Source organism: Bubalus bubalis, chromosome 9 (genome assembly GCF_019923935.1).
Source record: "Bubalus bubalis isolate 160015118507 breed Murrah chromosome 9, NDDB_SH_1, whole genome shotgun sequence".
NCBI lineage: Eukaryota > Metazoa > Chordata > Mammalia > Artiodactyla > Bovidae > Bubalus > Bubalus bubalis.
In genome coordinates this window covers 99,050,914-99,186,846 of record NC_059165.1, presented here as the reverse complement: position 1 = coordinate 99,186,846, position 135,933 = coordinate 99,050,914, and the positions used below count along the sequence as shown (strand labels likewise).

Sequence of the window (135,933 nt, the reverse complement as noted above, 5' to 3'; positions counted from 1 at the left end):
GAATCGAACTAACCCATTTTTTATATATATATGTATATATATATATAAAAGGAGATCAGCCCTGGGTGTTATTTAGGGGGAATGATGCTAAAGCTGAAGCTCCAGTACTTTGTCCACCTCATGTGAAGAGTTGATTCAGTGGAAAAGACTCTGATGCTGGGAGGGATTGGGGGCAGGAGGAAAAGGGGACGACAGAGGATGAGATGGCTGGATGGCATTACCGACTCGATGGACGTGAGTTTGAATGAACTCCGGGAGTTGGTGATGGACAGGGAGCCCTGGCGTGCTGCGATTCATGGGGTCGCAAAGAGTTGGACACGACTGAGCGACTGAACTGAACTGAACTGATATATATATAAATATATATATATTTTAAAGTTTTACCAGTTTATTGCTACCAACCCATCTACCTCTACCCTCATGCACGAGTGCTCAGTCATGTAACCCCATGGACTGCAGCCCGCTAGGCTCCTCTGTCCATGGACTTTTCCAGGCAAGAATACTGGAATGGGTTGCCATTTCCTTCTCCACAGCCCCTTATTTTTGAATGCCTAGCGAGATAAGAATTGTTTTTGCATTTTTTTAAAGTAGTTGATGGCGGGGGATGGGGGGTGGAGAGAAAGCAAAAGGATAACACCTTATGACCTCATGAAGTTCAAATTTTAGTGCCCATATATAAAACTTTATTGGAGTACAGCTATGCCTATTCATTTACCTGTTGTCCATAGCTGCTTTCCCATGACAACGGCAGAGTTGAATGGTTGCCACAGAACGCCTGTGGCCCATGGAACCTGAAAATGTACTATCTGGCCCTTGTCTCAGAGCCTTCGGACCAGCTTAATTTTGCCTTCTGTATGGGACAATGGCTTTTGAATGTACTTTTGTGCCTTGTAGAGCCTAACAGAATCTGTTCATTTGTTCATTCAATAGCTGTTTATTAGGTGCCTGCTGTTTGTCAGGCCATGGGAATTTGAAAGCAAAGGACACACCTATTTCTCACTGCAGACATGCCAACTGACAATTTATCAAGGACAGTGTGAAAAATGACTCTACTACTATGATTGCTACTATGACTGTGTTATTTGGTGCCAGGCTCTGTTCTAAAGCTCTCATAAGTCAGATCTGTAATGGTGGCTCAGACAGTAAAGAATCCACCTGCGATTCAGGAGACCTAGGTTTGATCCTTGGGTCTGGAAGATCCCCTTGAGAAGGGAATGGCTAACCACTCTAGTATTCTTGCCTGGAGAATGGCATAGACAGAGGAGCCTGGCAGGCTACAGTCCAAAGATTTGGACATGACTGAGCAACTAAGCACACTACTACTATGATTGCTATTATTACACTGTTATTTGTTGCCAGGCCCTGTTCTAAAGCCCTCATAAGTCAAATCTCCTATAATCATAGTGCTGTAAAGGGAATGCTCGCTACTCACCAGACATCATTCACCAGTGCTCATGTGTCACATATATCACCTGGGAATGCTGATTCCAGGAGATGGATACTCTACCATTTTCATTTTATGAATGAGGAGACAGACCCAGAGAGGTCAAGTAACTACCCCAAGGTTGCACAGCTAGTGAGGAGTGGAAGATGTGACCTCCATCTGTTGAGCTAAACTTTGTTCCCTTAACCTCAGCTATACTGCCTTGGTTTGTATGCATTAAACATAAGGGCTGTGGGAACCAGTAGGAACTTTTAACAACGGTAAGGTGTTTGGGAGTGGGCATGAGTGAGGATCAACGAGACCCCTGTGAGGGGTGACATCTAAGCCAGATAAAGGAGCAAAGCAAGGACTTCCCTGGTGGTCCTGTGGTTAAGACTCTGCACTTCTATTGCTGGAGGTTCAGGTTTGATCCTTGGTCAAGGAACTAAGATCATGTATATTGCATGGTGCGGCCAAACCATGCCACCCCAAACCAATAACAAAACAAAATCGAGTTGTGAGGGTGGGCAGGGCAGAGGGAGGCTCCCAGATCCTGAGGAACAAGATAGAGCCTCTATTCAACCTCAGTAATCTTGCTTATTATTACCTCTGGATTTTGTTTAAATCCTTGTCTTGCACCTGAAAGAAGACTAAAAAGTCACAAAATACCCCCTTGTGAGTACTCTTGGGAAAGAGGAGTGGGGGAACCATTGGCTTTCAAGGGACATGTAGATCCTCACTCGTTACTTCCACACAGGGCAGGTGATAGAAACAAACATCAGCCTGAGATATCAAGAGACTGTCTATAAAGATGCCAAGGGCAGGCCAGTTACTGTGGGGCTAGGGAACCCATTCAGGGAGATGAAGACAGTTAGCCAGGCTGGGCAGGGTGACAGGAAGGGACCTGAATTCTAGCTCTGGAGTGGGACCCTGACCAAGTCACCTCATCTCTGTTTACTCATCTGTAAAGAGGGACAGCTCAGCCTGACCATTGGAACAAACGCAGTAGATGTCTACAAATGTAATTGTAAAACAGTTTGAATAGGAAGAAAGAAATCAGTGGACTGAGGAGGGCAATCCTCATGGTGTGGCTTTGGGGGACTAGAGCAGAATGAGAAGAAGGAGACCTCTAAGCACCAAGAAGTTCTTTACATCAAACTGAAACCCACTTCCCTGCTATTGGCACCGACTATGTGGCTCTATTCCTGCCTTTGGAGGTCACAGAGGACTGACCTGTCTTCCACATGCCAGTCCTCCAGCTCCCTCCCACTTCTAAGAGTCTGTGGTCACAGCCTACCTCTGTCTTCAGCCCCAGTCACAGCTCAGCTCAGCCCAGCCCAGCCCAGCTCAGAAAGCAGGCCCAATAGGTTAGACATTTTATGTATTTATTTTAAAAATTAATTTCTTTTTGGCCGCACTGGGTCTTCGTTGCTACGCGTGGGCTTTCTCTAGTTGCAGTGAGCAGGGGCCTCTCTTTGTTGCGGTGCACAGGCGTCTCATCGCAGTGGCTTATCCTGTTGTGGACCACAGGCTGTAGGTGCGTGGGCTCAGCAGTTGTGGCACAGGGGCTTAGTTGCTTAGTTGGGGTGCCTGCGCGGCCCCCACCTCTCCCTGGGTGTGAGAACATCCAACCTCCAGAGGGCGCTGCAGCATTTCTAACATTTATGGCCTATCCTTAGCCACAGCTGATTGGATCAGGGGTATGGATTTAACTCAAACTGGGCCAATGGGGTTTGCTGCTGGGAATTTAGACTTGGGATCCAGCGAGGCTCAGAAATCTGCTGGTGGCTAGATCTGAGGACATAGAACTTTAGGACTTAGTGGGAAGCCATCTTTAGCCATGAGCAGAGAAGAGCAGAGATAAGCGATCATGTGGTGAGAAAAAGAGGGAGAGAGAAAGGGGGGGCGGGGAGGACTTCCCTAGTAGTCCAGTGGTTCAGAATCCACTGCCATTGCAGGAGACACGGGTTCAATCCCTGGTCCAGGAAGATTCCATGTGCCTCGGGGCAACTAAGTTCATGCGCTGCAACTACTGGGCCCACACGCCCCAACTACTGAAGCCCATGTGTCCTAGAACCCATGCTTTACAACAAGAGAAGCCACTGCAGGGATACACTGGGCACCACTAGAGAAAGCCTGTGCACATCAATGAAGACCTGCCACAGCCAAAAATAAAAAAATAAAAAACATAAAATTTGAAAAAGAGCAGGAGATAGAGACAGAGAAATTTTCCTTATCTTTGGAGACCTTTCAGTTCTTAAGTGCCTGGATATATCCCTGTATTTTATCCCTGTAACAAACTCTCCTCTTTGTCTAAGCTAATTTGAACAAGTTTCTCTTTCTTGCAAGCAAAAGTACTGTAACTGTGTGAGTGCCTGCTGCTGCTAAGTCGCTTCAGTCGTGTCCGACTCTGTGCAACCCATAGACGGCAGCCCACCAGGCTTCCTGTCCCTGGGATTCTCCAGGCAAGAACCCTGGAGTGGGTTGCCATTTCCTTCTCCAATGCATGAAAGTGAAAAGTGAAAGTGAAGTCACTCGGTCGTGTCTGACTCTAGCGACCCCATGGACTGCAGCCTACCAGGCTCCTCCATCCATGGGATTTTCTAGGCAAAAGTACTGGAGGGGGGTGCCATTGCCTTCTCCGGTGTGAGTGCCTAAGACATGGAATTTACACAGGGAATTTACAAACTTCAGATTCACTTTATTTTCTGTGAGGACCAACCCCAAGACTGGGGAGCCTTAAACAATTCACTTTATAGGTAGAACTGCAAAATATGAAATAGCTACAGAACAGTAGAAATAAAGTGCAAACCAGAAAAACCAAGTTAATCATCTTTTGCAGGTGAGCACTGAAGCTGGCCAATGGTGCAAGCTCTCTGATTATGGAAAACAAGGTAACAGGATTTGAAAAGAATGGATGAGGGATCTCTCAATGTGAAGTTGTCCTTCCCGGTTACTTAACCCATTTTCCAGCAGTATCAGACCTCATGATTTGGTGGTTGAGGTCTGAGTCCAGACAGAAAATGAAAGGTCGAATCAAGAACTCCAGAAAATGCAGCTGGACATGTTTTCAAATCAACTTTAAACAAAACAGAAACCTCAATGCCTATACATTCGCCTCTGTCAGATCCTGGTGTGATCAGGACAACATTCAAGTGTCTCATCGGATTCTAGAAAATCCTCTTCCTGGTGGAAGGCAGAAAGGACAGGACCAGCTCCAGCATGAGTCACTCCTCCAGTGGCCAGGCTCTGAGCACACAGGGCACCCAGGGAGCCTTTGTGCTCTTGCCATGAACTCCAGAGGAGGGGGCAAGAGAGGACCTCTAGAGCTAGAAAGTTCAGTGCCATACCTCCACTGGTTAGCTGCTACACCTGCTTTATTCTGCAGCTAAATTCTTTTTTTTTTTTTTTAAAAAAGAACAACTGTCCTTATTCAGAGATGACATGCTTTTAAAAATTATTTGTTTATTTGGCTGTATTGGGTCTTAGTTGTGGCACCGGGGATCTCTGTTGCATCCTTTGGGATCTTTCTTTGAGGTGCACAGGCTCAGTAGCTGCAGCGCATGGGCTCTCTAGTTGCAGCACATGGCTCTGGACCATGTGGGCTCTATGTGGTGTGTAGGCTTAGCTGCTCTGCAGCATGTGGGATCTTAGTTCCCTGACCAGGGTTCGAACCCAAGTCCCTTGCATTGGCAGGCAAGTTCTTAACCACTGAGCTTTCAGGTAAGTCCCTGAGGCTAAAGTCTTTGGGGGAAACAAAAATCTTGAAAAAGAACATCTGATGGATAAATAGCAAGGTCCTACTTTCTAGCACAGGGAACTGTATTCAACATTGTGGGATGAACCATAATGGAAATGGATGTATATATGTGTGTAATTGAATCACTTTGCTGACAGCAGCAAATTAACACAACATTGCAAATCAACTATGTGTGTGCATGTTCAGTTGTGTCCAATTCTTTGCGACCCCATGGACTGTAGCCTGCCACGCTCCTCTGTCCGGGAGATTTCTCGGGCAAGAATACTACAGTGGGTTGTCATTTTCCTCCCCAGGGGATCTTCCTGACCCAGGGATCGAACCTGCGTCTCCTGCATTGGCAGGTGGATTCTTTACCACTGAGCCATAGAAATGTTTTGTGTGTGGCAAGAGGAGTGTAGCGATGCAAGGGGCTTTTCAGGGTAAAGAGAGCTCTTTAACTGAACTGTGTCTCTAAAAAGGAAGAAGGTAGGACTGGATTAAATGAGACTGGGAGCCTCCCTTCCCAGTGGTGGAAGGGCACCTTGAAGCCACGAGGCCGCATCATGCATTGTGGCTCTTTAATCTGCAAGAGAGTATAAGAAGGAGGTCTGGACCTTGACGAGCTCAATGCCATCTGTGAATTACCTCCACAAGAAGAATAACATGCTTGATTTAGGTGCTTCTTTTATTGCACCAAGTTCAAAGGACTTTTAAAGGAGGCCTGGGCCTTTTATGGGTTTAGGAAAACTGGATTCTTGGGTTCTATTCTTGGCTCTGCTGCTTGCTATTTTAATCAGCCTGGTGTGCCATAGGAAGGGTTTGACAATCTCTTGGAACCGATTGTTCTTGAAATTTAGGAAGAGAGCAAAGAACCGGAGAAATGGAGACACTTCCAGCATTTCTGGCTTTCTAAAAGCCTTTGAAGGAATAACTCGGTGCATTTTGGTGTATGGCTGCAAGGAAGAGGCCAGGAATGATTAATGGTACCAACAAGAAGGCATTTCCTGTTCTCTCTCTTTTTAAAAAATATTCTTAAACAATTTTTTTTTTTTAATTTGGCTGTGCTGGGTCTTAGTTGTGGCATGCAGGATCTTTAGCTGCGGCATGCAAACTCTTAGCTACAGCATGTGGGATGTTAGTTCCTTGACCAGGGATAGAACCTGTGTCCCCTGCATTGGAGGGTGGATTCTTAACCACTGGACCACCAGGGAGGTGGCATTCACCGTCTGATTCACCTGCCTAAAGATGACATTTTCAAACAGCAAACCAGAAGCATATGGAACCAGCTTTGGGGATAAGATCAGGGGCATAGGGATCATGCTTGGGGAGCACAGAAGTGCCTGCCTCTTCCCCCCAGCATGCATCCTAGGTAATAAATTCTTTCTCCTCCTGTGACAAGGAATGCACTTGAACGCTGCCCTCCAAAAGGGTGCTGATGACACAGAACTGACCCAGATGAGGGAGGAGATGCTTTGTCAGTGAGAGAACTGATGAGGGTAACAGAAAAAAGGAAAGATGGAAAAGAGGGAAATGTTGTCTACTACGCCAATACTTCCTGGGGGGTTGCAACACAACCTTAAACCTCAAGCAAAATATTTAGATTGACTTTATTTACGACTTACCGAACTATATCTTGTCTAGTCATTCATTTGACTCATTTATTGAGTACTTCTAGGTGTCTGGGGCTTCCCACGAGGCTCAGTGGTAAAGACTCCACCTACCAATGCAAGAGAAACAGGAGATGCGGGTTCAATCCCTGGGTCAGGAAGATCCCCTGGAGGGGGAAATGGCAACCCACTCCAGTTCTTGCCTGGGAAATCCCATGGACAGAGGAACCTGGTGGGCTGCAGTCCATCAGGTTGCAAAGAGTTGGACACCACTAAGCATGCATGCACAGCTAGATGTCTAGAATTTTTCCAAGCATGGGAGATGCAGCGATAAATAAAATGGATAATCTTTGCCCTCCTGAGCTTACATTCTGGTGGGTTCAGGTTGGATCATCCTGAGCAGACCGTTCTTTGTGAGCAGAACACCTCATTCCTTACTTCGAGTTCCTGCTCTTTGAAGACAGGACATAGAATCTTCTGACCCATTACCCCAGTCTGGCCACAGCAGAGTATGTGGAAAGGCAGGTGGGTGCTGAAGAGAATTAATTAAATGGATGATCTATGGCTTTCTGTGGGTTTCCCAGGTGGCTTAGGGGCAAAGAACCTGCCTACCAAAGCAGGAAACATGGGTTCAATTCCTGGGTTGGGAAGATCCCCTGGAGAAGGAAATGACAACCCATTCCAGTATTCTTGCCTGGAAAATCCCATGGACAGAGGAGCCTGGCAGGCTACAGTTCATGGGGTCGCAAAGAGTCTGAGCTACTGACTGAGTGACTAAACAACAACACGGCTTTTTGTGTGAAGACCAAACAGGTCAGCATAGTTTATGTGGATGCTTGAGACATTCCTGTAATTTAAGCAGCACATCATGGGGGCATTTTAAAAGACCACTTTTAGTTTTATTTTTCCTCATGCAAATATCAGGGCGTGTTTGTGCTTAAACACCGTAATTTCCTACAAACAAGCCCCTGCCACTGCTGTGTTAAACGCCACCATAATTTACTTGTTAGAATCAGGAAAAATAATGAGTTTGTCTGAGTGGTAACAGGAGCCTGGAAGAACTGACTCTGTAAGATATATTTAAGGGGACAGGCCAGGAGGCTGAAAAATGTTAAATGAAAGACATTTGGGGGTGAAGAGGGTGCTGGGATGGGGGCTGGGTGGCTTAAATAACTTCAAGGTGGGGAGAGTTATTTTGTTAGAATCTGAGCGTTTCCAAGTCCTTAGATATCATCTCACTATCCTCATTTGACAGATGGGAAAATCAGTCCAGAGAGCCTAAGTAACAAGGCCACAGAATTTGTAATAGCAGAGCTTGGCACAGAACCCAGCTCTCCTGATTCTTAGCCAGTGCTTATTCCACAGTTGACCTATCCATTACAATCATCCATTGTGTTCCCTATAATCCAACTGTAATAACCAGTTTCCAGAAAGTTAGGCTATTTTAAGGATCTCCAGAGAGAGAGAGAGAGAATTAATATGATACATAGTTTGGGGCAAGAAATCAACCCTGAATATTCATTAGAAGGACTGTTGCTGAAACTGAAGCTCCAATACCTTGGCCACTTGATGATGTGAAGAGTTGACTCACTGGAATGAATGATGCTGGGAAAGACTGAAGGCCAAAGGCGAAGGGGACAGCAGAGGATAAGATGGTTAGATAGCATCACCGACTCAATGGACAAGAATTTGAGCAAACTACGGGAGGTGGAGGACAGAGGAGCCCGGCGTGCTACAGTCCACCCTGTTGCAAAGAGTCAGACACAACTTGGCGAATGAACAGCAACACCACCACCACCACTTTGGGGCATAGAGCATGAGCCAAGAATTAAAAATTTATTTAGTGACAATGAGTAGATTTATCTGTCTTTTAAAAAGTATTTATTTATTTATTTTTGACTGCACTGGATCTTCATTGTCTTGTGTGGGCTTTCTCGTTATGGTGAGTGGGGGCTATTCTTCGTAGTGGTGCATGGGCTTCTAATTGCTGTGCTTCTTTTGTTGTGGAGCACAGGCTCTAGGCCCACTGGGTTCAGCAGTTGCAGTGTACTGGGCTTAGCTGCCCTGCAGCATGTGGAATCTTCCTGGACTAGGGATGGAACCTGTGTCCCCTGCATTGGCAGGTGGATTCTTATCCACTGTGCCATCAGGGAAGTCCAGAGACAGAATGTCTTAAGTTTTGGCTCTGGTCAGTGGTTCTCAATGGGGGAGAGTTGTCCCCCAGACGACATTTGGTTGTGACATTTGGAGGTAGTCATATTCATGGCATCTAGAGGGTAGGGGCTGGGTATGCTGCTAGATGAAACATCTTAAAGCGAACAGGACAGCCCACCTCCCAAAGAATGACCCAGTCCCAAATGTCAGAATTGCTGATGTTGAGAAACCCAGAGGCACAGGAACCAAAATGGGAACTCAGATTAGAATTTGGACCCTGGTAGAGATGCCAAGCAGGCTAAGAATTTGCCAACAAAGGTACTGTTTCAAAAGGTAAGCATATACGGGCTCCTAAATCCAACACTTTTCCCATCCTGTTTACAGTCCAGATGGTGTTTGGGGCACTCTGGGTTGTTATTTCTTGCCTTCACTCCATCTCTGCACCCCCAACATTGAAACACAACCCTCTCATTCCTCCCTGGTGGCTCACTACTTTTCTGGGGTGTTTCTTTCTCTGTAAAATGTGAATAATATGCCCACCTCGTCTGGCCGTGGAAATCAGAAGAGCTGGGTTCTGCAATGCGGGAGACCTGGGTTCCATCCCTGGGTTAGGAAGATCCCCTGGAGAAGGGACCCACTACCCACTCCAGTATTCTCGCCTGGAGAATTCTGTGGACTGTATAGTCCATGGGGTCGCAAAGAGTCAGACGTGACTGAGCGACATCACTTTCACTGTCACTTCTGCCAAGGCACAAGGTTCATTGCGTCCCCCGATCCTCCGGTGGGGTTTACCCCAGGGTGGGCACCTTCCCCTCTTCCTCCTGCCAGGCACTAGCTGAGCCTCATGAGTGGGTCTCACTTTACTTTTCTGGGTTCAGTTTCTTTCTCTGTAAAATGAGAATAATATGCCCACCTCCTCGGGCCGCTGAAGGGCTGCCTTCACCCCATCACTCCCCCAACGGAGCCCGCCCTGTTTGCAGTTTTATGAATATTCTTTGGCCTCCGGGGTAGGAGCTGTGAACCCGCACACTACAGATGGGGAGACTGAGGCTAGACACACGGACCCGAAGCGCAGTCTCACATAGCGTTGAAGGAAGGTGCCGACTTGGAAGGCGGGGATCTTCTCCAGAGTCCTCCAGAGGGCTCTCAGCACTAAGAGGGCATCCAGACGAGCTGCTTATTCTTCCTGGGTCCCTGCGATCCTGCTTCCCCGCGATCCTGCTTCCCCGCGCGGCAAGGATCCAGCGAGGAGCAGAGGTCAAGCATAGGGATCAAAAGGTGCAACCTCCGCGGTGCGACTTTGGTTCTGGGGCGTCCGCGCGAGCGTCAACCAGCGCCGGGGCCTGCAGGACGCCTGCGGAGTGCTCCAGGCTCTACCTTGACGCCCTCTCGGTTGTCATAGCAACCGGGCCCGGGAGGGTGGGGGGCTGCAAGAATTTGACTGCGGTGGCTTCTTTTGTTCGTCCACAGCTTTTTACCTCATCTTGGTGACTCTTTTCCCAGTTGCTCTTTCTTTTCCCTTCGTTCGTTCACTTTCCAATTGGACAGAAGCTGATTTTTCTGTCCCCAGGACCATTTGTTAATTAAAAAATTATGGATAGCGTAGGATCTTGGCTAGAATTAGGTGCTGGGTGGCGCTAGTAGTAAAGAACCCGCAATGCAAGAGATGCGGGTTCGATCCCCGGGTCGGGAAGAGGAGGGCAAGGCAACCACTCCAGTATTATTGCCTGGAGAATCCCATGGACAGAAGAGCCTGGTGGGCTACAGTCCAAAGTGTAGCAAAGAATGGGACAAGACTGAGCAACTAAGCAAGCACGCACGGGGACCACTTTAAAGATCTACCTCCTGGTGTCCATAGGTTCACATTCACGTGCCACTTTCTCCTTCCTCTTTTGCTTTTGAATACTCTATAATTCATTAACGCCATCTATAATTTATCTGACGTCTCTGGCCAAATCCGGCTAAGACCAAATCACGAATCTGAATTTTGTAGAGATGACTCATTGGTGACTAACTCCATTAGGGAAGAGTTCTCTGTCAAAGAATTCGCAGGAGGATTTCTTTAAATAGAAAACTTCCCCAGAGCACTGAAAGCGATTCACTTTATAGAAAATTCATTTAGATACAAGATCCCACCTCGTTTTTCTGCATATAGATATGAACTGCTGTGTATGTTCATGCTGTGACTGGCTGAGAGGCTGGAAAGGGGGCTGAAATCCTGCCTAGACTGTGTTCCCCAAGTTGAAGGATCCTGGACCCTATTATAATTCTATTAGAGTAGATGTCTTTTTCTATTTGCCTGAAGTTTCCATATGTGCCAGTTACCTTCCTGCAGTTGGCTCAGTGGTAAAGAATCCATGTGCCAATGCAGGAGATGAGGGTTTGATCCCTGGGTCAGAAAGATCCCCTGAAGAAGGAAATGGCAACCCACTCCATTATTCTTGTCTGGAAAATCCTGTGGACAGAGGAGCCTGGCGGGCTATAGTCCATGGGGTAGCAGAGTTGGATGCCATTTAGTGACTAAACGACAACAATCTTCATGCACATATAATTTTACTGTAATTAGTTGCATGGCTTTGAGCCTTATGGAATGTTTATAACAAGCTTTTATAGTAAGTCATTCTGTTTCATTCTTGCTATATACTCTGTGTGGACTCAAGTCTTTGATTAAAATTAAGCACGGGCAAATAAGGTCACATAGGGTTGGATATTAATTCTTTTCTGTGCTCCCTTAGCTCATCCAGGAACCCAGATTCCTTCTGTCTTGTTTCTTCTCCATCTCCTAGGGTCTGTCCTCAGATACACAGTAGGAGCTGGCTTGCCTCTATAGCCTAGTTCCCAGCAGAAGGAGGAGGAGGTCTAGGTGAGTAGTTTTGTTTTTAAGGAGATGACTCCCAAATTGCTTTGAGGACTGCTTAAATCCCACTGGGATTCAACATAGTCACATGACCACACCTGGCAGCAAGTTCTTCTGGGAAATGTAGTTTCTAGGTGGGGGTCATGTGACCCCCCCCCCAGTTCAGGAGATTTTATTACTTAAAGGAAAAACATCTACTTCTGCTTTATTGACTATGCCAAAGCCTTTGACTGCGTGGATCACAGCAAACTGGAAAATTCTTAAAGAGATGGGAATATCAGACCACTTGACCTGCCTCCTGAGAAATCTGTATGCAGGTCAAGAGGCAGCAGTTATAACTGGACATGGAACAACAGACTGGTTCCAAATAGGGAAAGGAGTACATCAAAATTGTATATTGTCACCCTGCTTATTTAACTTCTATGCAGAGTACATCATGCAAAATGCTGGGCTGGATGAAGCACAAGATGGAATCAAGATTGCTGAGAGAAATATCAATAACCTCAGATATGCAGATGACACCACCCTTATGGCGGAAAGCAAAGAAAAACTAAAGAGCCTCTTGATGAAAGTGAAAGAGGAAGACTGAAAAAGTTGGCTTAAAGCTCAACATTCAGAAAACTAAGATCATGGCATCTGGTCCCATCACTTCATGGCAAAGAGATGGGGAAACAATGGAAACAGTGTCAGACTTGATTTTTTGGGGCTTAAAAATCACTGCAGATGGTGACTGCAGCCATGAAATTAAAAGACACTTGCTCCTTGGAAGAAAAGTTATCACCAACCTATACAGCATGTTAAAAAGCAGAGACATTACTTTGCTGACAAAGGTCCGTCTAGTCAAAGCTATGGTTTTTCCAGTAGTAATGTATGGATGCGAGAGTTGGACTATAAAGAAAGGTGAGCGCCAAAGAATTGATGCTTTTGAAATGTGCTGGAGAGTACTCTTGAGAGTCTCTTGGGCTGCAAGGAGATCCAACCAGTCCATCCTAAAGGAAATCAGTCCCGAGTATTCATTGGAAAGACTGATGTTGAAGTTGAAACTCCAATACTTCGGCCGTCTGATGCGAAGAACTGACTCATTTGAAAAGACCTTGATGCTAGGAAAGGTTGAAAGCAGGAGGAGAAGGGGATGACACAGGATGAGATGGTTGGATGGCATCACCGACTCAATGGCCATGAGTTTGAATAAACTCCAGGAGTTGGTGATGGACAGGGAAGCCTGGTGTGCTGCAGTCCATGGGGTTGCAAAGAGTCAGACATGACTGAGCGACTGAACTGAACTGAAAGTAATAGAGAGTGGAGTAGATTCTGTGTTGTTTTTTTTTAAATAAGTTGTAAACCTCTTGAGGGTAAGGACTAGCTCATCAAGTGTTTTGAATAAACAAGCAGACATATAGTGTTTTATTTTTAGTTGATGAGAAAGGGTACTGTTATATTTGATCAACAGCATTGCATAGGGGAGAAACAGGGGTTCCAATCTTCCCTGTGCCATTTGCTGACTGTATGATCTTGACCAAATTATATTATCATCTAACCTCAGTTATTCTAAGTATATAAAGTATCCTTTATAATATCCTCTGTAATAAACCAGTAATAGTAACTAAGGACTTTTCTGGTGGCTCAGTGGTAAAGAATCCACCTGCTAATGCAGGAGACCTGGGTTTGATCCCTGGGTCAGGAAGATTCCCTGAAGGAGAAAATGGCAACCCACTCCAGTATTCTTGCCTGGGAAATCCCATGGACAGAGGAGCCTGGTGGGCTACAGTCCATAGGCAAGCAAAAGCATCAAACAGGACTTAGTGACTAAACAACAACTAGTAACTAAACTATTTTACTTGAGTTGGAGATCCGGGTTCAATCCCTGGGGTGGGAAGACCCCCTGGAGAAGGCAATGGCAACCCACTCCAGTACTCTTGCCTGGAAAATCCCATGGACGGAGGAGCCTGGTGGGCCACAGTCCATGGAGTCGCAAAGGGTTGGACATGACTGAGTGACTTCACTTTCACTTTTCTTTCTTATGTGAACTGATCTAGCAAATTACTGAACCCAGGGAGGTGATCATGGTAGCCCTTTATAGATAGTTGGTCATAAGTACAGGAGGCCCAGGATTTGTAATTGGCGTATGAAGTGGTGGAGAGTCTTGTAGAATTGAGCCCTTAACCTTTGAGGTCTGGCATGAACTTTGGGTAGTTAGCATCATTATTGAATTGAATTTTTGGACACCCAATTGAGGTCCAGAGAGTTGGAAAATAGGTTATTGATGTGGAAAAAATGCAGGCATTTGGTGTCAAAAGTGTGAGTAAAAACATCTCAGTAGTGACCTTATTTGGAAATACGGTCTTTGCATTAAGAAGAGATCATTAAGGGGGGGGGGTCTCTATTCTAATGACTGGTGTTCTTATGAGAAGAGGATACTACAGAGAGAAACTGATGGAAGAAGACTCTGTGAAGACAGGGTCAGAGACTGAAGTGATGCTACTGAAACAGAACAAGACCCTATGATTCTTGTCCCTGTGCCCTCTGCCAACCTTTTGTCTGTGGAAAAATCTTAAGAATAAGCTTAATCAGAGAAGTGAGAAAATGCAGAAACAAAGAAAAACAGTCAGAGAAGACCAAATATTAGTCATTTAGTCATTAAGCATAGTCAAGGACCTTTAGCTCCTTCTCAAGGGCTATAGATAATATTCTGAGCCGTATCCTGTGAGCTGTTTTACAGGTTTTGAAACCCCCATGAGGTGGAAGAAGTTACCTGTATGATGATGTACCTGACTATAGCCATGACGTGTGTGTATGCTTGGTCATGGCCAACTCTTTGGGACCCCATGGACTGTAGCCCACCAGGCTCCTCTGTCCTTGGGATTTTGCAGGCAACAATACTGGAGTGGGTTGCCATTTCCTTTTCCAGGGTAGCCATGACATAAGTTGCCACAGTTCTGAGAACTGGCCTCAAGGAAATGAGAACAAACAGACCATGGAATGGTTTTCTGTACCTAAAACAATTAAGATGACCCTGGTCAAATGCCAAAGACCAATTTCAAGATGACTGCCAGAGCTGACTGCGTTGTATGCAGAGTTGAATGCAGAGTTTCTGCATTGTAGCCCCTTCCTTTCATCTGTGAAAGCTCTTTCTCCCTGATTTTCAGGGTAGGGGAGTCAGCCTTTGGGCTCCACCCTGTGCCGCAGTTGCTGGCATCCAAAATAAGGCAAACTTTCCTTTCCACCAATTTGGCCTCTTTAATGGCTTTTGAGCAGTGAGCAACCGGACCCCACTTTTGGCTACACTATCACAGGTCCTGGTGTCTCAGACAGTAAAGAACCTGCCTGCAATATGGGAGACTTGGGTTTGATCACTGGATCAGGAAGATCCCTTGGAGAAGGAAATGGCAACCCACTTCAGTATTCTTGCCTGGAAAATCCTATGGACAGAGGAGCCTGGCAGGCCACAGTCCATGGGGTTGCAGAGTCAGACATGAATAATACTTCACTTCACCACAGGCCGAGGAAGTATGGCCCTGCCAACACCTTGATTTTGGACTCTTGGCCACCAGAGAGTAAACGATGTTTTAAGCCACGCAATTTGTGGCACTTTGTTAAAGCAGACCTAGAAAATTAACGGGGCTTCCCAGGTAGCTCAGTGGTAAAGAATCTGCCTGCCAATGCAGGAGACATAGGCAACACAGGGTTTGATCCCTGGGAAGATCCTGTGGAGGAAATGGCAACCCATTCCAGTATTCTTGCCTGGAAAATCCCATTGGCAGAGGAGCCTTGTGGGCTATATAGTCAATGGGGTTGCAAAGACTCCGACATGACTGAGCAACTGAGCACGCAAGCAGGTAACTAATGCAATATAGAGAAGGAAAGTAGAAAGTACCTGTGTCCCTAGAGATCAAATAGAGAGCATCTGCATGTACAGCTGGACCACTTATCTGAGGACACTTACCTGAGTAAGGTCCATACTTCTACATTCTTTTAACTGGTACATTTTTGAGTACCTGTTATAGCAATTTAATTTTTTTTAACCCTATTAATGATCTTTACAGGGCTTCCCTTGTGGCTCAGATAGTAAAGAATCCACCCGCAATGCGGGAGACCTGGGTTCAGTCCCTGGGTTGGGCAGATCCACTGGAGAAGGGAATGGCTATCCATTCCAGTATTCTTACCTGGAGAATCCCATGGACAGAGAAGACTGGTGGGCTACAGTCCATGGGGTCACAACGAGTCATGATTGAGCGACTAACACAATTTCTCTTGAGTCTCCCTCCCACCTCCCACCCTATCCCACCCGTATTAATGATCTTTACATCATGGAACACTGAGGTTTCTTTCTTCCAGAAGCTGCTCTTTGATTTTCCTCCTTCTTGCCTTTCTTTCTTTCTTCTCATTTCATCTGTTTTGAAAAACTAACTTTCTCCCATCTTGGAATATCTCTTGTTTACTACTCTAGTTTTGTGACTGACTGCTTTTGCTTGTTGCCTTTGAAGGAGAATTATAAAAGTTGTAAGAGATGTATGTGACAAATTTGGCACTCTGTAACACCAATCAGATTACCAGTTTTTGGGGGGTAGGTTTTGGAGAAAACAGCATGAATCAACCCAATTATTTGTAAGTAAAATTAGAGTAGTTTCAAGCTGTCACTTTTCTCTGCCTTACACACATTATTTGAATAAGTTGGCAGAAGAACAGCGTTTGGGTTTGTGTTGCGGAATCATGGGGACACAAACCTGGGTTTAAATTAGTGAAATTTTAAACAGAAAGTCTTTAATTCTTTTTTAAAATTAATTTACTTATTTGGCTGCCGCGGGTCTTAGTTTCAGCATGCAGGATCTTTAGCTGCAGCATGCGGAATCTAGTTTCCTGACCAGCAGGGATTGAACCCAGGCCCCCTGCATTGAGGGCATGGAGTCTTAGCCACCGGACCATCAGGAATGTCCCAGAAAATCCTTTAATTCTTAGAGGCAGTATAGTGTAGTCATCAAGAGGGCAGACTCTGATGTTGGGCTGTCTGTTACATCTTATCTCTACCATTTCCTGGCTGTTAAACCTTGAAATTACACCTTAACTTCAATGTGCCTCATTTTCCTCACCTGTTAGTGGGGATTATCTTAGTTCAGGACCCCTTGAGACAAGGACTTGAGCTCAAGTTGTTTATCTGGGAGATGTCAAAGAAAAATTGCACCAGACAGTGTTAAACAGGCAAGGAAGACTTTATTCAAGACTATGGCAATAGAGAGAGATTGACCTCAACTCCTAATACAGCGAGGAGAGCTGGTAGTTTATAGCCAATGGGTGTGGTGAGGGAATCAGTTACTAGTGGGGAGATTCTTGTTCAACTGGACTCAGTAGGACAAGGACAAGGGCTGGCCAGAAAGAGAGTTCAGAGGAGCCTGAGTGAAGTTTGGTCAAAGAGAGGGGTCCTTGTCAGAGGTGACCCCAGGGATGAGGAATGAAAGAGCTGGGAGAATACAACCGAGAAGGGGGAAAAGCCAAGATGAGGTGTGTTGCTGTGGTCACTGCTGTGGGCCACAGAATAAAGATTTCTCCCAACAATGTCTGTTTGAAAGCTGGAGGTAGGAACATTTATCCGCTGGATCATGTTTTCCATCAGTTGAAGGTCAAAACCTGAAATCTTTCTTTTTAAGCTTTTTAGTTGTATTTTGAAATGATTTTAGATGTATAGGAAAGTTACAAAAATAGTATAGAGAGTTCTTATACACTTAACCCAGCTTCCCTGAATGTAAGGGCACTAATTCTATTCATGAAGGCTCCACCCTCATGACCTAATCACTTCCCAAAGGCCCCACCTCCCAATATCATCATGTTGTGGGTTAACTTTTTTTCTTAAATTGGAGCTTAGTTGCTTTACTGTGGTGTGTCAGTTTCTGCTGCACTGCAACGTAAATCAGCTTTAGGTATACACGTTTCCCCTCTTTGTCATCACAGAGCACTGAGCAGAGTTCCCTGTGCTATACAGTAGATTTGCATTAGTTATCTATTTTATACATAATAGTGTATATATGTCAATCCCAATCTCCCAATCCATCCCACCCTCCTCCCCCTTTCTACCCTTGGTGTCCATACATTTGTTCTCTATGGGGCTTAGATTTTTTGTTGGTTTTTTTGTTTTAAAAATGTCTGATTTATTGCTTTTTTTTTAACACCAATAAAATATTTCATCGTATATATTCTTTTCAAAAAGAAATTTTTAAACTTTTTATTTTATATTGGGGTATAGCTGATTAACAGGGGCTTAGAGTCTTAACACATGAAATTTAGAAGGACACAAACTTTCAGTTTACAGCAGCCCTTTTAAGTATATCCTGCTAGGGAACGTGTGATATGATGTGTCGATGTTAATCATGACCAACTGCACCCCAGTGATCTTTAACTCCACACTCTTCTCCAACCTTCAGGGTTGGAGAAGGCTGCAGAAAGTGAAATGATGTGCGGTATAGTCTTGAGATGGAACACAGTCAGCAGAAGGTGAAGAAGGTGACTTGAAGCTTGCAGCCTCTGGAGGCTAAAAGCATAAAGGCTGAAGGAAAGGGATGTGCAGCACTCACGGATTTATTGCAGAAAGGGTGATAAAACAGCGCATCAGCTCACAAGCATATACTCAAAAGTAAATAGATTAATATGGTACTTTGTACATAGCAAGATCTCCAAGGGTGTTAGCTACTGCTCCAAGACACTAACACTGGGGCAGTATCTGTCTGAGACCATCAAACTGTGGACCCCACCAGTTTGCTCAGGGGCAACATCTTTCTTTCTTTCTATTTTTAAAATTTATTTGGCTGTCCTGGATCTTTGTTATGGCAAGTGGGATCTCATTCCCTGACTAGGGATTGAACCTGAGCCCCTTGCATAGGGAGCACAGAGTCTTAACCACTGGACCACCAGGGAAGTCCCAGCATCTTTATTTCTTGGCATTTCCTAAGACCGAGAAGAAGTTAAGTAGTTTTAATAGCACTGAGGCCAAACATTTTGTGTCCCTCAAGAAATATTTCTGAAATAATAGAATCAACGAAAGTAAAATGACTAAAGCTGGAGAACTTAGGTAACTTCAACTTCTGCTCCAGCCTTGTAGTAAGTCTATTCTCTACTCAGCAGCCAGAGGGAGCCTTTGTTTTTCCTTTTTAGCCAAGTTTCACATTTGTATATCTTTTTTTTTTCTTTTTTTTTGCTTTTAAAGATTGAAATTCACAAAACATAAAATTAACCCTGTAAAAATGAACAATTCAGTGGCATTTATTACATTCACAGGGTTGTGTAATTGCAAGCAGATAGGGTAGGGAGCCCCTGGAGAAAAAGGACCAGACATATCCTTCTTTCTTTCAAATTTATTTATTTGATCTTGTTGGATCTTAGTTGCGGCATGAGGGCTCGAGAGCCCACCAGCTCCATAGTTGCCCTGTGGCATGAGGGAATCTTAGTTCCCCTACCAGAGATTGAAAGGAGGATTTTTAACCACTGGATCACTAGGGAAGTCCCTGGGAATGGCTTTCTTGACATAAGTGAAGCCTTTTCTAGCCTAAGCCATTTGGGGATCTAAGCCTGGTCGCAATGCTTACTTTGACCAGGTCCCAGTTATGAGTGAGAGAATGCAGGAACACAGGCAAAGCAGTCAAGAAACAATAGGTTAGCAACAAAACAGAGTCCTAGTTCCACCTGTAGGGATATATTATACATAACAATCTGATGCATGTCTTTGAGTTCAGTAGGAACTAAGCAACCCCCTCCAGGTAGAGGATGGCGTGATGACATTGACCTCGTGACTTCAATCACAAGGCTTGAACTTTGTTGACCTTTGCTCCAATTCCATGTTGAGCTCTTCTCTGCTCAAGTCACTTCATGAATATGCATGTACCCTTAGCTTAAAACTTCCTCAGTTTTGCTCTTTGGGAAACATCCCCAGTGTTCTCTTTATTTGCTGCAGGAAATACATCCTTCCTTCTTCCAATCTTTGACTTGATTGTGTCCTTTGACTCAACACCCACCAAGAGGCACCCAGTTTTGGGGTTGCACAACCATCACCTCTATCTAATTCCAGAACGTTTTCATCACCTAAAAGGAAACTCGGTACACAAAATTGAACGCAATAGCCAGAACCTCCATAGTGTGGGGGCTACTTGGAAGGTTTTTTTATGCCTCGTGGGTGGGCTGCATCCTTTGTCATACCCTTGTATTACTCAGCTTTGCTTTTCTTCCTCTTCTCATTTAGGTGTGAGCTGAGTAGACAATTAACTAAATCACTCATTGATTTGTTTGAGGACAATCATTTATTTTGCGTCAGGTGCTGGACCAGATGGTGAAACTACAGGGATGGAAAAACTTGCCCTTGCCTCAAGGTAGTTGTACTTGATAGAGGAGATGAAGCAATTCATACGTGGTAAATATCAGAGGCTGGCAAACTATGGCCCCAAGGCCAAATCTGGCCCACTACCTGCATTTGTAAATAAAGTTTTATTGGAACACAGACACACCCATTTGTTTACTTATTTTCTGTGGTTACTTTCATGCTACAAGGGCAGAGCTGAGTCATTTAGAAAGAGACCATCTGACCTGAAAAGCTAATAATATTTACTTTCTGGTCCTTTGGGTTTGCCAACCCTTGGTATATATAATTAAGGCAGATTTAAAATGTGGATAGAGAGCCTTGGAAACTGAGGAAGGGCAGTTAGTTGGGGGTGAGAAGGGTTGCAGGGGTTAAAAAAAAGGCTTGCTGGTGGGACTTCTCTAGTGGTCCAGTGGCAAAGACTCCATGCTTGCAATAGAGGGGACGCAGGTTCAATTCCTGGTCTGGGAATGAAATCCCACATGCCACAAGGAACAATGCTGCCACTAAAGATCTCGAATGCTGCAATGAAGACAGAGGATTCCCATGTGCCTCAGTTAAGACCTGGTGCAGCCAAATAAATAAATAACTTAAAAAAAAAAGAATTCTCTTAAAAATAAAAGGCTTGCTGGTGATAAGACTTAGGTCCATAAATGAATAAATCTTAAGCATACAGCTTGATGAATTTTTACATTTATATGCACCTAAGTAACCACTTGGAGAAGGCAATGGCAACCCACTCCAGTACGCTTGCCTAGGAAATCCCATGGACAGAGGAGCCTGGTAGGTTACAGTTCATGGGGTCGCTAAGAGTCGGACATGACTGAGCGACTTCACTTTCACTTTTCACTTTCATGCACTGGAGAAGGAAATGGCAACCCTCTCCAGTGTTCTTGCCTGGAGAACCCCAGGGATGGGGGAGCCTGGTGGGCTGCCGTCTCTGGGGTTGCACAGAGTCGGATACGACTGATGTGACTTAGCAGCAGCAAGTAACCACTTGGAGAAGGACATGACAACCCACTTCAGTATTCTTGCCTGGAGAATTCCATGGACAGGGAGCCTGGTGGGCTACAGTCCATGGGGGTCCCAAAAAGTCAGACACAACTGAGCTACTAAACAACAACAAAGTAACCACTACCAGGATCCAGAGATAGGACATTTCCAGCCTCTAAGAGGCTCACATCTTTGGTGTAAAGGGCACTGTGTTCTGAGTCGCTTCATGCAGCTTTTCATTTGCTCTCTCCTGCTGTGTCTTTCTAGCTCGCCCGCCTTGCCGCTGCCTGGTATTCCAACAGCAGACGCTTGGATGTTCCCCGTGTGTGAAACACAGAGCCCCTGTGCAGTTCATCTTTGAACTGCATTGCTACGGCGGCGCAGCACACCCACAGGAAGGCGCAGCAAATCTGTCACTACACCCAGATACTAGACGTAGTCTTAGAGTTCTTGAAATTCCTTGGTTGTCCAGCGGTTGAGAATCCTCCTGCCAACAGTAGAGATTTAGACATAGAGAAAAGACTTACGGACACAGGCCAGCGTGGAGGTGGCGGGGGAAGGAGAGGGTGGGTGGGACGAATGGAGAGAGTAACACGGAAGCATATACAGTACCATGTGTGAAATAGATAGCCAGTGGGAATTTGCTGTATGACTCAAGGAACTCAAACCGGAGCTTTGTAATAACCTAGAGGGGTGGGAAGGAGTGGGAGGTGGGAGGGAGGTTAAAAAGGGAGTGGACACATGTATATGTATGGCTGACTAGGCCAAATGGCGAAGCAATGTTCCTATAAATAAGTTTGGAAAAAAAGAAAAAGAAAAATGGAATCCGACTGCCAATGCATGGGACACAGGTTCGATCCCTGATTTGGGAAGATCCCACATGCTGTGGAGCAACTAAGCCCGTGCGCCATGACTACGTAGCCTGCGCTCTAGAGCCCGCCAGTGGTAACTACTGAGCCCACCTGCCTAGAGCCCGTGCTCTGCAACAGCAGAAGCCACTGCGATGAGAAGCCTGTGCACATCAACAAAGAATAGCCCCTGTGTAACAACAAAGGCCTAAGGAAGCCAAAAAGAAAACAAATAAATACATTTTAAAAACAGGTCTTTTACTTCCCCTTTACTTCTTTTTTAAACAAATTATTTATTTGGCTGCTCTGCATCTCTGTTGCTGTGTTCGGGCTTTTCTCTAGTTGCAAGGAGCAGGGGCTACTCCCTAGTCGTGGTTCGAAGCCTTCTCAATGAGCTAGATTCTCTTATGGCATGTCCAAGCTCTAGGCCGTGTGGGCTTCAGTAGCTGTGGTATACGGGTTTAACTGTCCCACAGCATGTGGTGTCTTCCCAGACCAGGGATTGAACCCATGTCCCCTGCATTGGCAGACGGACTCTTAACCATTAGACCACGAGGGAAGTCCAACCACCTCTTTTATTGGGCTCTAGCACTCAGGGCCACTATCCATCTGTCCTAGTCAACCCAGGTGTAGGTATTGGACAGCTAGGGGTAGCACTTATGCCCAGAGACTGCTGAAATTACTCCAGCTAAGGCAATGGCACCCCACTCCAGTACTCTTGCCTGGAAAATCCCATGGACAGAGGAGCCTGGTAGGCTGCAGTCCATGGGGTCGCTGAGGGTCAGACACGACTGAGCGACTTCACTTTCACTTTTTACTTTCATGCATTGGAGAAGGAAATGGCAACCCACTCCGGTGTTCTTGCCTGGAGAATCCCAGGGACGGAGGAGCCTGGTGGGCTGCCGTCTATGGGGTCGCACAGAGTCGAACACGACTGAAGTGACTTAGCAGCAGTCAATCTGAAGTCTGTTTACTCTGCTTCACTTGCTTCCTCCAAAGGAAGCATGGCTTGGCGTGAACCCCTTCCTCCTGGGAACTTTGGGAGATAAGCTCTTTTGTCAATGGAAATCACTTTCAGATCTGTCGGCCTTACTATATGTCAAGCTTTCTGCAACACACTATATTTTAAAACTCAAGGGGCAAAAACTCTGCCTCTAGTGAGTTTGACAGTAAAGTTCCATGGTGCAGGGTATGGGTTGGGGAGGAGTGAATAAATGAGACCAGGGCATTTCCCTGGTGGTCCAGTGGCTCAGATGATAAATAATCCACCTGGAATGCAGGAGACCTGGGTTTGATCTCTGAGTTGGGAAGATCCCCTGGAGGAGGAAATGGCTACCCCCTCCAGTATTCTTGCCTGGAGAATCCCATGGACAGAGGAGCCTGGTGGGCTGCAGTCCATGGGGGCACAGAGTCAGACATGACTGAGTGACTAACACCTTCTCACTAAGACTCCCCACTCCCAATGCAGGGGGCCTGGGTTCGATCCCTGGTCAGGGAACTAGATCCTACAGGCTGCAACTAAGATTTCGCATGCTGTAACTAAAGATCCTGCATGCTGCAACAAAGATTGAAGATGGGAGACTGTGCTTGCCACAGCTAAGACCCGGTGTAGTCATACAAGGAAAGAGAGAGAGAAAGAACAAAGGAATGAGACCAGTAGTTCAATCCACCACACTTGTTACTACTTCCCTTGCTCTCATTGGACTACAGCCTTCAGGGGCAGGAACTGGCAGAATCCTCTGTTTTCCAAAGCTTAGCATAGCACCTAGAACATAAATGCAAATCAAACAAATCAAATTAATAATAGGAAGCCTGACTATTCTGGTACCCTGTTAGTCTTGGACAAGGTAGTATTGCTTCTTAGACAGCTGAGAAAGTGTCCTGGTTTCACAGCTGGGCTTTTTGAGCCAGATTTGAAAAGAGAGAAAAAGGGTATGTTTTCATGCATCATTTCCACCCTCTCTCATTTTCTCAAAATCTCCGCTTGACATTCAATCACTCTGGGCTGTCGAGGTCCCCATGTGACATTTGCCTGAGATGCTGTGAAAGGGCGTTTTGAACATCTTTATTTCAGGATTCTGACAGCATTGCCTTCCCACCCATCAACTCCCTCCACTCAATCTGTTCCCACCAGGGCAGAGACATTTCTACTTGTGCAGTCTGTTGACCGGGAGTTGCAGATACCTATTTTGTCTTGCAGATATTTTGTGTGTGTGTGTTTTTCTCACCAGCTTCAAAATAGTCTAACAACCCACACTCCAAGATTCGCATCTATCCTACTGTTCCCTGGCCATGAAATGGATTATGCAAATCTTGAAGGCATTCTAACTTTCAGAGGAGGAAAATGGCTCTCTAAACGGGACCACACAATATTGTTGAATAAATGCTTGTAGGTAGAGATGAAAAATGTAGATTATCCATGGCGAATGTGTAGCAATAACCAAATATTTTCTGAAAATCTCCAATGTCCTTCCTCTGTTTCCTTTATAAAGCTCTAATTAAGGGAGTATTTTGAAACATAAATCCCTTACTTAAATTAATTAAAATTCTGGCAATAGGGCTTCCCCGGTGGTCCAGTGGTTGAAAATCCACCTGCCAATGAAGAGGACATGAGTTCAATCCCAGGTTTGGGAAGATTCCACATGCTACTGGGCAACTAAGCCTGTGTGCCGCCATACAGAACCCACACTCTAAAACCCGTGAGCCACAACTACCGAGTCCATGCGCCCTAGAGCCTGTGATCCACAACAAGAGAAGCCATCGCAGTGAGAAGCCTGCACAGCACAGCTAGAGAGTAGCCCCCACTCGCTGCAACTAGAAAAGCCCACACGCAGCAACAAGGACCCAGCACAGCCAAAAATAAACAAGTAAATAAAAATTTAAAACTCTGGCAATAGATTAGGTGACTTGTTTTCATAACATTTTATTTTTAAAATGTTCAAAACTTTTGTTTGAAATGTTCACAAATGTTCAAATACAGAAAAATTTTAAGAACGGTACAATGAACATCCACAAACTCTTCACCCATACCCCCTAGTTATTACCATTTCTGTGCTGCTTTCGTCTTTACCTCTGTCTTTATATGTATGTGTATGTATATACATGTACACAACTTGTTTTTTTCTATGAGTTTGTTTGTTTTAAATTAATTAATTTATTTTAATTGGAGGCTAATTACTTTACAAAATTGTGGTCGTTTTTGCCATACATTGACATGAATCAGCCACGGGTGTACATGTGTCATATATGCGTTAAGGTACTGTATTGGTGTTTTTCTTTCTGACTGACTTCACTCTGTATAATAGGCCCCAGTTTCATCCACCTCATTAGAACTGACTCAAATGTGTTCTTTTTTGTAACTGAAAAAGCCTCTTGATGAAAGTAAAAGAGGAGAGTGAAAAAGTTGGCTTAAAGCTCAACATTCAGAAAACTAAGATCATGGCATCTGGTCCCATCACTTCATGGGAAATAGATGGGGAAACAGTGGAAACAGTGTCAGACTTTATTTTTTGGGGCTCCAAAATCACTGCAGATGGTGATTGCAGCCATGAAATTAAAAGACGCTTACTCCTTGGAAGGAAAGTTATGACCAACCTAGACAGCATATTCAAAAGCAGAGACATTTCTTTGCCAACAAAGGTCTGTCTAGTCAAGGCTATGGTTTTTCCAGTGGGCATGTATGGATGTGAGAGTTGGACTGTAAAGAAAGCTGAGCACCGAAGAATTGATGCTTTTGAACTGTGGTGTTGGAGAAGACTCTTGAGAGTCCCTTGGACTGCAAGGAGATCCAACCAGTTCATCCTAAAGGAGATCAGTTCTGGGTGTTCTTTGGAAGGACTGATGCTGAGGCTGAAACTCCAATACTTTGGCCACCTCATGTGAAGAGTTGACTCATTGGAAAAGACTCTGATGCTGGGGGGGATTGGGGTCAGGAGGAGAAGGGGATGACAGAGGATGAGATGGCTGGATGGCATCACCGACTCGATAGACATGAGTCTGAATGAACTCCGGGAGTTGGTGATGGACAGGGAGGCCTGGCGTGCTGCAATTCATGGGGTCTCAAAGAGTTGGACATGACTGAGCGACTGAACTGAACTGTACTGAATATTCCATTGTGTATATGTACCACAACTTTCTTATCCATTAATCTACCAGTGTACATCTAGGTTGCTTCCATGTCCTAGCTATTGTAAACAGTGCTGCAATGAACATTGGGGTACACATGTACCCCAATTCTGATTTCCTCAGGACACACTTATTTTTTACAGTTTCATTGACATATAACACTGTATAAGTTTCAGGTGTACAAAATGATTATATATATATATATATATTTAAGGACTTCCCTGATGGCTCAGTGGTAAAGAATCTGCCTGCCAATGCAAGAGATACAAGTTCAATCCCTGGAGAAGGGAACCCACTCCAGTATCCTTGCATGGAGAATCCCAAGGACAGAGGAGCCTGGCAGGCTATATAGTCCATGGGGTTGCAAAGAATTGGACACGACTGAGTGACTAAGCAAAGCATATAATATAGTTATATATATATATAAATCATATATATGGGGCTTCCTAGGTGGTGCTAGTGGTAAAGAACAGGCAATGTGGTTCTATCCTGGGTTGGGAAGATCCCCTGGAGGACGGCATGGCAAGCCACTCCAGTATTCTTGCTTGGAGAATCCCATGGACAGGGGAGTCTGGCAGGCCACAGTCTATAGGGTCTCAAAAGAATCACACACAACTGAAGTGACTTAGCATACATGCAATCATATATATATATATATATATATATATATATAAATTATTTTCAGGTTCTTTTCCTTTATGCAGCTGCTGCTGCTAAGTCACTTCAGTCGTGTCCGACTCTGTGCGACCCCATAGACGGCAGCCCACCAGGCTCCCCGTCCCTGGGATTCTTCAAGCAAGAACACTGGAGTGGGTTGCCATTTCCTTCTCCAATGCATGAAAGAGAAAAGTGAAAGTGAAGTCGCTCAGTCGTGTCCGACTCTTAGCAACCCCATGGACTGCAGCCTACCAGGCTCCTCCATCCATGGATTTTCCAGGCAAGAGTACTGGAGTGGGGTGCCATTGCCTTCTCTGTTTCCTTTATAGGTTACTACAAAGTATCTAGTACAATTCCCTCTGTAGATAGTAGACCCCTGTTGGTTGATATATGTTGTGAAATGATTACCACAGTAAGTTTAGCTAACATCCATCATCTCATATATTTCACAATCTTTTTCTTTTGAAGAGAACTTTTAAGATTTACTCCCTTAGCTCTTAATTTCAAATATACGATACAGCTCTTTAGTCACCATGCGGTACATAACATCCCCAGAACTTATTACAAATGGAACTTTATAACTTTCGATCACCTCCATCCTTTCACCCATCCCTCTTCCTGCCTGTAGCAGCCATCAAACCGTTCTCTGTGTCTATGGTCTCTCTCTCTCTTTTTTTTTAGATTCCACATATAAATGAAATCATACAGTCTTTGTCTTTCTCTGTCTGACTTACTCCACTTAGCGCAATGCCCTCTGGCCTGTCCGTGTTCTGTGTACTAGTCCCACTAATAGTGCTAGTGGACCACCCGCCCCAACGATGTCCTTTAGGGCAGGGGTCCCTAAGCCCCTGCTAGAGACCAGGTCGCATAGCAGGAGGTGAGCGGCGGGCGAGCAAGAGCACAAGCGGAACTTCATCTGTATTTATAGCCTCGAGCTCCACTTCCTGTCAGATCATTAGTGCCATTAGATTCTCATGGGAGTGTGAACCCTACTCTGAACCGAACATGCGAGGGATCTAGATTTTGTGCTCCTTGTGAGAATCATCCTGAAACCATCCCCTTACCCTTGTCCATGGAAAAATTGGCTTCCATGAAACCCATCCCTATCGCCAAAAATGTTGGGGATGCTGCTTTAGGTCAAAAGGGTCCCATTCAGGGTCATCAATTGTTGCATTTAGTCACTGGATCCCTACAGTCTCTTTCAGGCTGGGACAGCCTCCTACTCATTCCTTTTCTTCCATGACCTTGATTCTTTTGAACAGTGCAGGTTGAGTACTTTGTAGAATGCCCCTCAGTTTGGGTTTGTCTGGTGTTTCCTCCTTATTAATGCTGTGAGGCATAGCCTTAGAAGTGAAAAATAGTACAAATTGTTAACACCCTGGTCTGAGCCTCCATCATCTCCCACCTGGACTAGTACTGTTGTTTTTAACTAAAAGAGTCATTTTTGTGGGAATGTTGGCTTGTATATCTGTGTTGAAAGTGTTATCGTTGCTCAGTTGTGTTGGACTCTGCGACCCCGTGGACTGTAGCCTGCCAGGTTCCTCTGTCCATGGAATTCTCCAGGCGAGAACACTGGAGTGGGTAGCCATTCCCTTCTCCAGGGGATCTTCCTGACCCAGGGATCAAACCTGGGTCTCCTGCACTTGAGGCAGATTCTTTACCATCAGAGCCACGCTGTGATGTCTGCAGATGGAGAGAATTCTAGGGGAACTAGGATGGGATTTGAACTCAAACAGGATACTATAGGGAGGAAATGAAAACCTATTAAAAAGTCAACACCGAGATATTCCAAAGTTAGATATTCTAAAAATTCCATAAGCCAGATATTGTATAGCAAGTCATTCATTTATCCATCCATCCATTCCTTCAACAATGTGTGTTGTGTATGTACTATGGGTGAAGTACTTTCTAGATGTCTGAGCTACAGGAGTGACTAAACAAAGCTATCCTCATGGGACTTTAATTCAAGTAGGGGGTGGTGGTAGATAATAACTATGAGACATAAAGTATGTTGCATGCGTGCTAAGTCACTTTAGTTGTGTCTGACTCTGTGTGACCCTATGGACTGCAGCCTGCCAGGCTTCTCAATCCGTGGGATTCTCCAGGCAAGAATATTGGAGTCGGTTGCTGGCTCTCCTCCAGGGGGACTTCCTGACCTAGGGATCGAAACTGCATCCCTTATATCTCCTGCATTGGCAGGCGGGTTCTTTACCACTGGCACCACCTGGGAAGTCCATAAAGTGTGTTGCTGCTGCTGCTACGTTGCTTCAGTCGTGTCCGACTCTGTGAGACCCCATAGACGGCAGCCCACCAGGCTCCCCTGTCCCTGGGATTCTCCAGGCAAGAACACTGGAGTGGGTTGCCATTTCCTTCTTCACTGCATGAAAGTGAAAAGTGAAAGTGAAAGTGAAGTCACTCAGTTGTGTCTGACTCTTAGTGACCCCAAGGACTGCAGCCCACCAGGCTCCTCTGCCCATGGGATTCTCCAGGCAAGAGTACTGGAGTGGGTTGCCATTGCCTTCTCCAATAAAGTATGTTCAGTTCAGTTCAGTCACTCAGTTGTGTCCGACTCTTTGTGACCCCATGAATTGCAGCACGCCAGGCCTCCCTGTCTATCACCAACTCCCAGAGTTGACCCAAACTCATGTCCATCGAGTCGGTGATGCCATCCAGCCATCTCATCCTCTGTCATCCCCTTCTCCTCCTGACCCCAATCCCTCCCAGCATCAGAGTGTTTTCCAATGAGTCAACTCTTCGCATGAGGTGGCCAAAGTATTGGAGTTTCAGCCTCAGCATCAGTCCTTCCAATGAATACCCAGGACTGATCTCCTTTAGGATGGACTGGTTGGATCTCCTTGCAGTCCAAGGGACTCTCAAGAGTCTTCTCCAACACCACAATTCAAAAGCATCAATTCTTTGGCCCTCAGCTTTCTTCACAGTCCAACTCTCACATCCATACATGACCACTGGAAAAACCATAGACTAGAAAAACCTTGACTAGACGGACCTTTGTTGGCAAAGTAATGTCTCTGCTTTTGAATATGCTATCTAGGTTGGTCATAACTTTCCTTCCAAAGAGTAAGCGTCTTTTAACTTCATGGCTGCAATCACCATCTTCAGTGATTTTGGAGCCCCCCAAAATAAAGTCAGCCACTGTTTCCACTGTTTCCCCATCTATTTCCCATGAAGTGATGAGACCAGATGCCATGATCTTAGTTTTCTGAATGTTGAACTTTAAGCCAACTTTTTCACTCTTCTCTTTCACTTTCATCAAGAGGCTTTTGAGTTCCTCTTCACTTTCTGCCATAAGGGTGGTGTCACTTGCATATCTGAGGTTATTGATATTTCTCCCAGCAATCTTGATTCCAGCTTGTGCTTCCTCCAGCCCAGCATTTCTCATGATGTACTCTGCATATAAGTTAAATAAGCAGGGTGACAATATACAAGCTTGATGTATTCCTTTTCCTATTTGGAACCAGTCTGCTGTTCCATGACCAGTTCTAACTGTTGCTTCCTGACCTGCATATAGGTTTCTCAAGAGGCAAGTCAGGCGGTCCAGTATTCCCATCTCTTTCAGAATTTTCCACAGTTAAAGTATGTTAAAAGGTAGTAAATACTACAGGAAAAAATATAGAATAAGGTACGTGGATTGGGGGTGCTAGGAAGTGAGTTGCAGTTTCTAGTAGTCAGAAGCCAGCTTCATCAAGAATGTGAGAACTGAGTAAACTTGATGCAGGCGAAGGAGGAAGCTGGGAAGAGGGGCTTTCTTGGTCACGGGAACAGCAAATGCAAAGGCCCCGAGGTGGGACTATGCCTAGTGAGGTCTGAGCAACAGCAAGGAAGCCACTGTGATTGGAGAGAATGACTGAGGGGGAGAGTGGAGGAGGTGAGGCAGGCAGGCGTTGGGGACAGATTGTGCAAGGCCTTGGGGGAAATGGGAAGGACTTTGTCTTTTACTGGAGTGCAAGGGGAGCTGTGCAAAGTTCTGAGCAGGGGAGGCATGACCCGACTCAGGTGCTCACTGGTGCCCTCTGGCTGTTGCAAAGGGAACAGACCCTCATGTGCGAGGGCCGGAGCTGGGAGACCTGGGCAGAAATAACAGCGCTGGTCCAGGTAGAAAATGATGGAGGCTCAGACTAGGGTGTTAACAATTTGTGTTATTTTTTTTTTTTTAATTTTTAAGGCTGTGCCCATGGCATGTGGGATCCTAGTTCCCCAACCAGGGCTCAAACCCATACCCCCAGCAGTGGAAGTGTGGAGTCCTAACCACTGGACCACCAGGTAAGTCCCAATTTGTGTTATTTTAGATCATTATTTTTCACCTTTTGCATTTTTGTATGATAGCTGCCTTATTACGTGTTACAAATTTATTGGAATGGTCTGGGCAAAAGAAAGTATGTACTGCAAAGGAGCTCAGGTGGTTAAAAAAGTCCAGTGTTGCTAAATTTAATATATGTACAACTCGAGGACTGTGCCCAAGCTGTTATTATAATTATTTTTCTTCTGCAAAAGTTTTCTTCCTCCTTATCCTGCCTCAGGCATTCAGGCATTTACATGAAATGTCTGCGTGCCAACCTGTCATATTCTAATTTGATGAACGTGACCTTTGAAGCTGAGGACACAACATAACAGCAGAAAGGAGAGGAAAAACTGGAAGTAAATTTGGGTGCAATCAGTTACATGCGTGGAAAACTGTTACGGCACTGAGGCAGACCAAACATAAGCAAACAAGCCATTTGTTAATTTCAGTGAGTTTCTTGGCAGAAAGAGGCTTGAGGGTGTTGCCAAAGTCTCTGCCAAGTTTAAATTTAGGACAGCAGGTTCCTCAGGAGTAGAGAAGTTTTAGAATTCTTGCTCCTATTTTCACTATAACCTTTTTTTTTTGGTGATCTTCAGGGGGTTGCTACATGGAGGGGAATTATTTCCAAATTTCCTCTTTTCCTCTTTTCTCCACTTTCCTGGGTTACTCAGACAGACATTAAAAGAATTTTTATTTATTTTATTTTTGGCTGCGCTGGGTCTTCACTGCTGCAAGCGGGCTTTCTCTAGTTGTGTTAAGCAGGTGTTGCTCTTGGTTGTGGTGCTCAGGCTTCTCAAAGCGGTGGCTTCTCTTGTTGTGGACATGGGCTCGAGGCATGTAGGCTTCAACAGCTGCAGCACATGGGCTCAATAGTTGTGGCTCCCTGGCTCTGGAGCTCAGACTCAGTAGTTGTGGTACATCGGCTTAGCTGCTCCAATGCATGTGGGATCTTCCCCGATCAGGGATTGAACCGGAGTTCCCTGAATTGGCAGGAGGAACTCTTAACCACTAGACCACCAGGGAAGCCCTATAATCAAGGACATTTTTAAATGAAAGAATGGATTGCAGAGACTTTCCTAGCCGTCCTTCCCAATGGGGAAACTGAGGGCCATATTGGCAAAGTGACTTATGTGCACTCCTTCTAGGAGAGGCTCTTGGCTGTAGGCCCTTTAAAGAGACTTGGTGGCATTCATCATGTAATAAATGATTTCTCCTCTCTCATGAAAACAAAGGTCATCAGCAAACTGCTGCATACTGATCTTAATTCTTCACTAAGTTTTGTGAAATAATAATTTAGAAAATGAATTATGCAAATTGTAGTTGGGGAAAAATGGCATGTAATGTCTGCAAAATTTTCCTGAGAATTCTCCCTTTGTCCAGAAAGTAGGGTTGCTAGTCAGTATAAGGCTCTGTTCAGTGGTGATAGCAAAGAAACCGGAAACTTTAATGGCCGCGCTCTGCTCAAGTTTGTTTCTTGTTCCCGTGAAGCTGGCTAGCAGGGCTCTCGTCCAAGCAGTGACTCAGAGACCCAACCTTCCTCCATTGAGCAGGAGCACTAGCTCTCATATGGCTTCCAAAGCTACCCTGGGAGGAGAAGAGAAGGATAGAGGGAGCGTACCAGCTCTTAACTGCCTCCGCCGGGTAGTGATAATCCATTGGCTAGAATGAATTGCATGGGTCTGCTCTAACTGTGAGGGAGTCTGGGAAATGTAGGACAACATCTGGGTGAACGGCCTATACTGCTGATTATTTCCGTTAGAGAAAAGAGACAGACTTGCCTTTCAGTACCTTGACTATGGCAACAGAATTGTTTGGATACTACTACAGTAATAAAAGGAGCCAAAACACTTTTCCCTTTTGAAGCAGACAGGTAGACATGCCGCTGATTTTTTAATTTCAGTTTTAAGACTGCAGTAGAGGGACCTGATGGTGGCTAAGACTCCGCGCTCCCATTACAGGCGGCTGGGTTTGATTTCTCATCGGGGAACTAGATTGTACACGCTGCCACTAAGAGTTAAAGATCCTGGGTGCAGCAACTAAGACCTGGCACAGCCAAATAAATAAATATTGAAAAGATACACAACAGAAAACATTAATAATTGCAGTATAGTTGATGTATAATATTATATGTTTCAGGTGTACAGTATAGTGTTTCACAACTTTTAAAAGTTATAGTTTATCTATATACATTCAGAAAACGAAGATCATGGCATCCAGTCCCACCACTTCATGGGAAATAGATGGGAAAACAGTGGAAACAGTGTCAGACTTTATTTTGGGGGGCTCCAAAATCACTACAGATGGTGACTGCAGCCATGAAATTAAAAGACGCTTACTCCTTGGACGGAAAGTTATGACCAACCTAGATAGCATATTCAAAAGCAGAGACATTACTTTGCCAACAAAGGTCTGTCTAGTCAAGGCTATGGTTTTTCCTGTGGTCATGTATGGATGTGAGAGTTGGACTGTGAAGAAGGCTGAATGCCGAAGAATTGATGCTTTTGAATTGTGGTGTTGGAGAAGACTCTTGAGAGTCCCTTGGACTGCAAGGAGATCCAGCCAGTCCATGCTGAAGGAGATCAGCCCTGGGATTTCTTTGGAAGGAATGATGCTAAAGCTGAAACTCCAGTACTTTGGCCACCTCATGCGAAGAGTTGACTCATTGGAAAAGACTCTGATGCTGGGAGGGATTGGGGGCAGGAGGAGAAAGGGACGACAGAGGATGAGATGGCTGAATGGCATCACTGACTCGATGGACGTGAGTCTCGGTGAACTCCGGGAGTTGGTGATGGACAGGGAGGCCTGGCGTGCTGCGATTCATGGGGTCACAAAGAGTCGGACACGACTGAGCGACTGATTTGATTTGATCTGATAGTTATTATTAAGTATTGGCTATGTTCTCTGTGTTGCATTGTATATCCTTGTAGCTTATTTATTTTGTACATAATAGTTTGTCCCTCTTAATTCCCTACTCCTGTATTCCCTATCCCCATTTCCCTCTCCCCACTGGTAATAGCTAGTTTGCTGTCTATAGCTGTGAGACTGTTTCTTTTCTGTGGTAGCCCCTAGTTAGCTTTATTTTTTAGATTCCACCTATAAGCTGAAGTTGCAGAACTAAGAGTCAAATGTAGGTGGTCAGAGGCTGTGGAGGAATGGAATCTCTCATTCATCTCTGGAGGGAACATAAAATGATAAGACAACTCTGGAGGTTTGGCAGTTCCTTTTAAAACTAAAAGTAGACTTAGCATATAGCCCAGCAATTATGCTTGTGGGCATATAGCTAAGAGAAATGAAAACTTAACTTTCATGCAGAAACTTGTACATGAATGTTCACAGCATCTTTATTTGTAATAATCAAAGACCAAAAACTACCCAGATGTCTTTTGGTGGGTGAATGGATAAACAAATTATGGGACACTCATACTATGAAATACTACTTGACAATAAAAAATATGAACTATTGGTGCATGCGGCAACTCGGATGATCTCCAAGGAAATTATGTGAATGAAAAATGTCAGCTTCAGAGGATATATTTTGTGTGATTCCATTAATGAAATAACATAATTACAGATATGGAGAACAGATTAGTGGCTGTAAAAGGGCAGAAAGAGAGTCTTGTGGTGATGGTACAGTAGACTTTCTTAGTTGTGGCTGGTGGTTACACAAAGCTATGCATGAAGACACACACACACGCACACACATATTCATGAATGCATAGGTAACTGATGAAATCTGAATAAGCTCTGTGAATTGTACCATAATCAATTTCTTATTTTGATATTGCGTTATAGGTATGCAAGACTATTAGCCTTATGGGAGGAGAGTGAAGAGTGTGTGGAAACTCCTTGTACATTTCTTTACAACTTCCTGGCCATCTATAATTATTTCAACATCAAAAGATTAAAAACAACTGGGTTTTAGAGCTTGTCCTATTCTGCAAGGATTTAATCACAAGATCCTCGTCTCTACCACCACCAGGGAAACAAGCAAACACACAAACAAAGCACATGGAAGAATGCCGCAAACCAAGCACAGCTATCTGATAAGAAGTCTGCCCAAAAGCAGTTGTAATATTAGTGTGATGGGATTAAGGATATTAGTCTTTCCCCATTTCTTTATTTCTTTTCTTTTCTTCCTTTCCCCCTTCCTTCTTCCTTCCCTCCCCCACCTTCCCTTTCCCTTCCTTCCTTTCTTTTTTTTTTTCTAGCTTGCTGCTGCTAAGTCGCTTCAGTCGTGTCCGACTCTGTGCGATCCCGTAGATGGCAGCCCACCAGGCTCCCCTGTCCCTGGGATTCTCCAGGCAAGAACACTGGAGTGGGTCGCCATTTCCTTCTCCAATGCATGAAAGTGAAAAGTCAAAGTGAAGTCGCTCAGTCTTGCCCGACTCTTAGCAACCCCATGGACTGCAGCCTACCAGACTCCTCCATCCATGGGATTTTCTAGCTTGAGTTCCTCTCAAAGCAGATCCTGAGACAAGGATTTGAGGTGAAATAGTTATTTGGGAGGTGACCCCCAGAAACATCAGTGGAGGGGAGAAGATGGGAAGGAAGACAATGAAGAGTGTGTTTCTTGTATTTTCCTGCTGGAGCAACTGGAGCTTAATTCTGCTGGGGACCTCTGGGAGATAGCATAAGGCATGAGCCTTTCCGAAGTGTCCCACTGAAGGGCGAGAGAGCAGGGGTATTTACCCCCCAACTCCTGTCAGTTACTGGTTGAGGGCTGCTCCCCAGGGTATTAATTCTGCGGTTTGTGCATGGCAAAACAAGATTCAGCAGCAAACAAAAGCCTCCATATTCTGGCAGTTGGAAGATAGGCTACTATGCACTGAAGGGTAAAGGCAGGAGGGCATGGGCCAGAAATCCTGTGTAAGAAATAGAAATCAGAAGGGAAATGGAGCCTGCTTATTGTGGCAGAGATTGCTTGCTTGTTACATCCTCGGTAAAAATTCTCTATTCTTTGTTCTAACAGAGCTCCCCATTTTCATTGAGAATGACATTGTGCTCAGCTAAAAACACATTTCCTCACCTTTAATGCAGGTAGCAGTGACCTCATGAAATACAAATGTAGGTTATTGAGGGGAGAGCTTCTAGTAAACTCTTAAACAATGATGACTCATTTGGCACATATTCCCCAGCCCTTTGCCTCTTAACATTGCATGGAGTATGGATATGATGGCTGGAGATGTAGCACCCATTTTGTGGCCATGAGGTTGGAAGCCAAGGATGAAAAAGCAAAAAGTTAAAAGACCCTTAAGTCCCTGATAACTGTGCAACTGCCGTACAACTGTGAATTCCTACCTTTGTACACCTACATGAGAGGAAAAAAAAATCTTTTTCTTGTTTAACCCACTATTATTTCAATTTTCTGATCTGTGCAGCAGAATTGAATTCTAACTGATAGATGGACTTATTCACATACTGAAAGGGAAAAAGTTTACTACTGAAAGACTTCCTCCTTCTTCTCCTCTTTTACTAAAATATGCTATAAAGGGCCTGGATGTCCAGTTGCCTCTTCTAGGAAACACTGGTAATCAGAACCTGACTTGTTGGGTACTGGCTGGGATCCTGTGAAATAATGGACCTGAAGCACACAGAACAGTGACTCAGAAAGGATCTAGAAATGGACAGTCCCTACTTACTATTCCAAAGTAGGAAAAGTCAATCAGAAGTGACACTTCCTGACAGCAGAATACTTTTTAGGGTACTATGCTCTGTGTTTGATTAATCTGTGGCTCAATGTGACTATCTTAGAGGAAATAATGTACCATATTGCTTTTCAAAAATCCTTGGTGATTAGCTATTTATTCTCTTTGTGTGAAACCACCAGACAGTCTGTTTATTTAATTGCTCTGGTCAGAGCTGTAAGAAATTGCATTGAACGTCTGTAAGCAAGGTTTTTATAACATGGGATTTTTGGCTGACAGAGTAAGATCTTATCGCACTTTTGACCAGTGGGAGGTCCTTCAAGCTAGTTTGTGTATTTTTTGACGAAACTTTGTCTTTAAAAGCCCCTTCCTTGCTTTCTGACCCAAGTAGATAGTCTAAGCTCACCTTGTTTATATCCAGGGCACAGATTGTCTGTTTTGTTCCTTTCTGTATCCCCATTACCCAGAAAAGAACCTGGCGCTGAAAGAATGAATTCTTGCACTTTACTTACTCATTCTTCTGCTGTTTCCCCAATAACTCTCAATTTACAACCTCTGCTAAGTCAGGCATTATTACTTGCACATTATAAAGATGTTCAAAATCATTTCTGAGGTGAGACATACCCATCGATATGTTTTCACTGCAGCTAAGTCTAGCCTGGTCACAGCCTAGATCCCAAGGTTAAAAATAGCTCAATGCAGCCTCAACAGATTCCAGCATCTTGATTATTTTTAGGACAGAGGAGAAGGTGAAGGAAAAATGTGACCAAGAGTCACCTCCAGGGAGAAGCATTCCTTTCTGGTGGCTCAAAACTAGGGGCGTGACCCCTGCCTGGAGATGTTCAGTCCTGTGAATGTTTCAAGTTTGAGAGTAGAGGGTCACGAGATACGGTTTTCCCCAATACTGGATGGTGAATGCTAGGCAGATTTCTCACTCTGCTGGGGATGCAAAGAAATGCAGTGCTTCAGGGTCAAATCAGAGAAAACTTTAAGACTCTGCATAGGCTCTAGGCTTTCACTATCAACTGCTGAAGAGTAAATATTCCATAATTCATGAAACATACGAATCAGTTCATTCATTCAATTCTGTAGCAGGTGCTGGGCTAGGTACTGGTGGTACAGCAGCAACTACTGAAATCGATCAAAGTTCCTGCCTTCATGGGCTGGACCTAGTCTGGGAGTCAGTCAGTAAAGTAAAAAAGGAAACTATATAGTTTTTAAAATATTTTTTTGGCCACACCATATGGCATATGGGATCTTAGTTCCCCGACCAGGGATTGAAACTATATCTCTTGCATTTGAAGGGTGCAGTCTTAATGAGGAAAGCACCAGGGAAGTCCATAAACTACTACAGTTTTGTTAATTGATATGGAGAAAAACAATGCAGTAAAGGGGAACAGTCACAGCTGAAATTTTTTTTTTAATTTTATTTATTGGTTGCACTGGGTCTTAATTGTGGCATGTGAGATCTTCCATCTTTGTTGCAGCATGCGATATCTTTAGTTACAGCATGAGAACTCTTAGTTATGGCTGCTGCTGCTGCTGCTGCTAAGTCGCTTCAGTCGTGTCCGACTCTGTGCGACCCCACAGACGGCCTTCTACCGGGCCGCTCTGTCCCTGGGATTCTCCAGGCAAGAACACTGGAGTGGGTTGCCATTTCCTTCTCCAATGCATGAAAGTGAAAAGTGAAAGTGAAGTAGCTCAGTTGTGTCCGACTCTTAGTTATGGCATGTGGGCTTTATTTCCCTGACCAGGAATTGAACTCAGGGCCCCTGCATTGGGAGCACAGACTCTTAGCCACTGGACCATCAGGGAAGTCCCTCAGTCAGGGTTTTTGTCTGCATGCATGCAAAAGAAATAGATTCTGTTCATATTATTAATACATTTAAAAGATGAGTTTTGTGGGAATAGTATCAGAGGCTCAGAGAATGGACTGAAAGTTGTAGAAATATTCTTGGAGAAAGGGGAGAAACTGAGGGACCTCTGGGCGGTCTAGTGGGCACCATGAGGGTTGTGAATTGCTAATGTTAATGTTGCACAACTGTAACCTTTTGTAGATACTCCCAACTGCTGCTCTTTGTATCTTTTTGCTCAACAGGCTTCTCTAAAGTTGCCAAAGGCTGCACAGTAGGTTAGAAATGCCTGGGAATGAACATCGAACAGCTATATCCCCACCCCTGCCACGACCAGCAGCAATCAGCAAACAACTGATGGGAACTCGTGGATCAATACCCCAGCTCCCCTGCCCTCAGGTGGGATGACTCTGAGGGGCATGTCCTATGCAGTCTCCTAGAGTTTCCTAGCCATTTGGGGCCATAGAGGAAAACCTGGTTATCTGTAGCACCAGTATGGGGCAGCCTCCCTTTTCTTTATCACATCCCTAAACCCCCACTGGTGTTTCCTGGGGTCACCTCCCAAATAAATGACTCATGTAGGAGACTTGGGTCAGTATGTGCTTCCGGGGGAACCTGAGCAAAGACAATTACTTTCCATGGCAGAAGGAATTTAGAACCCAGGTGGAGAGTGAAGGGCTGAGAAATGCTAATATTGGTATCTTGAAGTTTCCTTAGAATCTCCCAGTCACCTGGAGACTGTGGCCCCAGAGACAGGGTGCAGCAGCTTTGCCCAGCTCTGTGAGCACAGCTCTATCCAAATTTCTTCTTTCTAACCAGCTAATGGCCTTCCCAGGTAGCGCTTCCCAGTGGTAAAGAACCTGCCTGCCAATGCAGGAGACATAAGAGATGTGAGTTTGATATCTGGGTCAGGAAGATCCCCTGGAGGAGGGCATGGCAACTCACTCCACTATTTGCCTGGAGAATCCCCATGGACAGAGGAGACTGGTGGCTACAGTCATTAGGGTGGCAGAGTCAGACATGACTGAAGTAACTTAGCACGCACACACCCAGCTAACACTTTCATGTTGTGGGGAGAGGAGAAATCCTGGTGGGGCTCAGGACATTCCTTCTCCTGATCACTCTTGTGTTATTACAGGACATCTGTGAACTTTCATGCTGAAGAGAAAGTTCACAGGAAGTTCACCCTCAGCGTATCTGTCTTAGATGAGCCTTCCTCCTTAGGGGCCGGCAAGAGGATTTGGAACCAAGGTCACAGAGCTGGTGGACAGCTCTGGTCACGTACTACCCCTGCCCCTGTCCTCAGACACTTCCAAATGACCCTGGACCATTCACTCAGAAGTCAAAACAATGAGACTTAGGTTGGCCAAGCATGGCTCCCATGCCTGCCCCGGGTGGGGAGGCTAGTGTTGGAACAGTCCTTATGTTAAGACTATTCTCAGTGGGGAACTTCCCCCTAAAAAGGAGAGCAAGATGGTCATAGGAAGATGGCAAGTTAAATGAGAGGTAGCCAGAAGTATAGCCAACATCAGCTCCCCAAGGGAAGGAGGGGCTGTCGCCTTCCTAATTTTTTTCTTTTTTTTTAAAAATTATTCATTTATTTAATTTTGGGCTGCACTGGGTCTTCCTTGCTGTGCGTGGGCTTTCTCTATTTGCGGCGAGGAGGGGCTACTCTCAGTTGCAGAGCTTGGGCTTCTCGTTGTGCTGGCTTCTGCTGTGGAGCTCGGGCTCTAGAGCGCATGGGTACCAACATTTGTGGTACACAGGCTTTGTTGCTCTGAGGCATGTGGATTCTTCCCAGACTAGGGATCGAACCCGCATCCCCTTCATTGGCAGGTGGATTCTTAACCACTGAGCCACCAGGGAAGTCCCAACCCTCATAATTTCTTGGTTGCATTTGCAAGACATTTCCAGAGATAAAAAGATTCTACCATAGCAGATGCTGATGGCGCGCCTACTGCCTTGGAGGTCACTTGGAATCAGTTCCCTTTTATACCAACCACTGCCTTCAACTCTGACTGTTTCGGTTCCCTAAGGCGGCCATAACAATTGACCGTGTATGCTCCTTTGCTCAGTCATGTCTGACTCTTTTGTGACCCCATGGACTGTAGCCCACCAGGCTTCTCTGCCCTTGGTATTCTCCAGGCAAGAATACTGGAGGGGGTTGCCATTTGCTTCTCCAGGGGATCTTTCTGACCTAGGGGTCAAAGCTGGGTCTCCTGCACTTCAGGCAGATCCTTTACAGTCTGAGCCACCAGGACAGCCCAACAAGTGACCATAGAGGCTTCAAAACCAGAAAGCTGTAAGTTCTGGAGGCCAGGGGTCCAAAATCAAGGTATCTGTGGCACTGGTTTCTTCTGGAGGTTCTGAGGGAGAATCCACATCTTGCCTCTCTCCCAGGTTCCGGCAGTTTCCAGCAATCCTTGGCATTTCTTGGCCTTTAGCTGTATCATTCCCATCTTCTATTATCATGTGGTCTTCTTCTCTATATGTGTCTCTCTGGGTTATCTTCTCTCTTTTTTTTTTAAATTATTTTAGGCTGTACCATGCAGTATGACAAACCCAGACAGTGTGTTGAAAAACAGAGGCATTACTCTGCTGACAATGGTCGGTACAGTCAAAGCTATGGTCTTCCCAGTGGTCACATATGGTTGTGAGAGTTGGACTGTTAACAAAGTTGACTGCCAAAGAATTAATGCCTTCAAACTGTGGTGCTGGAGAAAACTCTTGAAAGTCCCTTGGATTGCAAGGAGATCAAACCAGTCAATCTTAAGGGAGAGTCACCCTTAATAAGGACTGATGCTGAAGCTGAAGCGCCAGTATTTTGGTCCTCTGATGTGAAGAGCTGACTTTTGGAAAAGACCCTGATGCTGGGAAAGACTGGGAGCAGTAAAAGAGGGCATCAGAGGATGAGGTGGCTGGATGGCATCACCAATGCTATGCACATGAACTTGGGCAAATTCTGCGAGATGGTGAGGGACAGGGAGGCCTGGCATACTGCGTCCTCTGGGTCGCAAAGAGTCGAGCGACTGACCAACATGCAGCATATGGGATCTTAGTTTCTTCACCAGGAATCAAACTCACACCGCTTGCAGTGCAACAGCCGAGTCTTAACGACTGGACCACCAGGGAAGTCCCGAGATGGAATCGGATTAGACTGCAGGGTAGCTCTGAGGGATCTGACCCGGTCACTGAGCTCATTTGCTTGTTCCAAAGGAGTTCTAGTCTCCCAGGACACGGCCTGCCTCAGTGTCCTTGCCTTGCTCGGTCCCTGGTGGGGGCAGCCTGTGGGAAGCATGGCCTCAGCATCGATGTGGTGCTGGATTTCAGAATCCTGATGGTGTTCTTCCTCCATAAAATGTGTGCTAGATATTCATAGCAGGATTCTTCACAATTGCCGCGAGGTGGAAGCAACCCAAGTGTCCCTCATCGGAGGAATGAGTAAACAATATGTAGCATATCCATGAGCTCAGATGCTCAGTCGTGTCTGACTCTTTGCAGCCCCGTGGACTGTAGCCTGCTAGACTCCTCTGTCCATGGAATTTCTCAGGTGAAAATACTGGAGTGGGTTGCCATTTCCTTCTCCAGGGCATTTTTCTGATCCAGGAATCGAATCCAGTCTCTTACATCTCCTGCATTGGCAGGCAGGTTCTTTACCACTAGCGTCACCTGAGAAGTCCAGTATTGTCCATACAATGGGATATTATTCAGCCTTAAGAAGAAATGAAGTCTTGAAAGGTATGCTACAGCATGGATGAATCTTGAGGACATTATAACTCAAGTGAGCCAGTCACAAAAGGATAAGTACCATATCATTCCACTTATTTGAGGTCCCTAGAGAAGTCAAATTCATAGAGACATAAAATAGAATGCTGAATTCGAGGCTGAGCAGTCAGTGTTTAATGAGTATAGAGTTTCAGTTTTACAAGATGAAAAGTGTTCTGGGGATGGATGGTGGTTACACAAAGTCTGAATGTATTTAATGCACTGAGAGTGTTAGTCTCTAAATTGTGTTTGACTCTGTGACTCCATGGACTGTAGCCCACCAGACTCCTTTGTCCATGGAATTCTCCAGGCCAGAATACTGGAGTGGGCAGCCTTTCCCTTCTCTGGGGGATCTTCCTGACCCAGGGATGGAACCCAGGTCTCCTGCATTGCAGGCAGATTCTTTCCTGTCTGAGCCACCAAGGCAGCCCACTGAGATGCTCACCTAAAAATGGTTAAGATGGTAATTCTTATGTTATGCATTTTGAACCACAACTGAAAAAAAAGGGCTTTTTTTCTCCTCCTATAAGTTAACCACGCCGGGCCCATTTTGGCTTTCTATTCATCATTCAAGTGATGGGTCACAAAACTTAGTGTTGCTTATGTGGCTAGATTCTCACCCCCTGAAGCTTGAGGGTTTCCCCTCTTCCCTGACACTCTAGTGAACACTGGCTCCATTTCCTCTCACCCCTGAAGCTTGAGGGTTTCCCCTCTCCCTTGACACTCTGGTGAACACTGACCCCATTTCCAGCTACCAGGACTGGTATCTCTTTGATCAGTAGCTTTCTCTTGCAAACAGAGTCTGTTTTGTCTTCACAGTGGCAGCCAGAAGTGCTTAGCAATCAAAGTCCCCACTGAGAACAGCCTTCTACAAATGACTGACAGGAGTTGGTGGGTCAATACCCCAGCTCTTTCACCCTTCAATTCTACCCTGGCTGCCAGACTTCCAGAGGGATTAAGCTCTAGTAACTCGCGGCAGTAACTCTTTGACCAATACATCATTTACTGTCTATCTTGTCTTCCATCTCTATAATCTACTGATACTTTCTGGAACTACTTTCTAAACAGTGGATTTATTCTCAAATCTTTGTCTCAGCTTCTGGGGCAATTAAAATTAAGATGCTGTCCAAGTAGATTGAATATATTAAGTCTATACAACTTGCACTTGTGTGTGTGTGTGTGTGTAGAAAGCACATTTTATTTTTTAGCATTTTTAAATGAATTAATTAATTTGGATGCCCCAGTGTTAATTGTGGCACGAAGGATATTCGTTGCTTCTTGCGGGATCTTTGGCTGTGGTGTGAGGACTCCCTTGTTGTGGCTTGCGGGCTCAGTAGTTGTGGTGTGCAGGCTTAGTTGCTCTGCAACATGTAGGATCTTCCCCGACCAGGGATCGAACCTTTGTTCCCTGGCCTGCAAGGCAGATTCTTAACCCCTGAACCAACAAGGAAGTCCCCAAAGCACAATTTCGAAAAACAAAACTTTGCAAGGAGTTGGCATTGCCCCAACAAAGACATTGTCTTGACATCACCTATGGCACATGGACTAGGACTCCAGTAAAGCCATGCCTCCTAGAAAGAGCTGAATTGCTTTGTGATTTGACGCAGGGGAAGAAAACCAAAGAATTGTGTTTGCCATCAGCCCAGGACTGCTAATCATTCTTTTAATGTTTTTGAAGCAGGTTATGGAGGAGCGGACAGCTTCCCATCTCTCTTCTGTGTGCAACTGGATGGAACCACAGACATTTCTGAGTGCAAAGAGAAAATGCACAGATATGTGCTCATGGACCCCATCCAAGGAGAATTTCCACTTTCTGACCCCACTTTGGAATTGACAGGGCCTTCGATATCTGTGAAAGGTTGAACAATTTTCCTAACAAACATAAACTTCAACTGGAAGCAATCTCTCAGTCTTCTAGCTCAGGAGCATCTGTGATGCTTGACAGCACACCTGGCTTGGCTGCTTTGGAGATTATGGAGTGGCTCATGCCCTCCTGATTCACAGCCTCTCTGTAGGCACTGCCAACCCGCTGATAAGCACATCATTGCTCCCGTGCCAACCACTGACGTCCACAGAGCCCAGGACTTGAGTCACTGCCTCTTCTAGGAGTTGGTCAAGAAATAGAAGCAGAAAATGGATTCTTTTTTTATTGCACTGAAGTTGGCTGGATTTCAAGGCAAATGCTTTTAAGACAGATGCTTGATTGGGCTCTGGATGGAAGTTTCTGTTTTTTTTCTTCTCACTGTCAGAGCAGTGATCTCACTGAGAGGGAAATCAACCAGGGCTCAGCAATAGTTTGGAATCATCTGAACAAGGAGGAAATCAAAGCCCTGTGTTTACCATTATGGATTTTGTGAAAAACCCAGGAAGTCTTTTGATCAAACTGCCAGGCTGTGAGAGGAGATCGGAGGCTAACTCTGTGGAAATTTCCAAGTCTAGCAGAAGACTTCTTCATCCTGGTGTGCAGGGTCAGAAATCTGCAGATATACAGTTATAATTCAATTCCTCCATTAGAACAGATGCACGTCATCTCTTATTGATACAGCAGTGGAGTATCTTGAAGTATTTTTGCCAACCAGACCTAGACTCCAGCTCTGTGTACACATCACCCAGTTTCTTCAAGCTTACCTGCTACTTGCTCACACCTGTGGCCTTCAGAGGGTTGCTCATTAGCTCTGGAGCCACCCTGCTCATACTGGAGGACCATAAGTGCCTGGGAGTTTATCTCACTTCCCCATCCTCGTGTCCAGCTACTGATGGTTTAGGAGTCTGCTATGGGACCAAAAGTTTGTACCCCTTCCATCCCCAAATTTATATATTGAAGCCCTAACCCCGAATATGAATACATTTGGAGATGGGAACCTTATGAGGAAATTAAGGTTAAATGTAGTATTAATGGTGGGGCCCTGATCAGATAGGATTTGTGTCATTATAGGAAGAGGAGGGGGTCTTCCTTGGTGGTCAGTGGCTAAGACTCCAATGCTCCCAATGCAGGGGGCCCAGGTTCTATCCCTGGTCAGGGAACTAGATCCCACATACTCCAACTAAAAATACCAAATGCCCCAACTAAGACCCAGTGCAACCAAATAAATAAATACTTTTTAAAAAGAAGAGGAGGTGGTATCAGATAGCTTGCTCTTCACACATGCACTGAGGAAAGGCCACATGAGTACACAGTGAGAAGGTGGCTATCTGCAACCATTATTTGACATCCACTGAAGGTGAAAGAGGAGAGTGAAAAAGCTGGCTTAAAACTCAACATTCAAAAAACGAAGATCATGGCATCCAGTTCCATCACTTCATGGCAAATAGATGGGGAAAAATGGAAACAGTGACACCCTTTATATTCTTGGGCTCAAAAATCACTGCAGACAGTGACTGCAGTCATGAAACTAAAAGACACTTGTTCCTTTGAAGAAAAGCTATGACAAACCTAGACAGCATCTTAAAAAGCAGAGGCATCACTTTGCTGACAAAGGTCCATATAGTCAAAGCTATGGTTTTTTTCAGTAGTCAAGTACGGAAGTTAGGGTTGACCATAAAGGAGGGCTGAGGGCTGAAGAATTGATGCTTTCAAATTGTGGCTTTGGAGAAGACTCTTCTGAGTCCCTTGGACAGCAAGTACATCAAACCAGTCAATCCTAAAGGAAATCAACCCTAACTATTCATTGGAAGGACTGATGCTGAAGCTAAAGCGCTAATACTTTGGCCACCTGATACAAAGAGCCGGCTCATTGGAAAAGACTCTGATGCTGGAAAAGATCGAGGGCTGGAGGTGAAGGGAGTGAAAGAGAATGAGATGGTTGGATGGCATAACTGACTCAGTGGACATGAATTTGAGCAAATTCAGGGAGACAGTGAAGGACAGGGAAGCCTGGTGTGCTGCAGTTCATGGGGTCACAAGGAGTTGGACACAGATGAGCAACTGGACAACTCCTGGCACCTTGATCTTGGACTTCCCGCCTCCAAAATTGTGAGAAAGAAATTTCTTTTGTTTAAGCCACTCAGTCTGTGGTACTAAAGGATTGAAAAAAACAGGCTCCTGGGCTTCTCTGGTGGTCCAGTGGTTAAGAATCCACCTGCCAATGCAGGGGACGCAGGCTCAATCCCTGGTCCAGGAGTATTCCATATGCTGAGGAATAACTAAGCCCATGTGCCACAACTACTGAGCCCGAGCTTTGGCATCTGTAAGCTGCAACTGCTGAAGCCTGAGCACCCTAGAGCCTCTGCTGCACAAGGGAAGCCATTTCAATGAGAGGCCCGTGCACTGCACACCTAGAGAGTAGCCCCCACTTGCCACAACTAGAGAAAACCCTTGCACAACAACGAAGACCCAGCACAACCAAAAAATAAACAAACAAAAATTAAAAACAAAAACAAACAAAAACCCAGGCTCCTTTGCCTGGGGGTATAATTTATGTCCTAGAACTCCCTGCTTGACAAGTCTGAATTTGGGACTTCACCTGACCTCTGTGTGTGGCTTCTTCCTTTCACTGTTCTTCTTCTCCTACTCCCTTAATGGTTATCCTGTGAGTGATTTGTGATAAGTCACTTGCACCTGAATATTTATTTATTGGGTTATTTGGCTGCATCGAGGCTTAGTTACAGATATGGGATCTAGTTCCCTGAGCAGGGACTGAACCCAGGCCCCCTGAATTGGGAGTGCAGTCTTAACTGCTGGAGAAGTCCCAACCTGAATCTTTGTTTCAGGTTTTGCTTCTGGGAAAATCTGACCTAAGAAATCAGTGATGCAGAACTTTGCCAAAAGGAAGCCCAATTCTGAGTTGATGACACAGAAACTGCTGGGACAAACTTGCAGAGCTTTGTTAGTTTCTACTAATGGGAATTCTAATTCTCCTTAGGTATTAGTTAGATTAAGCAATGCAGCTGCTACAATAGGCAAGCCCTGAAGTCTCCGTGGCTTAACACAGTAAATGTTTATTTCTCACTTTTGTGCTGTTGAAGTACGTTAAGCAACTCTCTTCCATCTTGTAGCTGCACCAAATGGCTTCCAATGGAACATATGACTTCCAAGGCTGTCAGAGGAGAAACACCAGTTCTTAACTGCTTCAGTCTGAAAATGACATGCATCATTTCTGCTCACAGTCCATTGGCCAAAACTAGTCACATGACCCTAGTCAAACTGCAAGGGATATTGGGAAATGTGGAAAACACATGGGATATGTGGGGAACCACAGTTTGTTCTTATAGTGGAGCTGCACCTTATACAGGGCTTGGGTTCTGAAGGGCTTCTCAGGTGGCAGTGGTAGTAAAAAAATCTGTCTGTCAATGCAAGAGACATGAGAAGCACGGTTTTGATCCCTTGGTCAGGAATATCCCCTGGAGTAGGGAATGGCCACTTCAGTATTCTTGCCTGTAAAATTCCCTGGACAGAGGCGCCTACAATTGGCTACAGTCCGTAAGATCGAAAAGTGTTGGACATGACTGAGTGACTGAGCACAGCACAGGTTCTGAAGGCAGTGAAAAAATTAAACATCGCATATGACCCAAATTGCCTTTGAAAATCTTTTAGGAAGGTATCATCAACATGAGTTTCAGATTCTTACTTTCATTACAGAGAAATAATTAATAACAGAACATGTCTCCCTCACGTTTCAGGCAAAAGTCAATAAATGCTTCTGAAGCTTCTGAAATTTCACTAATAAAACAAAATTAAAATTTGAATGTATTTTTGTAAATTTCAATGAGAAGGTTTATTATTTGGTTTGAATAAGAAGCTGAATTAGACCCCAAAGACACTAAACATCAAAGAAAATACTGACAAATTAGACTTCATTAAGATTAAGAAATTCTCTTCATCAAAAGACCCTATTAAGAGAGTGAAACTTGGGGAATTCCATGGTGGTCCATTGGTTGGCACTCTGGGTTGTCACTGCAGGGATCTGGGTTTGATTCCTGGTCATTGGGCTTCCCTGATGGCTCAGAGGGTAAAGAATCCTCTTGCAATGCATGAGATACAGGAGATACAGGAGATTTGATTCATGGGTTGGAAAGATCCCCTGGAGGAGGAAATGGCAACCCACTCCAGTATTCTTGCCTGGGAAATCCCAGGGACAGAGAAACAGACTCCAGAGCCTGTGGGCTTCGGTAGTTGTGGCACATGAGCTGCAGAGTGTGCAGGCTTAGTTGTTCTGCAGCAAGTGGGACCTTAGTTCTCTGACAAGGGATCGAATCTGTCTCCCTTGAAATGCGAGGCAGATTCTTAATCACTGGACCACCAGGGAAGTTCCCCACTCCAATTTTATTTATTTTTATGTTTTTTTAAATATAGTTTTTGGAGTATATTTGATTTACAATGTTGTGTTAGTTTCAGGTGAAAAGCAAAATGATTCAGTTATGCATATACATATCTATCTATCTGTCTATCTATCTATAGATATATACATAGCTCCATTCTTTTTTGGATTCTTTTCTCATTAAGTTCATCACAGAATATTGAGTAGAGTTCCCAGTGCTATACGGTAGGTCCTTGTTGGTTATCCGTTGTTCCATTCCAACTTTTAACTTGAGAGCAATGAGTACTGAAAATTCTGACTCAAAAGACTTGCAATAAAGAACATATGTCCTGATTATCACTGTATGCCAGGTTCTGTGGTAAGCATTTTACTTGTTATTAATTCATTTATCACTCACGACAAGCCTGCAAGGTAGGTGCTATTAACAATCAGCATTTTATGGATAAAGATAGTGAGGTTCTGTGTGAAAAAGTAATTCTTTAGTGGTTATATAGTCACTGTACTGCTCAGTTTGGAATTAATTTCAAAACATTTTAGGAAGCATTCATTAATACTTGCCTGTAAACACAGACACAGAAAATAAATTTATGGTTACCAAAGGAGAAAGTGGAGGGGGAGGAAAAATTAGGAGTTTGGGATTAACAGATACACATTACTTTGTATAAAATAGATAACCAACAGGTCCTACTATATTAGCACAGGGAACTATATTTAATATCTTGTAATAACCTATAATGGAAAATAATCTTTAAAAGAATATATATGTGTATAACTGAATCACTTTGCTGTACATTGGAGAGTAGCACGACATTGTAAATCAACTATTCTTTAATAAAAAATATTTGCCTGTAAAAGTAGATGAGAAAGGCTTATGGCTTTATACTGTTCTTTTTTTATACCATGAAGGAAATTAGTTTCCATTGCATTAAAATAAAGAATGTTTATGTGAAAAGATGTACGTTTTGAAAGGAAGGAATCAAAGCTCTCAGGTTTCCAAAGGAACTATGACTCCAAAAATTATAAACCACTGAATTACAGGCAGTAGGCTGCAACAATGAATTAGTTCCTAGATAAATTTGCACAGTGAACTCTGGGGTACTGTTGACGAGTGTAGCCATATATTTTTTACTTTCTCTTTTGGTGCATTTAAAAATGAGGTTTTGTTTCTTTTGCTGGTATCAGCTGTGGGGGCAGGTGACAAATAATACTCTTGCAATTGAAAGGTAGGTGGTTGTGGATAATGACTCAGTTGCCATGTGGCTCCTGGATGCTGAAGCCATACTTTTTGTATCAATCAGCTATTAGTACCATGATGCAATATAACAAGCTGCCCAAAACTTAGTGGCTTATTCCAAGTAAGTGTTCATTATTTTTTAAAGAATGTCTTTTATTGAAGTATAGTTGATGGACAGAGTTGTGTTCATTTCTGCTGTATAGCGAGCTTCCCTGGTGACTCAGATGGTAAAGAATCTGCCTGGCAATGCAGGAGATCCAGGTTCGATCCCTGAGTCAGGAAGGTCCCCTGGAGACGGTAATGGCTACCCACTCCAGTATTCTTGCCTGGAGAATCCCATGAACAGGGGAGCCTGTTGGCCTACATTCCACGGGGTCACATAGAGTTGGACACAACTGAGTGACTAACACACATACACTGCTATATAGCACAGTGGTTCAGATATACATAAATATACATGTATTTTTTTCATATTCTTTTCCATTGTAATCTATCATAGGATACTGAATATAGTTCCCTGTGCTAAATAGTAAAACTTCGTTGTTTATCCATTCTGCATATAAATTTGCATCTGCTAATCCCAAACTCCCAGTCTATTCCTCCCCCACTGTATCCATAAGTCTGTTTCAGTTTTGTGTATAACTTCATTTGTGTCAAATTTTATATTCCACATATAAGTGATATCATATGATATCTTTCTCTTGATTTCAGTTAGTATGACAATCTCTAAGTTCATGCATGTTCTGCAAATGGCATTATTTCATTCTCTGAAACAAACTTTTATTCTTGTGCTTGTGTGTCTGCATGTAAAGATTGGTTCAGAATTGATCTGTTCAAGGCGTGGCTGGCTGACCTTGCTTCAAGTTGTGGATTGGTTGGGCTCAGATGGGGAGAGTTGCCTTTACTCTGATCCACATTTGTCAAATCTGTGGTCCACAATGCTATCTCAAAATGTGTGTTGTGGGTGAGGGGCCTGGTGCAACTCTCTCAGTTTTGAGGCGTTTCCTTTCTCTAATTAGCAGCTTGTGGTCAGTCACTCAGTCATGTCCAACTCTTTGTGATGCCATGAACAGTAGCCCACCAGGCTCCTCTTGCCTAGATTCTCCAGGCAAGAATACCGGAGTGGGTTGTCATTTCCTTCTCCAGTTAGCAGCTTGCTTATAGGTAAATAACTCCTTACTAAAAACTAGCAAGGGGCACTCTTTCTGTCCCCTTCTGATGTCTATGTCAGAAGCTTTCACTATCTCTTTTATACTTTAAAGTTTTATACTTTAATAAAACTTTGCCACACACACACACACACACACAATCTGTGGCCCAGGAGAAAAGGGAAGCAACTTCTGGTGCATGCTATTCTCCTAACAAAATAACAAGAGCTACACTAAATCATGCAGACACATTTAAATCCTTTGTTCACATCTGCTAACATTCCATTGGCCAAAGCAGGTCATATAGTCAAGCCCAATATCAATGTGATAGGGAAATACATTCTACCTATGAGGCAAGATGTTGCATTTTTACATGCAAAGGGTCTAGATGTGTTGCATTTCTAGAAATTCACCACACCTACCCAGAGCTGTCATGGTTAGATTATGGGAGGGAGGGAGGGTGGTACTTCTCCAGTGGGCAGCAGATCTGAGAGACAAAGTGAGTTCTGATGACAACTTTGACAATGCTGGACCTAGTCATGCTGGGAGCCTGATACATCTATGGACTTCCCAGAGTCACCAATAAATAACCATCCGTGCCACTTTCCCCCTTCCCTATTTTTTGGCCATGCCACGCGACTTGTGGGATCTTAGTTCCCTGTCTAGGGACTGAACTCAGATTCTCAGCAGTGAGAGCCGGAGTCCTAACTACTAGACTGCCAGAAAATTCTGCACTCCCCCCACCCCCTTTTTTAAAGGGTGATCAAGAAGTACAGTTTATTTAAAAGGAAAGAAAACCCAATAATTCTATATCTTAATATCCCGAAAGAATACCTCGCCATTTATTTGGTAAAGAAGAAGCTAGAACTCACGTACATGAAGACTAGCTGTTATCATCCAGATTAGATGGTGAGTCACACATTGAGGTAGGGAATTCTTTCAGGTTTTATGGAATCCTTTTATTCAGATGCTCTGGGGAAAACAAACAGGAATGTGGACTGCTATCTGACCAGAGGCCAAAAACAGAAGCAGAAAAGAAGAAGATTTTTTTCCTTCCAGACTGGATGGCTCTTGGTTAGCAAGCAAATAGTGGATGAAGTGGTAACCACGTGATGGTGGAATATTGTATTCCAGTAAAGCTCCCTCTGGCTCCCCTCTGGCCAGCAGCCCTCATGGCCTCGACTGACTCCTGATTCTGACATTGTTTTGCAGACGCTCCAACTCACTTGTCCGTCCCCTTGGTCGCAGATGTGTGTTTGCACACAACCCTGCAGGCTGCTTCTATGCCCCAGGACCTAGTTCCTCTAAAACAAGGGCTTTGATTTGGTCGCCGGCCTGTCTTTGGTCTGTAGAGCACCAGGCTGTGGGAGTGGCCGTCCTCCTCAGCACGTGCTCCTGACTGCGGTGCCTCGTCCTGTCTGAGTCCTGCTGTCCTTTGCTGGGGGTTTTCCCATCGGTATCGTGAGCGGCTAGAGAGGGAGCCTGGTGATAGGCCAGGCGTGAGCTCCACGCAGGCAGCTTCCTCCGAAGTCTGCAGTGTCCTGGTGCCGCTTCTTGGCAAGTGGGTCCTGACTTCACCCCTCATCCTTGACCCTGGCTGAGGTGGCCCAGGTCCACCACACTTGGGGTGAACCCCAGAGACAGCAAACACCTCTTTCCTGCATGAGGGACCTGTGGGGCAGTGAGAAATCCTGGACTCCCAATTCCCATTTTGATTAAATGATTTTTAAAAAAGATTTTTTTGATATGGACCATTTAAAAAATCTTTATGGAATTGGTTACAATACTGACTCTTGTGTTTTGTTTTGTTTTGTTTTTTTTGGCTGTGAGGCATGTGGGGCTTTTAGTTCCCTGATCAGGGATCGAACCTGCATCCTCTGCGTAGAAAGGTGAAGTCTTAACCATTGGACCACCAGGGAAGTCCCCGATTAAACAGTTTTGAATCAGGATCTTGTCACCTGCAACCACATGATTCCCAGTAGGTAGGTACTCCCTTTACAGTAAATTAGAGTGCTCATTTCTTCTTACCAACTACAGCATGTGTGCTAAGTGGCTTCAGTAGTGTCTGATTCTTTGTGACCCTATGGACTCTAGCCCCCCAGGCTTCTCTGTCTGTGGGATTCTCTAGGCAAGAATACTGGAGTGGAGCCCTCCACCAGGGGATCTTCCAGACCCAGGGACCGAACCTGCATCTCTTACGTCTCCTTCATTGGCAGGTGGGTTCTTTATCACTAGCGCCTCCTGGGAAGCCCACCTAGACAGCAACAACAGCACTGGGTGTTAATATTTCTTTATTGTTTTTTCCAATTTTCCAGTGAAGAATGGTATACCTTGTTTAAACTTCATTTATTTACCAGTAATATTGAATGTCTCCACACACGTAGTGGCCATTTATATTTCTCTTTTGTGAACTGAATTTAGCTTACTTTGGCAATGTGCTGATTTTTCAAGCTGGAGTTGGGTTTGCATAGGGAGACAGTTCCCAAGTGTTTTGGGTGTTGAAATGGTTTTTGCTGTTGATTATAACATCCCTCCAGGCTGAGGGTGTTTCTACCTTCATGTAGTCGATGTTTCCTGGGGAAATGAGCACATAACGACTTGTGCCACCTTTTCCAACAGCCTCGATGAATGTTATTTTGGGTTGGAGAGCTAGAGTACGAAAAGACAGAAGGTAAGACAGCTGTCACAAGATCTCCAGAAAGTGGCATCATATTTCGCAACTTCACAGTGCCCTGAAAGAAGGCAGGGCAACCCACTCCAGTATGCTTGCCTAGAGAGTACTACAGACAGAGGAGCCTGGCAGGCTATAGTCCATGGGGTCGCAAAGAGTCGGACGTGACCGAAGTGACTTACCATGCACGCGTGCTCTGTGAAGCATGACAACATCCTACGAGAAATCTGACGCTCGAAAGAAGATTTGCCTATTAAAACAACCTGAATTGATGAATCCAACTAATTTCCAGGAGTGGAGAACAGCACAGAAAGGGAAACATTTTTTTTTTTTTTTTTAGGATGCTCTTCATTATCATTTGGAGATCTGAGACTAGAATTCTGGGATCTGGAAGTTTAGCTCCTAAATCCTAGGGGAGGCAGAGGAGTGGAGTGGTTGAAATCCTTGCTCCACAAATTGTGATTCATGGCTTAGCAGCATCAGTACCACCTGGGAACTTTCTAGAAACTTGAAAACTCCACCTCTGCCCCGGACTTACGAAATCAGAACCTTCTGCATGGGCTTTCAGAGCATGATAATCCTGGCTTCCAATTCTGTTTGCACCACTTATTGGTCTCAGGATTTGAGGCAAATTATATATTTAGTTATTATTATTAAAAAAATTAATTTTGGCTGTCCTGGGTCTTTGTTGCAGCTCAAGGGCTTTCTCTAGTTGCGGTGAGTGCAGTGGCTTCTCTTGTTTTGGAGCATGGTCTCTAGAGCATGGGCTCAGTAGTTGTGGCACATGGGCTTAGTTGCCCTGTGGCATGCTGAATCTTAGTTCCCGGACCATGCATTGAACACATGTCCTCTGCACTGGCAGGCAGATTCTTCTTCTTCTTTTTTTAAACCCTTAATTCTCATATTATTATTATTCCCATTTTACAGATGAATAAACCAAAGCACACAGAGAATCAGATAGCTAGCCCAAAGTCACATAGCCAGTAACCAACAAAACTGGGATGTGAATCTGTGTTTGCTTGATGATACCAAAGCCTGTTCCTTTCACAGCAAACTGAGAGGTCCATGGGCAGGGATTCTTAACCGCTGGACCAGTGGAAGTCCTGAGTCTCATTTTCTTTATCTGCAAAATGGGACTGATAAAAGTAGCCAACTCACTGGATGGTTGTGAGGATTAAATGAACTAGCCTACTGGATTACGGTAAAGGTTCAGACGCTATAACAAAAAGGATCCCCCAGTACAGTAGCTTAAGAGAGCACTGCTGCTAAGTCGCTTCAATCATGTCTGACTGTGCGACCCCATAGACAGCGGCCCACCAGGCTCCCCCATCCCTGGGATTCTCCAGGCAAGAACACTGGAGTGGGTTGCCATTTCCTTCTCCAATGCATGAAAGGGAAAAGTGAAAGTGAAGTCGCTCTGTCGTGTCCAACTCTTTGTGACCCCATGGTCTGCAGCCTACCAGGCTCCTCCATCCATGGGATTTTCCAGGCAAGAGTACTGGAGTGGGGTGCCATTGTCTTCTCCATTAAGAGAGCACAGACCAGTGTTTGTCCTTCCCATGGCAGTCTTTCATGAGCTGTCTTGTCAGGGCAGAGCTGTTCCACACACTGTCATTTCTAGGATCCTGCTTCTTCCCCTTCTTGTTGCTCTGCCATTCATTACGCATTGTCTTCATCGTATAGATTCAGACTGGATTATAGGCGCATCTACATTCCAATTCTTGGACAAGCCACTCATCACTTTGGCTCACATTTCATTGGCAAGATCTTACTCATATGGCCACACCCCGCTCCAGGGGAGGCAAAGAAATGGAGTTTTCAATCTGAGCACCCCTGAGCCCTCTCTAGACACCTCCACAGCACCTGCATCAGAGTCTTCCCACAGAGTCTGGCTTGATGAATTTCAGCCTCTGCTGTTGCATTATTACTATTATTGTTTACTGTAATGTTTCTCGGCTGAGAAGCACTTTCGACCTTTGATCCTGCCACACGACTTGTGGTAACATCACAGGTTGTGATATATCACTGCCTCTGCCATTTGGAGGAGGCAATTATCCAGTTCTTTCTAATTATCTGGTCAGGAGGGAGATGAATAGTCTTGAAGTCACCAGGGGATTTAGCAGCCTTGGTGGATTTAGGATACTTCCCCATATGTGGGTGGCTGATTAGCTATATTTGCCAAGTACCTAACAGCTGCTATTAGCGTTTAATGATCTTAATTCCCCAAGTGGCTTGGTGGCAGAAAAGCTGTTCTCTGGATTTTTCCCTGCCAAGGTTCCCAGGGGACAAATATTTGCTCTCAGCATCTGTATGTTAGGGACCAGGAAGGAGTGTTCTCCGGATCCTGAAAATTTCTATCCAAGGAAATTTGTAATAGAGCCCACATTTGGTGGAAAGATTAAACCTTGAGATTGAAACTGCTCTGACTTCATCCCAGCGGCAAATGGATTATGTTCTCTCAAAGCATTTGCCTCTAGAGATGAACCAGGGAAATTCCCCCCCTCCCCCTCTATATTCAATAAGAGTTTGGCTTCTTAGTACTAAACTGCAACTCGTTGCTTTGCTAGCTTTCTTGTTCACAGTCTTAGGAATGTCCTTACTAGTCCCCCAAAGAATTACTTTGCAGATAAACACAAAGTAATGTTTGGAAATGGATTTTCTTAAGATTTTCAGCTAGAGTTTTAAAACTTCAGCTATGCTACTTACTGGCTGTGGGTCACTGGTCCCATCACTTAGTCTTTCTAGACCTTTATTTTTTTGTTTATAAAATTTAACAATAGTAACTACTTCATAGAGTTGAAGATTAAATGAATTAATACAAATAAAATATTGGGTTGGTCAAAAAGTTAGTTTGGATTTTCCCATAACATCTTATGGAAACTCAAAAGAACTTTTTGGCCAACCCAATACTCATAATGGTGCCTGGCATAGCATATGTAAATATTAGCTTTATTATTACTGTTAGTAAAAACAAATGTAAGTAAATCCAAGCATACTCTTATCCCCTTCCTTCCATGGCAGGCACTGTCTTTGGTGTCTCCAGTTTCACCAAGATAAGCTTAGCTATATATTTCTTTTTATTTATTCTGTTTGGGATATGTTATGCTTCTTGAATCAGAGGATTAATTTTTCATAAGTTTTAGAAAATTTGTAGTTCTTGATATCATTAAGTGTTGGCTTTCCTCCATTTTCTCTCTTTGACCCTCCTGGGTCTTTGATTAGATGTGCCTTGGGTTTAATCATTTTATTCTTCGTTTGTCTTATTCTTATTCTATATCTTATCTTTTCTTGTGTTACAGTCCAGTTTATTTCCTCAGCTATGTCTCCCAGTTTACTCATTGTCTCTTGGGTTGTGTTTCAGCTGCTTTTAATTAGTTGAGTTTTATTTTTTTTTTATTTTTACAGATTTTATTAAGAAACTCTATTTCCCCCTCAACTTTCTTGTTGTTTGATCATCTTTGTGACTGCATCCTTAATTTTATTTTTACTATTTCACCTGTTATTGCTCTTTGTACCTGACAATTCCAGTATCTGAGGACCTTGGAAAGGGGTTCAAGTCTGTTGCTGATTATTTCTCTAATCTTTTGGTCAGAGCGGTTTCTCATGGCTTTGGACTTTTTAAAATTTTGAAATTAAAAGTATGAATTTAAAATTACTCATCTAGTGCTGTGCCTGTGTGTAAGACTCCTGGGACTGAATCATTTCTTCGCCACCTGCTAGTAATGTGAACGCTACTTTTCTGTGTCTCGGCTCCCTATCCAAAAATGGGGTGAGTAATGGTATCTCATAAGGGTGTTTCTGAGTTTCATGAGTTGATAACTGCAAAGGGTTTACAACAGTGCCTGACACATACTTAGTCCTCATCAGGGTGACACTTTGTTTATACCAATATTCATTTATTGAATGAATGATAAGTGGATGAATGCAGTCTTGGTTTTCTCACCTTAAAATAAAGGAGTTAAGTTAAACAAATTGGCTGTACAGTCCTTTCAAGTTTAAAATTCATTGGTTTCTATATTTAATATGTATGGCTTGCAATATTTCTGAAGGCATATGAGCATATAAGTGTGACATTTTATTAATAAAATTTGTTAATAAAATTCACAAGGAATAAAGGATACTATAACTTAACTAAAGGCACAGGCTATGCCCCAAATGTAACTGGGCTGCATTGCACCTCTGGGCTTAAGTTTCCCCATCTGTAAATGTAGGGATAATGATGTTTATATCACTGAGGATTAAATCTATTATGCTAAGAATGCAATGATATTATTCAAAGGAGTGAAAATTGGGTTACATGTTTGAAAATGGAACAGAGGTAGCAGGACAGAGAAGCTGGGAAATGCGAGAGGAAAGGATGGTTGGGGAAAGGAGTGAGAGCTCTTCCAGTGCCCTGAAATAAAGCCCTGCTACATCAGATATCTCCCCTGTCTCAGTTACTGATAAACTAACATGAAGTCTTTAAATTTATCAAAATTACTCTGGTTTCGAAGATGAATGATATCAATGTGATATGAGTGATGTTTCACGCAGAAATCAGAGTTCCTCACCCAATGGAATGGTCCAGGTTGGCAAGGCAGTTCCCAGTGGTCACTCAGATTCCCAGGTTCCTCTTCTTGCTTCATCCTCCCCAAGGCATTAGTTCCCATCCTGACCACACACTGAAATCACCTGGATAGGTACTTTCTTTCTGGCTGCTTTAAAGATCTTCCCTCAGTCTTTGGTGTTTACAGTTAGGGTTAAGCTTAGGGTTAGGTATAAAAACATATGGATGCCTGACCCTGCCATTAGAGATTCTGAATTAATTGGTCTGCAGTGGGATCTGGGCATAGGTTTTTTTTTAAAGCTCCCCAGGAGATTTAATGTATAGCCGTGTTTATGACCCACTGTCCTGTAGCACTGGTGTATTCCTCTGATCAACACCAGGTCACCATTACATCTCAGTTCCAGCCAGTAGGAAGGAGAAAGAAAGCACACAGGAAATGTGTGTGTTATCCATAAGATTCAAGCCAGGGAGTGAAATATGTCACTTCCTCTCATGCCCCATTGGTGGGAACTCAGTCACATGGCCTCACCTAGCTGCAAGGGAGGCTGGGAAATGTCTAACTGGGCAGTTATGTTCCTGGCTACCATTCTTTATTTATTTTTTTAAAATAATTTTACTTATTTTTTGGCTGTCCTGGGTCTTTGCTGCTTTGCACAGGCTTTCTCTAGTTGGCAGTGAATGGGGGGCCACTCTTCGTTGCCATGCTTGGGCTTCTCATTATGGTGGCTTCTCTAGTTGTGGAGCACAGACTCGCAGCACATGGGCTTGGTAGTCATGGCTCCCAGGCTGTAGAGCACAGGCTCAGTAGTTGTGGCCAACTGGCTTAGCTGCTCTGTGGCATGGAATCTTCTGGGACCTGGGATGGAACCCATGTCCCCTGCATTGGCAGGCAGATTCCCATCCACTGTGCCACCTGGGAAGTCCCTGGATACCATTCTATGACTTTGGAAGAAGAGGGGAATGGATTTGGGACAAAGGATGGAAAACAAGTGGGCTGGTAGAGCTGGCTCTGGCAGACTGGCACTGGCCAATGTATTAATTTCCAAGGCTTGCCACAAATTGGGTCACTTAAAACAATAAAATGTATTTCCTCCTAGTTCTGGTGGCTAGAAGTCTAAAATTAAGATGTTGGTGGGGCCACAATCCCTCTAAAACTTGTAGGGGAGAAACTGTTTGTCTTTCCCCAGCTTTCAGTGGTTTGTCTGCAATAAACCTTGGCATTCCTTGACTTGCAGCTATACCACTTCAATCTCTGCCTCCTTGCTATGTGATGTTCTTGTGTCTTAGTGTCTTCTCTCTCCTCTTTCTTTTTATTTATTTTTTGTAAACACTTGGCAATCCTATTCTTTTTCATACGGTTACATTTATTTATGTTTTGCCTGAGCTGAGTATTCACTGCTGCTTGGGCTTTTCTCTAGCTGGGGAGAGCAGGGGCTACTCTCTAATGGCTACTCTCCCATTTTTTAAGATTTTTTTTAATGTGGACCATTGTTAAAGTCTTTATTGAATCCGTTACAATATTGCTTCTATTTTATATTTTGTTCTGTTTTGTTTTTGTGGGCTTCAGTGTGTGGGCTTCTCATTGTGGTGGCTGCCCTTGTTGTGGAGCACAAGCTCTAGGGCATGCAGGCTTGAGCAGCTGTTGCATAAGGGCCCAGTAGTTGTGCTTCCCAGGCTCTAGAGCACAGGCTAAATACTTGTAGTGCTCAGGCTTAACTGCTCAGTGGCATGTGGAATCTTCCCAGACCAGGGATCAAATCTGAGTCTCCTGCATTGGCAGGCGGATTCTTTACCAGGGGAGCCCCATCCTCTTCTCTTTTTAGAAGGACACCAGGGACTTCCCTGGTGGTCCTGTGGTTAAGACTTTGCCTTCCAAGGCAGGGAGTATGGTCCCCATAGATCCCACATGCCTAGAGGACAAAAAAACAAAACATAAAACAGAAGCAATATTGTAACAGATTCAATAAAGACTTAAACAATGGTCCACATTAAAAAAATCTTAAAAAATGGGCAACAGTCATATATACAATGACCCTAATAAGGTCATAATTTGAGGTACTGAGGTTTAGTGCCGGAGTTCAGCTCCAGCAGCCAGGGATTCAACCTGAAGAGATGAACGGTGTCCGCAATGAGACAGCCTCTCAGTTTTCTTGGACTGCCTATTTATTTCAAGTTTAAGATTCTCTTTTATACTTTTACAAAAGCATTAGGTCAGAGGTTTGACATTTTCAGTTCCCCCTCATCCAGATTTATTATGTCCATAAATCACTGTTGCTCTTCAGAGTTCCTGCTTCAGTGATTCTCTCAGAATCAGCCTTACCATCTATTACCTACTTCCTCTAATGTGTCCTACAGTTAACTTGTGGTTACTTTGTAACTCATGCTACATTCCTCAGTTTACTACTTACCTTCCTAAATCCTGTTTGCCCCTAACATCCTGAGCTCAATATCTGTTAAAAAGGCTTCTAGCTATAGTGTCTTTTAAAATTCCTAATTTCTATAAGCTATAGTAAAATATGCTAACTTTACAACATTCCTTAAATCTTTAACTTCTAACTATTTTAATTATTTTTAACCCCTAAATTCCGGAGAAGGCAATGACACCCCACTCCAGTACTCTTGCCTGGCAAGTCCCATGGATGGAGGAGCCTGGTGGGCTGCAGTCCATGGGGTTGCTAAGAGTCGGACTTGACTGAGCGACTTCACTTTCACATTTCACTTTCATGGACTGGAGAAGGAAATGGCAACCCACTCCAGTGTTCTTGCCTGGAGAATCCCAGGGACGGGGGAGCCTGGTGGGCTGCCGTCTATGGGGTCGCACAGAGTCAGACACTGCTGAAGCAACTTAGCAGCAGCAGCAACCCCTAAATTCAGTAAACTCCTTTGCCATAAACATTTTCCTCACAAATAGGCTTCAGATAGCAATCCCTCCCATGGCCTCAAGCTGAGGCCTATGTGCTCATCCTGGAACACTCTTGTAAAAGTCCTTAAACAAATGTCAATGATTAACTTTATGAATTATTCTCTGAGCACAGCCGCAGAAGAATAGGCTTTGTGCCTTCTCATGCTCCTCTCAAGAACAATAAGCACCTTAATATTCCTTTTCAGTCAACTCAGACGAGGAGAGGAAAAAAAGAAGTCAGAATTACAAGGCCTAACTCCTTCGTCCCGGGTCTGTGCCTGTGGAATGAGGAGAGGGGGCTGGGGCCATGCCTCCATTTTGTCAGTAATACCTAACATGGCTCCCAACAGTTTAAGACTTAAACATTTTGTTGTTGTTGAGGATCACAATTCAATCCACAGCAGCCAGGAATCAAGAACAAAATGATGAGGCACTCTTCAGTGTGGCCATCATAGAGAGACAGTGACTTGGCAACTTATCCTTCCTTTCTCCGTGCCTCATCCCCATCCTAGGCACCATGTGAGGCCCCCAAAATTAAGATGCAGCGTTATGGCACTAAGAAAAAGCACCCCACCAAGCAGAAGAGAACCCTAAATTGTCTGAGATGAAGTTTCCCATCGCACAGAATAAGGGTTGGAACTAGTCATGAAAGTAAAAGTGCTCATTGCTTAGTCGTGTGTTGTGACTCCATGGTCTGTAACCCGTAGGCTCCTCTGTCCATGAGATTTTTCAGGCAAGAATACTGGAATTGGTTGCCATTCCCTTCTCCAGGGGATCTTCCTGACCCAGGGATTGAACACATTCTTTACCATCTGAGCCACCAAATTATTACCAAAAAACAATTAACATCTCTCAGGTATTTAAATTGGGCACTGAAATTGACATAAGCAACATCCTCAAGGGTTCAACAGAACGAAGTGTTAACAAACTCCCAGATCAGGTGTTGGCAAACTATGGCTCACCAGCCAAATTTGCTGGCTACCTATTTTTGTAAATAAAGTTTTACTGACACACAGCCACACCCATTCATATACCTACTGTTTATGGCTGTTTTTTAAAAGGACAGTTAACATTTCTTTATTTATGGCTGTGCTGCGTCTTTGTTGCTGCACGTGGGCTTTCCCTAGTTGCGGTGTGCAGGCTTCTTATTGTGGTGGTTTCTCTGGTTGCACAGCATGGGCTCTGGGGTGTGTGGACTTCAGTAGTGGCAGCGTGTGGGCTCTAGAGCACAGGTTAAGCAGTGACACAGGGGGTTAGTCTCCCCAAGTCATGTGGGATCTTCCTGGACCATGGATCGAACCCATGTCCCCTGTATTGGCAGGTGGATTCTTGACCACTGGGCCACCAGGGAAGTTACCTATGGCTGTTTTTAATGCTAAAAAGTTAGATTTAAGTCACCTTGACAGAGACTGTACAAACTGCAAAGCCCAGAATATTTATTATCTGGTCCTTTACAGGAGTTTGCCAACCCCAGTCTGAATCAAGCTTTCAGATCCTCTACAATTTAAGACCAGTTTTTCAAACATATACTCCAGTACTCTTCCACCTAAACCTTCCAATATATTAAAACTAGTATCTGCAATATAGGTACTTCCTATGTTCATAGCAGCACTGTTCACAAGTGGCAAGACATGGAAGCAACCTCCATGTCCACTGACAGGTGATTGGATAAAGAAGATGTGGAGCATGTATATGGCAGAATACTACTCAGCTATAGAAAAGAATAAAATAGTGTCATTGTCAGCAACACAGCTGGAACTAGAGATTATCATACTAAGCGAAGTAAGTCAGAGGGAGAAAGACAAATATCACGTGATATCACTATGTAAGTGATATCACACTTACATATCATATTTTAGATATCCATTCCATAGATAATGAAATCTAAAATATGACACAAATGGACTTATCTTTGAAACAGAAACAGACCCACAGATACAGAGATCAGATTTGTGGTTGCTAGGGCAAAGAGGGTGGAGGAAGGAGCAACTGGGAGTTTGGGGTTAACCGATGCAAACTATTATACCCAGAATGGATAAACAAGGTCGTACTGCATAGCACAGGGAACCATATTCAATATGCTGCGATAAACGGTAAGAAGGCCTTGTGTTAGCCAGTTATGTCTGACGCTGCCACCCCATGGACTGTAGCCTACCAGGCTCCTCTGTCCATGGAATTCACCAGGTTCCTGTGAAACCTGTATGCAGGTCAAGAAGCAACAGTTAGAACTGGACACAGAACAACACACTAGTTCAAAATTGGGAAAGGTGTATGTTAAGGCTGTATATTGTCACCCTGCTTATTTAACTTATATGCAGAGCACATCATGAGAAACGCTGGGCTGGAAGAAGCACAAGCTGGAATCAAGATTTCTGGTAGAAATATCAATAACCTCAGATATGCCGATGATACTACCCTTATGGCAGAAAGTGAAGAGGAACTGAAGAGCCACTTGATGAAAGTGAAAAAGGAGAGTGAAAAGGCTGGCTTAAAGCTCAACATTCAAACAACAAAGATCATGGCATCTAGTCCCATCACTTCATGGCAAATAGATGGGGAAACAATGGAAACAGTGATGGACTTTACTTTCTTGGGCTCCAAAATCACAGAAGATGATGACTGCAGCCACAAAATTAAAAGACACTTGCTCCTTGGAGGAAAAGCTATGACAAACCTAGACAGTGTATTAAAAAGCAGAGACATTACTTTGCCAACAAAGGTTCGTCTAGTCAAGGCTATGGTTTTTCCAGGAGTCATGTATGGATGTGAGAGCTGGACCATAAAGAAGGCTGAGCACCGAAGAATTGATGCTTTTGAACTGTTGGAGAAGACTCTTGAGAGTCCCTTGAACTGCAAGCAGATCAAACCAGTCAACCCTAAAAGAAATCAGTCCTGAATATTTATTAAAAGGATTGATGCTGAAGCTGAAGCTCCAATACTTTGTCCACCTGATGTAAGGAGCCTGTCCAACATACATTTCTCTTTCTTCTGTTAATATAGTTCTTCTGATTTTCTTTTTGGGGAATCATTGTCATTAGAAAAGACCCTGATGCTGGGAAAGATTGAAGGCAGGAGGAGAAGGGGATGACAGAGGACAAGATGATTGGATAGCATCACTGACTCAATGGATATGAGTTTGAGCAAGCTCCGGGAGACGGTGAAGGACAAGGAAGCCTGGTGTGCTGCTGCTGCTGCTGCTGCTGCCATGTCGCTTCAGTCGTGTCCAACTCTGTGCGACCCCATAGATGGCAGCCCATCCCTGGGATTCTCCAGGTAAGAACACTGGAGTGGGTTGCCATTTCCTTCTCCGTGCTGCAGTGCATCGGGTCACAAAGAGTCGGACACGACTGAGTGACTGAACAACAACAGCAACAAGTTTTTTTAACATCTGAGCCACCGGGGAAGCTGGTGATAAACCATAGTGGATATTAAAAAGGAATATATATATGCATAACTCAATCACTTTGCTGTATATCAGAAATTAAGACATTTAAATCAACTATGCTTCACCTGAAAAATTAAAAATAACTGATATCCATAAAGCCCTTTAAATCCATTATCTCTAAAAATTTTTTTGTCCCCAGGAGAGATTCAAGACCCCACCTCTTCCCACCATCCAGTGGATGACAGTTGGATGGTTAAGAAGACACAACATCCTAAACACATCCTAAAACTTGGGTAATAGTGTGCACATATGCTTTAGCAGTAAGAGCAGAGCTCCTCTTTTCACTCCATACATATATGACTTAAAGTCTACTTATTGAAAAATTATAGGCCAAAAGTACTGCTGATGCAAATGAGTGTTATTAAATACTGTAGGATTTGCCAAACAACCCACGACAAATTAAACTGATAATAACAAGCTAAGCCCACAGTAATTTATCATTAGCTAAGCAAAAAGAACAGCATTCTAAAACCATGGCCAACTCAAGAGAATACAAAGGCAAAATGTTCCTTCAGGGAATTATGGAAATTCCTACTATTGGTGTATACATGTGTGTGTGATACTGTGGGTTATTATTTGGCAGCCAGACTTCTAGGTGGAATACCAAATAAAAATGCTCAGTTAGCTGCAGTGACTTTCTATTTTAAATGTCTGAACACTATGTTTTAGTAAGCCTCAATGACTCACTTAGCATACATAGGCATAATGGATATCTGTTGGGTTTGCCTGTCCAACATACATTTCTCTTTCTTCTGATAATATGTTTCTTCTGATTTTCTTTTGGGGAATCATTGTCTCATTGTATTTTTTTTTTTTTTAATTTATTTGGCTGCACTGGGTCTTAGCTGTGGCACATGGAATCTTTGTTGCCACATGCAGGATCTTTGCTTCGCCATGAGGATCTTCTGTTGTGGGATGCAGGCTCTTAATTGCAGCATGTGGGATCTTAGTTCCCTGACCAGGGTCGAACCCAGGCTCCTCTGCATTGTGAGTGTGGAGTCTTAACCACTGGGCCACCAGGGAAGTCCCCATTGTCCCATTCTTATCCATGTGACTTGAGAAGGGCCAGCTTTAGAACTGGGCCTAGAACCAAGACTGGCCATTCAGTGTATGACATCTCTTTGCTCATAGTTCAGCCATGAGCACATATCTCAAGGTGATGAGACTTGCTTCCAGGATTTCTGCCATAGTTGCTAAGCTTGGAGAATGGAACTGCCTACAGCAGGGAGAACCAGACAGCTAATGGAGACAACAGAAAGGGAAGCAGGACCGGGAATGGACAAACAGATTCCTGACACTGTTTGAGCACCTGCATCCAGCCAAGCCTGACGCCTTAGGTGAAGTCTCCCTTAAGAATCAAGGGATTTGTACTTTTGGAAGGAATGATGCTAAAGCTGAAACTCCAGTACTTTGGCTACCTCATGCGAAGAGTTGACTCATTGGAAAAGACTCTGATGCTGGGAGGGATTGGGGGCAGGAGGAGAAGGGGACGACAGAGGATGAGATGGCTGGATGGCATCACTGACTCAATGGACATGAGTCTGAGTGAACTCCCGGAGTTTGTGATGGACAGGGAGGCCTGGCGTGCTGCGATTCATGGGGTCGCAAAGAGTCAGACATGACTGAATGACTGAACTGAACTGACTGAGGTGTCTCAAGGGGTTTCCCTGGTAGCTCAGCTGGTAAAGAATCCTCCTGCAATGTGGGAGACCTGGGTTCAATCCCTGGGTTGGGAAGATCCCCTGCAGAAGGGCATGGCAATCCACTCCAGTACTCTTGCCTGGAGAATCCCCATGGAAGAGTCGGACATGACTGAGCATCTAAGCACAGCACAGGTGTCGCAAGACCATACTCGGAAAAAATTCTAACCTGCACATGCTGAAACCTTGTACAAGCCCCTGTGTCTTTGTCTTTTGAAGTAAAATGCTGACTCAAGAGTGAATGAGTGGGAAATGTGAAGGTGTAGAAACAAAGAATAACTGTTGGGCTAGGAAACTGGTAACAATCTAGACAAAAATTCTGCTGCATAGCTGCTGCTAAATCGCTTCAGTTGTGTCCAAATCTTAGCGACCCCAAGGACTGCAACCTACCGGGCTCCTCCATCCATGGGATTCTCCAGGCAAGAGTACTGGAGTGGGGTGCCATTGCCTTCTCCGCCACTGCATAGCAGAATCACTGAATTCTCAGTTCCCTGAAAGATATAGATAAAGGCCTGACACACATTCCTAAGTTGTTTTTACAGGAAGCAGACCCCCTCCAGATGAAAACTTCTTACCACAAGAACACAGACCCCAGACTGGATGAAACCAGGAGGTTGATGAGGCTTGAAACTTCACCTTGATGCCAACCAATCCAAGAACTGTCCATGAGCTGATCACGCCCCTGCTCCTTGAACACTATAAAACTCCTTGCTACCCCCTCCAGAATCACTGCAGATGATGACTGCAGCCATGAAATTAAAAGACGCTTACTCCTTGGAAGGAAAGTTATGACCAACCTAGATAGCATGTTCAAAAGCAGAGACATTACTTTGCCAACAAAGGTTCGTCTAGTCAAGGCTATGGTTTTTCCTGTAGTCATGTATGGATGTGAGAGTTGGACTGTGAAGAAGGCTGAGCACCGAAGAATTGATGCTTTTGAACTGTGGTGTTGAAGAAGACTCTTGAGAGTCCCTTGGACTGCAAGGAGATCCAACCAGTCCATTCTGAAGGAGATCGGCCCTGGGATTTCTTTGGAAGGAATGATGCTGAAGCTGAAACTCCAGTACTTTGGCCACCTCATACAAAGAATTGACTCACTGGAAAAGACTCTGATGCTGGGAGGGATTGGGGGCAGGAGGAGAAGGGGACGACAGAGGGTGAGATGGCTTGATGGCATCACTGACTCAATGGACGTGAGTCTCGGTGAACTCTGGGAGTTGGTGATGGACAGGGAGGCCTGGCGTGCTGCGATTCATGGGGTCGCAAAGAGTCGGACACAACTGAGCGACTGAACTGAACTGAACTGAACCCCCTCCAGCGTGGGTCACATGATCTTCAGGGCATTAGCCCACTGTGGAGAAGGTGATGGCACCCCACTCCAGTACTCTTGCCTGGAAAATCCCATGGACGGAGGAGCATGGTGGGCTGCAGTCCATGGGGTCGCGAAGAGTCAGACACGACTGAGCAACTTCACTTTCACTTTTCCCTTTCATGCATTGGAGAAGGAAATGGCAACCCACTCCAGTGTTCTTGCCTGGTGAATCCCAGGGACAGGGGAGCCTGGTGGGCTGCTGCCTGTGGGGTCGCACAGAGTCGGACATGACTGAAGTGACTTAGCAGCAGCAGCAGCAGCAGCCCACTGTGGCCCCTGTGCCTGGCAAAGGAATAAAAGCTGCTCTTTGCTACTTCACCCCAAACTCCCTCTGTGTGTTTCTGTTCGGTACCTGTGAACAGAGGCCAAGTTTCGGCAGCAATGCCAATAAAGTCATATTTTATTTTTTTTAATTTATGTGGCCATGAGGAGTCATAGTTGCAGCATATGAAATCTTTGGTTGTGGCACATGGGCTTAGTTGCGGGCCCTGGACCCCCACATTGGGAGCTTAAAGTCCTAACCACTGGACCACCAGGGAGGTCCCTAAGTCACATTTTATAACTGAGGTTATATGTTGGAAAAATAAACCCCAGATGGGATTTTTTTTAATGTTTGTTATGGTTGCTGAGTGAAATTCAAGAGCATTTCTTCTTCCCAGAGATTATGAGGGAAAAATAAGCATACCTCCTCATGTAAGCCGGTTCTCTGATGTGATATGAGCTCATAACTTTAGGCTTCAGGATATGAGGATAAATGATAAAAGCAAATCACCCAGACAAAAAGAGAAACAGGGAGAGAAGATGAGAGTGGAGTGACTGTGTTTTGAGAGGTCACTTGACAGTTATTTTTCCAGTTGTTCCAAAATGTTCATTACAGATGTTAGACAAGGCTTGGCAAACATGTGCTTCAAATTTCCTGTGTGGTTGTGTTTGTTTGCTAGGATTGCCGTAACAAAGTACCATAAGCTCAGGGGCTTAACAGCAGGGATTTATTGTCTCATAGTTCTGGAGGCTGAAATCTGGGATCAAGGTGTCAGTGGGTTCTTTTTTCTTTCTAATAATTTTATTTCCTTAATTTTGGCTGTGGCGGGTCTTCATTTCTGGGCACTTTTTTTTCTCTAGTTGCAGCAAGTGGGGCTTACTCTCTCGTGGCAGGGGCTTCTCTTTGCAGTGGCTCTAGGGCTCATGGGCTTCAGGAGTTGCAGTTTCCAGGCTCTAGAGCACAGGCTCAGTAGTTGTGGCGCAGAATTAGTTACTCCCAGGCATATGGGATCTTCCCGGGCCAGGGAGGAAACGGGTGTCTTCTGCATCGACAGGCGGATTCTTTACCACTGAGCCAACCAGGCAAACCCAGTGCTGATTCTTTGTGCAGGTCATGAAGGAGAATCTGTCTCATGTCTCTCGCCTTACTTTTAGTGACTTGCTAGCAATCTTTGGTGTTCCTTGACTTGTAGAAGCATCTCCCCAATCGCTGCCTTCATCTTCATAATGGTGTTCCTCTTGAGTGTGTTTGTATGGGTGTGTGTGTCTGTCCAAATTTCTCCCTTTTCTAAGGACACCAGTCATATTGGATTAGGAGCCCACCCTAGTTCAGTAAGGGGGCTTCCCTGGTGGCTCAAACAGTAAAGAATCTGCTTGCAGTGCAGGAGGTGAAAGTGACACCGGTTCGATCCCTGGGTCAGGAAGATGCCCTGGAGCAGGAAATGGCAACCCACTCCAGTATTCTTGCCTGGAGAATCCCATGAACAGAGGAGTCTGGCGGACTACAGTCCGTGGGGATGCAAAGAGTTGGACACGACTGAGTGATTAACACACTAGTCCAGTAGGACTTTAACTAATCACATCTGCTGTGACCCTATTTCCAAATAAGTTCCCATTCTGAAGTATTGGGGGTTAGGACTCCAGCATATCTTTTTTTTTTTAGTTTAAAAGTTTGTTTATTTTTTATTTGGATGCTCCAAGTCTTAGTTACGGCACTCAGGGTCTTCAATGCCACATGGGGAGTCTTCCTTGCAGCTTGCAGTCTCTTTAGTTGCGGCACGAAGGATCTAATTCCCTGACCAGGGACCAAACCCAGGTTCCCTGCATTGGGAGCACAGTTTTAACCAATGGACCAAAATGGAAGTCTGCTAATTTACCTTTTTTTTTTTTTTTGGCAGGGGGACACAATTCAACCCCAAATTCTTATTTGTAATTCTGCATCTCATTGTATAAAGTCTTCAATATAGCTGTGCTGTCTCAGGGACACATTTGAGGGGTTTTGTAGAGCTGGACTCTCATCCATTGGTTTCTCCAGCCTCCCATGTTTGCCTCCCTGGAAAGCCTTGTCCTGCTTTCATCAGTGGGGTTCACTGTAGCATGTGCTGTGCTGTGCTTAGTTGCTCCGTCGTTTCTGACTCCTTGCAACCCCATGGACTGTAGCCCACAGTAGGTTCCTCTGTCCATGGGGATTCTTCAGGCAAGAATACTGGAGTGGGTTGCCAAGCCTTCCTCCAGGGGATCTTCCCAACCCAGGGATCGAACCCAGGTCTCCCACATTGCAGGAGGATTCTTTACCAGCTGAGCCACCAGGGAAGCCCCCAAATGTCAGCGTATGTCTCCCCAAATGAGTAGGAGGATCCTTTCCCCAAGGACCTTGGCTCATTCAGGAATGTCCCTCGAACAGCCAGGAATATAACCTCAGGTGACAGGAAGACCGCTCTTGTCTGTGCATCTAAACCACTCATGGATTTTTTTGGAGGGGGGGTAGTTTTTAAACTTTCATTTTATATGCAAAGAACTAATATTGTTTCTGCATAGGGTAGATGTGCTGAATGATCTATCCAAGGAACTTCAGTTAGTCTGATTTAACAAAGCCAACGTCCTTCATGTACTGGTGGCCCATATTGAGGCAGTGTTTCCGGATCAGACCGTGCCTGTTTGAACAGACCCAGCAAGAGTGAGAACCTTCGCTGAATTTTCTCAAATGGCCCCAGTAGAGCTGCTGGTGACCCACGTTGCTTTCTTGACTGCAATGAGGCAAAAGGCTCACATATTTTTTAAATTAAACACATTAAGTTGTAGTCAACTACATGTCACATACCATTTTAAAGTGCATACAATGCAGTGGCATTTACTACTTTCATGGTGTTCTGCAGCTCTCACCTTCATCTAGTTCCAAAACATTTTCATCACCCCAAGAGGAAGCTCCATACGATTTAGCACTCCCTCCCCAGTCCTTCCCTCCCCCGCCCCATCCCTGTCAACCACTCATCAGCTTTCTGTCCCTATGGATCTATCCTGAATGTTTCAATAAATGGAATCACTCAATATGTGACCTTTTTGAGTGGCTACTTTCACTCAGCAAAATGTTTTTGAGCTTCATCCATATTGTACCAGGTATCAGTGCCTCTTTTCTTGTGGAGACTTTTTGGTTTTATTAATTTTGATTGGAGTACAGTTGCTTTACAGTGTTGTGTTAGTTTCTGCTGTGCAACAAAGTGAATCAGTTATACGCATACATGTACCCACTCTTTTTTAAAGAATTCTTTCCCATTTAGGTCACCACAGAGCACTGAGTAGAGTTCCCTGTGCTATATGGTAGGTTTTCATTTGTTATCTATTTTGTACATTCAGTTCAGTTCAGTCGCTCAGTCATGTCCGACTCTTTGCGACCCCATGAATCGCAGCACGCCAGGACTCCCTGTCCATCACCAACTTCGCATGAGATGGCCAAAGTATTGGAGTTTCAGCTTTAGCATCAGTCCTTCCAATGAACACCCAGGATTGATCTCCTTTAGAATGGACTGGTTGGATCTCCTTGCTAGTCCAAGGGGCTCTCAAGAGTCTTCTCCAATGCCACAGTTCAAAAGCATCAATTCTTCAGCGCTCAGCTTTCTTCATAGTCCAACTCTCACATCCATACATGATTTTATACATAGCGGTATATATATATCAGTCCCAATCTCCCAATTCATCCCATCTCCTCTTCCCCCATGGTAACCCTAAGTTTGTCCTCTAAATCTGTGACTCTATTTCAGCTTTGCAAATAAGTTCATCTGTACCATTTTTCTAGATTGCCTTGTGTAGCTTTTTAAAGACATACTTGCCTGGACAAATATATCTAGATAAGGGTTGAAAAACTACGCCCGCTGAGGGGGTGAGGCTTCTCAAGTATGGCTCCCTGCCTATTTATATAGCCTGTGAACTATGAATGATTTTTACCTTTTAAAATCATTTTAAAAAATCAAGTGAAGAATAGTCCATGGTGAGAATGATATAAATCTTAAATTTCAGTGTCTACAAAGTTTTTCTGAACCACAGCTACTCCCATTTGTTTCCATTTTGTCTATGGCCCCTTTCAAGCTACCAAGACAGAGTACAAGACAGAGTTCAAGGCTGGTCTGAAGGTAGTGAGTTATCTCAATTGATTGTTCACAGTCAGTTACAGATCAAACTCCTCGTTCTGCTGACTAGGAAAAAAAAAAAAGAAAAGAAAAAAAAAGGACACAGACACAAAAAAGACAGAGTTCAAGACGGAGACGGTCTGGCCCCCAAACTAATGATACTGACCACTTGGCCCTTTAAGGAAAGTCAGCAGATCACTGTCCCAGGGAATGGACACCACCTAAATTTTCATCCATTCCTTATAAAGGACTCTTTCTCTTTCCCCTCATCTTCCTCCCCAACAAATGAAGCCAAACTCCTCCCAGCATCCACATGGAGACCCCTCAGTTAGAAAGATTTGTTCGAACCCATACATATCAGTTTGCTATACACTTGAAACTAACACAACATTGTAAATTAATTATATTTCTGGGAATTCCCTGTCAGTCCAGTGGTTAGGACTCCAAGTTTCCACTGCAGGGGACATGAGTTCAATCCCTGGCAGGGGAACTAAGGTCCTACATGTTGTGAGGTGCAGCCAAAAAAAAAAAAAAATAGAGCAATGATGGAATAGAATCAGAGGACCTGGTTTAGAACGAGGAGATAAAGTAAGCCTCTCTCCAAAGAAGAATTTTGATTCTGATAATTCTGATACTAATTCCAATGTGTGGCTTCCCCTTCTCCCCCCTATACCACCAAGCAATTTTCCAACGTACTGGGTGTCCTGCATTTCCACTCAATTTTGACACAACCTGCAGATAGCATCAGGGTCCACAGGTTAAGGACTCAGTCCCGTATGACTGCCCCCACTGCAGATGCTGAGCACAGTTCCAGGTTGTTACCTGTGTTTCTTACCAACTGGGTATAAATCAGAGGTTCCCATTGAGTCAGGAGATGGATGAGCCCCCGGAGGAAACAGTTAGAGTTGGTTCTCTGTGGACCGATTCTCTAAGAAGAAAATAGTAGGACAATCGAGGGAGGAGGCTAAGCCCTGCCCAGATCGAAGATAAAAGCACCACATATTTCCCATTCTCGAAGTCAAGGAAACTCTCTTGATTAGAAAGCTCCTTGGAGGTAAAAAAATGGAGGGGGTGTCACACACCCTCTTGGCCTCTTCGGTGGAATATATCTTGACTGAGAGATGTTCATGTACACATAGGGGGATCCTGAGATATACCATATATAGACTCAGAAGCAGGTGAATCAAAATGATTGGCCAAAGGAAACCCCGGAACGAATGCCCCTTAAAAGTAATTGACTACCAGAAAGGGGTGACTCTCTCTCTGAGTCTGCCCACGAGACTATCCACATGTACTGTACTCTTTTCTTCCTCCTAGTAAACACTTTACTTGTTTCGCTGTGTGCTGTGCTCAGTTGCTTCAGTCATGTCTGGCTCTTTGTAACCCCATAGACTGTAGTCCACCAGGCTCCTCTGTCCATGGACTCCTCCAGGCAAGAATACTGGAGTGGGTTGCCATACTCTTCTTCAGGGCATCTTCCTGACCCAGGGATGGAACTCGGGTCTCCTGCATTGCGGGCGGATTCTTTACCCACTGAGCCACCAGGGAAGCCCCACTTGTTTCACTACTTTCTGTCTTTGTGGGAATTCTTTTTCTGCAAAGTTGAAGAGCCAGGGTCTTGTCACTGGCCTCTGGTCTAGCGGCTAGGATTTGGTGCTCTCACCGTTGTGACCCAATCCCAATCTCTGGCGGGGAACTGAAACCCTGCTTCAAGGCACTGCAGGACGAGGCCACCTGAGATCACTGTGACCCCCTTCTTGGGTTTGATTAATTTCCTACAGTGCCTCACTGAACTCAGAATACTAGAGTTTACTCACTAGATCATTTGTTTATTACAGTGAGACTCAACAGCCAGATGCAGAGAGATACACAGGCAAGATCCTGAACAAAGGAACTTCTGAAAGTGTTCTGGTTCACCAACCTAGAAGTTCTCTGGACCCCAATCTTTGAGTTTTTATGGAAGCTTCATTACATAGACATGATTGATTAAGTCCTTGATCGCTGGTGATTGAACTCAATCACCCCAGAGGTTGGGAAGTGGGAGTGAAATTTTCAACCCTCTAATGGCAAAGTTGGTTCCAATGGCAACCCACCCACATCTCTGTGTGCTTTCCCTAGCATAACAAGACACATTCATCACTCTTATCACAGAAATTCCAAGGTTTTAAGAGCTGTATGCTAGAAACAAGGATGAAGACAAATATATATATTTCTTTTTATTTCTTTATTTTAGTTTTGACTGTGCTGGGTCTTTGTTGCTGTGCTTGGGCTTTCTCTAGTTGCAGAGAGTGGGGGCTACTCTCTGGTTGCAGTGTGCGGGCTTCTCACTGTGGTGACTTCTCTTGTTGAGGAGCAGGGCCCTAGAGAGTGGGCTCAGTAGCTGTGGCACATGGGCTTAGTTGCTCCAAACCATGTGGATCTTCCTGGACCAGGGATTGAGCCCCTGTCCCCTGCATTGGCAGGCAGATTTTTAACCACTGGACCACTGGGGAAGTCGCAAATATATGTATTTCTTACTATAAATCACAATATCACAGATCTCAAGCTTCCCTTTCTTGACTTGTCAATCCCAGGAAATTCCCATGATTTTCTGCCTGTCCATAAAGTATCTGGAATTGTCGATGGCCAGCTGCCTTATCACCTTAGGAAATCCTTGTGTAAACTCTCTTTCCCCCCATGAGTGAGAAACGTGGTCTCCATGGCAGCAAGGTTAAAGTTCTCTCTGATTTCATGTCACTTCATTGGCAGTTTAATTGCCCAGGACAAGAAAAAAACAAAACACCAGACGCCTTATACTGATGTGTGTACAACACAGATTTTGAATAATGCCCCTGAGGGAAACATTTCTACCTTTCTTTTCTGTTGCTCCATAATAAATTCTCAAAAATATTTCCCTGAAGCAATGTGCTTCAGTGCTTAAAATCTGCCTTAACATCTAGTGGAAATGAGACAGGAGGGAAGGGGGCAGACACAGCCTTTAAAAGAATGATGTAATCGCTGAGGATAAAACAAAAACTGATTAAAACTAATTAGCCCCAAGATGACAGGCTGCCCTGGGGGCTCAGATGGTGAAGAATCCACCTGCAATGTGGGAGACCTGGGTTCGATCCCTGGGTTGGGAAGATGCCCTGGAGAAGGGAATGGCTACCCACTCCAGTATTCTTGCCTGGAGAATTCCATGGGCAGAAGAGCCTGGAGGGCTACAGCCCTGGTAGGCTACACTCCACAGGGCCACAAAGAGTCAGACCCGACCGAGCAAATAACACTGTATAGCACAGGGAACAATATTCGATATTCTGTGATAAACTGTAACAGAAACATGTGTGTAACTGAATCACTTTTACTATACAGCATATACTGCCGCAATAAAAATTTTTAAAAAGTCAGCCAATCTGAGATATTCTGTTATAGCAGCCCAAACAGACTAAGACAGTTTCTATAATGGAAGAATTACTATTAAAAAAAGAACTCCACCTTGCTTATGTATCCTTCAGGTCTATGTCCTTGTGGGCAATGTGTCACTTGGAAAATCCCATGATCCAGATGGGAGCAAAAGTTCCCAGCTGTAGCCAACTGGCTTCCTAAATTGAGACTAGATGTTTGGATTGGCATCTCTGGTGGCTCAGAGGGTAAAGAATCCACCTGCAATGTGGGAGACCTGGGTTCGATTCCTGGGTTGGGAAGATGCCCTGGAGAAGGGAACGGCTACCCACTCCAGTATCCTGGCCTGGAGAATTCCATGGACAGAGGAGGCTGGCAGGCTACAGTCCATGGGGTCTCAAAGAGTTGGACACAACTGAGTGACTTTCACTTTCAGACGTACCATGTGTGCCTGGGCTGATCACTAGTTTCTAAGGCTGTTTAATTTCTTAGTACATGTGATGCTGAAATTCTGTGATATTCTGCGGCTGGAAAGACACTCAGCCGTGGGATTCTGAGAGATACTCTGTGGTTGTCATGGCAGCACTCCAGGCAGAAGAGACGATCAGTTCCTAGAGTTAGGAGAAAGCTGTCCTCATAGAATTAAGAGAGAGTGAAGGGCATCAGGAAGAAATTTAATGTTCAGAATGGCTAGCTGAAGTGAAGCCAGAAAGAGAAAAACACATGCCATATGATATCACTTATATATGGGGCTTCCCAACTGGTGCAGTGGTAAAGAATCCACCTGCCAGTGAAGGAGATACAGGAGACGTGGGTTCAATCCTTAGGTTGGGAGGATCCCCTGGAGTGGGAAATGGCACCCCACTCCAGTATTTCTGCCCGGAAAAATCCCATGGACAGAGAAGTCTGGCAGCCTACAGTCCATGGAGTCACAAAGAGTCAGACACGAATGAGCAGCTGAAAACACACACACACACACACACACATATACACACACACACAAGCACACACACATATATATGTGTGTGTGTGTTCTTTTATCAGATTACTGATATATATGTATGTATGTATCTGCATGTGTGCTCAGTCATGCCCGACTCTTTGTGACCCCATGGACTAGAGTCTGCCAGGTTCCTCTGTCCATGGAATTTTCCAGGCAAGACCTGGAGTGGGTTTCCATTTCTTACTCCAATATACATGTGACTGAATCACTGTGCTGTACACCTTAAACTAAAATGATATTGTAAGTCAACTATACTTTAATTAAAGAAAAGAAAAAAACATTATTATTAGAGCACTAGTTCTTAAACTTTTTGGTCTCAGGCCCCCCTCTGCACTCTTAAAGTTACTGAGGACTCTACACAGCTTTCTTAAATGTAAGTTGTAGCTATCAATACTTACTGTTTTAACATTAAAATTGAGAAAATTTACAATGTGCATTTAAAATTTACTTAAAATAACAATAAAACCCATTGAATGGTAACATGAACAACATATTTTATTTTCCAAACCAAAAAATTTAGTTAGAAGACTAGCATTGCTTTACCTATTTGCAAATCTCCTAGAAGACAGTTGTATTCTCATTTGTGAGACTACCTTATTACTCTGTTGTGAAATGTCATTTTAGTCCAAGTCTATGAAGAAAATCTACAAGCATCTAGCTGAAAAAAATATTTCAATAGACTTCTCAGGAACTCAAGAATTCTTCTTTAATGCTATACTAAAACTTGAAAAACTGGTAATTTAGTCAAGGTTAGTTGTAGTGGGGAATCTCCATTTCAGTGAGTTCTATTTTATTAAAATCCATTTGTCTACCTTGCACTTTTCATGTATTTCTTTTTTTCCCCCATATCACAGACATGTGGGATCTTAATTCCCTGACCAGGGATCAAACCCATGCCCCCTGCATTGGAAGCACAGTGTCTTAATCACTAGATAGGACAAGTCCTACCTTGCAGTTTTTATGACTCCTTCATTGGTCTTTTGAATAATATTACTTCATTAAGTCATACTGATCTTCCAAACATCGACACATTTCATTACATAATATTTTTAAAACTCCATTTGTTAATATCACCACCGATCTCAGAAAAGTCTTTCAGCGTTGGAACGTTGTCAAACATGGTGACAAACACGTGTCTTCCAAAATTAAAATTTTCCCTTGAAAGCTCAAATTTTATCACTGGCAACGAACACTGTCAGTTGTTTTCCTTGAACCAGCAAGTTCATTTCATTCATTTTTGAGAAAATTTCTGCCAGAACCCAAGTTGAAACCTCAGAGACTGTCAGTTTTTTCCAATAAATTATAGTTCATGGAAAACTCGCCAATTCAACTCGTAAACACTCACCCAACTGCGGGCCTCAAAGTATCTACTATCTGTCTATTGTGATTGGCTCAGAGGTGGTCATGTGATAAAGGCTGGACCAATCAGAGTGCATCTCAGAACAAAGAATTTCTATCTCCTTCTTTGAAGTTTGAAACTTCAGGGCTACTGGCAGACAGCTTTTGACCATAGGGTTGGCCAACCATAGTTTGAAGCCAACATTGTGAAGTGCACAGCAGAGAGACGGGAAGAAACTAGATTATTGGTCACATCACTGAGCCAGAATACCAAGTCGTTCTTAAAAACACATCTTACTTTTTCATTTATGATGTCTGCTTGGGTGTATCATCCACTGGGTGACTTAAATAACAGACATTTAATTCTTACAGTTCTGGAGGCTAAAAAACCAACATCAATGTTCCAGTCAATCAGGTTTCTAGTGAGAGCTCTGTTTTTGATTTTCCGATGGCCTCCTTCTTGCTATATCCACACAGGGCCTTTTCTTGGTTCAGGAACATGGTTGTTCGGTCACTCTGTCGTGTCCCACTCTTTGCAACTCTATAGACTGCAGCACGACAGGCTTCCCTATCCTTCACCATCTCCTGGAGTTTGCTCAAACTCAGATCCATTGAGTCAATGATGCCATCCAACCATCTCATTTTCTATTGCCCCCTTCTCCTCCTGCCCTTAATCTTTCCCAGCATCAGGGTCTTTTCAAGAACATAGAGACAGTGTGATTTCTCTCTCTTCCTCTTTTAAAAATGTTTTATTTATTTATTATTTTTGTCTGTGCTGGGTCTTCATTGCTGCATAGGCTTTCTCTGGTTGTGGTGAGTGGGGGCTACTCCCTAGCTGAGGTGTGTGGGCTTCTCATTGTGGTGGCTTCTCTCGTTGTGGAGCACGGGCTCTAGGGAACACAGGTTCCAGAATTGCGGCATACAGGCTTAGTTGCCGTATGGCAAGTGGGATCTTCCTGGACCAGGGATTGAACCTTTGTCCCCTGCACTGCATTGGCAGGCAGATTCTTAATCACTAGACCACCAGAGAAGTCCCTCTCTTTGTATCAGGACTGCAGCTTTACTGAATTAGGCCCCACCTTTACGGCCTGATTTAGCCTTGGAAGTGAAAAATGTTAGTCGCTCAGTCACATCCAACTCTTTGCCACCCACGAACTTGCCGCCCATCAGGCTCCTCTGTCCATGGAATTCTCCAGAATTCTGGAATAGAGAGTCCAATATTGGACTAGAAGTCATAGAATACTTAGAATTCTATACATAGAATACATGGAACAGAAGAATACTGGACTAGATAGTCATTCTCTTTCTCCAGGGGATGTTCCCAACCTAGAGATCGAAATCAGGCCTCTTTCCTTGCAGGCATATTCTTTACCATAATGGCCTCCTAAAAGCCCTAATCCACATACAGTCAAGTTGAGAGTAGGGTTTTGGCATATGGATTTTAAAAGGATGCAATTTGGTCCGTGGCAGCTAATGCTGTGTCCAATTCAGTTTGAGATTTTACTTAGGCACAAACAGAAGTATCCTAAACAATGCAGTGGAAACTTAAGTAATTTTTAGTAAGTCTGAGCCTCAGTTTTCTCATCTGCAGAATGTTTAAAAGCAGGAGGTCCTTGTCATCCTCATCCACCACGCAGATTAAGTGAAACAATAAATTTGTGAATATTTGGAATAATATAAAGTTCATGGAAGATATTAATTAAAATTAACAAGAAGGTTGGAGGACTTCCCTGGCAGTCCAGTGGTTAAGAATTCATGCTTCCAATGCAGGGGGTGTGCGTCCAATCCCTAGTCTGGAACTGGGATCCTGCATGCTTCGTGTTTGGGTCAGAAAAATAAGCAAATAAAATAAACAAGAGGGCTGCCAGACCAAGGGTCAGAGGTAGGCACAGCAAGGTGAGGAAAAAAGAGAGAAATGATAACCCTGTTTTTCTAAAGAGATAGATAAATAGTGATAGGAGCATGCATACTTGGGATATGCATGCCTGTCTCAGAAATACAAAAATAAACCTTCAGACCCTAAATGGGGAGAGTAATTATAAATAGAGCAATATTAGCTGTGAGTGACAAGCCCAATTAGAAAACGTAAAGATGATTTAGAAGGTCTTCACGCAAAGCATCTTGGGTTGCTATAAAAATATTTGATATTTACAGCTCAAGAAAGAGATGAAAATTAAGAGAAGATATTTCAGGATCTGACTGTTGATCCGCTCTGTTGTAGATGCTGTCAATGCCCAGTTTTTTCCTTCTCACTGTCAGTCATTACACCCTGGCCCAACTTCCAAAGGCCAGCTCTGCTGAGCTGTGCTCAGTCACTCAGTTGTGTCTGACTCTTTGGGGCCCCATGGACTGTAGCCAGCCAAGTTCCTCTGCCCGTGGGATTTTCCAGGCAAGAATACTGGAGTGGGGTGCCATTTCCTACACCAGGGAATCTTTCTGATCCGGGGATTGAACTCGTGTCTGTTGAGTCTCCTGCAGATTCTTTACCACTAGCACCTCCTGGGAAGCCTTTCCAAAGACCAGCCTCTGCATTCGTTTGACTGAAGACTTTCTCTGGCTTTTGAGGTCACTCTGTGATCTACACAGTCAGGCCCAGAAATACCAGGGAAAGAACGCCCTCTGTGAGTGCAGTCAACCAGTGACTGGTAGGAGGTGGTAAATACCCCAGCTCTCTTGCCCATCAGATGGGCAACACAGAGATCTGGATTCTATCCTGCTTCCCAGAGGCTCCCGCTGTGTTCCAGTTTCTCACTGTGGTAACTTGCTTGATAACATGCCCTGTACTGTCTGCCTACCTTCCCTGCTTCACTTCCCATTCCCTTCCCGCATTCCCTGGTGTGTGTGTGTGTGTGTGTGTGTGTGTGCGCGCGCGCGCGCTTAGTCACTCAGCCATGTCCGACTCTCTGTGACCCCAGGACTTGCCAGTCTCCTCTGTCCATGGTATTTCCCAGGCAAGCATACTGGAGTGGGTTTCCATTTCCTTCTCCAGGGGATCTTCCCCACCCAGGGACTGAACCTGCATCTCTTGTGTCTCCTGCATTGGAATCAGATTCTTTACCTGCTGAGCCAATGGGGAAAGCCATCAAGGTCGCCTGGAACCACTTTTAAAGTGGTTGGCATTGGAATGAAAACTGACCTTTTCCAGTCTGGTGGCCACTGCTGAGTTTTCCAAATTTGCTGACATTGAGTGAAGCACTTGAATAGCATCATCTTTTAGGATTTGAAATAGCTCAGCTGGAATTCCATCTCCTCCACTAGCTTTGTTTGTAGTAATGCTTCCTAAGGCAAACTTGACTTCACACTCCAGGATGTCTGGCTCTAGGTGAGTGATCAGACTGTCATGACTATCCTGGTCATTAAGATCTTTTTTGTACAGTTCTGTGTATTCTTGCCTCCACCTTTTCCTTTTAATCTCTTCTGCTTCTGTTAGGTCCTTACCATTTTTGTTCTTTATTGTGCTTGCTTCATCCTTGCGTGAAATGTTCCGTTGGTATCTCTAATTTTCTTGAAGAGATCTCTAGTCTTTCCCATTCTGTTGTTTTCCTCTACTTCTTTGCACTGTTCACTTAAGAAGGCTTTCTTCTCGCTCCTTGCTATTCTCTGGAACTCTGCATTCAGATGGGTGTATCTTTCCCTTTCTCTCTTGCTTTTCATTCTCTTCTTTCCTTGGCTATTAGTAAAGCCTTACCAGACAATCACTTTGCCCTCTTGCATTTCTTTTTTGTGGGGATGGTTTTGGTCACTGCCTCCTGTACAATGTTATGATCCTCCGTCCATAGTTCTTCAGGCACTCTATCATATCTAATCCCTTGAATCTATTTGTCACTTCCACTGTATAATCATAGGGATTTGATTTAGGACACTCCTGAATGGCCTACTGGTTTTCCCTACTTTCTTCAATTTAAACCTGAATTTTGCAATAAGGAGCTGATGATCTGAACCACAGTCAGCTTCCAGTGTTGTTTTTGATGACCACAAAACAACTTAGAGCTTCTCCATCTTCAGCTGCAAAAACATGATCAATCTGATTTCGATATTGACCGTTTGGTGATGCTCATGTGTAGAGCCATCTCTTGTGTTGTTGGAAAAGGGTGTTTGCTATGACCAGTGTGTTCTGTTGGCAAAATTCTATTAGCTTTTGCTCTGCTTCATTTTGTACACCAAGGCCAAATTTGCCTGTTACTCCAAGTGTCTCTTGACTTCTTGCTTTTGCATTCCAGTGCCCTATGATGAAAAGGACATCTTTTTGTGTGTGTGTGTTAGTTCTAGAAGATCTTGTAGGTCTTCATAGAACTGGCCAACTTCAGCTTCTTTGGCATCAGTGGTTGGGGCATAGATTTGGAGTACTGTGATATTGAATGGTTTGCCTTGGAAACAAACCAAGATCATTCTGTTGTTTTGGAGATTGCACCCAAGTACGATGCATTGGGTTTTGCAAGTAAATGCAAAACTTGCATTTACTTGCATTTTGGACTCTTTTGTTGACTTTGAGGGCTACTCCCTTTCTTCTAAGGGATCCTTGCCCACAGCAGTAGATATAACGGTCATCTGAATTAAATTCACCCATTCCCATTCATTTTAGTTCACTGATTCCTAAGATGTCAGTGTTCACTCTTGCCATCTCCTGCTTGATCACATCCAATTTACCTTGATTTATGGACCTAACATTCAAGGTACCTATGCAATATTCTTCTTTACAGCATTGGACTTTACTTTCATCACCAGATACATCCAGAACTGTCATTTCCACTTTGGCCCATCCGCTTCATTCTTTCTGGGGCTTTTAGTAATTGCCCTCCACTCTTCGATGGTAGCATATTGGACATCTTCCAACATGGGGGGCTCACTTTTCGGTGTCATATCTTTTTGCTTTTTTATGCTGTTCATCGGGTTCTTGCGCCAAGAATACTAGAGGGGTTTGCCGTTCCCTCCTCCAGTGGACTATATTTTGTTAGAGCTCTCCACCATGACCTGCCCATCTTGAGTGGCCCTGCACAGCATGGCTCATAGCTTCATTATTGAGTTCCACAAGCCCCTTCGCCACGACAAGGCTGTGATCCATGAAGGGGACATACACCATACTTCCATTCATATGATCTCCCGGTGATGACAAAACTGTAGGGACAGATTGCTATGGGCTGAAGATGCTGGGAGGAGTTAATTACAAAGGGTCTTGAGGGAACTGCTTGGGGCTGATGGAACTTTTCTATATCTTGATTTTGGAGATGGTTCCACAGCTGCATGCATTTTTCAAAACTCATAGGACTGTACACTAATCAAGGGTGAATCTGGCTGGATGTAAATTAAGCCTCAGTAGAAAAGGTCACTTAAAGAAAGAGCGTTCATCATCATTGTCTTAGCTGGTTGTCATGACAACCCGGCAACAATCAGGCATGATTATTTATTTTTTCAGCCAACTGCTTTGAGCCTATCTGCACTTTGCAATGCCGCATCCTTCTAAACCTGCTACTGATTGCTTTCCAGCCCACCAATCCTCTCAAATTGTTCTTGTCGAGGTCATTAGTGACCGCATATTAGCTCAAGCCTGTGGTTAATTTTCAGCTCTCACTTCCTTGACCTTTTTTCTTTCTTCCTTTCTTCCTTCCTTTCACTCCTCCCTCCCCTTCTTTCCTTTCTTTTTAAATTTTTTTTCAAGAAACAATCTCAATTTTTTTAAATGTTTTTTTAAAATTTTAATTGGAGGCTAATTACTTTACAATATTGTGGTGATCGTTGCCATACATTCACATGAATCAGCCATGGGTGTACATGTGTTCCCCATCCTGACCCTCCTTCCCACCTCCCTCCCCATCCCATCCCTCAGGGTCAAGATTATTTATTTATTTGGCTGCACTGGGTCCTAGGTACAGCAGGTAAGGTGTTTTAGCCGCAGCACACAGAATCTTTTGTCGGGGCACACAGACTCTTAGTTGTGGCATGTGGGATCTTGTTCCCTGCCCGAGGGTCAAGCCCAGTCCTCCTGCATTGGGATCAGGGAGTTTTAAGCATTGGACCACCAGGGAAGTCCCTCCTTCTTTCTTTTTCTCTCTCTTTCTTTCATTCTGTCTCTCCCTCTCTCTTTCTCTCACTCCTGGCTCTCTCTCTTCCTCTCCCTCTTTCTCTCTCTCTTCCTTTCATTCTCTCTGTCCCTTTCTCTCTCCATCTCTTCCTTTCTCTCCCTCCCTCTCTCTCTCACTGTCTTTCATTCTTTCTTTCCCACTTGGCATCCCAGATGCTCACACCACAGCTCTGTCTCCTCCAGCCCGCAGCTTTCTCGATGCTGCTCTTTCGCTCTGCCTTTGACTGTCCTCAATTTCTTTACCCCATCCCTCCCCATTCACCTGCTTTTCCTGTCCTCCCCACCTCCCTAGGGGAGCACATCCAGCCTTTTGGCACCAGATAGCTCTTAGATACTCATGACTGCCAAATCTGGTTTGTATCTTATCCCCTTCCTTCCTGCGTACCTGGATTTCCAGTGTAATTTTTGTCAGTTGATTTTGCAGTCTCCAAAAATGACATTAAATCAGGGAAGCTTTGACTCACAGCTCAGGGCTGCTGTCACTAGGTTTCTGGCCACTTACTTCATTTCACATTTTCTTTATCCGTTTATTTGCTGATGGACATTTAGCTTGTTTTCATATCTTTGTCGTTGTGAATAATACTGCAATGAACATGTGAGCTCAGATATCTCATCAAGACCCAGATTTCTTTTTCTCTGGATATATACCCGGAAGTGGGATTGCTGTCTCACAGGGTAGTTCTATTTTTAATTTCTTGAGAAACCTCCATACTGTCTTCCGTGATGGCTGCACCAATTTATATTTCCCCCAACAGTGCACAAGTCTTGCTTTTCTCTACATCATTGCCAACACTTGTGATCTCCTGTCTTTTTGAGAATAGCAAAGGTTCATAATCTTGACCTCAACTGGCTAAAGACAACACTGTCCTGAATAAAGCTGATTAAAAGAGCACTATTTCATCTTCTTTTGAATTTTTATAGCTGTAAAAGCTATACACTTCAAAAATGCAAAAACTGGAAACTGATGATCTCCATTAATCTCTCATCGAGAGCTCATCCATATTTGTAGCTGTTGTTCAGTGGCTAAGTCATGTCCGACTCTTTGTAACCCCGTGTACTACAGCACGACAGGGTCCCCTGTCCGTCACTATCTCCCAGGGTTTGCTCAAATACATGTCCATTGAGTTGGTGATACCATCCAACCATCTTATTCTCTGCCATTCCCTTCTCCTTTTGCCTTCAATCTTTCCCAGCATCAGAGTCTTTTCCAATGAGTCAGTTCTTTGCATCAGGTGGCCAAAGTATTGGAGCTTCAGCTTCAGCACCAGTTCTTCCTGTGAATATTCAGGGTTGATTTTTCATGATTGACTGGCTTTATCTCCTTGCTGTCCAAAGGACTGTCAAGAGTCTTCTCCAGCACTACAATTAGAAAGCATCAGTTCTTCAGTGCTCAGGCTTCTTTTGGAGAAGGCAATGACAGCCCACTCCAGTACTCTTGCCTGGAAAACCCCATGGACAGAGGAGCCTGGTAGGCTGCAGTCCATGGGTTGCTAAGAGTTGGACACGACTGAGCGACTTCACTTTCACTTTTCACTTTCATGCATTGGAGAAGGAAATGACAACCCACTCCAGTGTTCTTGTCTGGAGAATCCCAGGGACGGGGGAGCCTGGTGGGCTGCCACCTATGGGGTTGCACAGCGTCGGACACGACTGAAGCAACTTAGCAGCAGCAGCAGCCTTCTTTATGGTCCAACTCTCACATCTGTTCATGACTACTGGAAAAACCATATTAGTGATTTGCAATTAATCCTCTCAAACATTTATTTATAAATGCCAATTTTCAAAGTCAGAACATGTTGTACATCCTGTTCTATCTGATTTATTTACTTGATAAGATATATTGGCTGTCTAGTGATTTGGTAATTGATTAATTAATTTTATGTTTTTGGTTGCTCTGGATTCTCGTTACACGTGGGCTTTCTCTAGTAGTTGGGAGTGGGGGCTACTCTTTGTTGTGCTGCATGGGCTTCACATTGCAGTGTCTTCTCTTGTTGAGGAAACAGGCTCTAGGTGTGCAGGTTTCAGTAGTTGCAGCACGCGGGCTCAGTAGTTGTGGCTCATGGGCTCTAGAGAGCAAGCTCAGGAGCTGTGGTGCTCAAGGGCCCAGCTGCTGCTTGGCATGAGCAATCCTCCCAGACCAGGGATCAAACCTGTGTCCTCTGCATTGACAGGTGGATTCTTTTTTTTTTTTCTGTTTGAACCCAATATAGTTTCTTTTTTTTAAAATTTTATTTTATTTTAAACTTTACATAATTGTATTAGTTTATCCACTGCGCCACCAGGGAAGTCCAGAGACAGAATGTCTTTTAATTTTTGCCTCTGGTCAGTGTTTCTCAATGGGGGAGAGTTGTCCCCCAGGGGACATTTGGTTGTGACATTTGAGGGTGGTCATGTCCATGGCATCTTGGGGGTAGAGGCTAAATATGCTACTGGATGGAAACATCTTACAGAGAACAAGTCAGCCCTGCCCTACCCCCCACCACAAAGAGATAGCCTGGATTATCCAAGTGGTTCCAAATGTAATCACATGCATGCGTGTATGCTCCGTTGCTTTAGTCATGTCCAACTCTTTGCAATTCCATGAACTGTAGCCCATCAGGCTCCACTGTCCATGGGATTCTCCAGGCAAGAATACTGGAGTGGGTGTCATGCCCTCCTTCCGGGGGTTCTTCCCACCCCAGGGATCAAATCTGGGTCTCCTGCATTGCAGGCAGATCCTTTACTGCTGAGTCACTAGGGAAGTCCAATGTAATCACAGGTGTCTTTATATTAACAAGGGGCAGGAGATCAGAGGCAATGTGATGATGGAAGTAGGGGGAGAAAGGTACCTGAAGATACTACACTGCTGCCTTTGAAGATGGAGGAAGGGGACGAGTCAAGGGATACAAGAAATGCATCTCTAGAACCTGGAAAAGTTGAGGAAGTATGTTCTCTTCTAGAGCTTCCAGCAACAAGCACAGGCCTACCAACAGTTTGGTTTCAGGTCAGTGGAACCCAGCTGTGACGTTAAAAGATGCTTGCTCCTTGGAAGAAGAATTATGATGAACCTAGACAGCATATTAAAAAGCAGAGACATCACTTTACCAACAAAGGTCCATGTAGTCAAAGCTATGGATTTTCCAGTGGTCATGTATGGATGTGAGAGTTGGACCATAAAGAAGGTTGAATGCTGAAGAATTAATGCTTTTAAACTGTGGTGTTGGAAAATACTCTTGAAAGTCCTTTGGACAGCAGGGAGATCAAGTCAGTCAATCCTAAAGGAAATCAACCCTGAATGTTCATTGGAAGTACTGGTGCTGAAGCTGAAGCTCCGTTACTTTGGCCACCTGATGCAAAGAGTGACTCATTACAAAAGACCCTGATGCTGGGAAGGATTAAGAGCAGGAGGAGAAGGGGGTGACAGAGGATAAGATGGTTGGATGACAGGATCAACTCAAGGGACATGAGTTTGAGCAAACTCCGGGAGATAGTGAAGGACAGGCAAGCTTGGGGTGATGCAGTGCAAGATAGTGAAGGACAGGCAAGCTTGGGGTGATGCAGTGCATGGGGTTGCAAAGAGTCGGACACGACTGAGCGACTGAACAACAACAACAACAGTGGAACCCATTTCAGACAATACAGTTATGCTATTTTAAGCAACTGAGTTTATGCACGTTTGTTAGAGCAGTGATAAGAAACGAATACAGATGCCGTTCCATGTTGTGGCTTAATTTATCTAACCGATTTTCTATTGATGGTCATTTAAGTTACTTGAAAAAGGTTTTTTTATTTTGTGGTTTGTTTGTTTAATTATTTTGTATTGAAGGATAATTGCTTTACAGAATTTTGCTGTTTTCTGTCAAACCTCAACACAAATCAGCCCGTGTTTGTTTGTTTTTGTTTCTTTGGCAATTACAAACGATGCGTGTGGTAGATTGCCAAAATGGTATCAATTCTTCATGGTTCTCTTTTGCCAGTCACTTTGTAGCATCTTATTATTTTTGAATTTTAATTAAAAATTATTTATTAATTTATTTTCGGTTGCACTGACTCTTTGTTGCTGCACAAGGGCTTTCTCTGGTTGTGGTGAGTGGGGGCTGCTCTCTGTTGTGGTGCAGGAGCTCCCCATCGCAGCGGCTTCTCTTGTTGGGGAACGCCCTGGGAATGTGCGCTGCTCAGTAGTTTGCTGGCTTTAGAGCTTGGGCTCCGTAGTTGTAGCACACAGTCTCAGTTGCTCTGAGGCACGTGGAAAGTTCCCAGACCAGGGATCAAACCTGTTTTCCCTGCTTTGGCAGGTGGATTCTCAATCACTAGACTACCAGGCAAGTCCTAGCATCCTACGGCATTTACTGTGGGTTTACTATGACTTGCTTTGGGTCCATGGCATGTTGGTAGGAACATGCTTGAAAGGTCCCTATGTGACTAGGCTAACTCTTGCACCACTGACATCACCACGACGACACACTGGGGACAGCCTTCAGGAGAGTGAGAGACGTGCGGCACTGAGCCAAGGTGCTCTCGTCACTCCACGGTCAGCCAGCTAACCATCAGTCATGTGAGCAAAAAGAACTAGGATCAGCAAGGCCATTTGATCCTCCACTGACCCCAGACATATGTGCAACAAATTTACTGTTGTATGCCATTGATCACGACGCAGGCTTTCTTATCTCTCCTTGCTATTCTTAGGAACTCTGCATTCAGATAGGTAAACCTTTCCTTTTCTCCTTTGCCTTTAGCTTCTCTTCTTTTCTCAGCTATTTGTAAGGCCTCCTCAGACAACCATTTTGCCTTTTTGCATTTCTTTTTCTTGGGGATGGTCTTGATCACTGCCTCCTGTACAATGTCACAAACCTCCATCCAGAGTTCTTCAGGCACTCCATCAGACCTAATCCCTTGAATCTATTTGTCACTTCCACTGTATAATTGTAAGGGATTTGATTTAGGTCAAACCTGAATGGTCTAGTGGTTTCCCCTGCTTTCTTCAATTTAATTCTGACTTTTGCAATAAGGAGTTCATGATCAGAGCCACAGTCTGCACCAGGTCTTGTTTTTGCTGACTGTATAGAGCTTCTCCATCTTCGGCTGCAAAGATTATAATCAACCTGATTTCTGTGTTGACCATCTTGTGATGTCCATGTGTAGAGTCATCTTTTGTGTTGTTGGAAGAGGCAAAGAAGAAAAGGAAAGATATACCCATCTGAATGCAGAATTCCAAAGAATAGCAAGGAGAGATGAGAAAGCCTTCCTAAGTGATCAATGAAAAGAAATAGAGGAAAACAATAGAATGGGAAAGACTCTTCAAGAAAATTAGAGATACCAAGGGAACATTTCATGCAAAGATGGGCACAATAAAGGACAGAAATGGTATGGACCTAACAGAAGCAGAAGATATTAAGAAAAGGTGGCAGGAATACATATAAAAACTATACAAAAAAGATCTTAATGACCCAGATAACCACAATGATGTGATCATTCACCTAGAGCAAGACATCCTGGAGTGTGAAGTCAAGTGGGCCTTAGGAAGCATCACTACAAACAAAACTAGTGGAGTGATGGAATTCCAGATGAGCTATTTCAAATCCTGAAAGATGATGCTGTGAGAGTGCTGCACTCAATATCCCAGCACATTTGGAAAACTCAGCAGTGGTCACAGTATTGGAAAAGGTCAGTTTTCATTCCAATCCCAAAGAAGGGCAATGCCAAAGAATGCTCAAACTACTGCACAATTGCACTCATCTCACACGCTAGCAAAGTAATGCTCAAAATTCTCCAAGTGAGTCTTCAACAGTATGTGAACCTTGAACTTCCAGATGTTCAAGCTCGATTTAGAAAAGGCAGAGGAACCAGAGATCAAATCGCCTACATCCATTGGATCGTAGAAAAGTAAGAGTTCCAGAAAAACATCTGCTTTTGCTTCACTGACTATGCCAAAGCCTTCACTGTGTGGATCACAACAAACAGTGGGAAATTCTGCAAGAGATGGGAATACCAGACCACCTTACCTGCCTCCTGAGAAATCTGTATGCAGGTCAAGAAGCAACAGTTAGAATCGGACATGGAACAACAGACTGGTTCCAAATTGGGAAAGGAGTACATCAAGGCTGTATACTGCCACCCTGCTTTTTCAACTTATATGCAGAGTACATCATGCGAAATGCCAGGCTGGATGAAGCAAAGCTGGAATCAAGATTGCTGGGAGAAATATCAATAACCTCAGATATGCAGATGATACCACCCTTATGGGAGAAAGCCAAGAGTAGTAAAGAGCCTCTTGATGAAAGTGAAAGAGAAGAGTGAAAAAGTGGCTTAAAAAAAAAAGTGGCTTAAAACTCAACATTCAGGGACTTCCCTGATGGTCCAGTGGTGAAGACTCCAAGCTCCCAATGCAGGGGGCCTGGATTTGATCCCTGGTCAGGGAACTAGTTCCCATGTGCTGCAATTAAGACCTGATGCAGCCAAATAAATAAATATATATATATAAACTCAACATTCAAAAAATCAAAGATCATGGCATATGGCCCCATCACTTCATGGCAAATAGATGGGGAAACAATAGAAACAGTGTCAGACTTTATTTCCTTGGACTCCAAAATCACTACAGATGGTGACTGCAGCCATGAAATTAAAAGGAGCTTGTTCCTTGGAAGAAAAGCTATGACAAACCTAGACAGGATATTAAAAAGCAGAGATATTACTTTGCCAACAAAGGTCCATCTAGTCAAAGCTATGGTTTTTCCAGTAGTCATATATGGATGTGAAAGTTGGACCATGAAGAAAGCTGAGCACCAAGGAATTGATGCTTTTGAACTATGGTGTTGGAGAAGACTCTTTTTTTGTTTGTTTGTTTCTTCAGCGTTCTTTTATTTTTTTAAAATTTTATTTTATTTTTAAACTTTACAATATTGTATTAGTTTTGCCAAACATCAAAATGAATCCGCCACAGGTATACCCATGCTCCCCATCCTGAGCCCTCCTCCCTCCTCCCTCCCCATACCCTCCCTCTGGGTCATCCCAGTGCACCAGCCCCAAGCATCCAGTATCGTGCATCGAACCTGGACTGGTGACTCGTTTCATACATGATATTATACATGTTTCAATGCCATTCTCCCAAATCTCCCCACCCTCTCCCTCTCCCACAGAGTCCATAAGACTGATCTATATATCAGTGTCTCTTTTGCTGTCTCGTACACAGGGTTATTGTTACCATCTTTCTAAATTCCATATATATGCGTTAGTATACTGTATTGGTGTTTTTCTTTCTGGCTTACTTCACTCTGTATAATAGGCTCCAGTTTCATCCACCTCATTAGAACTGATTCAAATGTATTCTTTTTAATGGCTGAGTAATACTCCATTGTGTATATGTACCACTGCTTTCTTATCCATTCATCTGCTGATGGACATCTAGGTTGCTTCCATGTCCTGGCTATTATAAACAGTGCTGCGATGAACATTGGGGTACACATGTCTCTTTCCCTTCTGGTTTCCTCAGTGTGTATGCCCAGCAGTGGGATTGCTGGATCATAAGGCAGTTCTATTTCCAGTTTTTTAAGGAATCTCCACACTGTTCTCCATAGTGGCTGTACTAGTTTGCATTCCCACCAACAGTGTAAGAAGGTTCCCTTTTCTCCACACCCTCTCCAGCATTTATTGCTTGTAGACTTTGGATCGCAGCCATTCTGACTGGCGTGAAATGGTACCTCATAGTGGTTTTGATTTGTATTTCTCTGATAATGAGTGATGTTGAGCATCTTTTCATGTGTTTGTTAGCCATCTGTATGTCTTCTTTGGAGAAATGTCTATTTAGTTCTTTGGCCCATTTTTTGATTGGGTTATTTATTTTTCTGGAATTGAGCTGTAGGAGTTGCTTGTATATTTTTGAGATTAGTTGTTTGTCAGTTGCTTCATTTGCACCATACACAAAAATAAACTCAAAATGGATTAAAGATCTCAACGTAAGACCAAAAACTATAAAACTCCTAGAGGAGAACATAGGCAAAACACTCTCCGACATACATCACAGCAGGATCCTCTATTACCCACCTCCCAGAATATTGGAAATAAAAGCAAAAATAAACAAATGGGACCTAATTAAACTTAAAAGCTTCTGCACAACAAAGGAAACTATTATTAGCAAGGTGAAAAGGCAGCCTTCAGAATGGAGAAGACTCTTGAGAGTCCCTTGGACTGCTAGGAGAGCAAACCAGTCAATCCTAAAGGAAATCAGTCTTGAATATTCATTGGAAGGACTAATGTTGAAGGTGAAGCTCCAATATTTTGGCCAGCTGATGTCAAGAATTGACTCATGGGAAAAGACCCTGATACTGGGAAAGATTGAAGGCGGGAGAAGAAGGGGATGACAGAGGATGAGATGGTTGGATGGCATCGCTGACTCTATGGACATGAGTTTGAGCAAGCTCCAGGAGTTGGTAATGGACAGGGAAGCCTGGCGTGCTGCAGTCCATGGGGTCGCAAAGAGTCAGACACGACTGAACGACTGAACTGACGCCACTGATATTTTGTGCTTAATTGTTACACAATATTATCATAGAAATAGGTAACTGATACAAGGTTGTACTGAACATTTTTACAATTATCTCTCTGGGTTAGGGTTAATGTCAGAAATGAAATGTTGAGAAACTGGATATCATAGTGGATATCTTTTGGAGTATCTACCTGTCCACAATCCACTAACCTCCACCCCTCTCTTTGGGAATCATTCTCCCATCCAAAGGAATGGTTCAGGAAGCCATGATGGTGCAATGTAATTGCTCTTTCCTCCTAAATTCCAGACACAATTGATTAAATTTGGAAGTGTATCTCACCCAAACTATTTTAAAGCCTTAACTCTCCTTTGTAATTGGGACTAAAAGATTTTTTGGTTTAATGTACGCTTGTCCATTGATTGGAAAGCACCATGGAAAGGGGATTATTTTTATTTCATTCCCAACATACTGCATGTAAGAAAATAATCACCAATCACCGGGAGTGATTACTGTGTTCCAGTCATTCTGCATTTATTATCTAATTTTCTCACACTAGCCCTATTATTCAAGTCCCATGGTCATTCCCAATTTACAGATGAGAAAACTGAGACTTAGATTAAATACTTTGCCCAAGAGCACATGTCAGAAAGAAGCAGAGACAGATCTGCCTCTCACATAGCCAACCACAGTGCCATGTATTCTGCCAGCACGTGGCAGGTGGTCAATAAACATTTGAACATGAATGAAGGGATGGAGTCTTTTTTGGTGTTAGTTCTAGGAGGTCCTGTAGGTCTGCATAGGATTGTTCAACTTCAGCTTCTTTGGCATTAGTGATTGGGGCATAGACTTGGATTACTATGATGCTGAATAGTTTGCCTTGGAAACAAACCAAGATCATTCTGTTGTTTGTGAGATTGCACCCAAGTACTGCATTTAGAATTCTTTTGTTGACTATGTGGGCTACTCCATTTCTTTTGAGGGATTCTTGACCACAATAGTAGGTATAATGGTCATCTGAATTAAATTTTCCCTTTCTGTCCGTTTTAGTTCAACTGATTCCTAAGATGTCAGTATTCACTCTTGCCATCTCTTGCCTGATCACATCCAGTTTACCTTGATTCATGGATCTAGTATTCCAGGTTCCCATGCAGTATTGTTCTTTACAGCATCAGACTTTACTTTCACCACCAGACACATCCACAACTGGGCGTTGTTTCTGCTTTTGCCCAGCCTCTTCATTCTTTCTGGAGCTATTTCTCCGCTCTTCCCCAGTGGCATATTGGACATCTACCCACCTGGGGGGCTCATCTTCTGGTGTCATATCTTTTTTGCCTTTTCATACTGTTCATGGGGTTCTTGAGGCAAGAATACTGGAGTGGTTTGCCATTCCCTTCTCCAGTGGACCATGTTTCATCACCGACTCAATGCACGTGAGTTTGAGCAAACTTTGGGAAATAGTGAAGGACAGGGGAGCCTGGTGTGCTGTAGTCCATGGGGTCACAAAGAGTTGGACATAGCGACTGAGCAACAGCAGTAGGGATGGGTGCAGAGTGAGAAGACTGAAGCTAATGTGCAGGTATTGAAGACCTACTACGTTGTGATGATTTTTTTAGGATGGGAACTAGTTCCTGTGAGAGGAAAATTTGTTCTGCATTATATGAGGTAAGGCATGTCCTTCCCTTTTAACATCATTATCAGCATAATCATAATTTTGCTTCAGATCAGATCAGATCAGTCGCTCAGTCGTGTCCGACTCTTTTTATTTAGCTTATGCTAAGAACTTCTAAAAAGTAAATAAGCATAAGATGCATATTTAGGTTTTAAATAATATTTCTGTAATATAAATGCTAATTATATTAATACAACCTTGTCCTCCCAACAGTTTATAACAATGTTTACTCCCACAACAGCATAAATTAATGTCTGTCTTTCCACATCCTAGCCCACACTAGATATTACCAATTTAAAAATTTTTTAATTTACTTTTTGTTTAAAAAAATATTTATTTATTAATTTGACTGTGCTGGGTCTCAGTTGCAGCATGCAAGATCTTTAGTTGCAGTGTCCAGGATCTTAGTTCCCTGACCAGGGATCTAACCCTGGGCCCCCTGCATTGGGAGCGTGGAGTCTTAGCCACTGGACCACCAGGGAAGTCCTTCAGTTTTTTGTTTTTTTTTTTTAATGTATAGGGAAGAGACAAGCTTCCTTTTATTTTCCCCCGGCTGGTAGATAAAGTTCTCCTGGTACCCATTCCCTAGGGTACTACCTGGTCCCACCGGAGTTCCAGCTCTATGTGGAAAATGTCAATTGCTATTTATCTGTTTACTCAGGACATGAGGCCCCATCTCTTGCCTTGCAGAGTCAGTAAAGCCCCTAATACTTCCTCTATATTATGCTCTACAAGCTTTCTTGGTGCCATGTTGCATGCTTACCTCCTGACTCTCAGCTGTCTCTTTTCTGACTTCTGGGCAAGCTTTTACTACTTTTAAAAGTTTTGTTTATTGTTTATTTTTGGCTGCACTGGGCCTTTGTTGCTGTGAAAGGGCTTTCTCTAGTTGCGGCGAGGTGGGCTACTCTCTAGTCGCGGTGCGAGGGCTTCTCATCATGGCAGCTTCTCTCGTTGTGGAGCATGGGCTCTAGAGCATGCAGGCTTCAGTAGCTGTGGCACATGGATTAGTTGCCCCTTGGCATGTGGGATCTTCCCAGACCAGGAAGCGAACTCATGTCTCCTGCACTGGCAGGTGAATTCTCAACCACTGGACCACCAGGGATGTCTCTTCTATTACTTTAAAGCTCTCTCGTGTGTGTATGGGGCTTCCCAGGTGGCTCAGTGGTAAAGAATCCATCTGCCAATGCAGGCAGAGAAGGTGATGGCACCCCACTCCAGTACTCTTGCCTGGAAAATCCCATGGATGGAGGAGCCTGGTAGGCTGCAGTCCATGGGGTCGCTAAGAGTTGGACATGACTGAGCGACTTCCCTTTCACTTTTCACTTTCACGCATTGGAGAAGGAAATGGCAACCCACTCCAGTGTTCTTGCCTGGAGAATCCCAGGGACAGGGGAGCCTGGTGGGCTGCCGTCTATGGGGTCACACAGAGTCGGACGTGACTGAAGTGACTCAGCAGCAGCAGCAGCAGCCAATGCAGGAGCCACAGGAGACTCTGGTTCAATCCCTGGGTTGGGAAGATCCCCTAGAGGAGGAAATGATAATCCACTCCAGTATTCTTGCCTGGATAATTCCACGGACAGAGGAGCCTAGTGGGCTACAGTCCATAGGGTCACAGAGTCAGATATGACTGAACATGAATGCAGAGACACACACGTGTCTATTTGTATGGCATCATTGAACATTAGGAAAATGCAAATGAGAACCCCAGCAAGATTTGACTACACACTCACCAGAATGACTATCATCCAAAGGATGGATGATGCCAATTGCTGGCAAGGCTGGGGAGTGTCGTGCCACTGCCGGTGGAAAGCAGTATGGTAAAAGCTTTTTTATGGAGTTAAATGTATGCTCACCAGATGGTATTTCTGAAGCTGAGTACTTACCCAGGAGAAATGAAAACACATGTCCACACCAGAGCTTGTATGTGATTGTTCACAGCAGCTCTGTTTGTAATAGGCAAACATGAGCAGCAAGCCAAATGTCTATCAACAGGTGAGCAGATAAACTGTGGTCCAGCCATACAATGGCATATAATACAAACGAACAGAAACTGGTACACAGACCAATGTGGATGAATCTCAAAAGCATTATGTTTCGTGAAAGGAGCCGGACACAAAAGAGGAGTTCATTTGTGTAAAATTATAGGATAGATGAGTTTACTCTATAGTGACAGAGAACAGATCGGTGGTGACTTGGAGGCAGGGATGGGGTGTTGATAATAAAGGGTCAAGAGGGAACTTTTGGGGTGATGGAAATGTTCTGAATGTTGATGGTGTTGGTGGTGGTTACAGGTGGTGCACGCTAGTAAAAACTCATCAAACTGTATACGTCAGATGGATGCATCGTATTGTAGGCAATTTCTATCTCCGTAACATTGATTACAGTGTGTTCTGTGTTTTCTGATAGGGACTCAATATATTGTCTGGTTTTTCTCCATCAGACTCCACCTGGAGGTCTTCAGCATATCTTTTGCCAGACCAACCTTTTTAAGGACCCACTTTGTGGGGGACAGTAAAGTGATGTCTTTTTAAAAATAATTGTATTTATTTATTTATTTTTGGCTGTGCTGGGTCTTCACTGCTGCGCATGGACTTTCTAGTTGAGACCAGCTGGGGTTGCTCTCTGGTTGTGATGTGCAGGCTTCTCATCGCAATGACAACTCTCGTTGCAGAATATGGGCTCTAGGTGCATGGGCTTCAGTAGTTGTGACTTCTGGGTTCTCGAGCACAGGCTAGATAGTTGTGGCCAACGGGCTTAGTTGCTCTGCGACATGTGGGATCTTCCCGGATCAGGGATGGAACCTGTGTCTCCTGCATTGGCAGGCAAATTCTTTACCACTGAGCCACCAGGCAAGCCCCATAAAGTGCTTTCTTATTTCCTAATCCCTTTATCATGATTACCCATTCAAGATTCTTAATTTTATAAGGCTTCATAGTAACTGTTAAGGATTGAATAATTTTTCCCCAGTCTTAGACCCTTCAGGCTGCTGTAACAGAATATAATAGTCTGGATGGCTTAAAAACAACAGAATTTATTTCTCCCAGTTGTGGAGGTTGGGAAGTTCAAGATCAAGGCACTTATAGACTCAGTACCTGTCGAGGGCCTGCTTCCTAGATGGCCAACTTCTCCTTGTGTTCTCAGGTGGCAGAAGGGATGAGGGAGCCCTCTAGGGTCTCTTTTTAAAAGGACATGAATCAGGACTTCCCTGGTGGTCCAGTGGTTAAGAATCCACCTTGCAATGCAAGGGACTGGTTCAACCTCTGGCCCAGGAACTAAGATCCCACATATGGCAACTAAGCCCATGTGCCACAGCTACTGAGCCAGCACTCTAGAGCTTGGAAGCCACAACCACTGAGCCCATGTACTACAACTACTGAAGCCCGTGCACCCTAGAGCCCACGCTGCACAACAAGAGAAGCTGCTGCAATGAGAAGCCTGCGCGTGGCTATGAATAGTGCCCTTGCTTTCTGAACTGAAGAAAGCTAACATGTAGCAATGAACACCCAACACAGCCAATAAATAAAGAAATCTAAAACAAAAAAGGACATGAATCTGAATCCCACTCTAGAAGGCTCCACCCTGATAACCTAATTGTCACCCAAAGATCCCCTACCCGCAATACCATCACATTGGGGTTAGGATTTCAACATATGACTTTTGGAGGAATACATTCAGTCCATAGCATACTTGAAAGTCTTACCTTGAAGCCCTATCTCCCAGAACATGGGAATCTGACCTTATTTGGAAATAAGGTCATTGCAGATGTAACTGGTTAAAATGAGGTCATTAGAGTGGACTCTAATCCAATATGACTGATGTCCTTGTAAAAAATGGGAAACAGTCACAGCCATGCCTATAGAGAGGATGCCATGTGAGCATGAAGACAGCCATCTAGAAGCCAAGGAGAGAGGCGGGAGCGGACTCTTCCCTCACAGCTCTCAGAAAGGACCAGTGAGGTTGCTGGCTTGAGTTTGGACTTTTAGTCTCCAGCACCATGAGTGAACAGTTTGATTGTTTAAACGTCCCAGTCTTCCTTCAGTATCTGTGGGGCATTCATTTCAGCCCCCCGACAGGTACCAAAACTCAGGGATGTTCAAATCCCTTACAGTTGGATTTATGAATTCATGGGTCCCCAAATCTGAGGATTGGTTGAATCCCTGGAATCCCTAGAACCCACATAGGCTGAGGGCCAATTGTAGTTCATCCTGGCTGACCTAGAAAACTAAAACAGCAATTTAGGATTCACTTTGTTATACAGCAGAAACCAACACACCATTGTAAATCAACAATATCCAATAAAGTTAATTATACCACACACACACACACACACATATATGTGTGTATATATATATATATATATATATATATAAATCATTAAGATAGGATGTGCCAAAGCTTTGGGAGAGCTGGCTTAACCAGAAAGATAACTATAGATGTAAATGTGTATGTGGAGCAGTTCTTAAAGCTGGGGGTCTGACCACAGATTCGATTCCAGAGTTTGATCGCTTTCACTGTGTCCTTTCTTGGTTAAATGATTGGCTCACACGAGTAAGGGATGGGGGCATTTCATCTAGCATTTTGGTCTCTTGCTTTCCTCTCCCCTGATTGCCTCCCTCTCACTTTACCGAGAGATCGGACTTTGCTCAGGATTTATAAGCAGCAATTCTCCAGCCTGGGTGGCTGGCAAAGACATTCGCCGTGTGGGTGGTGGATGGTGTCAGAGTGTTGTATTTCCCAGCAGCTCTGTGTGTGCAATTTCAGCTATGGGACTCAGAGAGTGACCTCCACCATGCTGGAGGGCGTGATATGTTTGGCCAGCTGCCTGCTCTTTGGGCCAAGGGAAACATGATTGGGAGAACATAAATAGAGCAATGACCCTCTTCCTTTGGGAGAGCTGGCTTAACCAGAAAGATAACTATAGATGTAAATGTGTATGTGGAGCAGTTCTTAAGATTTATTGGGGGTGGGTGGGATGGATTGGGAGATTGGGATTGATATATATACACTGCTATATATAAAATAGATAACTAATAAGAACCTACTGTATAGCACAGGGAACTCTACTCAATGGTCTGTGGGGACCTAAATGGGAAGGAAATCCAAGGAAGAGGGGATATATATACACACTTGTGGCTTCACTTTGCTGTGTAACGGAAACTAACACAACATTGGATAGCAACTATATGCCAATAAAAATGATTTACTGGGGATTCCTTGGAGAATGTATTTTCCCTTTTGTACCTGTTCCCTTTGGTAGCCAGTGAAGAAAAAAAATCAGGTCAAGCACACTGCTGAGAAAAATGACCCGAATCACAGGGATTCAGAAAGTAACTGATGGTGCTCTGGCAACAAAAAACTCATTTAAAAAAAATGGTAAAACTCCATTTGCCATCAGGTTCCACTCTCTCCTGTTTTCCACCTTGTTCTGTGCCGTTGGAGGCTAACCAGTAAGAATGACATCACTGGGTTTTATTGTCTCCTGGTGTACTGGTCAGTGTTCTCCTGAGTAACAACCAATGTGGTTGTTGTTCAGTCGCTAAGCCATGTCCGATTGTTTGCAACCCCATGGACTGTAGCATGTCAGGCTTTCCTGTCCTTCACTATCTCCTGGAGTTTGCTCAAACTCATGTCCATTGAGTCTGTGATGCCATCCAACCATCTCATCCTCTGTCACCCCCTTCTCCTCTTGCCCCCAGTTTTCCCCAGCATCAGGATCTTTTCCAGTTGAGTTGGCTTCACATCAGGTGGTCAAAGTATTGGAGCTTTAGCTGCAGCATCAGTCCTTCCAATGAATATTCAGGACTGATTTCCTTTGACGGGTTTGATCTCCTTGCAGTCCAAGGGACTCTGGAGTCTTCTCCAGCACCACAGTTTAAAAGCATCAATTCTTTGGCACTGAGCCTTTTTTATAGTCCAACTCTCACATCCATCCATACATGACTACTGGAAAAACCATGGCTTGACTAAAGAGCCTCTTGATGAGGGTAAAAGAGGAGAGTGAGAAAGCTGGCTTAAAAGTCAATGTTCGAAAAACTAAGATCATGGCATCCGGTCCCATCACTTCATGGCAAATAGAAGGGGAAAAAGTGGAAACAGTGACAGATTTTATTTTCTTGGGCTCCAAAATCACTGTGGATGGTGGCTGTAGCCATTAAATTAAAAGACTGTTTTTCAGGTCAGGTACAGAAATGACCTCTCTGAGTGAGTGATATTGTTAATGAAAGTAGGGGTCTGGCTGCTTACTGCTCACAAGTGCATAAAGGGGCAAAGTCGGTGGAAGGGAAAGTTTACTTTATCTGGGATGCTGGCAACTGAAATGGGTCAGGGAGGTGGGTCCAAAGGCTGACCTCCCCCTTCCGCACTCCACCACTTTCCACCTGAGCCCCGCTTTCCCCCTCTCACACCCACCCTGCCCTGGGCATGGCCACTGACAATCAGCGAGCAAGAGCTTTTATAGATGGAGGGAGGGGAATACATGCAGAAAAAGCACAGTCAGCTCTGACAATCATCTTGAAATTGCTCATGCAGTCTGACAAATGTCATCTTGATTTTTTTTTGGCCCTGCCTCACAACTTGTGGGATCTTAGTTCCCTGATCAGTGATTGAACTTGGGGCCTCAGGATAGAAAGCACAGCAGCCTAACCACTGGGCCACTAAGGAATTCCCCCATCTTGATTGTTTCAAGTCGAGTTAATCTTCAGTTCCAGGATCAGTTTGTCCCCGTTTCCTTGAGGCCAGTTCTTGGAACCGTGGAAGCTTATGTCATGGCTAAAGTCTGGTCATCATGTCGTTAACTTCTTCCACCTGGTGGGGGTTTCAGTATCTACCAGACAGCTCACAGAATGTGGCTCAGAATATTATCTGTAGCCCTTGGGAAGGAACTAAAGGGCCTGGACTTTGGTTACTGACTAAACTATTGTTGTGTAGTCCTGTTTGACTGCTTGTCTTTGTTTCTGAATTTTCTTGTTTCTCTGATTAAACTTACTCTGTGGGTAACGTTTTTTTCACAAAAGGCAGGTGGAGGACATGGTGGGAAGGACTCTAGGGTCCCACTCCATTACAGTATTATATCAGAGACCTGAACAAGTGATGGGGTGAGCTTGTGGGTTCCCTGAGACAAGGGAATTTCAGGCAGAGGGAACAGCTGGTGTGAAGCCCCTGAGGCCTAGTTTTTTGGCTAACTGTTCAGTGGGGAGAACACATTTATTGAACACCTTAGCATCTCGCAGAAAGTTTATTAAGTGATCTCACCACACATTAAATCATTCCAGCAGTGACTGCTGAGCATTTACCAAAATCCACCCCATCTTCTTCTCAGGGATGCAGCTAGAATCCATTCTCCAGCCTTTCTTGCAGTGGGTGCAGCTGATTTAAGTGGGAATTAAATGAAGTACCATCCTGGATATGTCTGAACTGGCTGACCATTATCCTCCCAGTCTTCTGATTGGCTCAGCACGTTACACTGCCTTCTAAAACGTCTTCAGTCATCATTTTTGTGGGCAGAATTGGAAAACCAGTGGAAATTGTTGAGAAGGTACCCAGACTTTATCTGTTGGGCTAACTTCATCTTTCTTTGGGCTTCCCTGATAGCTCAGTTGGTAAAGAATCTGCCTCCAATGCAGGAGACCCAGTTCAATTCCTGGATTGGGAAGATCTGCTGGAGAAGGGAATGGCTACCCACTCCAATATTCTGGCCTGGAGAATTCCCTGGCCTGTACAGTCAATGGGGTCGCAAAGAGTTGGATACAACTGAGCAACTTTCATCTTTCTTCCTTTGAAATTCTGTTTTAAACTTTTTAATTGGAGGATAATTGTTTTACAATGTTGTGTTGGTTTCTGCTGTACAACAATGAGAATCAGCCATAAGAATATATATATCCCCTCCCTCTCAAGTATCTCTCCCACCCCACCCCCATCCTACCCCTCCAGGTGGTCACAGAGTGCCAGGCTGGGCTCCCCGTGCTATATAGCAGCTTCCCACTACTTAACTATTTTACACATGAGTGAGTGAAGTCGCTCAGTCGTGTCCAACTCTTTGCGACCCCATGGACAGTAGCCTACCAGGCTCCTTGGTCTATGGGATTTTCCAGGCAAGAATACTGGAGTGGGCTGCCATTTCCTTCTCCAGGGGATCTTCCTAACCCAGGGATCGAACCCAGGTCTCCTGCATTGCAGACAGATGCTTTACCGTCTGAGCCACTAGAGAAGCCCTATTTTACACATAGTAGTGTGTATATGTCAATGCTACTGCCTCCATCAGTCCCACTTTATCCTTTCCCTGCTGTGTTCTCAAGTCCATTTTCTGCATCTGCATCTCTATTCTTGCCCTTCAAATAGTTTCATCAGCACCATTCTTCTAGATTCTGTATATATATATATATGTGTGTGTGTGCATTAATATACAATATTTGTTTTTCTCTTTATAACTTACTTCACTCTGTATAACAGGCTCTAGGTTAATCCACCTCAGTTCAACTGACTCATCAATACTTTAGTAAGTCCACGTAAAAATTCACTCTAGGTGCCTTGATTATACGCTGCTTATATAGAATGTTTAGACATGGAAGCAATATCTAGACCATGCAAAAGAGATGAAATGGTTACTCCGTCTCAATGTACATTGTTTTACCCCATGCATATAACTGCTCATAGCATGGAGAAACTGTCACACCAAATCAATGGGAAGCATCTTTCTTTTTACTTGTAAGAAGTAAAAAGAAAATTAAAAGTAATTTTTTTCTGAATAAGTAAATTTCTTTTTTTAATTAATTATTTTTTTGTTTGTAAAATTTTTACAATTTTGTGTGGGTTTCTGCCATACAACAACATGAACCAGCCATAGTTACACATATATCCCCTCCTTTCTGAACCTCCCTCCCATGTCCCTCCCCATCCCACCTCTCTAGGTTGATACAGAAGCCCTGGTTGAGTTTCCTGAGCTATACAGCAAATTCCCGTTGGCTATCTATTTAACACATGCTAATATGAGTTTCCATGTTACTCTTTCCATACATCTCACCCTCTCCTCCCCTCTCCCCATGTCCATATGTCTGTTCTCTATGTCTGTTTCTCCACTGCTGCCCTGTAAATAAATTCTTCAGTACCATTTTTATAGATTCTATATATATATGCATTAGAATATGATATTTATCTTTCTCTTTCTGACTTACTTCACTCTGTATAATAGGTTTCAGGTCCATCCACCTCATCAGAACCGACTCAAATGCATTCCTTTTTATGGCTGAGTAATTTTCCATTGTGTATATGTACCACAACTTCTTTATCCATTCATCTGTTGATGGACATCCAGGTTGCTTCCATGTTCTAGCTGTTGTAAATAGTGCTGCAATGAACAATGGGATACATGTGTCTTTTTCAATTTTGGTTTCCTCAGAGTATATGCCTCGGAGTGGGACTGCTGGGTCATATGGTGGTTTTATTGCTATGTTTTTAAGGACTCTCCATACCATCTCCCATAGTGGTTGTATCAATTTACATTCCCACTGACAGTGCAAGAGCGTTCCCTTTTCTCCACACCCTCCCTGGCATTTATTGTTTGTAAATGTTTTGATGATGGCCATTCTGACTGGTGTGAGGTGATATCTCATTGTGGTTTTGATTTGCATTTCTCTAATAATGAGCGATGTTGAGCATCTTTTCATGTGTTTGTTAGCCATCTGTATGTCTTCTTTGGCAAAATGTCTATTTAGGTCTTTTTCCTACTTTTTGATTGGGTTGTTTGTTTTTCTGGTATTGAGTGGCATGAACTGCTTGTATATTTTGGAAATTAAACCCTTGTCAGTTGTTTCATTTGCTATTATTTTCTCCTATTCTGAGGGTTGTCTTTTCACCTTGCTTGTAGTTTCCTTTGCTATGCAAAAGCTTTTAAGTTTAATCAGGTCCCACTTGTTTACTTTTGTTTTTATTTCCATTACTCTAGGAGGTGGGTCATGGAGGATCTTGCTTTGATTCATGTCATCGAGTGTTCTGCCTGTTTTCCTCTGAGAGTTTTATAGTTTCTGGTCTTACATTTAGGTCTTTAATGCATTTTGAGTTTATCTTTGTGTTTGATGTTAGGAAGTGTTATAATTTAATTATTTAACATGTAGCTGTCCAGTTCCTAGCACCATTTATGGAAGAGGCTGTCTGCCCCATTGTGTATACTTGTCTCTTTTGTCAACAATAAGGTGCCCATGAGGGCGCCTTACGCTGCAAATGCCTGCACAGCGGCGCAATCCTGGGTGGTTGGCCCAGCCGACAGGTCTTACCAGTTAGCCCGGGTGGCTCAACCAGAGAACACGTACACTGTGAATGGATTTACTGTCAGATCCAAATGTGTTGTGTGGTCAAGTCTCAGAAACACGTGGTCTAAATGTGAGATTTTGGAAATAACTGAAGAGGCCACAAAGGTTTTGGACCTTTCAAATGGCATAGAGGAGGTGGTGAACCCTGAGATGTCTGGAACGGTATACCCAAATTGGATAAGAGTCCATCTGAGAAAAGAGGCCTGGAGATGACAGAGATTTAACTGTGGATCTGTACGTGTGATCAGTCAGTCCAAAGCTGCTCTGAAATAAGTGCCATCTTCACCAGACCAACAAAAATATTTGAGAAAATTGAGAGGTGTAGACATGAGAAATTGTCATTTTTGAAAACTTTGTGTTGAAAACAAAACAAATCTTAGACTGCCTGTGTGGTGTATTTATAGTGCTGTTTCTGTGTACGTGGAGTTGAGATGTTTCCTCTCCCTTTAAATATGTCATCTTTCTAATCAGTTGGGAGGATTTATTTTGCTAAACAGTTTGCTAACATATTACTCACATTGCAAAAAAAAAGAGAGTATTTTGGTTTCTTCTGAATAATAGTGTTTAAAATAGAAAATTATAGGTTTCTAACAAGCATATTATATGATACTACTTGGGGGGATGGCTTTGTTAGCAGTAACTCCTTCAAAATTTTTGTTTTGTTTCTGAAGCTTTGCTGTTCCAGTTTGACTAATACTTTGTTTGAATTTAGAAGTATACTAATATGACACAAGATTTAAATAAAGTTTGTCTTTAAAAGTAAAAAAAAAAAAGGTACTCATAGGTGCATGGGTTTATTTCTGGGCTTTCTATCTTGTTCCACTGGTCAATATTTCTGTTTTTGTGACAGTACCATACTGTCTTGATGACTGTAGATTTATAGTATAATCTGAAGTCAGGAAGGTTGATTCCTCCAGCTCCATTCTTCTTTTTCAAGACTGCTTTGGCTATTCAGGATCATTTGTGTTTCCATGTGAACTGTGAAATTTTTTGTTCTAGTTCTGTGAAAAATGTCATTGGTAATTTGATAGGTATCTCATTGAATCTGTAGATTGTATTTGGTAGTATAGTCATTTTCACAATATTGATTCTTCCTACCCAGGGGCATGGAATATCTCTCCATCTGTTTGTGTCATCTTTGATTTCTTTCATTAGTGTCTTATAATTTTCTGTGTACAGTTCTTTTGTCTCCTGAGGTAAGTTTATTCCTAGATATTTAATTTTTTTGTTGCAATGGTGAATGGGATTGATTCCGTAATTTCTCTTTTTGATTTTTCATTGTTGGTATATAGAAATGCAAGTGATTTCTGTGTATTGATTCTGTATCCTGTAACTTTGCTAAATTCACTGATTAACTCTAGTAATTTTCTGACACTATCTTTGGGGTTTTCTATGTACAGTATCATGTCATCTGCAAACAGGGAGAGCTTTACTTCTTCTTTTCTGATCTGGAGTCCTTTTATTTCTTTTTCTTCTCTGATTGCTGTAGCTGGGACTTCCAGAACTATGTTGAATCATAGTGGTGAAAGTGGACACCATTGTCTTGTTCCTGATCTTAGGGGGAATGCTTTCAGTTTTTCACCATTGAGAATAATGTTTGCTGTAGGCTTATCATATATGGCCTTTACTATGTTGAGGTAGGTTCCTTCTATGCCCATTTTTTGAAGAGTTTCAACCATAAATGGGTGCTGAATTTTGTCAAAGGCTTCTTCTGCATCTATTGAGATTATCATATGATTTTTATCTTTCAATTTGTTAATATGGTATATCACATTGATTGATTTGCATATATTTAGGAATCCTTGCATCCCTGGAACAAATCCAAGTTGATCGTGGACTATGAGCTTTTTGATGTGTTGCTGAATTCTGTTTGCAAAAACTGTGTTGAGGATTTTTGCACCTATGCTCATCAGTGATGTTGGACTCTAGTTTTCTTTTTTGTGTGTTGTCTTTGTCTGGTTTTGATATCAGGGTGATGGTGGCCTTGTAGAATGAGTTTGGAAGTGCTCCTTCCTCTGCAATTTTTTGAAAGAGTTTTAGAAGGATAGGCATTGGCTCTTCTCTAAATGTTTGACAGAATTCTCCCGTGAAGCCATCTGGTCCTGGGCTTTTGTTTTTTGGGAGATTTTTTTTTTATCACAGCTTCAATTTCAGTACTTATAATTGGGTTGTCCATAACTTCTATTTCTTCCTGGTTCAGTCTTGGAAGATTGAATTTTTCTAAGAATCTGTCCACCTCTTTCAGTTTATCCATTTTATTGCCATATAGTTGTTCATAATAGTCTCTATAATCCTTTGTATTTCTTCATTGTCTGTTTTAATTTCTCCTTTTTCATTTCTAATTTTGTTGATTTGATTCTTCTCTCTTTTTTTCTTGATGTGTCTGGCTAAAGGTTTGTCTATTTTGATTATTTTCTCAAAGAACCAGCTTTCAATTTTATTAATGTTTACTATTGTTTCTTTCATTTCTTTTTCATTTATTTCTGCTCTGATCTGTGTTATTCCTTTCCTTCTACTAATTTTGGTGTGTGTGTGTGTGTTTGGTTCTTTTTCCAGTTGTTTTAGGTATAAAGTTAGGTTGGCTATTCGATGTTTTTCTTGTTTTTGAGGTAGGATTGTATTACTATAAACTTCCCTCTTAGAATGTGCTTTTGCTGCATCCCATAGGTTTTTGAGTTGTCATGTTTTCATTGTCATTTGTTTCTAGAAATTTTTTTACTTCCCTTTGATTTCTCCAGTAACCTATTGGTTATTTAGAAATGTATTGTTTAATCTCCATGTGGTTGTGTTTCTTACAATTTTTTCTTGTAATTGATATCTAGTCTCATAGTGTTGTGGTTGGAGAAGATGCTTAATGTGATTTCAATTTTCTTAAATTTACTGAGGTTTGATTTGTGATCTAAGATGTAGTCTATCCTGGAGAATGTTCCACATGCACTTGAGAAGAAGGTGTATTCTTCTGCATTTGGATGGAATGTCCTGAAGATATCAATGAGAATCCATCTCATCTAAGACTTGTATATCATTTAAGACTTGTGTTTACTTATTAATTTTCTGTTTTGATGATCTATCCATTGGTGTGATGGGTGTTAAAGTCTCCTACTACTATTGTGTTACTGTCAGTTTCTCCTTTTATGTCTGTTAGTGTTTGTCTTATGTATTGAGGTGCTCCTATGTTGGGTGCATAGATATTTACAATTGTTATGTCTTCCTCTTGGACTGATCCCTTGATCATTACGCAGTGTCCTTCCTTATCTCTTCTTTATTTTAAGGTCTATTTTGTCTGATATGAGGTATTCTATTCCAGCTTTCTTTTGCTTCCCATTTGCATGGAATATATTTTCCCATCCTCTCACTTTCAGTTTATATGTGTCTTTAAGCCTGAAGTGGGTTTCTTGTAGACAGCATATACACGGGTCTTGTTTTTGTAACCATTCAGCCAGTCTGTGTCTTTTGGTTGGAGCATTTAATCTATTTATATTTAAAGTAATTATTGATATGTATGTTCCTATTGCCATTTTTTTAAATTGTTTGAGATTGATTTTGTAGAACTTTTTTCTTCTCTTGTATTTCTTGACTATATAAGTCCCTTTAACATTTGTTGTAAAGCTGGTTTGGTGGTACTGAATTCTCTTAACTTCTGCTTGTCTGAAAAGCTTTTTATTCCTCCATCAATTTTGAATGAGATCCTTCCTGGGTACAGTAATCTTAGTTGTAGGTTTTTCCCTTTCAGTACTTTAAATATATCCTGCCATTCCCTTCTGGCCTGCAGAGTTTCTGCTGAAAGATCAGCTGTTAAATGTACAGGGTTTCTCTTGTATGTTACTTGTTGCTTTTCCCTTGCTACTTTTAATATTCTTTCTTTGTGTTTAGTCTTTGTTAGTTTGATTAGTGTCTTGGTGTGTTTTTCCTTGGGTTTATCCTGTATGGGACTCTTTGTTCCTCTTGCACTTGATTGACTATTTCCATTTCCATGTTGGGGAAATTTTTAACTATCATCTCTTAAAAATTTTCCTATACCCTTTATTTTTCTCTTCTTCTTCTGAAACTTCTATAAATCAAATGTTGGTGCATTTGATAATATCCCAGAGGTCTTGGAGACTATCCTCAGTTCTTTTCATTCTTTCTACTCTATTCTGCTCTTCAGAAGTTATTTCCAGCGTTTTATCTTCCAGCCCATTGACTCATTCTTCTGCTTCAGATATTCTGCTATTGATTCCTTCTAGAGTATTTTTAATTTCAGTAATTGTGTTGTTTGTCTCTAAATGTTTATTCTTTAATTCTTCTAGGTCTTTGTTAATTGATTCTTGCTTCTTCTCCATTCTGTTTTTAAGGTTTTTGATCATCTTTACTATCATTATTCTGAATTCTTTTTCAGGTAGTTTGCCTATTTACAAACTACCTGATTTAAATAAATAAATACACTTCATTTATTTGGACTTATGTGTTTCTAGTTTGTTCCTTTTCATTGTTATTTTTTGAAACTTATTGTGTTTGTGGTCTCCTTTTCCCAGGCTTCAAATTTGAATTCTTTATTCCTTTTGGTTTCTGCCCTCCTAAGCTTGGACATGGAACAACAGACTGGCTCCAAATAGGAAAAGGAGTACGCCAAGGCTGTATATTGTCACCTTGCTTATTTAACTTATATACAGAGTACATCATGAGAAACGCTGGGCTGGAAGAAACACAATTCTCCCGGTTGTGTTGATGGCCGGGAGAAATATCAATGACCTCAGATATGCAGATGACACCACCCTTATGGCAGAAAGTGAAGAGAAACTAAAAAGCCTCTTGATGAAAGTGAAAGTGGAGAGTGAAAAAGTTGGCTTAAAGCTCAATATTCAGAAAACGAAGATCATGGCATCCAGTCCCATCACTTCATGGCAAATAGATGGGGAAACAGTGGAAACAGTGTCAGACTTTATTTTTTTGGGCTCCAAAATCACTGCAGATGATGATTGCAGCCATGAAATTAAAAGACACTTACTCCTTGGAAGGAAAGTTATGACCAACCTAGATAGCATATTCAAAAGCACAGACATTACTTTGCCAACAAAGGTCCGTCTAGTCAAGGCTATGGTTTTTCCTGTGGTCATGTATGGATGTGAGAGTTGGACTGTGAAGAAGGCTGAGCGCCGAAGAATTGATGCTTTTGAACTGTGATGTTGGAGAAGACTCTTGAGAGTCTCTTGGACTGCAAGGAGATCCAACCAGTCCATTCTGAAGGAGATCGGCCCTGGGATTTCTTTGGAAGGAATGATGCTAAAACTGAAACTCCAGTACTTTGGCCACCTCATGCGAAGAGTTGACTCATTGGAAAAGACTCTGATGCTGGGAGGGACTGGGGGCAGGAGGAGAAGGGGACAACAGAGGATGAGATGGCTGGATGGCATCACTGACTCGATGGAAGTGTGTCTGAGTGAACTCCGGGAGCTGGTGATGGACAGAGAGGCCTGGCGTGCTGCGATTCATGGGGTGGCAAAGAGTCAGACACGACTGAGCGACTGAAGTGAACTGAACTGAAGCTTTGTCCTGTGGTTTGTGTAAGTTTCATATAGGGTGAGATTTGTGCTGAGGTTTTTTTTGTTTGTTTGTTTGTTTTTCCTCTGATGCGCAACATTGAGTGAGGTGGTAATCCTGTCTGCTGATGATTTGGTGTGTATTTTTGTTTTGTTTGTTGTTTAGATGAGGCGTGCTGCACAGGGTGCTACTGGTAGTTGGGTGATGCCAGGTCTTGTATTCAAGTGGTTTCATTTGTATGAGTTCTCACTATTTGATCCTCCCTAGGGTTAGTTCTCTGGTAGTCTAGGGTCTTGGAGTCAGTGCTCCCGCTCAAAAGGCTCAAGGCTTGATCTCTGGTCTTAAGACTCAGTGAAGTGAAGTGAAGTCGCTCAGTTGTGTCCGACTCTTTGCGACCCCATGGGCTGTAGCCTACCAGGCTCTGAGGAGCTCTCAGTCTATGAAATTTTCCAGGCAAGAGTACTGGAGTGGGTTGCCATTTCCTTCTCCAGGGGATCTTCCCAACCCAGGGATGGAACCTGGGTCTCCCGCACTGCAGGCAGATGCTTTACTGTCTGAGTCACCAGGAAGCCTATAAGACTCAGAGGTAGGAGTAAATCTGAAAGGCTAAAGCTGAAATACAGTGAAAGTCTATCTTCATTAAATTCTTTTACCCACAGATCCTATGTCTAGGAGCTATCTTCACATGATTCAGCAACTTTCTGTGGGTCTCACTTTGTTGCCAAAAATATAGTCATTGCTTTTACATCCTTCATTAAAGAGACAACAATCCATGGATTGGGATAACAAGCAGCACAGCTCTCTTTACAAGGGATTTGGGACAAAAGCGAGTTCTACAGAGCATTAGAAGCGACAATGCAGAAGTGGGGCACCAGAAGTATTTTTAATTCAGTCTCATTGTGCTTGAATTTCACAGGCTTTGGGCTTCTTCTCTGGGCCAGTGGATCAGATGTTGTTGTTCAATTGCTCAGTTGTGCCTGACTCTTTGAGACCCTATGGACTGCAGCATGCCAGGCTTCCCTGTCCTACACCGTCTCCTGGAGTTCCTCAAACTCATGTCCATTGAGTTGGTGTTGCCAACTCAATGCCAACCATCTCATCCTCTGTTGCCCCTTCTCCTCCTGCCCTCCATCTTTCCCAGCATCAGGGTCTTTTTCAATGAGTCAGCTCTTTGTATCAGGTGGCCAAAGTATTGGAGCTTCAGCTTCAGCAGCAGTCCTCCCAGTGACTATTCAGGGTTGATTTCTCTTAGGATTGACTGGTTTGATCTTGCAGTCCATGGGACTCTCAAGAGATTGTTGCAATTGTGCTGCATTACAAACTACCCCAAAGCTTAGTGAAGAGAAGTGAAGTGTTTGTTGCTCAGCCGTGTCCGACTCTTTTTGACAGCCTAGAATGTAGCCTGCCAGGTGACTCTGTCCATGGGATTCTCCAGGCAAGAATACTAGAGTAGTAGTCCTTCTCTTCTCCAGGGGGTCTTCCTGACCCAGGGATTGAATTTGGGTCTCCCACATTGCCGGTGGATTCTTTACCATCTGAGCCACCAGGGAAGCCTAAAGCTCAGTGGCTTAAAGCAACAGACATATATACCCATGCACCTCTGAGTCTGCTGGGTTGGCCAATCTGGACAGGGCTCGACTGGTTGACTCAGCTCCATGGTCTTTTATCTTTATTCTGGGATAGTTGTGCTCATGCTGACAACTCTTTTGAGAAGCAAGAGGGCAGGTGGGGCATGGGAGGTCTTTTTAGACCCAGGCTTGGAACTGGCTTATTGCCACTTCCGCCCACATTCTGTTGATCAAAGCAAGTCCAAAGTCAAGGGTTGAGGAAATACATGACACTCACAATAAGCTGTGACAAAGAGGGATACAGGAAGGAGTGAATAATCGAGGCCAACCTATTATTCATGGTCACCAACTCTTGCAAAAGGCACAAGAGTTTAAAAGTTGGTTGACTCAGGATGGCCTCATTTGCATAAAGGAAAAAGCAGAACTTTTGGACATTTTCAAAGGACTTTTAAAGAAACCAGGATGGCTATTTATGTTCATCATCAAGTGACTCATACAAGTCATGTGATTTAAAAATAGGAAAATTCAATGCTAATTGCATAGACTTATGGCTTCTGGCATAACAATAATAACATCTTACATTGCAGAGCATTTTACAGCACACAATGCCTTTTCATATCAGATGTCTCATTTTATACCCAAAACAGTCCTCCTCAAGTGTTATTATCCTAGTTTTGAACAGGAGGTGATGGAGGCTTAAGTGACTTGCTCAAGGTCACACAGCTTGCCATAGCTCAGCTCTGTCCTCCACACTCTGGCTTTTCTTTGAGTTACTTTGAAGCCTGGGGGTTCACCTAGTTGCTGAACTGAGGTTCCAGTCTCCCACAGAGAAGCCCCCTCCACCCCACTTCTGTTGGTCCAAACCCACCTTCATGGGCTGCATTTTTCCTAATTAATGTTTACCTCCATCTCTTTAAAAAAAGAACATTTTAAGCACAAAGCAAAGAGAATACAGTGAAAATAACAGTGGATTCCCTTGTCCCCATAAGCCAGCTTCTTCAGCGAGCAGTGTTGTGTTGGTCATGTTTATTTTCCCCTCCCTTTTGCACTGCATTAAAAAAAAATTGGTGGGAAATTCCTTTCACACGAAATTAACCTTTTTATTTATTTACAGTTTTTTTTTTCCTGGCTATGCCAGGTCTTAGTTGTGGCATGTGGGATCCAAGTCCCTGACCAGGGATTGAACTTCAGGCCCTCTCCACTGGGACTCTGGAGCCTTAGCCGCTGGACCACCAGGGAAGTTCCTAAAGATTTTTTTGATATGGATCATTTTTAAAGTCTTTATTGAATTTGTTACAATATTGCTTCTGTTTTATGGGGGTTTTTGTTTGTTTTTTGGCCCTTGAGGCATGTGGGATTTTAGCTCCCTGACCAGCTGGGGATTGAACCTGATTGGTTTGAACCCCCTGCCCTGGAAGGCAAAGTTTTAACCACTGGACCACCAGGGAAGTCTCTAACCCTTTCAAAGAGAACAATTCAGAGCATTTAGTACATTCACAATATCATGCCACTTTTCTTTGTCATTTTAGAACATTTCCATCACCTCTGAATGTAACCCTATACACACTAGCAGGCACCCCTATCTCCCCATTCCCCTGCTCCTGGCAACTGCCAATCTACTTTCTGTCTCTGTGGATTTGCCTACTCTGGATATTTCATATAAAGGGAACCATACACTACGTGACATTTTGTGTCTGGCTTCTTTCACTCAGCATCATGTTTTCGAGGTTCAGCCATGTTGTAGTACGTCTCAGTGCTTCTTTACTTTTAATGTGTGTGTGTTAATCACTCAGTCATGTCTGACTCTTTGAGATCCCATGGACTGTACCCCTCCAGGCTCCTCTGTCCATGGAATTCCCCAGGCAAGGATACTGGAGTGGGTTGCCATTCCCTTCTCCATCAGATCTTTCTGACCAGGGATTGAACCCGATTCTCCCACATTTCAAGCAGATTCTTTACGGTCTGAGCCATCAGGGACCATTATTTTTAATGACTGAACAATATTGCACTGTACAGAGGTGTTACCGAATCCAAGCTCCTGCTGCTTGCTGCACAACAGGCCAATAAATCAAGAAACAAGTTGTTGGGGCAAGCAATATCGACTTTATTTGGAAAGCCAGCAAACTGAGAAGATGGTGGGCTAATATCCCAAAGAACCATCTTTCCTGAGTTAGAATTCAGGCTTCTTTGATACTGAAAGGGGAGGAGGTGTGGTTGGTTGCTGCAAACGTCTTAATGTCAAGAATCCTTTGTTCTTGTAGCTGTCTGGGTAGGTCAGGTCACCATGTTCAAGTAAACCTCCAGCAAGACAAATGTCATTCTCTGTTCTGCAACTTTGGGGGCGGGGTGCAAACTGTGTTTATTGTAGTCAGCTGCTAAGTCACTTCAGTCGTGTCTTACTCTGTGTGACCCCATAGACGGCAGCCCACCAGGCTTCCCCATCCCTGGGATTCTCCAGGCAAGAACACTGGAGTGGGTTGCCATTTCCTTCTCCAATGCATGAAAGTGAAAAGTGAAAGTGAAGTCGCTCAGTCATGCCCGACCCTCAGCGACCCCATGGACTGCAGCCTACCAGGTTCCTCCATCCATGGGATTTTCCAGGCAGGAGTCCTGGAGTGGGGTGCCATTGCCTTCTCCGTTATTGTAGTCTAGGGCTTATAAAAAGACATTGGAAAACACGTGGAATTAGAAAAAACCATTTAAACAGCAAACATTGGTAAACACAGTACATCTGTGGCTACAAGGGGGGAAATCCATGGGCGTTTGGCCAGAGTACACTGTTTGGAGCAGGCACTCAACAAGGGGTCTTTCCAGCAGAGCATGAGAACCAATGGCTAGAAGTGTACCCAGTACTGACTCCAGTCAGGGCGAGCTGGTATGTGTATCCAAACCAAGCAAGTTCAGTCGGAGGAACCCTAGCACGTATTCAGCAGAATGTGCCAGCTGCCCTCTGAAACAGCTGTTACATAATCATTTATAAAACAGGGGGCAAGAGTGAGAGGCTGTGGGGCAAGAAAACCTGACCACGCCATCTTGGCTAATTTGCTCTCTCCCCACAAAAAGAGGAAATTGTAGGAAGGCAGGAGGAATCAGCATTTTCAAGAAGCCAGATCTGCACATCCTGTGATTCTCATCAGCAATGTCAACCCATCTTGTTGCGATTGTTGTTTAGTCGCTATGTCGTGTTCTACTCTTTGCAACCCTACAGACTGTAGCCCACCAGGCTCCTCTATGCATGGAACTTCCCAGGCAAGAATACTGGAAAGGGTTGCCATTTCCTTCTCCACATTCTGCAACTTTTTATCTCTATGTGAATGGGAAAGTGTTATACTTTTAAAGTTCAGAGGCTTGAAAATTGGCTATCCAGTATATTTCAGGCTATAGGCAACATCATTGTAGCAAAAGCAATAGACTACAAAGGCTAAAGTAAAAGATTCAATATGGAGTCACATTTCTTCTCCCCTATTACAGAGGATCTGAAATTTTGTTTATTCATTCATTACTCCTGGAAACGACCTATCACCTTAAGCATAAATACTTCAATATGCATCCCTAATACATAAAGCCTTTAAAAAACAACATAATCAAAATACTGGGGTTCCCAGGTGGTAATAGTGGTAAAGAATCCACCTGCCAATGCAGGAGACACAAGGGATATGAGTTTGATCCCTGGGTAGGGAAGATCCCCTGGAGTAGGAAGTGGCAACCAGTATTCTTGCCTGGAAAATCCCATGGTCAGATGAGCCTGGCGGGCTACGGTCCATGGGGCAGCAAAGAGTCAGACAGGACTGAGCACAATCAAAATACTACTAAGAAACTTTATAAAAAGAACACTAATGCTTTAATATCCCTTAACACCCAGCCCAGGTTTAATTGCTCCTGTCTAAACAATGCTTCTTTCCCCAGCGAGGTAAAACCTCCCATTTTGATTCCACCTTATGAAAAACATGAGGCTTTTCTCTGCCCTAGATGCCTCTTACAAGACATACAGCTCATCTTTAAAAGGAGCTTCCTTTAAAAGGAGAAAGGGGGTCACCCCAGTTTTGGAAACCTAAGTCTATGCATGCAGCAAACAAACCTGTGAAGCTTGCCATCAATTGCCTTTTTGCATCCAAAGACTCAAATTTTCTTCTTGCTGCCTTTGTATTCAAATCATACAACTCCCTTTGCCTTAAGTGGGTGGGAAGGAGCTCAAAGAAAAGCTATTTCACCAGAGAACAGAAGAGGCTGGGGGTGGGGTGGGGTTAGCAGCTGTCCTCTAATTAGTGTTTTTGTAAGGGCATCAATAATTTAGGTAAGCTGGCGGAGGGGAGATGGTTAAATTATAAGTGTGATTCCACATCCATGCTGCTTGCCGCCTGCTACACACGCCCCTTCCGCAAACCCACTAAGTAGGAGAGACAGAGCCTTTCCTGGCTCCTTAAAAGAAGCTGCTCTGGAACAAGGTAGAGGGGTGATACACAGCATCCTTCCAGAGAGTCCTGCCCCGTGCTGGGAGGTCGCGGTCCAGTGTTAAGGGGCAGAGAGAGGAGAGTAAGAATTCCCTTTTATTTTCCCCTGAGGAGCACGGGGGATGGGAGGCTGGATAGTCTCCCTGTGCTGGGTTCCTGAGCAGTTAAGTACTTTGCTGGAGATGATCAGGGGCTGATGACACGTTAGTCCTCCCCTGTCTCCTCCCAACATTAGGGAAACCTCCTCCTCTTCCTTCTCCCTTTCCCCCCTGTCAGCTGGCACAGAAGCCCCATTTGGCACCTGCCTTTGTGGGGAGCCCTCAGCTCTGAGCTTGGCTGCACTTGGCATCCCCTTTCTCTCTCCTTTCTCCGGGACCCCCTTTTCCTTTCCATTGGGCAGGCAATGGATGCGTGGGCATCTGCTGGCTTGGACCCCTGGGCACTGACAAGGTGGGACCCTCAGGACAGCCGGAGGACTCGCTGCGCTGCCCATTAACCACACAGCCTGAGCGCCAGAGCCCATGCCACACAGGTGAGTGAGCGATAAAATCTGGGGGGCAGAGTTCTGCAGGGAGTCTAATCTTTATTTCCTTGCTGCAACCTTACCTGTATAGGCAAAGGTAAGAACCCAATGACCCCCTCCTTCCTCTGAATAGCTTTTCTTTGGGGGTGGGCAGTTTATTTCTCTGCGCAGTTTCTTTTGCTGGGGGCAGACCCCCTGATTTCCAGCTTTTACTTCTTACTGAAATATTCATTTTCTCTCGACTGCCCTTAGCCCTCGTGTAGTACTTGATGTGTCTGCCACCTGCTCTGGGCCTGTGACATTTCCCCAATGATGATAGTTTCTAAGCTAAGTCTAATTCTACTTTTTTTTTAATGTCTCCCCCAACCCCGTCTCCTGTCCTCCGCCCCGCCCCCGGCCATCACTCAAGTCTAAATTAGTCTCTTTTTGCTTTAAGATCCAGGCAGGCTGGACTAACTGACGAGCTTAGAATCTTGCGCGCCTTCCCCTCCCCCATCGCCTACGACTTTGTTGTGGGGTGGGGGGACGGGGTGGTGGTCCCGGAAACAAAAGTTCACATCGCCCGTGTCGCCGGTCCTTGTTTACTGTGCTCTAAGCAGCGTGAATGCGTTTGGAAAAAGGGAGATGGCAGATGGCTGTTGAGGATAATTACGCCGTCTTAGGCAACCTCTTGTTCTGTTTAATATTTAATATTCTGCCCTCCCTTGCTCCAAATGAAAAGCAGAGACAGTGCTTGGCACCCCTCTAGACCAACCCCTCCCTTTAGGAAATGTTTGGACAGAGCTGACTCTCCGGGTGGCTTTTATTTCTCAAGAAATGAGAGAAATCACTCTTCTTTCTGGCTCTCGCCCGCTGACAGCTTCTGAGAACACGTGGCTGGTGGGGGCGGGAGGGGGGAGCACCCCGAGGGCTGGGCTTCTCTGCCTTTTCCCGGGGCTCGGGCTTTGAGGGTTCCTGAGAGACTGAGCTGGAAGAAGGACTCAAAAGGAAATGTAAACAGGAGGACCAAATAGTTTCCAAGAGGCAGTGGCCTCTGCTGTGGTGAACAGACAAGAGGGGGTGCTCTTCCCTGGGCCGCGGCCTCATTCCTTAGCTCCTAGGTGCGGGGGTGGGAGTGGGGTAGGGATCTCCACTAGGTATTCCGGCTCCATCCTGAGTTTCCTGTTCAGAGTCTGACCTGCCATTTCCCCTGCGGGGACTTTCAGGGACAGTCTTAGGTCTCTGGGGGGTGGAGGAGGGATGGGGGGGGGGCGGTGGGGAGGTGGGGAGAAAGGCAGTCTCCTGTGTCTATGGCTGACAACGGTCCCTCACCCCCAACTTGGCTTCTAGACTTTCCAAACCCAAGCCCCGGGTTGCAGGAAAGCTCCCAACTCCAGAGGTCTTAGTAGCTGACTATCCCATTGGTGTTTTCCTCTAAAACACTGGGATATACGGGCACGCATAAAGGTATTCCAGCCAATGTATGGTGCCTAATTCTGCTTTTTGTAGAAGGAAATGGAAACCCACTCCAGTATTCTTGACTGGAGAATTCCATGGACAGAGAAGCCTGGCGGGCTATATAGTCCTTGGGGTTGCAAAGAGTCCGAAACGACCAAGTCATTGAGCACATAAAGATATTACTTGAGGCAAATGCCATCATCCCTCTAGATAAGACTAGGTTACTTCAGTGCTGCCCCTCTTGCTCCCCCAAAGTAAGTGGAAAGATCAGAACTAAGGTTTTGGAGGCAAAGGGCAGATTTTTTTTTCTTAACGTGTGTTTTTGGGGTGGGGTGGAGTGGGGGGAGGTGGGCAGCACTGGCATGTGGGATCTTAGTTCTCCTAGCAGGGATCAAACCCATGTCTCCTGCAATGGAAGTGTAGAGTCTTAACCACTGGACTGCCAGGGAAGTCCCCCAAGGGCGGATTTGACATTGAACAAATTACTGGGTAAATGACCCGCAAAGTAATGCCAAGTGCAGCTCTTGAACATCATAGCACCAGCAGAAGGTTTGACTTACTTGTTTTCTTATTCTTTTCAAAATGCTAGCTTACAGGACAAGAAGGCCCTTAGTGGCTGAGGGCAAGTGAGAGAAGATCCTATTCCAGGATCTTTCAAGCCAGCTGTCTTCACAGTGACAGGCGAGGGCTCTTGGCATGCTCTCCTAACCCCCTCCTGGCAAGGCCAAGCCTGTCTGATGGTGGTCAGCGAGACTGACTTCACTGAGCGGAGGAGGGGAGGGGAGCTGGTCAGAATCCTCAGACCTTCATCTCAAAGTGCAGACCCTGGACTGGCAGCATGCTCTGGGAATGCAGAGTCTCAGGCCCCACCCAGGCCTATTGAGTTAGAATCTGCGTTTCAGCTGGTTTTCAGGGCAGAATCAGTTTCTTAGAAGCTGGGGGCATAAGTCTGTGCATCCATGTTCTAGCTGACAGGCCAGTTGTGGCATCCCAATAGTAGAGGTCCTGGGAGACCAGGCCAGGTGATGCTCAGTGCTGGGCACAAAGTAAGTGCTCACTAAATCTTGGCTACTTGTTTGTTGTTGATATTCTTGCAAGAATTGATTAATGAATGTAATGTGGTTTTGTAAAGTTTCATTTATTATGGGCTTCCTAGGTGGCTCAGTGAAAGAATCTGTCTGCCAATGCAGGAGATGTAGGAGATGCAGTTTCAATCTGTGGGTCAGGAAGCTCCCCTGGAGAAGGAAATGGCAACCCACTCCAGTATTCTTGCCTGGGAAATCCCATGGACTGAAGAGCCCCGTGGGCTACAGTCCATGGAGTCAGAAAGAGTTGGACACTACTGAGTGACCGACTTGTTCAGTTGCAAAGTTGTGTTCGATTCTTCACTACCCCATGGACTGCAGCACCCCAAGCTTCCCTGTCCCTCATCATCTCCCCGAGTTTGCCCAAGTTCATGTCCATTGAATTGGTGATGCCATCCAACCATCTCATTATCATCCTCTTCTCCTTCTGCCTTCAATCTTCCCAGCATCAAGGTCTTTTCCAGTGAGTCAGCTGTTCCCCACAGGTGGCTAAAGTATTGCGGCTTCAGTATTAATCCTTCAGAAGAGTATTCAGGGTTGACTTCCTTTTGGATTGACTGGTTCGATCTCCTTGCTTTTCAAGAGTTTTTTCTAGCACCACAGTTCAAAGGCATCGGTTCTTCAATGCTCTGCCTTCTTTATTGTCCAGCTCTCACATCCGTACAAGACTATGGAAAGACCATAGCCTTGACCATAGCTGGACCTTTGTCAGCAAAGTGATGTCTTTGCTTTTGAACACACTGTCTAGGTTTGTCATAGCTTTCCTGCCAAGAAGCAACCGTCTTCTAATTTCATGGCTATATGCACCATCCACAGTGATTTTAGAACTCAAGAACAGGAAACCTATCATTGCTTACACCTTTTCCCCTTCTATTTGCCATGAAGTGATGGGACTGGATGCCATGATCTTAGTTTAATATGGAGTTTTAAGCCGGCTTTTTCACTCTCCTCCTTCACCCTTATCAAGAGGCTCTTTAGTTCCTCTTCATTTTCTGCCATTAGAGTGGTATAATCCACGTATCTGAGGTTGTTGACATTTCTCCTGGCAGTCTTGATTCCAGCTTGTAACTCATCCAGCTCGGCATTTCCCATGATGTTCTCTGCATATAAGTTAAATAAACAGGGTGACAATAAACAGCCTTGTCGTACTCCTTTCTCAATCCTGAACCAATCAGTTCCGTATAGGATTCTAACTGTTGCTTCTTGGCCCGCATACAGGTTTCTAGGAAGACAGGTAATATGGTCTGGTATTCCCATCTCTTTAAGAATTTTCCACAGTTTGTTATGATCCACACAATCAAAGGCTTTAGTGTAGTCAATGAAACAGAAGTCAATGTTTTTCTAGAATTCCCCTGGTTTCTCTATGATCCAGCAAATGTTGGCAATTTGATCTCTGGTTCCTGTGTCTTTTCTAAACCCAGCTTGGACATATGGACATTCTCAGTGCACATAATGCTGAAGTGTAGCATGCAGGATTTTGAGCATGACCTTTCTAGCATGGGAGATGAGTACAATTGTCCAATGGTGTGAACATTCTTTGATAATGCCCTTCTTGGGAACTGGGATGTGGTCTGACCTTTTCCAGTCCTATGGCCACTGCTGGGTTTTCCAATTTGCAGACATATTGAGTGCAGCATTTTAATAGCATCATCGTTTAGGATTTTAAATAGCTCTGCTGGAATTCCGGCACCTCCAATAGCTTTATTGGCAGCAGTGCTTCCTAAGGCCCACTTGACTTCACACTCCAGAATGTCTGGCTGTACAAAAAAGATCTTAATGACCCAGATAACACAAGGGTGTAGTCTCTCACTCAGAGCCAGAATGAACGACTTAGCACAAACTTATTTATTACCTTTTTAATCATTAAAAAATTGAAGTATAGTTATTTTACAGTGTTGTTAATTTACAGTGTTGTGTTAGTTTTAGGCATACAGCAAAGTAATTTATGTATATATATACACACACAATGCAGGAGACCCTGGTTTGAATTCTGGGGTCGGGAAGATTCCCTGGAGAAGTGATAGGCTACCCACTCCAGTATTCTTGGGCTTCCCTCATGGCTCAGCTGGTAATTATCCACCTTCAATGTGGGAGACCTGGGTTTGATCCCTGAGTTGGGAAGATCCCTGGAGGAGGTCATGGCATCCCATTCTAGTATTCTTGCCTGGAGAATCCCCATGGACAGAGGAGCCGGGTAGGTTATAGTCCAGGGGGTCTCAAAGAGTCAGACACGACTGAGTGACTAAACAGAGCACAGCATATACATATGTCTCTCTCTCTGTATATATATTCTTTCTCAGATTCTTTTCCACTATAGGTTATTACAAGATATTGATCACAGTTCTCTGTGCCGATTTTGGCTACTTTTAAATTTCTCTCCAGAGCAAGGATGTGTATCCAGTTCCTTTTCTAATTTAAAATACACCCAACATAAAGTGTACTGTTTTCACCATTTTAATTTCACCAGTTAAGCAGTATTAGTATATTTGTAATGTTGTGCCACCATTACCTCTATTTATTAATAGTTCCAGAATTTTCTGTTCATTTCAAACAGAAACTCTCTACCATGAAACAGTTGCTCTCATTCCTCAGTTCCCTGGCACCTGGCAACCACCTACCGGCTTTCTCTCTTTATGGATTTCCCTCTTCTCTGTACTTCATAGAAATGTGTCTGAAAAAAAAAAAAAAAGAAATGTGTCTGGCTTCTTTTCACTTCTGATTTCTTTTGTAGCTCAGACTTCAACTTTTCCTTTCTTTCACGTGTCCCACCCACCCCTCCCTTAGAGCATGCAGGTCAGATGAGTATTGGAAACATATCCTAAACCCTACTATTTCACACATTCATTTTTTTTTATTTTGAACTTTTTTTTTTTTAATTGGCCTAGAGCCGATTAATGTTGTGATAGTTTCAGGTGAGCAATGAAGGGACTCAGCCATTCATATACATGTATCCACTCTCCCCACACCCCTTCCCATCTGGGCTGCCACACCACATTGAGCAGAGCTCCCTGTGCTATACAATAAGTTCCTGTTGATTATCCATTTTAAATACAGCAGTGTGTACATGACCATCTCAAACTCTCTATCCCTTCCTCCCCTGCCCCGGCAACCATAAGTCTGTTTTCTAAGTCTGTGAGTCTCTTTCTATTTTGTAAGTAAGTTCATTTGTATCATTTCTTTTTAGATTCCACAAATAATGGATGTCATACGCTATTTCTCATTCTCTGTGTGAATTGCTTCACTCAATATGACACTCTCTAGGTACATCCGTGTTGCCATGAATGGCATTATTTCATTCTTTTAATGGCTGAGTGATATTCCATTGTGTATATGTACCACATCTTCTTCATCTATTCCTCTGTCAACGGACATTTAGGTTGCTTCCATGCCTTGGCTGTTGTACATAGTTCTGAAAGAACGTTGGAGTGCAGGTATCCCTTCGGATCATGTTTTTCTCTGGATATATGCCCTGGAGTGAGATTGCAGGGTCATATAGTAATTCTAGTTTTGGTTTCTTAAAGAACCTCCGTCCTGTTCTCCATAGTGGATGCACCAATTTACATTCCCACCCACAGTCCCACGTTCATTCTTAGTGAGCAAGAATGATGTAGGGAGGCTCAGTCTTCAGATATTCTTTTTTCAGAACTGGACGCCCAGACTACTCACTTTTTGTTTTTCTAAAAGTGATTCCGATTTTGGTATCCAGCTCTTTCCCTCCAGCAAAAACCATCACTACAATTTCCTTCAGCTCCAGTGGGGAGGCAGTTTCTAGATGATATCTTGAGAGTTTGAAGCTCTCAAGGTGTGGAATAATTGAGTCACAGTGCCACGCAGTTGGTACTCAGTAAATATTTGCTGAACAAACGATGTATGTCAGCACTGACGATTACTGTCATAATGGATTCATGTCTTCACGTAGTAATATGTTGATAACCATCCACAGCCGCTGGCTGGTCAAAGGGGCAGAATGAATGAGGGAGATCATGAAGTTCCTACTAATGCTAAATGCCAAGTCAAAAACACATGTACTGGGGACTTCCCTGGAGCTCCAGTGGCTAAGACTCCGTGCTCCTAATGCAGGGGGCCTGGGTTCCATCCCCGGTCAGGGAACTAAATCCCCCATGCTGCAACTAAGAGTTTGAATGCTGCAGCTAAACATTCTGTGTGCTGCCGCTAAGCCCCGGTGCAAGCAAATAAATGAATAAAACCCATGTATTGAAGGCAAAGGATTCCAAAGATGCAGTTTGTAGGTAAAACTGTGCCCCTAACCCTGAGAACACAGAGGACAGCAAATGTCCCTTTAAATGTTTAGTTTAAGGGAACAACATTAGAGCCTCATTCTCTCCTGGGAGGAGTTCTATTTTATTTTTTCCTGGCAGTCTATTTTTTTTTCCATTTAACCTTCCGGTTCCAATGGATTCAAGTAAGTTTAAGAGAGAAAGCGACAATAAAGAATGACAAGTGGAGTCAGTCGTCTGGAGCGTGACTCCAGTTGTGATGTTGCTCTGCACAAGAGGATCTGCCTTGTTTTTTTTGCCACACAACTTGTGGGATCTTGGGTTTCCCTGGTGGCTCAGACGATAAAGAACCTGCCTACAATGCAGGAGACCCAGGTTCGAATCTTGGGTTGAGAATATCCCCTGGAAAAGGAAATGGCAACCCACTCCAGTATTCTTGGCTGGGAAATCCCACGGACAGAGGATCCTGGCGGACTACAGTCTAGACACAACTGAGCATGCATGCACTCCTCACATGTAGGAAATTACCATGTGTGGGTCACTGTTGAGAGCACATTACGTAGAATGAAATGATTTCATCTTCACAAGAGCTTGATGAAGTCTGTGCTCTCATCATCCTCATTCTACAGATGGGGAAACTAGCTCAGAGATGTGAAGTGGCTTGCCCAAGGTCACATAGCAGGAAGGGACTGATCCAGGAACCAAGCAGGCTGGTTGCAAAGCTGGGGGCATTTCTCCACCAACTCTCATTAGTCATTGGTTGAGGAATATTCCAAGGGTATTAACTTCCCAGAACCTCTGGCCTGTCCTTTGATCCTGCAGCCAGAACTAGCCCCATGCAGGGAGTGGCAGGTGCTGGAGGTAGAGAGCTGTGGACACATGTGGGCAGGTGAAGGATTTGGGTGCTGGTAAATTCTCGTGGAGGCTTCATAGCAGAATAATCTTTTTTTTTTTTTAAGATTCATTTATTTTTGGCTGTTCTGGGTCTTCATTTCTGCCTGAAGGCTTTCTTGAGTTGTGGTAATCAGGGGCTACCCTTTGTTGCGATGCTCGGGCTTCTCATTGTAGTGGTTTCTCCTCTTGCAGAGCACAGGTTCTCAGTTGGCAGGCTTCAGTGGTTGTGGCCCAAAGGCTTTGTTGCTCTGAGGCATGTGGGATTCTCCCGGACCAGGGATCAAATGTGTGTCCCCTGCATGGGCTGGTGTTTTCTTAACCACAATTTGTCATTGTTGTTGAGTTGCTCAGTTGTGTCTGACTCTGCAACCCCATGGACTGCAGCACGACAGGCTGCCCTGTCCTTCACTATCCCCTGGAGTTTGCTCAAACTCATGTCCATTGAGTTGATGATGCCATCCAACCATTTCATCCTTTGTTGCCCTCTTCTCCTTCTGTCCTCAATTGCCACTCATTAACCACTAGACCACCAGGGAAGCCCCAGAAACATCTTAAAAAAAAAACCAACTACAATTCCCCTTTTATTTATTTATTTTGGCTGTGCCCAGGGGCATGGAAGATCTTAGTTCCCTGACTAGGGATCAAACCTATGCCCCCTGGCACTGGAAGCATGCAGTCTCACCTACTGGACTGCCAGGGAAGATCTGCAGAAACATCTTTTGAGCTGGACTTTGGAGGTGGGGAGTTAGAAGGATATTTGGGATGGAGGTAAAGAGATGTAGAAGTTAGGATGTGTTCAGGATTGGCAGTGGAAAGTCCTTTTGGGATTGGCCAACAGATAACCTGATAGGCTATGATGAATTGAAGCGAGAGTTAGGGCTCGGAAAAGATTACAGTCCCTCTGCATGGATTGAATGAGGGTCTGAACCTTGGCAAGTGAAAGAGAAGTATGAGGCAGAGTCAGTAGTCCTGATGATGAGTAGAATGTGGGATGAAGCAGGGAGAGAGGGAGCCCCATAATGGTTGGGTGATCACTTCTACGACTTTTTGGGTTTCTTACAAATCTGACCTCCAGGGAGCGCCTGAGAACACCTGAGTCAGGTCATGTCCCTCCTCTGCTTAGAATCTTCCATGGCTCCCATCTTCAGTCAGATCAGTTCAGTCGCTCAATCGTGTCCGACTCTGTGACCCCATAGACTGCAGCACACGAGGCCTCCCTTCCATCACCCACTCCCGGAGTTTACTCAAACTCGTGTCCTTTGAATTGGTGATGCCATCCAACCATCTCATCCTCTGTCATCCCTTTCTCTTCCCAACTTCAATCTTTCCCAGCATTAGGGTCTTTTCAAATGAGTCAGTTCTTTACATCAGCTGGCCAAAGTGTTGGAGTTTCAGCTTCAACATCTGTCCTTCCAATGAATATTCAGGACTGATTTCCTTTAGGATGGATTGGTTGGATCTCCTTGCAGTCCAAGGGGACTCTCAGGAGTCTTCTCCAACAGTTCAAAAGCGTCAATTCTTTGGTGCTCAGCTTTCTTTATAGTCCAACTCTCAACATTCATACATGACCACTGGAAAAACTATAGCCTTGACTAGATGGACCTTTTTTGGCAAAGTAATGTCTCTGCTTTTTAATATGCTGTCTAAGTTTGTCATAACTTTTCTTCCAAGGAGTAAGCGTATTTTAGTTTCATGGCTACAGTCACCATCTGCAGTGATTTTGGAGCCCCCCAAAATAAAGTCTGTCACTGTTTCCATTGTTTTCCTATCTATTTGCCATGAAGTAATGGGACCAGATGCCATGATCTTAGTTTTCTGAATGTTGAGCTTTAAGCCAACTTTTTCACTCTCCTCTTTCACTTTCATCAAGAGGCTCTTAAGTTCCTCCTCTCTTTCTGCCATAATGGTGATGTCATCTGCATATCTGAGGTTATTGATATTTCTCCCTGCAATCTTGATTCCAGCTTGTGCTTCATCCAGCCCAGCATTTCTCATGATGTACTCTGCATATAAGTTAAATAAGCAGGGTGACAATATACAGCCTTGATGTACTCCTTTCCCTATTTGGAACCAGTCTGTTGAGTTTTAAGCCAACTTTTTCACTCTCCTCTTTCACTTTCATAAAAAACAACATAAACAACAACAGCAAAATCCTATGTCCTCTCTGTAATCCACAAGGCTCTCTACCATCTGCCCCTGTCACCTTCCTCTCTCAGCTCACTCACTCACTCTACTCCAGCCACACAGGCCTCCTTGTTCCTTGAACTCACCAGGCACGCTCCAGCCATGAGGCCTTTGCATGGGCTGTTCCCTCTGCCTGGACCACTCTCTCTCCCCCTCTCCCCCAACCCTAATGGCTCTTCCCTCACCTCCTTCAGATCTTTGCTCAAATGGATCTTTCCCACAAGGGTCCTTTCTGACCACCTTCTTCTTCTTCTTTTTAAAATTATTATTATTATTATTTTTATTTTGGCTGTGCAAGGTCTTTTTTGCTACATGTGGGCTTCTCTAATTGTGGAGCATGGTCTCTGGCTCAAGAATTGTGACAGGCAGACTTAGTTGCCCAACAGCAATGTGGAATCTTAGTTCCCCAACCATAGATGGAACCCGCTTCCCCTGCATTGGAAAGCAGATTCTTAACCACTGGACCACCTGGGAAATCCTACCTTCTGTAAATGACATTCCACTTCCCCTTCCTTTTCCTCCTCTTCTGTTTTCTTTCCTCTGTCTGCATACTTTTACTTGTTTATCTTGCTTCTTGTCTGTCTCGTTTATTAGAATGTCAGTTCCATGAGGGCAGGGAATCCATACTCCCTTTTGCTTACATATTCTCTTTTGATTACTGCTGGGTCCCCTAGAGACACATAGTAGGTGCTCAATAAATATCACTGGCTAGATGAATGAATGAATGATGGAAAGGATAATGGAGTAATGAAACTATAATTGGGAGGAAGAATTCAGCTTGCGGTATTTCCTTGGTGGTCAAGTGGTTAAGAATCCACCTCCCATTGAAGGGGATGTGGGTTCGATCCCTGATTGGGGAACTAAGATCCCACATACTGCAGGGCAGCTAAGCCTGCGAGCCTCAGCTAGAGAGGCTGCTTGCCGCAACTACGGAGGCTGTGTGCTCTGGAGTCCGAGCACCACAACTGGAGGGAAGCCCATGCCCTGAAAGTACGACCTGATGCAGCCATAAATAAATAAATATCAGTGGTTCACCTGGATGTTGCCCAGAAGCCTGCCCCGCAAGGGTTTCCCCTCCTTTCTCCTTCCTAAAGCCCAATCAGTGTCCAGAGGCTGCTGTGAAAAATCATCCAGCAATCCCAGGGGATCTGTTCATCCTGGTGGCAGGGAGTGTGTGTCTCCCTGCACTGTGATGGGCAACTGAGCAAGCAGGTGAAAACCAAGCCCAGCTGCGACGTAGTTTCTTCTCACCAGGGGAGGGGCCTTTGCAGCTGTACTGAGTGCTGTGCTGGCGTGCTGGTCTCAGCCTAGCCTTCAGCCTTTGCCATCTGGCTTGGCATTTTCTTTAGCTCTGTTCTCGTGTATGTGGGGCAATTCTGGAGTTTGGCCCCAAGCGACAAGAGCTCTTATTGGCCCTGGTTTTTTTCATTTCTCCTGTCTCTTAGCTTCTCTTGGCATAGGTGGGGTATGGGGGGTGAATTCACTCTGCCTGAGACAGAGTGGCTTTGGGTTGTCTGAATTAGCATGAAAGCTCTGATCTGTGTCTAGATCTACTTATTGTTGCCCTCAATAAGTGCATGTCTGCACTGCTTTATTTAAAATGGATAACCAGCAAGTACCTACTGTACAACATAGGGAAGTCAGCTCACTCTGCTCATTATTATGTAACAACCTAAATGAAGAAAGAGTTTGAAAAAGAAGAGACACATGTGTATGTATAACTGAATCACTTTGCTGTACACCTGAAACTAACACATTGTTAATCAGCTATACTCCAATATAAAAGAAAAAGTTTTAAAAAGAGGGTATTTTAAAAAATTAGTTTATTTTCAATTGTGCTGGGTCTTTGTTGCTGTGCTCAGACTTTCTCCAGTTGCAGCAATGGGGGCTTCTCGCTGTGGTTGCTTCTCTTGTTCCGGAGCACTGGCTCTAGGCAGGCTGGCTTCAGTTATTGCAGCATGCGGACTCAGCGGTTGCAACTCAAGGGCTCTAGAGTGCTGGCTCAATAGTTGTGGCACATGGGGTTAGTTGCTCCAAGGCGTGTGGGATCCTCCTGGACCAGGGTTTGAACCTGGGTCCCCTGCACCGGCAGCCAGATTCTTAACTACTGGACCACAGGTAAGTCCCATAAGTGGGCATTTGATGCTGTAAGACAAGAAGGCTGAAATGCTGGGGCAACTGTGAATAGTTAAGTACCTCTAAGAAGATGAGTGGATGTTTTTTGATCACCTGTTAAAGAGTTTTTTCCTATACGTTTTTTTGGGGGTAAGATAGACATAACATATAATTTACCAGTTTAACAGTTTTTCGGTGGTCTTATGTGAAAGTGAAAGTCACTCAGTCGTGTCCAACTCTTTGCCACCCCATGGACTATACAGTCCATGGAATTCTCCAGGCCAGAGTACTGGAGTAAGTACCCTTTCCCTTCTCCAGGGGATCTTCCCAACCCAAGGATCGAACCCAGGTATCCCGCATTGCAGGCAAATTCTTTACCAGCTGAGCCACAAGGGAAGCCCAAGAATACTGGAGTGGGTAGCCTATGTCTTCTCCAGCGGATCTTCCCTACCCAGGAATCAAACCAGGGTCTACTGCATTGCAGGTGGATTATTTATCAACTGAGCTATCAGGGAATTATGTACATTCATAATATTTTGCATCATCGCTATTCATCTCCAGGACTCTTCTTCATCTTCTCAAGTGGAAACTCTGTCCCCATTAAACATTAAACCCCATTTGTCCTCCTCCCAGCTCCTGGCAACCCACCATTCTACTTTCTGTGTCTATGATTTGGCCTCATATAAGTGGAATCACAATAAACTGTGGAAAATTCTGAAAGAGATGGGAATATCAGACCACCTGACCTGCCTCTTGAGAAACCTATATACAGGTCAGGAAGCAACCGTTAGAACTGGACATGGAACAACAGACTGGTTCCAAATAGGAAAAGGAGTACATCAAGGCTGTATATTGTCACCCTGCTTATTTAACTTATATGCAGAGTACATCATGAGAAACGCTGGGCTGGAAGAAGCACAAGCTGGAATCAAGATTGCTGGGAGAAATATCAATAACCTCAGATATGCAGATGACACCACCCTTATGGCAGAAAGTGAAGAGGAACTAAAAAGTCTCTTGATGAAAGTGAAAGAGGAGAGTGAAAAAGTTGGCTTAAAGCTCAACATTCAGAAAACTAAGATCATGACATCTGACCCCATCACTTCAGGGGAAATAGATGGGGAAACAGTGGAAACAGTGTCAGACTTTATTTTGGGGGGCTCCAAAATCACTGCAGATGGTGATTGCAGCCATGAAATTAAAAGACACTTACTCCTTGGAAGGAAAGTTATGACCAATCTAGATAGCATATTAAAAAGCAGAGACATTACTTTGCCAACAAAGGTCCATCTAGTCAAGGCTATGGTTTTTCCAGTGGTCATGTATGGATGTGAGAGTTGGACTGTGAAGAAAGCTGAGTGCCGAAGAATTGATGCTTTTGAACTGTGGTGTTGGAGAAGACTCTTGAGAGTCCCTTGGACTGCAAGGAGATCCAACCAGTCCATCCTAAAGGAGACCAGTCCTGGGTGTTTATTGGAAGGATTGATGCTGAGGCTGAAACTCCAATACTTTGGCCACCTCATGCAAAGAGTTGACTCATTGGAAAAGACTCTGATGCTGGGAGTGATTGGGGGCAGGAGAAGGGGACGACAGAGGGTGAGATGGCTTGATGGCATCACTGATTCGATGGACGTGAGTTTGAGTGAACTCCGGGAGTTGGTGATGGACAGGGAGGCCTGGCATGCTGCGATTCATGGGGTCGCAGAGTTGGACATGACTGAGCAACTGAACTGAACTGAAGTGGAATCATATAGCACTGTCCTCTTGTGACTGGTCTCTTTCATTGAGCATAATATTCTCAAGGTGCATTCATGTTGTGGCACGTGTCTGGATTTCCTTCCTTCTCAAAGCCAAAAAACACGCCATTGGATATTTGTTTGTCTTCATCTATCGATGGACATTTGGATTATTTCCCTGTTACCTTTCAGCTCTTCCACCAACAGTGCACGAGGGTTCGCTTTTCTCTGTATCCTTGCCATCACTTGTCATCTCTTATCCTTTTAAAATAATTTTATTTATTTATTTACTGGTTGTGCTGGGTCTTCGTGGCTGCTCAGGCTTTTCTCTAGTTGGGGCGAGCAGGGGCTATTCTCTAGTGGTGCAGACTTCTCCTTGTGGTGGCTTTTCATTGTGGAGCATGGGCTCAAGGGCTCGAGAGTTTCAGTAGCGGAGGCACATGGGCTTAGTCGGTGCGACTCCCGGGCTCTGCAGCACAGGCTCAGTAGTTGTGGCGTATGGGGTTAGTTGCTCCTCGGCAGGCGGTATCGTCCTGTATCAGGGGTCACACCCATGTCTCCTGCGTTGGTAGAAGGATTCTTTACCACTGAGCTGCCAGGGAAGCCCTCTTGTCTTTTTGATGGTAGTGATTCTAAACAGCGTGAAACAGTATCTCATTGTGGTTTTGATTTGCATCTCCCTGAGAATTAGTGATGTTGACCACATTTTCATTTGACTATTGGCCATTTGGATGTCTCTTTTAGAAAAATGTCTATTTAGTGCCTCTGTTGATTTTTTTTAAAACTATGCTTTGACTGCTCTGCAAAGTATGGGGCATCTTCATTCCCTAACCAGGGATCCAACCCATGCTGCCTGCAGTGGAATGTTGCAGTCTTAATCACTGGACCACCAGAGAAATCCCCTCTGCCAAGTTTTTTAATTAAAATTTTTATTTTGTATTGGAGTATGGCTGATGAACAGCGTTGTGATAGTTTCAGGTGGACAGCAAAGGGATTCAGCCAGACAATCAGTTGTTGTTTTTTTTTAAGCTACTGAGTTGTATGAGTTCTTTACAGATTTTGGATACCAACCCTGTATCTGAAATATGGGGCTTCCCCAAGTGGTGCTGTTGGTAAAAAATCCACCTACCAATGCAGGTAGATTTTAGAGACCCAGGTTCAATCCCTGGGGCCAGACGATCCCCTGGAAAAGGAAATGGCAACCCACTCCAGTATTCTTCTTGCCTGGAGAATCCCATGGACAGAGGCACCTCGCAGGCTACAGTCCTTAGGGTCTCAACAGAGTTGGACATGACTGAAGCGACTTAGCACTCACATCTGATGCATAATTTGCAAGTATCTGCTCCCGTTCTGTAGATTGCCCTTTTGTTTTGTTGATGGTTCCTTTTGCTGTACAAAATCTTTTTAGTTTGATGCAGTCCCACTTATCGATTTTTTTGTTACTCCCTATTTTTTTTAATTTGAAGAATTATTTTTAAGTCTTTTTTTCTTCCCATTTTAAAAAAGTTTTAATTGAAGGATAATTGCTTTACAATATTGTGTTGGTTTGTGCCATACATCAACATGAATCAGCCCTAGGTATACATATGTCCCCTACCCCTTGAACCTCCTTCATCTTTTTTTTTTTTTTTTGGCCTCACCGCGTGGCATGTGGGATCTTTCCTGACCAGGCTTCAAACCCATGCCCTCTGCATTGGAAGTGTGGAGTCTTAACCACTGGACTGCCAAGGAAGTCCTTTTTTTTGTTATAAGTTTTTACTTCCAGGTAGAACCTTGCACTTGTCCCTTACCTGTTCCGGAGATTGTTTAGGGTCCAGAAATCACTTTTGCTACTGCTAAGCCACTTCAGTCGTGTCCGACTCTGTGCGACCCCATAGACGACAGCCCACCAGGCTCCCCTGTCCCTGGGATTCTCCAGGCAAGAACACTGGAGTGGGTTGCCATTTCCTCCTCCTGTGCATGAAAGTGAAATGTGAAAGTGAAGTCGCTCAGTCGTGTCCGACTCTTAGCGACCCCATGGACTGCAGCCTACCAGGCTCCTTTGTCCATGGGATTTTCCAGGCAAGAGTCCTGGAGTGGGTTGCCATTGCCTTCTCCGAGAAATCACTTTTACTATCAGCCAAATAAAACATCTAGAAAGCGATGAATGCATTTGAAGGGCGGTTGAAAATGACATTTGAATTAGCTTCATCCTGGCTATTAGAATCCACGGTCTGTTGACTTTCATACTCTTCAGCCTAGAACTCAGGAAGAGATACCATTTTTTCCATAGGTCTTAGCAACATTTGTTTAGCCTGGGGCTAGTTAAGATGCCTTGTTAACAGAGATCTTAGCACACAGAGCAATACAGGAAGGCATGAAACTACCTAAGAGAGCTCAAACAGGAAGTGGAAGAGAGAGAATGAAGGCTGAGAGAGAGGACAAGAGGGAAGAGGTGAGAGCAAATGATTTTGTGCAGAGATGCTATCTTTAGCTGTCTTTTTAATGAACACTTTGGTGTTCTCAACAGGACTCTACACCTGTGTGGATTCTCCTTGAATGCAAAGCTTTCAAGGCATGAGAAAAACATTCATTGAATGAAACCAGTGTTGCTTCTATGAAGTAGTATATCAGTGGTGTGTGTTAGTCACTCAGTCGTGTCTGGCTCTTTGTGACCCTAATGGACTGTAGCCTACCAGGCTCTTCTGTCCATGGAATTCTCCAGGTAAGAATATTGGAGTGGGTTGCCATTTCCTTCTCCAGGGGATCTTCTTGACCCAGGAATCAAACCCAGGTCTCCTGTATTGCAGGCAGATTCCTTACCATTAGGGAAATGCTATGTACTGGCTGACGTCCCCCCAAATTCATATCTTGAAGTCTCTAACTTCCAACGGGATGCTATTTGGAGATGGGAGGTCATGAGGTTTAAGTGAGATCAGGAGGTTGGGGCCCTCATGATGGGATTGTTGCTGTTCAGTTGCTAAGTCGTGTCTGACTCTGTGACCCCATGGACTGTAGCCAACCAGGCTCCTCTGTCCATGGGATTTTCCCCGCAAGAGTACTTGAGTAGGTTGCCATTTCCTTCTCCTGGAATTACTGCCCTTATAAGAAGAGACACCAGAGAACGCAGTCTCTTTCTCTCTTTCTCCGCCATGTAAGGACACGGAGAGAAGGTGGTCATCTACACACCAGGAAGCAAACCCTCCTCAGGAACTGACCTGGTCTTGGACTTCCAGCTTCCCAAACTGCAAGAAAATAAATGTTTGTTATTTAAGCCACTTGGTCTATGGTATTTTATTATAGCAGCCAAGCTAAGACAGGAATCCTACAGTAACAAATAGGCCCCCAGTTGGGTGAAAAGTTAAATGAAGAAGTTTGTTTCTAACTCACCTGATTACCCTGGAAGGCTGTTTCTGGTCAGTGGATGACCTCCTCCTCCACATGGTGACTCAGGGACCCCAGGTCCCCACCTTTTCATGGCTCCAGCACACACAGGGCCCTACTGTCCCCCATGTCTAGCCAGCAGAGGAGAAAAGGAACTTGTCGAGGGCGTGCCTGCTCCTTAAAGCTTTGACCCAGGGTGACACTTTTCACTGCTGCTCACATTCCATGGGTGAAGATGAGTCACACGGCCACACCAATTCAAGAGGAGCTGGGAAGGTAGCCCCTGGCCACTGTTTGTTCCTCAGGGTGGTGCCTTGATTTTGGTTGCAATATCTGTCAAATTTTCTTTTCTTTTACCATTTGATTGGTTGATTGATTTTTGGCTGCACTGGGTCTTCATTGGTGCATGCTGGCTCTCTCTGGGTGTGGCGAGTGGCGGCTACTTTCTAGTTGAGGTACACGGGCTTCTCACTGCGGTGGCTTCTCTTGCTGCAGAACACAAACTCTGGGTCTCCCAGGCTTCAGTAGCTGTGGCTCACGGAGTCTGGGGCACAGGCACAATAGCTGTCGTGCACGGGCTTAGTTGCTCTGCACCACGAGGGATCTTCCTGGATCAGGGATGGAACCTGCGTCTCCTGTATTGGCAGGCAAATTCTTTATCACTGAACCACCAGGGAAGCCCTTCTGTCAAAATTTAAAATGCACACAGTCTTTGAAACAGCAATGCTTCTTCTAGAATTCATTCTACAGAAATACTTGTAGCATGGACTTCCCTGATGCTCTAATGGTTAAGAGTCTGCACTTCCAACGCAGGGGCACGGGTTCAATCCCTGGTCAGGGAACTGGGTCCTGCATACTGCATGACATGGCCAAGAAATAAAAATAAATAAGAAAAGGAAAGAAGTTAATAAAAGAAATACTTTCAGCAGCTTCATGGGGATTTATATATAAAATGATGGCTACAACATTTTTTTTTTTTTTTTTTTTTGGCTACAACATTTTAAGGAATAGAAAAAATGAAAAGATCCAGATGTCCACACTAGATAAATTCTATGGGTTCGTGGAAAACTATAGGAACTGGTGTAGAATGTTGTTTAAGATATAATATAAGTGCAAAAAAATTCAGACTTTTATGTATATATACATACATAAAACATATATGTATGTGTCTATATAGACAACTATGTGTATATGTGAATATATGTATATATATGTATATGTGTGGTCAGTTGGGCCCAACTCTTTGTGACCCCATGGACTGTAGCTGACCCACCGGGCTCCTCCATCCATGGCATTCTCCAGGCAAGAACACTGGAGTGGGTTGGCATGCCCTCCTCCAGGGGATCTTCCTGTCTCAGTGATTGAACCAGAGTCTCTATGTCTTCTGCATTGGCAGGTGGATTCTTTACCATTGTACCACCTGGGGAGCACCCATATATGTGTGTGTATATATATATAATTTCACTTTTTTTGGGCTAAGCCACGTGGCATGGGGGATCTTAGTTCCCTGCCCAGGGATTTAACCTTGGCCCCTGCAGTGGAAGCATGGAGTCCTAACCAGTGGACTGGCAGGGAATTTCCTTTTTTTTTAAATCTCTCTTTTTTTTTTTTTTTTTAACAAATGCTTGTACAGTTCTTTTTGTACACATATGGGATTGTGTAGTATTTTTTCTATGCTGCCATATCTAATTACCACAAATTGAGTGGCTTACCAATAGCATGCCGTTTCCATGGGTTGGAGGTCTGATAGGCTTGACTGGGTTGCAGTCAAGGTGGTGGGCTGTGTGCTTTTCTGGACACTAGGGAGAGTCTGTTTCTTTGTTCATTCAGGCTGTTGGCAGAAGTTGGTTTCAAGCTCTTGCAACTGACCTGGGGTCCTGTTTCCTTGCTGGCTGGCAGCTGGACGTTGTTCTTAGCTTCTTGAGGGTACCAGCATTCCTTGGCCTGTGGCTCCTTCATCTCAGAAGTAATGGCCCAGGGTCACGCCCCTCTCTCTCCCATGCTTCAAATCTCTCCTGCCTCATCTTCTGTTGCATTGCTGGCCTATTCTTCTGCCTCCCTCTTACTTTTTTTCTTTTCTTTTTTCTCCTTTTCTCTGTCTCTCTCTCTCTCTTTTTTTTTTTTTCCGGTTTATTTTCAGCCTGGTGTTGAGGGCTGACTTTCAATTCATCGCAGCGAGGGAGCTTCTCTGCTACTTCTGAAACTCTGACCTCTTTTACTTTTTTAAAAAATTTAATTTATTTTCAGCTGGATCTTTGTTGTTGCTTTTGTTTGAGTTGTGGCGAGTGGGGGGCTACTCTGTAGTTGCAGTGCTTGGGTTTCTCACTGTGGCGGTTTCTCCTGTTGGGGAGCATGGGCTCTAGAGCGCAGCCTCAGTAGTTGTGGCTCACAGGCTCAGTTCCCCCTCGGCATGTTGAATCTTCCTGGACCAGGGAACAAACCTGTGTCCCCTGCATTGGCAGGTGGATTCTTAATCCCTAGGCCACCAGGGACGTCCTGCCTCTTCTTTTAAAGACCTATGTGATGAGCTTGCGCCCACAGGAAGAACCCAGGATATGATCCCTATTTTAAAGTGTGTAACCTAGGACCAGTTTCTTTCACCATGTAATATAACATACT

At 44.0% G+C, this 135,933-nt stretch overlaps 1 protein-coding gene across 1 annotated transcript; it reads right to left on the bottom strand.

Annotated features, from left to right (window-relative positions):
• Nucleotides 1–70,412: 70,412 nt before the first annotated feature.
• On the bottom strand, nucleotides 70,413–133,373 carry LOC123335285 (40S ribosomal protein S29-like). Its single transcript, XM_045161890.1, has 2 exons — nucleotides 133,321–133,373; nucleotides 70,413–70,584 (listed from the first exon to the last, which is right to left on the bottom strand). Exons 1-2 carry the CDS (start codon nucleotides 133,371–133,373, stop codon nucleotides 70,413–70,415), a joined length of 225 nt encoding a protein of 74 aa, XP_045017825.1.
• Between the last annotated feature and the right edge of the window lie 2,560 nt (nucleotides 133,374–135,933).

Excerpts from the sequence above, each read along its gene's own strand:
- LOC123335285 (XM_045161890.1), bottom strand. The coding sequence starts at position 133,373 with ATGTGGAGGAGGAGGTCATCCACTGACCAGAAACAGCCTTCCAGGGTA. Across the intron at positions 70,585-133,320 it reads CAGCCTTCCAGGGTAATCAG|TCAAGAAAGCAACGTGGGTC; the intron begins GTGAGTTAGAAA and ends GCCTCATTGCAG.